General features: G+C 37.5%; 1 protein-coding gene across 2 annotated transcripts; it reads right to left on the reverse strand.

The window, feature by feature from the left end:
* Positions 1 to 23019: 23019 nt before the first annotated feature.
* LOC131064504 (DNA mismatch repair protein MSH2) lies at positions 23020 to 107797 on the reverse strand. 2 transcript variants are annotated; one of them, XM_057998663.2, is made up of 13 exons: positions 107639 to 107797; positions 107508 to 107557; positions 107387 to 107419; positions 73733 to 74791; positions 72798 to 73352; positions 71602 to 71712; positions 71379 to 71468; positions 71189 to 71260; positions 63503 to 63613; positions 62039 to 62165; positions 60433 to 60641; positions 46269 to 46421; positions 23020 to 23713 (listed from the first exon to the last, which is right to left on the reverse strand). In XM_057998663.2, the coding sequence occupies exons 1-13, from the start codon at positions 107676 to 107678 to the stop codon at positions 23513 to 23515; spliced, it is 2811 nt and encodes a 936-aa protein (XP_057854646.1). In that variant the 5' UTR covers positions 107679 to 107797; the 3' UTR covers positions 23020 to 23512. The 2 variants fall into 2 exon arrangements, with proteins under 2 accessions (XP_057854646.1, XP_057854642.1); XM_057998659.2 differs by having other exon boundaries at positions 73718 to 74791.
* Between the last annotated feature and the right edge of the window lie 36382 nt (positions 107798 to 144179).

Raw genomic sequence — 144179 nt, forward strand, 5'->3', positions numbered from 1 at the left:
GATTTTCTAAATTTATTAAACAAATTGCATTCCAAAACAGTGTACCGGTAAACCAAAAAATGCAGTAAATAAGATCAATAACCACAACATAGAAAGCACACCATAACACAATATTTTTAACGAGGAAACCCGGTGTGGGAAAAACCTCGGTGGGATTTGTGACCCACGATATTCACTCACTAGCCAATAAATGAATATTACTTACAGTAGGGGCCTACACATGCAGGAAGGCCAACTGCCTAAAGCTCACTACTTAATTACAAAAAGGGAAGTCTCACTGACTTACAAAAATAGATTATGCAAATCCAATATCATGTACTACTTCGGTTCAGCATCTGCAATGCCAGGTTCAGTACCGATTTAAGCTCATACAACTTCCATAAACCTTATTCCAAAATTTGCCTTGTTATTTGTGAGGCCCTACCCCGACTCAGTTTGACATTTTCAGTTATTTGCATATTGAGACTACTATGGATGCTTTATTTTATGCTTTATGGATTTAGAACTTATATGATTCCATGATTTGGATCACATTGACATATGTTGATGCTTTATTTTATGCATGATGATTATGAAACTTTATATGTTGCTAGAATAGAATTACTTTGAAATGGTGAATGTCATTATTGGAATTGCAGGACTTCATTTTGATGATAGAAAAATGTTGCTTATTTTATGAATGGTTCAATTTTGAGAATTATGTTAATTGCTTATGTGGAATCGAATTTGAATGAATGAGTTATTGAATTATTGTTGCCAAATGTATGAGTGTTTGATGTGCAATGAAATCCATGTATTTAATTATGTAAAATTGTGATTATTTGAAATTACTAATGTGTTAATTGAGATGCGCAGGAAAATTATCCATGTGACCATGGAATTTATATGGAGAACCAAACCTAGACCAATGTACGTTTGTTAAGCCAGGGGTTGTCTATTTGGAGAGACAACACCCCGTTTGTAATGTATTTTATTTGTGAAGTGTATGATGCTTGAGTGTTAATTTGATTTTATGTAATTGTGTAAACCTACAAGAGACAAATTCCATGAGTGATTTTTAAATTGTATTTTATTGTGTCACTTGACACATGTGATGATTAGTGTCATTGATTTTGACTTGTCTCTTGGAGGGAGTTTTGTTTCTACCAAAGCCATCCAAAAAAATGAGTGTGGTCCCAAATTTGCCTTGGGTAGGGAGTCTTGGGAGTGGTCAACTCAGGTTTGACCCGTAGGGTAACTTCAGTTGGATTTCTAAGGGGTTAAATGGACTCCTAGGGTCAGTTTTAGGGTTTTTCCAAAGGTCCAAAGGGTATACCTATGGGTTAGGGGTATTTTGAAACATGTGACTACTCCCATGTGACTGTTTAGTCACCTCAAAAAGTGGTTTTTTCAAGGTGAGCGAAAATTCAACTTAGAAGGTTCCTCCTAGGATAGACAACCTTCCCTTTTGATGTCAAACTCTCTTCCCCATCCTCACTCACCTTTTCCCTTTCCAGTTTTAGTAATGTGTAAGAGTTTGGGAAGAGCAACCAATGGGAACTCTCACCTCACCCAAGGGGTTGGGAAGTGTGTGAGAGGCCTTCTTAGGCAAGGATTAGGGACTTAGTGAGTAATCACCCACTCTCCATTGTTGGAGATTATGCAATTTTTGAAATTTAGTTGTAGGATAGAATTTTGGTGAAGGTGTTGGTGGAAAGTTTGTGTGGATTTGGGCAGCTCATCTCCAACTAAACCTAACATACCTATTGGCAGAATAAGGTTGGTTTTATTTCCTTTTGTTTATGTTGTTTATGTTGTTTTTGAAAGAAAGAAATGCTTGTTGAAAGAGATGTGTTTATGTAAATTGTTGTAGGAGAAAAATGTAAGTTTTCATTTCTATGTTTTTGTTTATGTTTTCTTGTTTTTTTGGGAGTGTCCAAGACCTCCTACTTTTGGGAGAGTAGGATGGTCTTGGGGTGGAAGAAGTATGACAGCCTTGGGTGAGAGGCTCTCCTTAAGGAGAGTGATCTCAAGGGTGTCCTTTGTGACCCTTGCTGCATAGCCTTGTGTATGCATTTGGGGGTCAAAGGGGAGAAAATATGGCCTTTGAACCTTTGGGGGGCATAAGGTGTGGAGATGTATCTTTTGTTGTATTTTGTATTGCCATGAGGTGGCTTGAGTTGTATTTTGGCTTGCAATCTCCCCAATGGTACTTGGTCCACTTCCACCCGTGGAATGATCATCACAAAATGTGGTGAAAGTGTAGCTTGGGATGGGAAGATGCATGTTGAGTGTTTGTCTTTGATGTTGTGTTGTTTGTTTGTTTGTAACCCGTCTAGTGCTTCGTTCTCCAAGCTTGGGGATGGCTTCTAGTAAGCCTAGGCTGGGAGGTGAGCTCTCCATGGTCAAGTTGTGTTTTTATTGCAAGTTGCTTGGGATGGAAAAGAAAGAATAAAGGGAATAGTTGTTGTTTTATGTTGCAGAAAAGTTTGAAATAGAAATTGTATTTTAATTTGTAGTAAAAAGAAAAGAGGAGTCAATGTTGTATTTATCTTTCCAAAAGCAAGTAAAGTATGTATTTCAATATAAGTTCTTCTCCATTAAAAATGAGAGACTAGTAGGGTTTTCAAATCCCATATGTAATGCTTCTTCATTCATAAATAAATAAAATGCTTAAAGAAATGCCTGGGTATACTTAGTTATTTTTGTCAAAAAAAAAAAAATATAAGTTTTATTAAGTTCTATGGTTTCAAAAAAATATATATATCAAGTCGTTGCATTTTTATGAATTCTGCAAATAAATTTAATTTATTACTACATGTTCTTTTATGTTATTATGCTGCTGCAAATAAATAAATCAGTCATTTATTTTCCCATTTAATGCAGAAAATAAATCTTAATGTAGTAACTTATTTTATAAAAAAAAGATTAGCATTTAGTTTTTAGGTCTAATTTGTTTACCAAAAAGATTGTATTTTAAGTTGTTGTTAGATTGCATTATTAGTACAGAATGCTTGAAACAAATAAACCATATAGTTATCTTATTTTCCTCTAAACTAGGTCTAGTAGGCTAAGGAAATAATTAGCCTTGAGTTTGTAAATAAAGAAAATATGGGCAAAATTTAAAGCCTATTTATTGACAGATTCACAAAGTATATTACCTCTACTTTATGCTACAAACCATTTATTAGTTTTCTGCATATTATAAAATATATATATATATATTCTGAGAACTTAAATACCTCTTAAGCAAAATGATTTAGACATAAATCTGCATACATATTTATACATACATATATATATATATATATATATATATATATATACACATATATAAATAAATAAATATATATATATAGGATAACCTTATTAAAAAAAAAAAGGGAAAACGTTTTTTTTTTTTTTTAAATGTAATAAAAATCGGTTTTTATTGAAAGCCGAACCACTATGCATAGAAATAGTGGTCGGCGCGGCTCGGGCCGCCACTGTGGTTTCCCACAGTGGACGGCACGGAAACCGCCACTGTGGGCAACCACAGTGGTGGCACGGGGCCTTCCACTATGGGTAACCACAATGGTAAGGCGCTCGACCGCCACTGTGTTTACCCACAGTGGGCGGTGCTCGGCCGTCACTGTGGGGAAACACAGTGGCGTCCGGGTTACCTCCGCCCGGCGCCCCCCACTCAAAACCCTCCTCCGCCGCTATTCCCCAATTCCGCCGCCATCTCCTTTGGCCTCTCGGCTCTCTCCGCCTTCCTCCCTTCGGCTCTGCCAGGGGTTAGAGCTTGGGCCGCCACTCCCACACCTGCACACACACACACACAAAAAAAAAAAGAGTCATTCACACACACACAGCACTCAAAAAATAATAGATCTTAAAACATATTTGCCCTAACCCTAGTTTCGGGTTAGGGCAAGCACATTTGGTTTTTTTTAAATAAGGTATGTGTGTGTGGGGTATATAAGAAGGGGATTGAGGTTAGCATGTGACCTTGTAAGTTTTTTTTTAAAAAAGGGGTTAATTAATAAAATAAAATAAACCCCCCCCCTTCTCTTTAGAATATATTCATGAGCTTATGTATATGTAATTATAGGTAAGTATATATATATATATATATAACCTCTATGAATATTTGAAATCAAATTAGTTAATTGTAAAACTAAGTTAAGCACGTTAAATTAGTAAATAAATGTAGAAGCATTGTAATAAGAAGATTTTAAATTCTTAGGTAGAACAGACCCTTATTAAAAAAAAAAAACACAACGATATTTGTAGGGTCAAGTGGCCCATTTAAATTTTTAAATTATAAGGTAATTTAATTTATGGGGATTTTATTTAATAGGGTAGTTAAACTTAATAACTAGGACAATTTATTTAAACCCTAGGCAATTAAAGAACTATAAGAGATGATTGGACAATTAATTTTAGAGATTATTTATTAAGTTTGAGGTTATTCGCTAAGAGAGTTTAATAAATTATTAGTGGAAGTTAGTAATAACCCTCTTGGAGAAATATTAGCTCACTTATAAATTAGATTGTTTATCGCCTAATTAATTTAATTGTTGATTTCACTCAAAACATAGTTAAGACCAAACTAGTTTGCATTATTTTATTTAAGATAATCGTACTTAGTTGAGTATTTATCAAAAAAAAAATTATTCCGTTTGTGCCCAAAAGTTTGGGCATGACATTATTCACATGTTCGCATCTGCCTATTACATTCCATACCTTCATTACTTACATTACATAAATGATCCTACAAGATCTCATACTTATATGAGTCCTATTACAATTCGCCTTGTCGGCTTACAAAATATTTTACAATTAAATACAAAATAAAATCATGGCGGTTGGGGTGTCGGTAATCATCTTTGCCGCTGCCAGTGTTGGTGCCTGTGTCAGTGTCTGCTGGTGCCATAGGATTGTAAGGTTGCCATCAATGACAATACCTTCAATCGCCTACAATTTCTCATTGGAGTGTGCATTTTCCAACACTATTTGTAGTCCCTTTTTTGAAATTTTGTTACAACAAATACCTACCCATCCTTGCATATCAAGCTCTAGAGGCTTTCTTGAGTCCATAAAATGTCTTCTTGAGTCTGTAGAGCATATTCAAATCTTGTAACAACTTGAACCTGTATGGTTGTTTAATGTATACTTTTTCTTCAAGTTCTCCATTTAACAATACTAATTTAACATCCATCTGATATACGGTCTTAAAGTTCTTATATGTTGTACATGCAAGAATCATCCTTACAACCTCCATTCTTTCTAAAGGAGCAAATGTCTCTTCAAATTATATACCTTCAACTTGTGAATATCCCTTACAAACCAATATTGACTTGTTCCTTGTGACTTTTCCATCTCCATTCAGCTTGTACTGAAACACCCACTTAGTTCCTATCATATTTGTATCCACCGGTCTAGGTACTAATTCCTATGTCTAGTTCTTCTCTATCTGATTCAACTTTTGTTCCATTGCCTTTATCCAACTTTCATCCTTGCTAGCTTCCACGTATTTCTTTGGCTCTACCTAAGATAAGAAACAATAATTTGTTTGCTCACTGGTTTCTACAAGTCTTTTTCTTGTCTAAACTCGTTTATTCTTGTCTCCAATGATCTGATTTTCTAAATAATTCTTTCTCACATACTTTGTTGGTGTCTTAGGTGTTTTTTCATGATACTTTACTTCTTCACTTGTGTCTTATTTATCTTCTAGAGAAATATTATCTTCTAGAGCAACAAGGATAACATTTACTTTAGTCTTATATTATGGTAAAATATGATTCAATTCTTCACTCACTCTGACATTTGCACTCTGCAAATGTATTCAACCTCTTGTTCTAACATCAATATGGCTTACTCCTTGTAGATTATCCCAAAAAAAATCCTTCATCTAACCTTGCATCAAAATTCGCTAAATCTTCCTCATCTCTCCTGATGTAGCACTTGCTTCAAAAGATATTGAAATATTTGACTGTAGAAGGTCTTGCATTCCATACTTCACAAGGTTTCTTTGTATGATTTACTCTTGCACCTTGTTAAGAATGTAAACAAAAATATGCACAGTTTCTTTCCAATACACATTAGGCAGATTAGCATCCTTCAACATAGTTATATCCATTTCAACAACAATCTTACTTTCTTTCAACAATTCTATTTTGCTAAGAGGTCTTAGGAGTAGAAAAAATGGCTTCTAATACCATTTTCTTCACAAAATCTATCAGATCCATTTGATGTAAATTCTCTTCCTCCTTTAGACCTTAAACATTTCATCTTAGCATCTATTTGATTCTCAACCATAGACTTGAATACTTTAAACTTTTCCAATGCTTTAAATTTTTCATTTAAGAAAGTAACCCATGTCATTCTAGAATAATCATCAATAAGCAACATAAAATACCTTTCACTATTTTTTCCTCTTGACCTTATAGGTATGCATAAATCTATATGAATCAACTCCAAAGGTTTTGAAGTTGAATACTCCTTGTTCTTGAATCTCTTCTTGGTTTGTTTTCCCAACTGACATTCCCTGCACATAGTATCAATAGGTTTGATAATGTTTGGCAAATTTCACAACATGAGTAGAGTTGATCTTCATCATCTTTTTCAAAGTTGATATGTCTCATCATTTTACGTCATAACCAACATATGTTTCCCTGCGCTAGCAGAAAACTACTTCCACCATTATCAGTCACATAGCAAACATTGCCATTAGTTATTATACCTTCTTAAACTAATCTCTCGGAACTTCCTTTTTTATTTCACATCTAAACCCATGAAATATGAGTTTATAACCCTTAATGCACATCCTACCCACACTCAAAATATTATGTCTTAGACCCTTAACATAATAAACATTACCAATCTTATGCTTACCATCAATGAAAATAGTTCCTTCACCACAAATAGGTGCACCTTCCTCACCTGCAAACTTTACAGGTCCACCATCATATTTCTTAAAATCAATGAACTTTCATTTACACCTATCATATTATTTGAATATTCAAAATCAATTACTTGCGCTTTAGGCTCTACTTTTGCATGCAATGTAGTTTTCACTCACTAGTTTTTTTTTCTTCATATCTTTTGGATTGTCAAACTTTTCGTTATTCTTCTCTTCTATAGTTAAAAACAATCATTCTTCATTTGAGTCATCACCATCTTCTACTTCAAATGAATAGGTCTCCATTGAACAGAAATTCTTCTTAGGTCTATCTCTCTCATCTATTCTCTTATTTCTATTATTCCATCTATAATCATTATTTCCATTATCATGGTCATCAGATCTCTTACCATAATCTTCCTCATAAGTGCATCTAGAAGCATAATGACCAATTATTCCACAATTGAAACACTTGAAAGGTAAATTACCTTTGTCTTTTCCAAATCCTTTCTTAAGTTTTCTCACAAAATTTGTTTTGTTCTCATCCATGTCATTGTTTACTTCAGGTTCATCTTCAATCTTCTTGGTATCTTTGAATGTTGCTTATTTCTTCTATTTTTGTAAACCATCTAGCTCAACAGCCTCAAAGGTAGAGAGCAATCCATAGAGATTATCCAGAGTATATTTGTACATATCATGAATTTCTTCAATGGCATACTTCTTAGGTTTCTAACATTTAGGCAGTGTACATTATTTTCCTTACAACTTCAATTTCTTCTAATTTTCCACCAATACCCCTGATTTCACTCACAATCTCATTTACTTGATGCCCTTCAATGTTCTCATCATCAAACAATCTCATTTTCTCAAATTTGTGTTTTAGATTTGTCAACTTGGCTTACTTTGCCTTCAAATCACCTTCATGCACACTACTCAGCTTCTCCCAAATATGTTTAGTAGAATTCAACCCCATAACCTTGGCAAATACTAAATCACTTAAGCAACCAATAATTGCATCTCTAGCATTTGCATTATTCTCATGTGTCTTGATCTCATATGAATTTTAAGGCCCATTTGTCGAAGCAGTATACCTAGTCTTGATAATATCTTATATTCTAATTGGCAAAGCTTCCAAATAATATCCTATCTTTTCATTCCAATAGGAGTAATTTGTGTCATCAAACTTTAATGCTTTGTAATTGACTTCCTTCGCCATTTCATATCTTCCTCAAGCAGTTAAGCTTCTCTAAGAAGAACTTCGCTCGGATATCGATTGTTGAACACACCACACGATTGAGACGAGAGGTGAATCAATCTAGACCTCAAAATATTCTATTTTTTATCTTTTAAACTTCAAATCATAATTTACTTATTACTGCAATTAAGAAACATTAAATAACAAAGCACAATAAACACATGAGCACCATATTTATGTGGAACACCTTAATAAGAGAAAAATCATGGTGAGAATCACACTCACAATATGAATAACTAATTACAATGTTTTTAGGCTCAAGGCCAAGGAGTTCATTACACTTGATTGAACTTGCAAGACAATGGCACTCAACCTTAGGGAAAGATACATGGGACTCGCATTACTGAGATTCACTATCTTAGGGCAAGATACAAAGAGTTGCATAAGCTACCAAAAGGAACGCGATGTCTTCTGATAGATACAAAAAATAAATGAATTGAAATGAAAAAGAACTCCTAATCATGAAATTGTCCTTGAACCATTGTCTCAAGTCACCAATATCATGACAAACACATCCGATATCAACAATTATCTCAAAATACTGTCACACTGAAGATATCATCATCTAAGCTCTTCACAAACTGACTTCCACCTTTGTGCTACATCAAATTTGGTTGTGTGTCATTCACATCCACTTCACATCAATTAAAACACATTTCATACCTCAACTCATACAATCACACATCTATATATATAAGATCATTCATTGACACTCTCAACTAGGTTGGCCACAGACAAAATATACAAATATTACATAAATTAGGCCACTCAAACCAATAACACATAATGTGGTCCACTTCAGAAGATAAAGGGGAACTAAATACATTACAACACATCCTTTTAAAATGATTCCAATGAACCACACACGCTAACACATCCTCCAAGGTTGACATTAAACAAAACACATAGATAAACAATAAAGTGTGTTAACCAGTTGGCCCAAAAACATCCTCCAATGCAAAATATATTTTGTGGATCTAGACACCACAATGAGACCCATATCAACATTAAAACTCAACCTCCAATGCATATCTAGACCAAAATAACATGACCCAAATGAGATAAACCAAAGCCAACACAACGAAGCATGCCAAAGACAAAACAACACTTCACTTGCCAATCAAAATAGCACTAGAACAGTGAAGTGGAAGACTAACAAACCAAAAGAATATGCCCTCCAAGAAGCAACACTTGAATTCACACATCTGAGAACCGTCATCCATTCTCAAGACCAATTATGATAGACAACCTCATTGTCGAAAACAACCAACTCTACCATCTAAGCAATAGAGGACCTAAAAACATGATAGTACAATATATACAAATCATCAACATTATATCCAGAATTGTAAGCATATCCCTCACAAATCGAAGGAATACAAAACATTTTTCCATTGGAACATTAAATACTATTTCTTACATATAAATGTTTCCCACATTGAAATTTCCACTATTCCAGCCTCCTGAAAACACTACATACTTACTCAATATCACCATCAGACCACACAACAGCATCTGAACACTCACTTCCAAATCACTTATAACTCACAATGACATTAATGACAACACCAGACAGATTGATATCAATGACAACACCAAACAGGTTGACATCAATGACAACATAGCTCAACATAACTCAAATTTTCAACAAAGCTTGCTAAAGATATAATAGAAACCTACCTAGGCAACAAAATCACTAGAAGCTAGTGCCATAAATCTATAAGGTTTAGGACTACTTAGATAATTGTGTTAAATGGTCCAAGGTCAAGCTATATAAAGGACACATATCATGTGATTTCATATAACATGTCACTCACCTTCAATCCACACTTTCTAACCATTTAGTTGAAAATTTCAATATTAATCATTTTCCATATCTAAAATGCATCAAATTCATTCCCTTGGTTTGTAACAAATCAAAAGTGTGTGAGAAAGTTCATGTTATACCATATTTAGTTATTAGTTGCTTTTTTACAACTAGTTATGTTTTTTTGGCTTAAATTCACTTATGATTTTTTATTTTAGTTGTGCACCTAGTTTAGCTTGTTTAGCTAGAGTTGAGCTTTATTTAGCTCTTCATGCTCACACTTTAGTCCTCCTAATTTTAGCTCTATGTTTTCTATAGAAGCACCTCATTGTACAATTGTAATTCATCTTGTAATTATGTATTTTTTGCTTTTGAGTAATATAGCATTCATTTGTGCAGCTCTTGCTTGTGGAAGGAGTTCTTGTTTTCCATTTGAACTTATAGAAGCTTGTGTTGCAAAACTCAACATGGTATCAAAGCTTTGAAAATTCAACATGGTATCAGAGTGTGGATTCGGTAAGCCCCTTCTCAAGTTTTGAGAGTTTATTTTCTCAAAAAGATTACAAGGTCCCATATTTGTTTTTTTGTGAATTTGGTTGTGAACAAGTTTTTTATCAATTTTGGAGCAAAACGAAAAATCACCATCACTTCCACTGCGTCGAAAAACCCTAAGATCAATTGTCGTTTCATCAAAATCCAAGCTGTTGAAATTCGGAGTCAAATTAGCTGAGGGCACATTTTTTGAGGCATGTTTTGATGGTAGCTGAAAAATTTGGTCAGTTTGGAACAAAATGGACGTCAATATCTTGCTCAAGAACCCTAAAATTACTTGTCAATTTGTCAAAATTGGAGATGAGGGAATTCTTTGTAAAACCATTTTTTGAAAAAATTTTCGTTTTTTGCAAGTTTTCATTTCCAGCAAGTTTCTAATTTCAGAAAGTTTCTATTTTTGGAAACATTCTATTTTCGACAAGTTTCTATTTTTGGAAACTTCCCATTTTAGAAATTTTCTATTTTTGGAAACTTGCTATTTTCATAAAGTTGCTATTTTCAAAAAAAAAATCATTTTTGGGGTCCCTTCAAGCCTTCCAAACCCTAAAAAGCAGTCTTCAGTGTTTTCCTAATAACTTTGTCATACAGAATCAAAATCAGGCAAACAATTGGAAAGTTGGTTTAGAGGGCTACCCGATTCCATAAGTGATTTTATTAGATTTTGCACCAATATTTTGTACCAAGATTCCAAAGTTAGCCTTTAAGTTTTGCGCTTTTAGGGCCATATCTTGCACATCAGAACTCTATTTTTCAGTTTTTGCATATCGTAAAGCTCTCAGAGTCACCTATTCAGAACAACTATTAGATTTTCCACATTTTCTCTAAGTGACTTTTATTTAGTCTTTTGTGTTTTCACTTCATGGCTAATTACTTGGTCATTCTGGCTCCTGGAATCTTTATGTTTGCAGTGGATAGTTTTGCTTGGGTTGTCCTACATGTATTTGCAACACTTTGCCCTATTTGAACATTTTGAGCATCTTTTTGAAGCACTTCTTTGCTTGTAGACACACTGAGATAAAGTGTCACTCTTGTGTAAGGTTTTCGAGAATTTTGCATGTTTTGTTGTGCCTTATTTTATACATGCACTATATTATTAAGTGCCATGGGGGGTTGTGTAATGCCTTTTGTTTTGTCATTACACTTTTGCTTTTGAGTGTCCCTCCACGACAACATTGAATCCCAAATATTATTACCCCATGCGTGTGTGCATTGGTTGTATACCCTTCTTTAGTTGTAGGTAATTTCTTGAGCATGTTCAGATGTTTGTTCTCCTTCATGCATTTCATTGTGACACACAATTTCAATGGACTTGTCATACCTCTCCCTTGTCAACAATATGGGGGGATTTCTATTGTTGGTGATAATGCTTCCTTTGTTTCGTTTTGGAATGATCTACGTATTTAGTATTTGTTCCTATGCACTAACTAGATGAAATAAATGTATTTCGATGAGATGGAGTTTTTACCATAAAGACACTCGTATTCCAATTTTGTGGAGGCAACGTTCCAGCTTTTGTTGATCAAAGTTCTTCAGACTATTGTCACTTGTATTTTCAACTAGCAATTTGCTCTTAGATGGTTAAGTAGTGTTGTTGGGGTCACTCGTGCAGATTCATGTGCCATCTATATCTTCAATTGACAAAATTTGTGTCTTTGTTTGTCATATGATTATTCAAGTAGTGTCATTGAGGGCACTCATGCAAATTGTTGTCTTCTTGATCTTGATCATCATCTTTGTTTCAGAGGAGGTTCTTCATTCAGCACTATAACTATCACTTGACACTTATTCGCAACTTATTTGTGCTTCGAGGATGTTCTTCATGTTCCTATTCTTTTGGGACATTTTCTTGGAGGTTTCTTAAACCTTCATTCCTTTTTTTAACAATTCATGTTTTTTTTCATGCATTGCATCTCACTTTTGGAAAGAGGTTTCCCATGTGGTTTTTCTCCTTTTCTTTGCTTAGAAAGACTTCATTGCTTTGTACATGGGTACCTAATCAAGTCTTTGTGTTGTTGCAACCCATTTCTACATTCATGCATTTAGAGTTTTTCTATTCACCTAAGTTTCACTTAAAAGGGGGTGTTATAACAGATTTAGCTATTGTTTGTTTTTTTACTAGTTATGTTTTTTTGCTCGAGTTCACTAAAGAGTGTTTATTTTAGTTGTGCATTTAGATTAGCTTTTTTAATTAGAACTTTATTTAGCTCATCATGCTCACACTTTAGTTCTCCTAAATTTAGCTATGCTTTCTTTATAAGCACCTCATTGTACAATTGTAATTCATCCTGTAATTTTATATCGTTTGCTTTTAAATAGTATAGCATTTATTTGTGCAACTCTCATTTATGAAAGGTGTTCTTGTTTGTCGTTTGATCTTACAAGAACATGTGTTGAAAAATTCAACAAATCAAAGGCACCTACTAAAGCGAAGGTCAAGACACCTACATCTACAAATTAATGTGGTAAAGATGTAAGCAAATCAAAGCACTATATTGAAAGGCAGCATGTTTGAACAAATTCAAGAGGAAAAAATATATCACTCAATAAGAACAAAATGTATCCCACTTGAGAAGGTAGAAGTAAATCTTCAAATTTTCATTATCTAGCTTTTGTAGAAGAATAGCCTCTAAATTACCTTTATATATTCCAAAACAAATCTTGAAAACATTTCTATTTCAATTAATTTAGTTGCTCAATTGTATTGATTGATTCTTAAGACTTAAAAAGGCTGATGAAATATTTTCATCCCTAAAACAATATTTGGGTGACACAAAGTTGTAGCTAAACATAGAATAGGTAAGACATGTGTTAATGCATAGTAGCTTCGGTAAGATAAATGATTGAATGAGAGATAAATGAAGTCTCTCATTCAATCATTTATCATATCGATAATTATGATGAATAACTTCAAACCCTCATTTGATAAACCATTCTTTACTTGTATATGATCAATCAAATTAGTTCGATCAAAATGCTTAACTGTCAATTATCATTCTATAGCATAGAATCCCGATTTAATATCGGTTACACTATTTGTGTTCAGTGATTATTAAATCAGGTTAACCATTGCAATCCAAGTTAATTCGGTTAACTCATTTAATGATAAAACAAACAATTATCGGGTAGACCAAACATCGATTAGTATCAATGTTAACTTATGTTCGCACTGATTGATATCGGGTGGTAGAATAAATATACACTGATTGTTATCGGGTGTTAAGGCAAGCATTCACCGATTGGCATACACCGATTGTTATCGGGTCTTAATATAAGCATACATCGTTTGGTAAATAAACGCCATGTATTATTATTATAGCGAAGAGGCACGATCAAGTAATGTCTTGATCGCCCATGTCTAAAAGATCAAATGGCATTTGTGAGAAAGGACAGCGAAATTCATAAATGCTCCTCTCACCTGCCATACAAAAGAAGATAGTCAGATTTATATTTTAAATCAGCAATACATAGAACAAGATAATATCAAATAGAATATAACTTGCATATTGAATGTAAATTGAACATCGTTTACAACATGCACTCCTATGTAGATGATTTAAATACACAATTGGAAAAATTTATCTAGAAGTGAGAATCCGCTCTAATTGGAATGGTACAATTTTTATTTTGTTTTTGTTTTTTGTTTTTTTAAGGGGTAAACGCTTTTGACCTAGAGCTATGAACCAGTGAGGCCACAAACGGGGGACCTCATCCCCACACTTCACTTGTTAAAATCCGCGAGCACAACAGCCCAACGAAGGCACAAGGCCTTGCGAGCACAAAGGCCCAGCAGGGATTTGAACCATGGTGGCCGCTTCACCAACGAAGTGTTTTAACCGTGGCACTACATGTCCGAAGACAAATGGTACAATATTTGACTACAGAAAGAACCATCAATTTTAAAAGTATCGCTTTTACGAGTTCAACATACAAAAAATGTTCCATACTAGACAAAATAGCAAAGCAAAGAATTGTTAAGTTTAATTGATTATTTTGTCTCTTCATGTAAGAGATTTTTCAAATTTTCTCACCCTTGACAATAAGCATATCATCTTGGATTCTTGTAAGGATTCAAAAAGGATTCTCGAATAATTGGCCAATATCTAATCATAGTGAAAATTGTTCTTGCGCATAATGTCTTCATATCTAAGAATAGTTGAAGACAATAGTCAAACATGTTAAAGAATCAAGTATCCACAACATTTGCTATCATTAGGATTGTTAATGATTTATGGTCAGTACCCTTAAAGGTCTCAAGAACGCAATAAACTATTAACTTTGTAATTAAGATAGTACAGACTAAAATTTGGCTTAACTCTGCAATCGTTTTCCCATATTGGATTTTCCCCAAGGTAAATCCTTGAACTCATCCCCAACGGCATTTTTTGTTGTTTGTGACTAGGTTAAGAAAAAGGGGGATTCGGATTGCCTAAGGCAACATCTAAATCCCTAAAGGGTTGGGCCCTTTTGCCAAAGGGTAACGTGTAGAGCTGGACCCTTCATGCCAAAGAAGATAGCGTGTTCTTAAATAGGGCCAGCCCTATAAAGAACACGCCACACTCATAAAGACCTAAATCAAATTAGCGCCGAAATATATATTTAAATAAGCCGACTTAAAAGGGTATATGCACCATATAAATAAAGGCTATTTGGAAAGTTTAAAAACCATCATTCATTCATGCTCTTAGCGAAATTCATCTGCCTCTTGGTGTGCGAAAATAATCAGTGAACTTGGCGAATTTATCCAAGGAAGATATAGCGAATTTTGGTGCTCCTTATTGCTGTTAGATGGTGCATTAAAGTGCAGACCTGAGAGACTCATACTTGCAGACCTGAAGCAAACTTGAAAGTGCAGATTTAGTTGTAATGAAAGAGCAGACCTGGTGTATTAAAAGGGGCAGATCTGATTCATTCAAGTGTGCAGTTTGAAGATCCCAGAACTGAGTCACATGATTTGAGCTAAGTATTGTATTTTTCCAATTCAGAATTGAATACATAATCAGACTTGTGGGTCTTTAGTGCTAGGTTTTTCCTCCTTGGATGTTTTCCGAGGGTAATTGAGTTGATCTCTTGTGCACTTGTTTTCTTTCTTTTGTTTACTTGCTTATCATTGACTTAATGTTAATCTAAAATTAAATACTGGAAGTCTGATTGTTGGTCTAAGACACAAAAAATTACATGGTATCAGAGCTAAGGTTTTACTAACTTCAGATTTCAGTAAATTATTTGGTTGCATCTAGTTGCTATTTGTTTTCAGATTAAAATGTCAGGTTTGAGGGCTGAAGATAGACTCAATGGAGCCCTTGACTTTGCTGCTTGGAAAGTCCATATTCTATTGATTCTTGAAGAGAATGAGCTGCTTAAATTTGTAGAAGAAGAAAAGTTGTCCCCTCCTGAAGATGTTGAAGAACTGAAGCAGTTCAAGAAGGACTCTCTCAAGGCCAAGAAGATCATAATTGAATCAGTCAAGAATCATCTTGTCACCGTCATATCAAAATTTGCTTCAGTAAGAGGGAAATTATCAAACACTTGGAAGGAATGTATGAAGTTAACAATCTCAACAGGGCTCTTGCTCTAAGGTAGCAGCTACTTCACATCAAAATGAAAGAAGAAGACTCAATCATGGACTTCATGAAGATCAATGAACTAAAGGATAAGCTAAGTACTCTTGATTGCCAAATTTCAAATAAAGATCTTGTTATGATTGCATTAAATGGTCTACCTGATGAATGGGAACCATTCATTCGTAGTATTGGTGGAAGAGTTGAACGACCCAACTTTGAGCATCTCCAATCTGATTGCATTGAAGAGGAATCTTGCATTGAGGTAAGAGGAAAACACAAGAACTCTCACAAAGATGATAATCATGTTCTCACAGCTAAGTCTAGGAAAGGTGGGCATTGGAAGAAAGAAAAGAGAAGCAAAGATTTTAGACCCTCTTCCTATGATCCAAGAAAGAAGTCAAAAGATTCCTCCCACATTCGTTGTTTCAGATGTGATAAGTATGGTCACTATGCTAGAGATTGTCAGAATGATCCTAAGGAAAGGGAAGCCAATTTAAATGAAGTCGCTGAACAAAATGAGGACTATCTTCTTATCTTTGTTCTATTGAGCAATGTTCCTACGGACAGTGATACTTGGATAATTGACAATGGAGCCTCCAGACACATTTCAAGTTACCGTTAGCATCTTTCAGATCTGATAGAAAAGGATACCAACCTTCATGTGGTAATCTGTGATGATGCTCGATATTCGGTAAAAGGTTCTGGTACTACCTCTTTAAAACTAGTTTTTGGTATTTCCTTACAACTCAGTGATATTCTCTTTGTTCCTGGAATTAAAATAAATCTCATTTCTATTTCTTCTCTAGAAGATAAGGGTTTGCAAGTAGCATTTTCTGAAGGTAAAGTACTTGCTTGGTCTAAGAAATCTAGTTTCAAATATGCTCATGTTATTGGAAATAGATGTGATAGTTTGTATAAGCTTGCAGCTAACCCAATTCAAGCCCTCATTCATGAGGTCCCTGAATCGTGCGAGCTATGGCACAGAAGACTTGGACATTTGCACTTCCAGGCTCTTCCCACTCTTGGTAAAATGGTTAAAGGTATACCTAAACTCAGTTTAACTCATGATGATGCATGTAAAGGTTGTGCAATGGGTAAGAATGTTAAGAGTCCTTTTCATAAAAGTGATAGTAGGGCTAAAGAGAAGTTAGAGCTTATTCACTCGGATCTATGTGGTCCTATGTCTGTAGCCTCTCCTAGTGGATTTCTTTATTATGTTATCTTTATAGATGATTTCTCTAGGAAAACATGGGATATATTATCTTAAGTCTAAAGAATCTGATGAAGCCTTAAATAGATTTAAAGAATTCAAAGCTTTGGTTGAAAATATTTCTGGAAAGCAAATTAAATGTTTACAGTCTGACAATGGAGGTGAGTACACCTCGAGTTGTTTCCATGATTTTTGTGTTGAAATGGGAATTAAGAGGGAGTTCTGTGTTCCCTACAATCCACAGCAAAATGGAGTTGTTGAAAGAAAGAACGGGTCTATCGTTGAAGCAGCAAGAGCTATGATTCATGATCAGGACCTCCAACATTTCCTATTGGCTGAGGCATTCAAGACAGCAGTTTACATTCGGAATAGATGTCCTCATCGTGCTCTAAAGAATGTGACTCCTGGAGAAGCTTTTACAAGAATCAAACCTGATATCAGTCACTTAAGAATTTTCGGGAGCCTTGTGTATGTTCATGTGCCTAAGGAAAAATGAACCAAGTTGGAACCTTTCGAAAAGAAAGGTATCTTAGTAGGATACAGTGAATCTTCTAAAGCCTTTAGGATCTACATTTCAGGCCAAAGGTATGTCGAGGTAAGTAGAGATGTTACTTTTGAAGAGGATATTGCATTCAAGAGATCTAAAGGTTCATTGTTTGATAATGATAATGTCTTGCTTGAAAATCAAGAAGTAAATGTTGATCCTAACCCTGAGTTTCAGAGGGAGTCTATTGATCCTCCAGAATGGGAAGTGCGGGATGATCCATCTGAACCTATGGATCCAACAGATGTTCCTAGACATATTGTGGTCAGCAAGAAAAGACCAATTTGAGTTAGAAATACCATTCAAGATGCTGAAAGATTTGCAGCTCCTAGTGGAACTTTCAAAGAAAGCAAGAGACCTCAAAACCACGCCAACTACATTGCACTAATGTGCAACTTCATTGAGTCTAAGCCTCACAATGTCGAAGAAGCTATGGTTCATCATGCATGGAAGTTAGCCATGGATGAAGAGTATGAGTCTATCATCAAGAATGATGTCTGGGACAGTGTACCTAGACCCAAAGGTAAGTTTGTTGTTTCCTCTAAATAGTTATTTAAAATTAAGCATAATGTTGATGGTAGTATTGAGAATTATAAAGCTAGATTTGTAGCTCGTGGTTTTTCTCAAAAGAAAGGAATAGATTATGAAGAAACATTTGCTCCAGTTGCTAGATATTCTTCTATTAAATCTATAATAGCTATTGTTGCAGCTAAAGGTTGGGAGCTACATCAAATGGATGTTAAGATAGCTTTCCTTAATGGTGTTATTGAGGAAGAAGTCTATATTGAGCAACCAAAAGGTTATGTAATCCATAAAAGAGACTCATGTTTGCAGGTTGAAGAAAGTCTTATATGGGCTCAAACAGGCTCCTCGTGCTTGGTATGAAAGAATTGATAAGTACTTACTAAGCTTAGGATTTCATAAGAATGATGTTGATGCTTGAAAATATGTAATAATGATATGCTAATTCTGGTTTTATGTGTGGATGATTTATTTCTCACTGGTGAAAATAAATTGATCATGAGATGTAAGAAAGAATTAGCCTCGGAATTTGAAATGAAGGATCTAGGTCTAATGCATTACTTCCTAGGGTTAGAAGTATGGCAAAGATCCAATGAAATTTTTCTAAGTCAAGGAAAGTACACTATTGATATTCTGAAAAGATTTAGAATGATGGATTGTAAACCTATGTCTACTCCTATGAAATCTAACTTAAAGAAGTTGAGTGTTTCTGTTGTTAACTTTGATTTTTCAAATCCATCTGAGTACAAGCAGTTGATCGGATCCTTGATGTATCTAGTCAATACTAGACCAGATATCTGTTATGTTGTGAATACTCTCAATCAGTTCATGAGCATGCCTAAACATGTTCACCTTGTTGCAGCCAAGCACATTCTGAGATATCTGCGAGGCACTATTGGTTATGGACTGAAGCATTCACTTAATACCTCAATCTCCTTGGAAGGCTATTCAGATTCAGATTGGGCAGGAAGTGTCAAAGACAGGAAAAGCACTTTGGGTATTTAATTTAGCTTGGGTTCTGCAGTAATCTCTTGGGCCTGTAGAAAGCAATTTTCAGTAGCATTGAGTACTGCAGAAACTAAGTACATTGCAACATCTATTGCATCTAGAGAAGCAGTGTGGCTCCGCAAACTTCTTGTTGGATTGTTTGGTCAACCTAGTGGTCCTACCATTATTCATTGTGATAATCAAAGTTGTATAAAGATGTCGGTAAATCATGTGTTTCATGACAGGTCCAAGCATGTGGAAACTCATTATCACTTCATTTGGGATATGGTGTAAAGAAACACCATTCAGCTAAAGTATATCAACACAAATGAACAGGTTGCAGATATTCTTACCAAGCCCTTATCCAGAGTGAAGTTTGAATACTTCAGAGACAGACTTGGTATTGTGGAAAATGAAACCCTGGTTGAGAGGGAGCTTCAATCTCAATGATTCTCTACTGCAAGGTTTGTCCATTCTTCGCTTGTGTGCAAGAATGGAAGGTTCCATTCTATGCTTGTGTGCTAGATGGAAATTTGTAATTGTGTAAAGACCCACTTGTGTATTACACTTTCTATGCTTGTGTGCTAGAACCATCCTATGCTTGTGTGCTAGGTGGAAGATGTAATTCTATGCTTGTGTGCTAGATCCATTCTATGCTTGTGTGCTAGATGGAACTCTAAAGGTTCAAATTATGTATCCATTTTCTTCCCTAGTTAAGAGGGAGTGTTGTTTGTAACTAGGCTAAGAAAAAGGGGGATTCGGATTGCCTAAGGCAACATCCGAATCCCTAAAGGGTTGGGCCCTTTTGCCAAAGGGTAACGTGTAGAGCTAGACCCTTCACGCCAAAAAAGATAGTGTGTTCCTAAATAGGGCCAGCCCTATAATAAACACGCCACTCATAAAAACCTAAATCAAATTGGCGCCAAAATATATATTTAAATAAGTTGACTTAAAAAGGTATATGCACCATATAAATAAAGGCTATTTGACAAGTTTAAAAACCATCATTCATTCATGCTCTTAGCAAAATTCATCTGCCTCTTGGTGTGCGAAAATAATCAGTAAACTTGGCGAATTTATCCAATGAAGATATAGCGAATTTTGGTGCTCCTTATTGTTGTTAGATGGTGCATTAAAGTACAGACCTGAAGCAAACTTGAAAGTGCAGATTCAGTTGTAATGAAAGAGCAGACCTGGTATATAGAAGTGCAGATCTGGTGTATTAATAGGGGCAGATTTGATTCATTAAGTGTGCAGTTTGAAGATCCCAGATCTGAGTCACATGATTTGAGCTAAGTATTGTATTGTTGCAATTCAGAATTGAATACATAATCAGACCTATGGGTCTTTAGTGTTGGGTTTTTCCTCCTTGGAGGTTTTCCAAGGGTAATTGAGTTGGTCTCCTGTGCACTTGTTTTCTTTCTTTCGCTTACTTGCTTATCATTTACTTAATGTTAATCTGAAATTAAATACTGAAAGTCTGATTGTTGGTCTAAGACACAAACATTTACATTTTTTACCTTGTTTTCTCTCTTTTACCCTCTGCAAACACTATGCTATCTCAAACATTCATGAAAGAATCTACTTGATATGTTTGACTAACTACCATCATATCAATATCTCATTACAGCTAATAGATGTTAAATACAATCTTGCATAAGTATCGACATTTTCTTTGATATGTTTGACTAACTACCATCATATCAGTATCTCATTACAGCTAATAGATGTTAAATACAATCTTGTGTAAATATCGACATTTTGTTTGTTGCATGATTGGTCTTGTGGAGCAAGGAGATTCACATTGGTGGCACGACAGGAATATGACATATGAGATATGGACAATATTGGAATCTATGGATGGTTGCAATTGCCTAGCAGATATATATGATGTAGATGGTAGCCACAGAGTTGTAGAGACAACATTACTTCAGCTTTGGAATGCTGTTTCAATAGCATAGAATTCTGGAACAGCATATAAGGAATGTTGTATCAATTTTGATGAATCAAGCAATGACATACATATGCCAATCATGGACCATTATGCAATCATGATTTCACAACCAAGTTTTAAATCTCCATTCGAATCAGACTCATCTAAGAACAAGGTTCATCATGACTAAAGAACAAACATGGGACCAAAAGGAAATAAAAGGGGATAAGCATCAAATAGAAACAAAATTATAAGTGCTTATTCAACCACCAACCTGTCATGGGTGATATTTCGTTGTCTTTATGTTTCATCATTAGAAGCAAATCATAGCAACTAGCTCAAGAAGATCCTTGATTGCTAGTGTGAATAAACCAATGCACATTTCCCAGCCAAGCTAATAGTATTTCCTTTGAAGTTGGTACTGCTCTAAATTAGTAAGATTCTAGGTACCTAAAGTCAATAATGTAAATGTTGTTCAATTTACAATTCAATATGCAAGATGTATTCTAATTTTATTCTTTATATCTATGTATTATCTATCTCTATTATAATTTTGATGTATTATCTATCTCTATTATAATTTTGACTATCTTCTTTGTTTGGCAGGTAAGAAGAGTATTTATCGATTTCAATATCCTCTTCACAAATACCAAATGATATATATATGTGAGGGGAGGATCAAGCAGTGCCTTGACCGTATGGATATGACCGATCAAGACACTACTTGATCGCACCCCTTTGCATATGTTAACAACCAGTGTTTTAATTATTTACCAGCCCGATATTAATCGAGGTTCACGTAACATAATATATATGCCAATTGGTATTAACGGTGTTGTTTGGTGTAGCATATTAACCGATAGTAATCGGTGTCTATGTTAACCGACACCGATCACTAACTAAAGGTTGTATATATTAAACGGTGCATACTATGCCACCCGATAGCAACTCGATAATCTTATTTCATTTGCTGGGAACACATCCGATATAGATCGGGATAGATGGTTAACCTGATAACTATCGTTTATCACCAATGTGCCATGCCATAATATGATTATCGATATTGATATAAATGAGGAATGATTATCAAATAAAATAGCTTGAAGTTTTCTTAATAGTATAATCGATAGGATAAATGATTGAATGAGAGACTTCATTTATCTCTCATTCAATCATTTATCTTACCGTAGCTACCATGCATTAACAAATAATACTGCATAACAAAATACTTTCTAATAGAACTGAGAATCCAAATGGAGAATTACAATATTTTTTTGTGAAATCAAAAAACTAAAGTGTGAGGAAAAGGAAGAAAAATAGAAAAAGCTGAAAAAGAAGAAAGAACAGAAAGGCTCTGAGCGCTGTGGATTGGGAGGATAATCTGAAGCCTTTGACTACTGACTGGGAGAATCTGGTTAGCAGTTAAAAGATGTGGTTTCTGTTCCTTGTTCGGTTTATGCTGCTTCTGTGTTATTTCTCTGTTGTTTTTTGTTTGTGTTCTGTTTTGCTCTAGATGGGTGTTCTGTCTGACAGCTCATTTTGGCTGTCTATGCTGTCTCTAATGTTTTAACGGACTTTTATGCTCTGTAAGTAACTAGGACCCTTTCCCAGCTTATATAATCAAAAACAACATTTTAGTGAATTGATACGATGTGAAATTTAAATTCTAAATCATATTATGGAATCTGCATAGGAATCAGAATTTGTCAGTAGTCAGTTATGTAAATCTGAGTATGAAAAAGAGGTACGTAATTAAAAAGTAAATAGAATTATCATCTAAATCTGAAATGCAACTTCAAACTTAACTATAGTCATTTACTCTATCCAAAAAATTCCAACATTTTGTGTTGTGAGAGAGTGGCTCAATGGCCAAAAGTCAAAATGACCCATTGCCTCTACGTTCGAGGCTTCTCAAATAAAATCTGCATGTTGAGTTGTCACTTGTAAGCAATATACAACTGTTTACCAAGTAGTGATATATACATAATAACATCAGATAAAAAAAGGATTGGCATTTAATCACACTGGAAGATGAGAAAACTCCAATATGATTTAATGATCGCACCAATGGAAGCAGAATCTGTTAACCCTTCAAGATGATTCAGTACTCCCATCAAGAAAAAGCAGAATCTAATAAGTTGTCAGATGTGACATAGTACCTATAAACAGCCTTTTGCTTCCAGGTTAAGTACCTTCACTTGAGCATTCAATCAGGCTTTTTAAATATTAAAAATTTTAGCAATGAAAATGCTTGACAATAATTTACATTTGTACAACTAGAAGAACTGCTGAAGCCAGGGATTACTAACTGCATCTTCCTCCAAGCCGGATTTCAATTTTTGCACTTCTTGTAAAGCTTGTTCATAGTCCATTTTATCTAGTGGCAATGATGAGAACTCCTGCAAAAACTTCCTTGCTTGGGATGCACCTCTAACCATGTCATCCGGTCCACATACGCGTTTCCGTTTGGCCCTTACCTGCGGAAAACCAGGATAAGCAATTATCTTTGAAGAAAATTAACACAACTAGATCTTCCAAGGCTCCTAATACATGTTAGTACTGACTTGAAAGAAAACTGCCTTCCAAGTATGAAACCAATTACTGCTTCCTAATAATGTCCGTCCGATCATCTCATAGCCACTATTGATGTAAGCTTCAGGGTTTCAACAAAAAAATAATAGAAATTGACTGCAACCCTCTGGTTGATGAACTTCAACATCAATCCAAATTTTCTGTATGAATCTGTAGTTTACTACAGTGGCTTGTAAGATATAAGTTTGATTTTATCAGGCACTGATGAAAATGGAATAGTTTCTACTTAATCAGTCTGTATGCATAAACTCAATAGAAAAGTTACAAAACACTCTACAGGCATTGTAAATTCTTTCAATGACAATTTCAAGCATTTGACCTAACAAATACTGAGTTCAAAATTAGCCTCTATTATTTTAGAATGACTGGAAAACGATGATTCTTAGAAAAAGACAATTCACCCCATTAACTTTCCTGTTATCCCAATCTAGTCAATCATTAAATTGCGGATAGTGGATGCATGAAAACTGAAGTTCAGTATAAATATATCTAACATCTTAGGTAAGGGAGCAATCAAATTGAAAACAGTCATTCCTGTTGATGATTTATAGCTTCAGTCGGATAAAATTAAATGTTAAATTGGCCTTAAGACCTTCAACATTTAATAATATATATATCATTCTAATCACCAATATGCACATTGCTTTCATTAATTATTTATGTTTAGTTAGCACGTATTATGTCTTGTTTGCCTATCGGTGATTACACATCGCACCCCCTCATTTGGTATGCCACCCCGATTGAGGTCACAACCCCTCACCGAAATTGAATGAGTATTTATCTTCTATCGGGGGCAATTGCTAGGTGTGTGGTTGTGAGAGACCAATACTGATCGGACATATATGTCATAGGAGAGGCTGATGTAAATTTAGTGTATACGATATAGAGGGTTATGCTGTTCTCTTCTAACACATATATATCTGTTTGTGGTCTGCAGAAAATATACGTGTGAAGTCAGGATATTACAATTGCTGTGTAATTTATAAAGATCATTTGTTGTGCATCTTCACCCAGCAATTTATATATAAGCAAATTGATTATACTAGAAGGATCGAGTGACTAAAGGAGGAATTAATAACCTCAACAATTCCTTTTCCTTAATGAGAATTTCAAATTCTCTGGAACTGTAATATCCCATTCTCGAATTATTTATACGGCAATGTGCAGTCTTCATTATTAAAAATTGTGATTTCAAAACACATGCTATACATTCTATTGTGATTGTTGGGAGCAACAAATACTAATAACATTAATGAATTAAAGCAAAAACAAGCTATGCAAAGACTATAAATAGATACATTAAGAAAACTTTAGTATTGTTTTATGAAGCAAAGACTAGTTATTCTAGAGACAGTTTCCTTGTTTTAAGTGATTAAGACTAATTGTAATCCATTAGTGATTTTAGAAAATTAAATTGATTTGATCTGGTTGAAATAACACCTATACAGAGGAGATGATTGTCTTCAAAATTGGATAAGACACACCTGTGAGTCTTGGCTGTTTTGATTATTGGTTGTAATCATATTTTTAGTGTCTTTATTCTGCCATAAAAAATAGATTTTATAATCTGGACTCTAAAAAGTAATATTTACTTTTTTTTTTGTTGGAACATTTCATTTCCAAACTGTTTCAAACATCTCAAAATTTGCGTCCCATGATGGTGGTATCATAGCAATGATTCTTCCAGCCTGTAAAGTTACAAAAGTGCCTTACAATGAGTTATAGGAGAAAGGCTCAGTACTTGACTTACAATATGGATAGGATGAGCAAGGACTATAGACAAATGACCTAGACAATGCAACGACTGCCATGGAGCATACGCGACGTATGTTTTTTTTCTCACTACTCTTAACAAAAAGGTAATTGAATAAACCCAAAAGCGAAGTCACAAAAATCTTCTCTTCCAAATCATAGGTTCAAGATGATGAAGTGACTGTTGATATGAAGTCATCAGTTCATCATAATGCAGCTTCCATTGTCTATAATGCTGTAATGTCCCATTTTTGGCAGCATAAAAAGGCAATTGAATAAGCCCAAAAGCGAAGTCACAAAAATCTTCTCTTCCAAATCATAGGTTCAAGATGATGAAGCAACTGTTGATATGAAGTCATCAGTTCATCATAATGTAGCTTCCATTGCCCATTATACTGTAATGTCCCATTTTTGCCAGCATAAAAAAAATTAATTAATTAAATGATTATATTGTCTTAAGTTATTTTAAGGTAAGTTAAATTTTAATTAACTTTATTTAATATAAAGTGATTTTTGGAGTTAAAAATTAAAATATTAATAGTGTGTGTGTGCGCGTGTGCATACGGATGTGTATGTGTGCGCGCGTGTGTGTGCGCGCGTGTGTGTGTGCGTGTGTGTGTGCGCGTGTGCGTATGGCGTGTGCATGTGTATGCGTGTGTGCATGCATGTGTGTGCATGTGCGTGTGCATGTGTGTGCATGCATGTGCGTGTGCATGTGTGTGTGTGCATGCAGGTGTGCGTGCATGTGTGTGTGCATGCAGGTGTGCGTGCATGTGTGTGTGCATGTGTATGTGTGTATGTGTGTGTGTGCAGCCTCAAAAATAAATAAATTCAAAATACGTGTGCGTGTGCGTGGGTGTACGTGGGTGTGCGTCTGTGAGTGTGCAGCCTAAAAACTAAAAAATAAATTCAAAATACTACATTACATGCATATCCTAAACAAAACTACCATAAATACTATAAATTTGAAATACAATGTGTGTTTGCAGCCTAAAAAATAAAAAATAAAGTCACATAGCATGCATATCCGAAACAAAACTACTAAAAATACTACAAATTTGAAATACAGTATATCAATTCGATATCAATTTGTCAAACTTGAATGTCATGATAGATATTCATAGTTCACTATTAAAATAATATAATTAGTAATTAATCAATAATTAGTCACCTTTTGTGGAACTCTTTACATGCATGTCCTAAATGAAACTACCATAAATACTATAAATTTGAAATACAGTGTGTGTGTGTGTGTGTGTTTGCAGCCTAAAAAATAAAAAGTAAAATCAAAATACCACATAGCATGCATATCCGAAACAAAACTACCAAAAATACTACAAATTTGAAATACAGTATATCGATTCGATATCAATTTGACAAACTTGAATGTCATGATAGATATTCATAGTTCACTAGAGTCACCTTTTGTGGAACTCTTCGATGATTACAATAAATCTAGGAACTAGTTTACATGAAGCTATCCCGCAAGACTCATTATTGTGTTTGAATTCAAGTTCAAAGAGATAGAAAGCATAAATAAACTCATTAGACTATTAAATTTGAGAAAAAATACATAACTAAATTCAAATACTATAAATCTACAATATCATACTTATGATTAAATTAAATATAATATATTAAATTTAAATTTTTAAATATTAAATTTTAAATAAATTTATACTAGCATTTAAATTAATTAAAAATAATTGAAATTTTAATAATTTTAAAACTAAAATCTATCTTATGTATATGATGTTAATAATAATTTATAAAATAATAAATGTTAACAAAAAACCATAGTTTAGAAGAGCGGGACGGGGGAGATAGAGGGCGGTCGGATCCAGTATTCAAATTTGAGCGGGAGTTCTGGATCGGCATCGGGACAGCAGGCGGCAGATGACATAGAGATTCCTGCAGATGGGGGGGGGTTCAAATGGAAAGGACCCTGATGATCCCGTGGCTTTGGGGGACCCAGGGGGAGGACCAACACCACGTGATGAGCGGTTAACAGATGAGAGCGGGAAAGAGCAGGTTCAAACTTCAAAAACAGAAGACGGCAACTCGGTAGGAGCCCAAGGACAGCAAGCGATTTGTGTCTCAGAGAACACGGTGGAAGGAAAAGATCACCCGGAAAAGGTTCTTTCGTCAACGGACCCGAAGGGGGGACCCAATGGACAGACACGTAAGTGGTCCTCGCTGTTTGGGGTTAAGCCTAAAGGTAAGTCCTCATTGCCTCCTGTTAAAAACTCCTCGAATGTGTCTCAAGGCAAGTTTGCTATCGTTGTTCCAGACCAAATCATAGATCAAAACATTGCCAGAATGGAAAACACTTTGATTGGTAATTTTTTTGGGTCAAGACCTAATATAGAAATAGTTCGTGGATTTGTCAAAAGAAAGTGGAACCTGAAAGGTCAGGTTGATGTGGTAGCAATGAACAAAGGTTGTCTATCTTTCTCTTTTTCCTGTGACGAGGATAGAAGAAACATTCTTTGTAGTGCATCTTGGACAATAGGTAAATACATTACGTACATCCAGAAGTGGTACCCTAATGTAGTGAAAGGAAAGAATTTTTTGGTCCAAGTCCCGGTGTGGGTCAAGCTCCCTGGGCTCCCAATGGAATTCTGGGAGGAAGACGTTTTCGTAGGAATTGCCAATACCTTTGGGGAGCTCATCGCTATTGACCAGGTCACGGCATCCAGAAGAAGAATGATTTATGCTAGGATCTGTGTTGGAGTCAGACCTGACATGAACATGCCAGAGGAAATAGAGATAGAATCGAAACTGGGGAAGTGGAAGCAAAATATTGTTTATGAAACAATCCCCTTCGCCTGTTTCCATTGTAAAAAGGTTGGACACTGGGCTAAAAAATGTCCAAATATGGAGGATAAACCCTTCCCCCAAACTAAGGTCTGGAAAAAAGTAGACAAGCCACTAAAAGCCTTGGAATCCAACGATCTTAATCAGGAGAATCAGTCTCAGATAGGACGGGTGGAAAAAGAAATTACCAGCGAAGTGGGTAATGAACTAAAGATTCAGATGCTGGAGCAGAATGTTGAGGACTCAGAGTACAAAGAAAAAGACAACACTCGGCAAGAAGAACCGAAAGAGGACAAGAAAGAGTTAGTCCCAAATAAAGAAAAAAAAAACCCCTCAGTCAAAGAGGAAGGAGATAACTTTAACCTTGTTTCAAAATCTCAAGATCAAGATAAAGAAATAAACTGGTTCCAGAAGGCCCAACCTGATACCATTCTGGGCCAAGGGCAATCGGAAATTTCTCTAACCACCCCAACAAAGGGAAAGCTGGCGTTTTTGGAAGAACAAGATCCAAAATGGGGAGATGAAGAAGACATAAAAAAGGCACTGGGGAAGAATGAAACAAAGCAGGAGGATGAAGAAGCAGCAGAGGATAAAAGAAGGAACAAGCAAAAAAAAAAGAATAACAACAACCCAGTCAATAGTACGATGACTAGAAACACCAGAAGCAGGCTTGGTGATGTGGGAGCACAACATACTTCTCCAGGAAGAAACTCAAATGCCAAGAAAAGATCTTTGGAAACAAGCAGGAACTTAACAGATGGCACCCAAAGAACCATCTTTGAGGCAGGTATTTCCAAAAATCCATGAAAATCATCTCCTAGAACATTAGGGGACTTAATAGTCCCCACAAGCATAATTTAGTTAAAAATATGATTAGAGATAAAAACCCGGATATTTTTTTGATTCAAGAAACTAAGATGGTTAAAGATAAAGTTGAAAGTTTGAATATGTTCAAAAACGGTGGAGTCAACGGAGGTAGATCAGAAGGTGCATCGGGAGGAATTGTTACCTTCTGGAACAAAAACAATGTAGAAGGAGGGGTGTTGATTCAGGACAACAATCTGGCTTGTATAAGATTTAAGCACATTAAGAATTGTACAGCTTGGGTTCTAACTAACATTTACGCCCCCAACACAAAGACTGGTAGAAGTGAGATGTGGAGATATCTAACTGGGCTGAGAAGTAGGTTTGCTGAGGACAGTTGGATAATTATGGGAGATTTCAATACTCCCCTGAAGGAAAATGAGAAAAAGGGAGGGAGTCGAGCTAATCTAGACAGCATACTGGACTTGATGGACTTCATAAACAATAATGCAATTCATGATCTGGAGTTGCAAGGAGTCAAATACACCTGGACCAACAAAAGAAGTGAGAATTTGATCCAGGTTAGACTCGATAGAGCTCTTCTTTCCTTAGATTGGTATAATCTTCATGATTGTTCATTATCCTCTCACATAAGGGCTGGATCTGATCATTATCCCATAACCTTCACGGCTGATGTAAAGAACAGAAGAAGACATTTCCCTTGTAGATTTGAAAAAATGTGGACCAAACACCCGGATCTGGAAAGTAAGATTAAGGAATGGTGGCAGGTCAGTATTGAAGGGAACGCCATGTACAAAGTGGTCAAAAAGCTGAAGAATGTTAAAGATAATGTTAAGAAGTGGAATAAGGATTGCTTTGGGAACATCTTTACCTCAAAAGCTACAACCCTCTTAGAGCTCAAGGAAATCCAAGATGAGATACAGATCAACGGTTACACTAATATGTCTAGAAACACTGAAGATGCTATTTTTATGAGATATCATGATATAATAGCTAAAGAGGAAACCTACTGGAAACAAAGATCGAGGAATGTCTGGTTAAAGGAGGGGGACAGGAACACTAAATACTTCCATATGTCCACCTTAAGACATAAGGCCATGAATAGAATTGTTCAGATTAAAGTGAATGGCAGATGTGTTGTTGATGATGATTCCATGAGCAAGGCTGCTATGGATTTTTTCTCTAATTTACTTGCTAAGGACCAGAATTTGAAAATACAGGCACAGAGGGAACTTTTGGACAGCATACCTACCATTTTGGGGGAGGAACAGAATGATCACCTGTCGGCTATCCCTTCCCATGAAGAAATTTTGATAGCTGTCAAATCCTTTGAAGGCAACAAAGCCCCAGGTCCGGATGGCTTTCCCATGTTTTTCTTCCAAATATACTGGCATATTATAGGAGATGATGTCACCAGAGCTGTGAAAGAGTTTTTTGGTGCTAGAAAACTGTTTAAAGAAGTTAATGGTACTTTTATTGCTCTCATTCCCAAAAAGATGGGGGCAGACTCTATGGATCTTTTCAGACCTATAAGTTTATGCAACTCTCTCTATAAGATTATCTCTAAGGTCCTAACCTCTAGAATTTTGAAGCTGCTGCCCTCCATCATTTCGCCTCAGCAAAGCGGTTTTGTCCCGGGAAGACAAATTTTGGATTCTATCATCTTTATTCATGAAAATATCCACTCATTGGCATTCTCTAAAAAAGAAGGTTTTTTTTTTGAAACTGGATCTCTCTAAAGCCTACGATAGAGTGGATTGGGATTTTATGGTGGATGTACTCTCTGCTTTTGGCTTTAGTCCTAGAAGTGTCAGCGTTATCAGACAACTTGTTTCTTCGGCTTCTTTCTCTGTTTTAATGAATGGCTCCCCCTCTCCTTTCTTTAAAGCCTCAAGAGGTCTCAGGCAGGGGGATCCTCTATCTCCAGTGATCTTCATCCTCATGGCGGAATGCTTGGGGAGATGTATTGGTAAGCTGGTTGAGGAAAGGGAGTTTTCCGGTTTGAATCCTTCTTCGGCAGATCAAATATGCTCTCATCAGCAGTTTGTTGATGACTATAATAATGGGAAAAGCCACTGTAAAGGACTCTAGAAGACTAAAAAAGGCTTTGGACAACTATGGAGAGGCCACTGGTCAGCTAATTAATTGGTCTAAAAGCTTTGTTTATTTTATCAATACCCCAGAGAGGAGGATTAAAATTAGTAACATTTTGGGAGGCCAAATTGGTAGTCTGCCTATTTCTTACTTGGGGCTCCCCTTAGGCCTTGATCCCCCGGACACCTTTTGGGGAGCTTTGGTGGATAAATTCCACAAAAAGTTGTCTGGATGGAAGGGAGCTCTCCTTAGTCAAGCAGGTAAGGTCCAACTGCTTAAATCCACTCTACAAAGTATCCCCCTCTATGCCATCAGTTTGTTCAGGATTCCAGCTAAGTATGCTGAGGCCATTGAAAAGATTCAGAGATCCTTCTTATGGACAGGGGTGGAAGAGAAGAAGAGAATGAACTTAATTGCATGGGAGAAGGTCTGTAAGCCTAAGAATAAAGGAGGTCTTGGCCTTAGAAGAATAAGAGACATAAAATGATCATCTCATGGCCAAGCAGATTTGGAGAGGATATAGAAATCAAGGAGAGTGGAAAAAAATATGGGACAACAAATACAAAAGCCAATGCCCGAATCTTCAAAGTTTCCTCAAAGCGGAGATCATCCCAATTGGTTCCAATATTTGGAAAAATGTCTCTAGGGCTAGAGACTTAATTATCAAAGGTACAAAGTGGAAGTTGGGGAAAGGGAATCTTATTCAGTTTTGGGAGGACCCTTGGCTTCTGGATTCCCCTTTGAATGGAAACCCTGAGTGGAACAGATATCAGAACCAATGCAAGGAAATATTTGGAACCAAGGTTGAGGATTACTGGAAAGATGGACAGTGGAAAGACTTATCTCAAGTGGATCAGTCTTTAGGTAGTTTGAACAAAGTTATGAACTCTATGGTGAGGATTGAAGAAGAAGACCAAATAATTTGGAAACTCACAGCTAGTGGTACTTTTTCAGTGACTTCTCTATATCATCAACAGTTCAAGAACATGGAAAGTCCTTGCTGGGCCAAAGCTTGGGTGAAAGGCCTCATCCCCAAAATCAATATTTTCTTTTGGATAGCCCTTCAAGACAAAATTCTCACTATTGAGAATATCAGAAAAAGAGGAATCAGCATGCCTAGTTTCTGTATTCTCTGCAAGCAGAATGAGGAAACTATAAATCATATGCTCTTCCATTGTCCCTTCTCTGCTGATGTTTGGGGAAGCTGTCTGGATCAATTCAATATTAGTTGGAGCTTCCCTAATTCGATTCAGGAAATTTTCAAGTCTTGGCATCATCCTTCAAAAAACAAAACCACAACCTTATTATGGAAAATTGCTTTACCCCACATGTGTTAGGGTCTTTGGAAAGAGAGAAATGATAGAATTTTCAGGGAAAAGACTACTAAGGCTAAAATTGTGTTTGAAAAAATAAGAAGAAGCATAGTGGAAAATCTGAATATCATAGGTGGTTTGGATAATCCTCACACTAAGGAGGATCAATGTATCTATAAAAAGTGGAGACTAAAGGTTCAAGAGAGTGTTCAGAGCAACCCTAGAGAGGGAGTGAGATGGATCAGCCTGCCCGGAGGATAGATGAAAATCAATTTTGACGGGGCCTCTAAGGGTAACCCGGGGGTTGCTGGATGTGGAGTGGTCCTAAGGGATGAATGGGGAATATGTAAAATCATTAAATGTATTCCCATAGGAAATCAAACCAATCATGTAGCCGAAGCCATGGCGGCCTATCATGGGATGATCCTTGCCAAGGAAGCCAAATGCACCAAAGTTTGGTGTGAAAGAGACTCCTTAAACATTATCAACTATTTAAATATGAAATTCCCGCCGTCTTGGTCTATTAGTAATGCTATTAAAGCTACTAGGAAAATTAGCGAAGAGTTTGACATGTGTGTTTTTACCAGCGTTCCACGAGGACGCGTCCCCCCCCTTTTTGGGCGCGTCCCCCCATCAGGGACGTCTAGGGGACGAGGGGACGGGGACGCGACGTCCCTTGCCGTCCTGCCACCGCCACCCAATCGCCGTCAGAACGTGGAGACGTCTCCCCGTCCCCACGTCTAAACAAACTAAAAAAGCCACATTTTAAAGGCGTTTCTCGAAGGACGGGGAGACGCACAGGTGTCTCCCGCGTCCCCACGCCTAAACAAACTAAAAAAGCCACATTTTAAAAAACATGTGCCTTTTGGGGGGATTAAGGGGTAACCCTAATTGGACGTGGGCCCCACCCAACCCCCCAAAACAACACAAAAGCATGTTTTTTTTAAATTTAACACTCATTTTGGTAAACTGATTTTTTTTTCCAGCAAGCTAAAGAGGAGGAAAAACTTGAAGAAGACTGATTGAAGGGGTGAGAAAAGCTGATTGCAAGTGTGATAGGAGCTAGAAGAAGCAAGAAGAAGAGGAAGAAGAAGATTCTTCTACATTTTGGAGAGATTTTTCAAGCACAAGGTAGGGTTTTTCAACTTTTTCTTGTTTTTTTTTTGTTTTATTTTGAATATTTTCTGATTTTCATTGTTCTGTCATTTTTGGATTTTTTTTCCCTATTCATCTCAAGACTCAAAATGAGATTTGATGTTGAATCTTGAGGGCAAAATGATTCATCATTTTGCCCTCAAGATTCAACATCAAATCTCATTTTGAGATGAATAGGAAAAAAATTTAAAAATATATTGTTAAACTAGGCTGATTTTATTTTTATTTTAATTTTTTATTTTGTGAAATGCAATGTCAATTTCAAAATGAGCTCCCAAGGCATGAGTGAAGATGACATGGAAATCGATTCTCATAGTGAGAATGATTCAGAATATGAACCTGAAAATGAGGGGGGTGACCATGGGGCTGATCCTGGAGCCCAATCTAGCTCTATGGCAAGTGCACCAGCTAGTACAGGTTGCCCTTCAGAGTTGTTGGCACCATATGCTAGGGGTCATTTTGATCCTAAGTCTCCTCTAAAACAGTTTGCTTCACGAATATCAGTACAAGGCACTGCATCACATTCAAGTGGGGGAACAAGGAAGTGGAAGTGCAATATTTGTGACACAGAATGGTTCGGTAGCATTAGTAGGGTGAATGAACACTTTCTGTTTTGGAGAGGAAAAGGCGTGAAACATTGTAAGTTTTTGGAGGAAACCAAAAATATACAGTACAGAATTGAGTTTAACAGGATTTGGGGGGTTCCAGATGACACAAATATTTCAATGCCTACTACTTTGTCTGCTAGGGCAGCACTTCATACTTCTCATGTTTCGCAGACGGGAGGAATGATGTTTGGATCTCCATCCACTTCCACTTCTACTGCCGCTAGGGCTAGGAAACGTAAGTTGCAGACAGCACAGAGCAACCCCATTACTGATATGTTTAATGTGCAGTTGAGAGATGAGATAGATGAATCCATTGGCAAGTTCTTCTTTGCCAATGGCATTCCATTTCATGTTACACGGTCTCCTTATTATAGGGAGATGATGGCTATGGTGGCCAAGGGAGGACCATCTTATGTGCCACCAGGGGAGACGAAAATGAGGACCTCAATCTTGGATAAAAGCTATTCCAAGATCAATATTTTGATGGAGAAGATGAAGGCGTGTTGGGTGGCATCGGGATCCAGCATAGTTATGGATGGGTGGACGAACATTAGCCATCGTCCACTCATCAACGTCATGGTCACATGTGCAGAGGGCCCATACTTCCTTAGAGCAGTTGATTGTACAGGGCATCGTAAAGATGCTGATTTCCAGTTTCAGGTCCTCAGGGAGGCTATTGAGAAGGTTGGGCCACAAAATGTGGTCCAAGTAGTGACAGATGCAACCCATGTGTGTAGAGCAACAGGGAGACTCATTGAGGCAGCCTATAGACACATTTGGTGGACCCCATGTTGTGTGCATGCCATGAACAATGCACTCAAGGACATGGGGAAGATAGACTAGATTAGAGGAGTGGTCACCGATGCGAGAGATGTGCAGATGTTTATCTGCAACCACCACACTTCACATGCACTCTTCAGGACCTTCGCGAAGAAGGAGTTCTTGAAACCAGTTGAGACTAGATATGCATCCTATTTCATTCTCTTGGAGAGAATGATTGAGTTGCAAGAGGCATTGCAACTCATGGTTATGACTAATGAGTGGAATAGGTGGGCTAAGGCCAAGAAAGAGCAAGGGAGAAGGGTGAAGGAGATAGTGAAGAGTGATGTGTTTTGGACTGATGTGAAATACATTGTCTCTATCATTTCTCCAGTATTCCAGGTGATCAGATATGGGGATGGGGATGCACCTAACCTTGGAGAGGTGTATGAGTGCATTGACTCTATGCTTGACCAGATGAGGGCTGCTGTGCGAGTGAAGGACCCCTCTTTAGCATTCTACAATGAGCAAATCCAGCCTATCATTTAGCGTAGATGGGACAAGTTGAACACTCCTTTGCATATGGTTGCCTTTGCCTTGAATCCTAAGTGGTACAAGGCTAGACCAGGTAGACTGACACCGATTCAGGATGATGAGGTGAAGGCGGGTTTCTTTAGGTGCATAGAGAAGATGTTTGATTCCAGAGATGCCAGCACAATGCGCGCTGAGTGGGGAAGATTTGCCACTCTTAGAGGTTATTCAGATGTGGCAAAGATGGATATAGACAACATGGCACAGGAGGACCCACTTTTATGGTGGAATTGTCATGGCCCGAAATCTTTGACCACCACTCTAGCCATCCGTCTGCTATCCCAGATTTCCAGTTCTTCAACTGCTGAGAGGAACTGGTCTACATATAGCTTCATCCACTCTCTTAAGAGGAACAGACTTACCTCTAAGAGAGAAGAGAAGCTTGTGGCTGTACACAGTGCTTTGCGTCTCATTGACCGCAAGACACTCGTGTACAAGGAGAGTCCAGCGACACGATGGGATGTAGAGCCAGAGGAGCCTTCACAAATTGATGAGGATGATCCTACCACTTCAGATGCAGGGCTAGTTGGTGTGAGCTTGAGGGACCTTGATCCTCAGGAGTCCAGCAATTCCAGTGAGGAGGAGTTCGTAGATGATTAGAGGCCTCCATTAGCTACAGTTTGAGTTTTCAGTTTTGTCATTTTGTATTTGACTCTAGTCTCTTTTGTAATGCTATTGCTACACGTATTTGTATTTGGCTACTCATTGTAATGATGAATCATGTAATCATCTTTATTATTATAGACTTTGCAATGGCATCAAATATTCGTATTTTCGTTTTCCTTTTTCGATATTCATATGATAGAAATGAGAAATCTCCAATTTGACAATTTCATTTGTCAAATTTTATTTACTTTTAGCAATTAGTTACGTATCACTAATCTAAGTAATCTTGGTATTTCCTATAGTTTCATTTGAAATCTAATTCTTATACTGTTATACTGTTATACATCTTTTCAAAACTAGTTTTTCAAGTACTATATGTATAAGTATAAGTATATGAGCACCACCACCCCGCCACCCCCCCCGCCGCCGTCCCCAAATTTAGACCCTTGGTCCCCCCGTCCCGGAGACGCGTCCCCGACGCCCGTGGAACACTGGTTTTTACACATGTTTACATGGAGGCCAACTCTTGTGCTGACTGGGCTGCCAACCTGGCCTACCAATCGGGAGACATCATTACTAATTATGGTGAAACGGAGATTGCAAGCGAAATGAAATCCTTGCTCAATCAAGACCGAAGCTATACAAGGCAACGTGGTACTTTTAATCATTATGTCTAATGACCTTTCCGCCTTTTTCGATGCAGGGCTCGTTTGAAGATAATGAACTTTTAAATAGGTGTCTTATCATAATTACTTGGCACGGATTCTGAGCGCTCTTACAGAATAACCACAAAAACCAGAGGGGAAGTGATCAAATCGAGAGAAGGCACTGCAAGGAAGGAGCTGGAAAAATGGGAGGTAACAAGAAGAGATTTGAACCTGCTTCCTGCTCGGACTGGAGAAAGAATGAAGAAGTCTGGGATATCCTCCAACAGGGAGGAATGAATGTTTTCATGGAATGACTAAGTGGGAAAGACCCCACAATTACTTCTTACTTCATCAAGAACTGGAAAAATGGAAAAATTCTGATTGGTTCACAGATGATGAATGTCGACGAAGAGGTTATTGCCGAGGCCACAGGGATGTCTACTGAGGGTATGAAATTTTACAGGGACAGAGGAATATCTGACAAAGCTGCAGACAAGTTTCCAGTTACGGATGGAGAGAGGCGAAAGATGATCAAAATTGACAATTCCTACCACTCCCCGAAGAGAATTTGCAGGCCTTGGAGGTTTGTTCTTTTCTCTTCTATTGAATACATTACCTTAGACGGTAGGCTTACCAGGGCCTACGGGCATCACTTCGTTCTTCTTAATCATTTTCGTCATGGAGAAAGGGTTAGCCTTCCCTATTACCTTGCCTGTTCTATGGATCATACTATAAAGGAAATCCAGAGGGATCCTAAAGGTGATCATGCCCTCCACCAGGGGCTTATGGTCCTGGTTTATAAAATGCTAAAGAGGAAGTGCATTGAAAAGCCTATCAAAGGCAAAAATGCTAGAGATGAAACTACAGAAAGTAAGGATAGTGGTTTTAATTTTGACTCGGATACCGAGGGAGAGTCAGAGGAAACTAGCAAGAAAGGGAGGATTAGGGCCAAGAAGAGGAGGATTATTGTGGACTCTGATACGTCGGACTCTGCAACTGAATCCCTTGAGGAAAAATCTGCTAAAAAAAGGAAAGGGAAAACCACTGGAAAGAAGGCTCATAAAAAGAACATTAAAAAGGGGAGCAATTCCGACTTCAATCATGTTCAGATTGAATCGAAAGAGGAGGCTGAAGAAAACAAGGTGGTTGATAGTCAGGATAAAGAAGGGGAGGGTAACCCGGTGATGGATAATTTGGAGACCGTGAATACCACAAATTTGCATAAGGAGGAAAAAGGGGATAAAAGTGACAATGGTGACAAAGACATTGTTAAGGCCTTCTGTGAGACCATCGCTACTATGGTGAAGGATGCTAACAGTTTGAAAACCAATACACAGGCCATTGCAAGAATTACAGTTGGTGACAAGCCCTTGGCGGAACATGTTAAAGAACTAGTGGTCGTTCTGCATAATGCACAAGCTATTGAATGTATGGTTGGAAAAATTATGGCAATGGAGAAAAAGGTCAACGAGATGGGAGATCCTAAGGAAATGGAAAACAAAATGAAAGATTTCAGCACCAGAATTGACAAGCTGGAGCTCAATGTAAAGAAGATTGTCGACCAAAATTTCCAAATCCTCAAATCCTCGGTGGACAACATGAACATCCTTATTAACAGGTTCGAGAATGATGCAGAAAAGGATGGTGATAAAGAGCAGTCGAACAAGAAAGGGCATGAAAGGAGGACCAGAGCTAACACAAAGAAAAAAGGCGACATCGAAGGTCGTGAGCTGGAGGATCTGAAGACCTCAGCGAACAGCATGAAACAAATGGTTGTTCACGCTGAGGAAATTATGAATAGTATTTAGTTTCTGTTGTTGTCCCTGGTTAGGTCTCTTTGCTATCTTTATGCTTTCCTTTTGCTGTCTGTACCGAGATACTTTATTATGTAATGTTGTGTTAAGTTGATCCCTTTCGGTGGGTTCATTTTGTTTTTTGAAGTGACCAGGCACTTTTTTTAGCAGATCTTTCTCCTGGTTTGTACAAGGTTCAGGTACCTTTCAGATACCTGCTTTTACTTAATCAAAACAAAAAACCATAGTTTCACAAAGTTCCCTGACAAGGGGACGTGGGGATGCAGGGACAAGTTTCAAGTGTTAATGCATTAGTAGCTTCTGCAAGATAAGACTTCTCTAACCCATTAATCTCTTTTATTCTGTTATGGTTTATTCATCTATGCTATTAGATTATCTGATTTATGCTTTCCGAATTGAATATGTTTATCAGATTGTAACATTGATCATGATTATGATATTGGCATTGGATAAAGATGGATTAGATCGACGACTTGCTTAACATAGTTAAGCATCGATCTAAATGTTATCGAGCTAATAACCCGATAGCATATTAATGTCGATTCATTTATGAATCGGCATTAATATGCTATCGGGGTATTAACCCGATAGCATATGTAATGCTATTTGTTATCGGGTTTAGTTCATACCGATAAACATTTATAATCGGGCCATTAACAAAGCATCATAACTAACACCGTTTCAACCAAGTGTTTAAGTATTAAATGTTAGTTACCAAACATAACCGAAATCGGGATGTGCAATATGGAAAGACACCGATCAATAGGTGCCTTGATCGGTCATGTCTAAAAGACATCTATTGACCGGTCTTCTAAAACATATAAAGCCCGACATGAATCATTTGGAGAAGACATATAAAAATATTAATGATCTCTCTCCTTCAGCCTCCAACAAAACAATCAGATTATCAGACAATATAATCATATAAAATTCTCACATATATAATTTGTTCTTTTATTGCAATTGAATAAAACTTTACATGGTATCAAAGCGAGGCTAATCGAATTTGAAGCTATTCAATTTCTGAATAATTCAAGAACAAATTATATATTACATCACATTTCCAAAATGGCCAGTGCTATTAGATTCGAAGATAGACTCGGAGGTAGCGATGATTTCTCAACTTGGAAGTTTAGAATCAAAATGATTTTGAGAGAAAACAAAGTTGATTCATATGTTCAAACTGAAAGTGCAACACCCGAGAATGAACCCGACAAAAACAACATGGATTGAGGGAAATGAAAAGGCTATTAAAATAATAGTTGATGGGGTAAGAAACAACATAATGCCCATCATAAAGAAACAAGAGACAGCTTACAAAATGTTCAAAGCACTTGAAAGGATATTTGAGATATCAAATGCAAGTCGTACTCTGGCATTGAAACGAGAGATAAATCATATCACGATGAACAAAGGGGAGACAATCAACTCCTACTTCATGCGAATATCAACCCTAAGAGATGAACTTGCAACCCTTGATTATGAGATCCAGAGTAAAGAATTAACACTCATTGCTCTAGATGGGTTGCCCAGTGGATGGAATACATTTGTCCAAGGCATTAGTGCAAGGTCCAAATATCCTAAGTTTGAAAGGTTAAGAGATGATTGTCTCCAAGAAGAGTCATTTGGAGAAGACATATAAAAATATTAATGATCTCTCTCCTTCAGCCTGCAACAAAACAATCAGATTATCAGACAATATAATCATATAAAATTCTCACATATATAATTTGTTCTTTTATTGCAACTGAATAGAACTTTACATCAAGGACGAGGGGACCAAGGACCTAAATTTGGGAACAAGAGGACAGCCATGAAACGGCAGTGGGGGCCAGTGCTGATACACAAATTGAGGTGAATTGAAATCTTCAGGGCAAAATCTGCAATATAACATATTTGTGAGTGCCCCATGAAAGGCAAACTAGTTTTCACGAAGTTAAAGGTTGCAATAGGTATGTAATCGCACCCCTTTGATTTACAAATGCTAGTCGCTGACTTGCATACTAATAATGTTTTGTATTAATCTGCTGCTCCAGTTAAGAACCTCTTATGTGGAGTCTTGCGTCTTAAGTTGGTAGCCTTAATGAAGTTGCCATTTATTATGAAGGGAATCCATCATCTTGCTTTTGCTATCCATCGCTGCTCTAACAATCATTTTCTTTGTCAAACATTTTGGTTATTATTGATTGCATCTTCTTCCTCATAAAAGATAACTGCATTTTCTTGTCTCTTCTACTACTTCAACCGCTGCACATGAATCCTTATAAAAGATCGCTGCATTGTCTTGTGAGCTAAGTCTGACGACTAAAAAACCAGCACCATTGTAAACTCCATAATGATCAACGGATGAAGATTGTAATCTCCCTTTAATGGTTTCCTGTCTCCTTCCAATGTTCAATATGAATGTTGATAACAGACTGGGTTCTTTTTATATTCTATCTTGCCTTAATCTCATGTGTCTACGACCCACCTTCGCCTGGTTTCCTTCAATTCTGCTAGAGTCAAATAAAATAATCAAATCCGATGATCCTTTGACTTCCGGGTTGATACTATTTTATATCTTTTAAGATCAAGTGGTTGTGTCTCTTCATCGCAGCCAATGATCAGGATAAATCACATATTTTTCAAAATGTTGAATCGACCCATTAACTGACCATTACTGATCATTAATCTCCACCTTCAAATGGTGTATTAGATAGTAATCTACTCGGTCATCTTAGATAGGTCTTATGTGATCACTGCTCCCGATCCTATAATGATTAGCCTTGTTTATGCTGTTCGTTAGTCAATGTTTATCGCCGCTTTATCTTATTCGTTAATCCTTCTTCACATCACGTATGGCTTGTTCATGAATCAAAATCGCACCCTTGGAACTGTAGTATACTTTGAAGAAAATCCTTATCAGATCAGCCATGTAGTATTAATTTGACTGAACAGTTGCTTGGGCATGCTAGGATCGATCATTGTGTATCATGGTGAGATTACCTACAGTTCCTTAGATTGCTCTTATCAAATACTTACTCCTGAAGATGTGGATAACGATTTTTGTCTTTAGATCATGAGGCAGTTATCAGTTTATCCTTTGAATGGGCCTTAACAATATCGCTGCCATAATGTTTAGAATAATCCAACCTTATCCAAGTTGCCTTTACTCATATCTGGTTCCTTCATCATACTGATTAATACCTTGTTTTTATATTTGACCAGCAGGGTGAGTTGATTGCATGGGCAATGAATTCAAGTATCATTAGTAATGACTCGGCTACAATCAATGGCTCTCCTCTTTCCTCTATCGGCTGTCTCCTTAATGTTAGCTATTTCATTATTTATGAATTGATCTTGCTTCTTTATTAACTCCAGTCATATAAAGTATATGAATCATTGATCGAATGCATTGGCTTTGAATATCATCATCTATAAAGATAATACAAGGAGCTTTCTCAGGTTAGCAACAAAGTCTTATCTTGTATTTCAAATTTGGACGGGGACATCACACCCTTTTTGGGTATTTTCAACCTCCCTAGTTCAAACCTAAGATAGTGTGAACTAATTCTTAATTGGGCTATTAGCATTTTAGCTTTACACTTTTCCACCCCTATATAGTGCTTTTCATCATGGTCACATATGGGATGCTTGACATAATATTCTCTTTTTTAACCAAGTTGTTTTGTCCACATGACAACTTTGACTCTCTCTCTCACATAACTTTTGAGTTTTTGCATTTGTGTTTGGGCAATCTTGCATGTTGATACCCCATTTATTCATCCACTTGGCACTTTCCTTCATCCATGTGTTCTTTCTTCTATTTAATTTTTCCTCCATTGCAATTTTGAACCAGTGGTGTCCTTCCATCTTCTCTATTCTCTTCAAATATACTAGCAACCAAAAGATCGCTTGAAAGACAACAAAAACGCTACTTGCATAAAAAGAAAAATATCTTTCAATGAAATTCTATACCATCCTCTCAATGGGTTCTTATAACTTTGTGGTGTGTACCATGCTATTGATGACTTATATACAGCATGATGCCTGATAGGGAATGTGGAAATTTGCATGAAGGGGAGTACGTGAGGGAAACGGTCGACTGCAGCCAGGGTTTGTGAAGGCTCAGATGTCACAGACAATGACAACCTTGACGGAGATGGTAACCCAAATCCTACTGGCGCTCGAACACAAAGGAAGGGGAGTACACGAGGGAAATGGTCAATTGCTGCTAGGGTTTGTGAAGGCACAGATGCCTCAAACATTGACGACCCTAACGAAGACGGTAATCCAAATACTACTAGCTCCCTCTCTATTCGGGCTGGAGGAGAGAAACAGCCCTCTTCAGGTGGATGCAGAGCCGTTAAACTCCCAGTGGCGGATTCTGCTTTGAGGGGGTCCTCTATTGCAGATGTTGGTAGTACCCTTGTTGAACCTAGCGAAGCCTATGGCGGTTTTGGTAGCAAGGGTGTTGTTGCTGCTAGAGGTGATGCCCCTGTCGAGGATGGCTCTATGGAGGGGGCTACTGAAGGGTTTGCTGTTGCAGATCTGGTAATTGACTCTGCTTTTTTGAGGGAGTTTCTGAGGATTTAGAGGCACTATGGAAGTCTTCTTTTAGTATGGAGGTTATTGATTCTGAGGAGGCTGATCGATTTTCTCTCCTTTGCTGGAGAAGACCCAAATGATGAGCATGTGTACCTCGTGAATATGTTCTTGGAGGCTCGTTCAAAAGCTAACAAGATGGTCGAGGTGCTGGTGATGGAAGCCAAGGATGGCAACCAAGTTTTTGGTATGAGAGGAGGGTTTCTTTCCCCTTCTCATGGTTTGTTGTCTCAGAAAGTTATTGATCTTCCAAAAACCCTTAATCATGCTCAGGTTATTAAGGGTTTTACTCCTATTGAGTTGGAGGAAAATACTGATGGAAAGAACATTGAGGAGATTGCTCCAGATGAGAAGGTTTCAAAGAATGTTCTGAATCCTATTAAGAAGGTGGGAAATGGTTCTGATAAGTCCTCTAAGAAGGATATTCCTTTGGAGGGTTCTGATGATGTTGCTTTGGGTGCTGATTTAGAGCCTATTATTGCTGCTCCTGTCTGACCCCCTATAGCCTTTCTTGATGAGGCTCCAATTGGTTGTTCTACTTGGGACAGCAAGCCTGTGGTTGTCTACTTTGATGTTTTTGAGTCCCTTCTTGCTGATTCGATTTCTTGGCCTGGGAGTTCTCTTGTTGGGAGGTTCTGTGTGAATCGACCCAACATTGATACTATTAGAAAATGGATCCAACAAGTTTGGAATTTTCTAGCAAGGTAAAAGTTTTTGCTATGTTTAATAGTTATTTCCTTTTTTCCTTTCCTTGCCAAGAGGACAACTCTAGGATTCTTTATGAAGGTCCTTGGTTTTTAGGTTCAAATGGTCTTTGCCTTCAAAATCGGTCTCTTGGTTTCAACCCATGGGAGGAAAAATTGCAATTTCCTATTTGGGTTCGGTTGCTTGGGCTGCCATTGGAATTTTGGAATGAAAATATTTTTAAGATAATTGCCAATTCTTTTGGTAAGTATAGTGCTATGGATAAGATTACTAAGTTCAAGAAGCGCTTATTATTTGCTCGATTTTGTGTACTTATGGAGAAAAATCAGGCTCTACCTACCCAAATTACCCTTTCCTCCAAATTTGGAAAATGGGAGCAGCAGTTTGAGTATGAGGACTACCCAGTTATATGTCATGCATGCAATAGGGTGGGTCATGGCTACAACTCTTGCTCAAATAATAAGAAACAATGCTTTGTTTGGAAAAAGGAGGAGAGAAATAAGGATGAGACTTTCCCTATAGGAGACGTGGGTTTTTTTTTTGGGGGGGGGGGGCGCGTGTCTCCGTGGAACACTGTATTTCCCAGGAGGTTCAAAATTCTGATTCTAATCAAGGGAGTTCCCCTTTGGATTGTTTAAGGATAGATAAGGCTTTGGGGTCCAATGATGGATGTGCCAATGATATTATGTCCCCTCCTTGTCTCAAGAAAATAAGAATTGGTGAAAAGGATCCTTCCACTATGATCAATCAAAAAGATTTGGACCAATTTTTTAAACCACCCTGATTTCAGGATGGTTTGTGTTTGCTGTAGTCTCTGCCTCTTGTTGTTCTATTGTTGTTCTGCTGTTCTGTAGCTGTTTTGTTTTGCTGTTTGTTGTTCTACTGGGCTTAACGCTTCATCTTTCTCTTTGTACAAGGGATCGGGGCCCTTTCAAAATCCCTGCTTATCTAATCAAAAACAAAATAAAGTAAAACAAAGGTAACTATAATCGTCAATTGACATTTTGATCACTAACCATTGTCATTCATCAAATTTCAAATAAAATGCAAACAATGAGGCAAATACACTGGATGCACATAACCATTTCACATAACATAAAGCATAGAAAGGAAGTGCCAAAAAGTTGGAAAATACCTGAATCCCACAAATCTGTCCATAGCATGTTAATGGTCTTGTACAAAGAAGCAAAAATCATTAAAAAAAATCATGATTAATCATAAAAAATGAATTGTTGGTTTTTATAAATTTTACCCCCAAATAATTGTGATTTATTGATTTCCCCCAAAAATCACAGAAAAAGTATTATTTTTCTGTTTTTAATCAATTTTATCTTCGTAAGGCAATTTGTTTTGTCAAAATAGGATTTTAAGTAATTGTGGGAGAGACTTTCACTTGTTTTTTAAATCCCACACATCTTCATTATTGAGATTTTTCAGCACAATGTGACAAATTTCTAAGTACCAAAATGGCGGACAAAGTTTTATTAGGCATTTCACAAGTATTTCTATCCATCACAACACGTTTGCAAAAAATATCACTATTTTATTGATACATCCCATTTTCCCTTAAAATTTCCTCGTAATAACTTGACTTTTAATAAAGCACCTCACGGCTCATTACTTATAGTAGAATAGATTTGCTAAATTACTTTTCTGAGCACAAGAAACAAGGGGCAAACAACCTAAAATAACAACCAGATGAAGAATATATTTGCTGAATTACTTTTCTTAGCACAAATATAAATATAAAACAAACATTATATGACCAATCTGGTCATTTCAACAAGGAACATGACATTACACAACACCCTGAAGTTTGCAAGGTTTCAATACACAAACATTAACCATCATGAAAATGATGACAATGCCTATTTTCATAACCCCACAATAAAAATTGATTATTCTGGACTCAATTTACAGGGAAAAAGGCTAATCATTTTGGTTTTTCAATTACAAATACAAAACATCCACTAAATGTCTCATTCAAAAGTTGCAAAAACAAAGTCAAGTTTCATCCTAGTACATAGTGATAGTTCTAGGTGATATTGAAATGTATGGACACATTCATGGGGACTACCAAAACATTCAGGTGTCAAAACGGTAAACAAAAGTAAAGAAAATACCTCTACAAATGCTTTAAATTAAAACTTTTCTCAGCAATTCAGAATACCTCTTCTTTTAGGTCATCCACATTTCCAGAAACAGGAGAAAAATCTTCTAGCTCAGCAGCTTTCTCCCGAGCAAGAGCAACAACACTTTCAGGAAACTTAGCAAATTCGGCAACATGAATCCCAAAACTCTGGTCACATGGTCCTTCCTCTACCTATAAGAAAACATGCAAGAAAAAAAATGTTAATAAGAGCTAGAACAAATAAAAAACTACCTATGTTTCATAACCAAATTTAATTATTTTTGCAGAAAACCCACATGCATATCTAATCCATTGAGTTGAGGACGTTTAATGTTTATAAGATCCATAAAACCCATTATTCCACCATTCCATTTATTCTAAACATGTATCCTTTTTTAACCTTGGAATTTTTAATCTTAATTGATTTCCTTTTCAACTTGTAACAATATCTAGTTTGAGAAAAAAAACTCTTCTTTTTATTCATTAAGAAAAATACGTGTCGAGACAAGGTAATGTTTGTTGCTATTTTAGATGGGGGTCCATCATCTGCAGTGTTCAAACACATGTTAGTAAATATTCAATAAGCAAACCTTACATCATTCAGACATACATAAATACCCGTCATTTTCAAGAAAAAGATTACGTAAAAGCAATGTAGAAGTGGTTCAGCCAATTGGAACATTATTTTGACAATGATTTTTCGAATGATGAAAAGATATCATTTTCTTTTTAAAAAATACAGCTCATTTAAAAAAAGTTGGGAGTCATCCTATCTGCAGGGTACTGATCAAACAGGGGTGATTTTACACTTGAACACAAGGATGCTTTAATCAAAAATGGGGCAAACTTTGTTGAGGACATTGTTGAAATCCAACACAAACTCGTCAAATTTCACCAAGATCTTCTTTGCCCAAAAATCCTTTGACACTTAATATTTCAACACAATTTTAACAAACAAAAACAAACCCAAAACTACATGAATTATTGAAAAATGTAATTATCTATATGTAACAACTATAAAAACAAATCGTCTAACTATGCTTGTGGATATTCATTGAACTTGAAAGCAGAGTTACAAGACTCACGGAGTCTGGCCCAGACTTGGCGAGTTTTGAGGCGAGCCACCTCTGCCGAGTCCAGAGGACCCTGGACTCGGACTCAACCGAGTCTGGCCGAGTCTGCGCAGACTCGTGAGTCTAGCAGACGCGGCAGACTCGCCGAGTCCTGAGCCCAAGACTCTGCCGCTCAGCAAGAGAAAAAAAAGCAAAAAAAAATTTAAAAGTGTTTGTTTTAAATGAAACAAAAGGTGAATATATTTTCACTCTTAACCTAAAACGTCATTTTTCTTGTTTGCAAACACGAGGAGGAAAGAAAAAGAGGGTTTGGGGCAAAAAAATAGGGGCACCGAAGAGCAGACCAGCAAATAGATTGAAGAGGAGATTGCAATTGTTGATTGTTTGTGCAAGTTAGTAGCTTGCATTCAAGCATTTAAAAGAGTTAAAGAAGGATTTGGAAGAGGTCTCTACAAATTTGAAGGTGCATTTATTCAATTTTGGAGCAAATTTAAAGAGGTAAGTTACATTTTTTTGTTATTTTTTTATTTTCTTACTTTCATATTTCCATTTTTTTGTACATTTGTTTTGATTTTGTTTTATTTTATATCGATGGAAAAAATATGAAAGTTGAAACCCTAGTTTTGTTTTTTCTTTCTATTATTTATTTTTCAGTTTTAACTTAATTAGAAAAACTAATAAGAGACATTATGCTGATTTTTTTCATTTATAATATATTGCAGCATAATGTCTCAGGCTACTGGTAGTGGAAGTGGTACCCTAGTTAGAATGGATAAGGCTTGGAAACATGGCATCCCAGGAACAAAAAAAGAAGTAACATGTATTTATTGCAAAACAAAATATAATAGGGGAGGTATTAACGGATTGAAATATCAAATTGCGCAAAAAGAATGCCATGCAAATGTTGTTTGTAATTAGGGATGGCGGATTCCAATTGCTTTAGGCAACATTGGAATCCGCCTAAGGGTCTGGTCCCTCCTTTAGCATGTAGGGCTGGGCCCTAAACCTCTCGGCACATCTTAAAGAACCCCACGCTACTCCACGCCACATGCAAAGGTCCAACCCTATATACAATATATTTCGGATTAAGGGGAAAATAATATAAATTAAAGTATAAGCCAACATACATGGAAAATGCATCATATAAATTAAGATACTTCTTACCTCAATTACACACATTCAGTTTTCATTTTTTCATGCGAAATACATGTGCCTGCCAATGCGAATTTATAAGGAGCAAAATTACATCTGCAGTTAAAAGCGAATTACCTCTGTCATATCAGCGAACTACATCTGCTAGATGAGGTGCGAAACTCATCAACGAAGAGAGCGAATTAAGGAATAAGGTTGTTGTCCATCAAAGAGCAGACTTCTGATACAAAGATTGCAGACCTAGGGTTTGGACCTGATTACTATCAAGGTGTAACAATTTGATGCTTGTGAAAGTGCAATCTTGAGTGCAATCACCCTCAAGTACATGAGATAAGTGTTGTAACCTTCATATGAATTCAATCCATAATCAGATATGAGGATCTTTTCTGACTGGGTTTTTCCTCCTAGGAGGTTTTCCCAAGGTAATTGTGTCTTGTACTTATTTTGTTCTTTTCTTGGTTATGCTTAAATCTGGAAAACTATAAACTATTCATTTAATCAATTTAGTTAGTAATTAAATTCTGATTTTCTGAGTTTACATTAATCTGAAAGTGTTAAAATCAACATGGTATCAAAGCTATAGGCTAGATCAACTCTCAGTTTTCAGAATTTAGTACTCCTTTATTTCCAAATTGTTGTCTCATTTACAAATCAGGTTAATGGGGCTGAAAGTTGAAGATAGGCTTGATGGAAATATCAATTTTGCTACATGGAAGGTTCGAATCATGTTGGCTCTAGAAGAAGAAGATATCCTCCACTTCATAGAAGCGAAAGAACTAACTGAACCTACAGATGCTACTGAGCTAAAACAATTCAACAAGGATGTTGTCAAAACCAGAAAGCTCCTCATTGATTCAGTTAAAGACCACCTTGTCACCTCCATTGCCTCATTTACTACTGCAAGAAAAATGTTCAGTCATCTACAAGGTACATATGAAATTAACAATCTCAATAGGGCAATTACTTTAAGACAACAACTACTTAATATCAAAATGTCAAAAGAAGATTCTGCTGTTTCCTATTTTCTGAGAATTTCAAAACTAAAGAATCAGCTAGGTACAATTGGTTATAACATGGAAGATAAGGAACTTGTCATGATTGCCCTAAATGGTTTACCACACTCATGGGAGTCATTTATTCAAACCATAAGTGGTAGAACTGAGTTACCTACCCTTGGTCACCTTAAGAATGATTGCATCCAAAAAGAGTCTCGCCTTATCACAAGAGGGCAAACCAAAAGTCCTCATGTAGATGATCATCACATGCTTGCAGCCCAATGCAAGAAAGGTGGAAATTGGAAGAAGCCTTATCCAAAGAGAAAGAGGGAATTCAAACCTTCTAGTTCTCAACACTCTTGGAAGAAACCAAGAGATACCTCTCGTGTTCGATGTTTCAGATGTGACAAGTTTGGTCACTATGCTAAAGAATGTCAAAATGACTCTACTCAAAGAGAAGCCAACCTAAGTGAAGTCTCAGAACAAAATGATGACTTCTTATTCATCTATACTCTGTCTAGCAGCATACCTACAAATAGTAATACATGGCTGATTGACAGTGGTGCTTCCAGACACATCACAGGCTACCATGATCATCTTTCAAACTTAATAGAAAAGGATACCAGCCTTCACGTGGTAATTGGTGATGATGCTCGCTATTCGGTAAGAGGTTCTGGCACTACTTCTTTAAATTTAGACTCTGGTATTTCACTGCACCTTAGTGACATCTTGTTTGTTCCTGGAATTAAAAGAAACTTAATTTCCATTTCTGCTCTAGAAGATAAAGGTTATCAAATTGCATTTTCTGAGGGAAAAGTGCTTGCTTGGCCTAAGAAATCTAGTTTTAAATCTGCTCGTGTAATTGGTAATAGATATGATAGTCTTTATAAGCTCTCTACTAACCCTGTTCAAGCCCTGATTAATGAGGCTCCCGAATCCTGTGAGCTATGGCATAGAAGACTTGGACACTTACACTATCAAGCACTTCCCTCTCTTGAAAAGTTAGTCAAAGGTATGCCTAAACTCAATCAAATTCATGATAAAACTTGCAAAGGTTGTGCTATAGGTAAAAATGTTAAAAGTCCTTTTCATAAAATAGAGCTAAAGATAAACTAGAACTTGTTCACTCTGATTTATGTGGTCCTATGTCTATAGCATCTCCTAGTGGATTTCTTTATTACGTAATCTTCATAAATGATTTCTCTAGGAAATTCTTGGATCTACTTCTTGAAATCTAAAGAATCTGCTAAAGTCTTAAGTAAATTTAAAGAGTTTAAAGCATTAACTGAAAACTCCTCTGGTAAAAGAATTAAATGTTTAAGATCTAACAATGGAGGTGAGTACACCTCCAGTAGCTTTTATGATTTTTGTGTTGAGTCAGGAATTAAGAGGGAGTTTTGTGTTCCATACAATCCTCAGCAAAACGGAGTTGCTAAAAGGAGGAATAGAACTATTGTTGAGGCTGCAAAGGCTATGATTCATGATCACGATTTGCAGACCTTCCTATGGGCTGAGGCTTCTAGAACAGCAGTATATATTCAAAATAGATGTCCACGCCGTGTTCTAAAGAACATGACCCCTAAAGAAGCCTTCACAGGATCCAAACTAGACATCAGTCACCTCAGAATCTTTGGAAGTCCCGTTTATGTTCATGTGCCCAAGGAAAAGCGAACCAAGTTGGAACCCTCCGGGAAGAAAGGCATGCTAGTCGGATACAGTGAATCGTCCAAGGCATTCAGGATATATATCCCTGGTCAAAGGTATGTTGAGGTAAGTCAGGATGTTACCTTTGAAGAATATATTGCTTTTAAGAAATCAAAAGGTTCTTCTGTTATTGATGAAGCTAATGACAATCAAGACATGAATGTTGATACTAACCCTGAGATTCAGAGGGAGCCTGTTGAACCTCCACCTCAAGAAGAACATGATGATCCTCCAGAGCCCATGAATCCCAATGACATTCCTAGTGACATTGTTGTTACCAAAAAGAGGCCACTTTGGGTAAGAAACACCATTCAAGAAGCCGAAAGATTTGTTGCTCCCAGTGGCACCTTCCGTGAAATCAAGAGACCTCAAGTATTCTCCAACTATGTTGCATTGATGAACAATCTCATTGAATCTGAACCTTGCAATGTTGAAGAAGCCTTAAACCATCATGCCTGGAAGCTTGCTATGGATGAAGAGTATCAATCAATCATCAAGAATGATGTTGGTTATTTAAAATTAAACATAATGCTGATGGTAGTATTGAAAAGTATAAGGCTAGATTTGTAGCTCGTGGTTTTTCTCAAAAGGAAGGCATAGACTATGAAGAAACATTTGCTCTTGTTGCTATATATACTTCTATTAGAACTATAATAGCTATTACTGCTGCTAGAGGTTGGAAGCTACATCAGATGGATGTTAAGACGGCCTTCCTTAATGGTGTCATTAAGGAAGAGGTCTATATTGAACAACCTGAGGGTTATGAGATTCGGGATAGAATAACTCATGTGTGCAAGTTGAAGAAAGCTCTGTATGGCCTCAAACAGGCTCCTCGTGCTTGGTATGAAAAAATTGATAAATACTTGTTAAGTCTAGGTTTTTGTACAAATGATGCTGACTCTAACATCTACTTTAAGTTATCCAATAATGAAATGCTAATTCTAGTTCTGTGTGTGGATGATTTATTTCTTACTGGTAAAGATGAACTTATCATTAGATGTAAGAAAGAACTAGCTTCAAAATTTGAAATGAAAGACTTAGGTCTAATGCATTATTTTCTAGGTCTAGAAGTATGGCAAAGATCTAACGAAATTTTTCTAAGTCAAGGAAAGTACACTATTGATATTTTGAAAAGATTTAGAATGATGGATTGTAAACCTATGTCTACTCCTATGGAATCTAACTTAAAGAAGTTAAGTGTTTCTGCAGCTAACTCTGATTTTGCAGATCCATCAGAGTACAAGCAGTTGATTGGATCACTGATGTATCTAGTTAACACTAGACCAGACATATGTTTTGCAATGAATGCTCTCAGCCAGTTTATGAGCATGCCCAAACATGTTCATCTTGTTGCAGCCAAGCACATCCTAAGATACTTGTGAGGCACAGTTGGTTATGGGCTGAAGTATCCACTTAACACTTCAATAACCTTGGAAGGTTATTCAGATGCAGATTGGGCTGGAAGCGTCAAAGACAGGAAAAGCACTTCCAGTATCTGTTTCAGCCTAGGATCCGCAGTGATCTCTTGGGCATGCAGAAAACAATCCTCAGTAGCACTGAGTACTGTTGAAGCTGAGTATATTACAGCAAGTGTAGCTTCTAGAGAAACAGTGTGGCTTCGTAAGCTTCTTGCTGGGCTGTTTGGTCAGCCTTGGGATCCTACAGTTATTCATTGTGATAATCAGAGTTGTATCAAAATGTCTATCAATCCAGTGTTTCATGACAGGTCAAAACATGTGGAAACTCATTATCACTTCATTCAAGACATGGTGCAAAGAGGAGCCATTCAACTGAAGTATGTCAGCACTGATGAGCAGGTTGCAGATATTCTTACCAAGCCTCTGTCCAAAGTGAAGTTTGTGTACTTCAGGGACAGACTTGGTGTTGTGGAAAATGAAACCCTGATTGAGAGGGAGTCTGAACCTCAGTGATACATTGTGTTGTATCAAAACCACCCTCTGCGGGCAATGTAAGGTGGTATTGTAATCTTCTCAGGATTGAGAGGGAGTCTCAACCTCAGTGATACATTGTGTTGTATCAAAACCACCCTCTGCGGGCAATGTAAGGTGGTATTGTAATCTTCTCAGGAAGAAGAGTAATTGTTAACCATCCTTTGCGGGCAATGTAAGATGGTATTGTAACCTTCTCAGGGAGAAGAGTAATTGTTAACCATCCTCTGCGGGCAATGTAAGATGGTATTGTAATCTTCTCAGGGAGAAGAGTAATTGTTAACCATCCTCTGCGGGCAATGTAAGATGGTAGAAAAGATCCTCTCCACCCTCTGCGGGCAATGTAAGGTGGATCCAGTCTATGCTTGTGTGCGAGCTGGAAGATTATATTATGTAGTTCCATTCTTTGCTTGTGTGCAAGATGGAAGATTATGATTATGATTCTCCTCCCTAATTAAGAGGGAGTGTTGTTTGTAATTAGGGATGGCGGATTCCAATTGCCTTAGGCAACATTGGAATCCGCCTAAGGGTCTGGTCCCTCCTTTAGCGTGTAGGGTTGGGCCCTATACCTCTCGGCACATCTTAAAGAACCCCACGCTACTACACGCCACATGCAAAGGTCCAACCCTATATACAATACATTTCGGATTAAAAGGAAAATAATATAAATTAAAGTAAAAGTCGACATACATGGACAATGCATCATATAAATTAAGATACTTCTCACCTCAATTACACACATTCAGTTTTCATTTTTTCATGCGAAATGCATGTGCCTGCCAATGCGAATTTATAAGGAGCAAAATTACATCTGCAGTTAAAAGCGAATTACCTCTGTCATATCAGCGAACTACATCTGCTAGATGAGGTGCGAAACTCATCAACGAAGAGAGCGAATTAAGGAATAAGGTTGTTGTCCATCAAAGAGCAGACTTCTGATACAAAGATTGCAGACCTAGGGTTTGGACCTGATTACTATCAAGGTGTAACAATTTGATGCTTGTGAAAGTGCAATCTTGAGTGCAATCACCCTCAAGTACATGAGATAAGTGTTGTAACCTTCATATGAATTCAATCCATAATCAGATATGAGGATCTTTTCTGGCTGGTTTTTTCCTCCTAGGAGGTTTTCCCAGGGTAATTGTGTCTTGTACTTATTTTGTTCTTTTCTTGGTTATGCTTAAATCTGGAAAACTATAAACTATTCATTTAATCAATTTAGTTAGTAATTAAATTCTGATTTTCTGAGTTTACATTAATCTGAAAGTGTTAAAATCAACAGCAAAACCATGCAATAAAGCACCCCTTGAGGCTATACATGAAGTTCTAGCTCAATTAGAGGAATTTGAAGAGAAAAAAGAATTAAAAAGGAGGCAAATGGAAGAAATGGCAACTGGTAGATTTTGAAGTAGTGGTAGATTTGGAAGTAGTGGTAGTGCGAGTGTGAGCATTGGACCTCGGATTGCAGGGTCGAGTGATCACTGATATTGGCTCCTCTGAGCCTTAGACTTCTAGGCTCTAGCTTCTATGTTAATATATGTTTTGAACTTTTGATGACATAGATTTCATATTCCATGAATTTTGTAGACGTTTGACACTTTATATTTCTAATGTGTTATTTAGTTTAGCTTATTTCCTTCAGCTCAAGCCTAAAATTTGCATTTATACTTATGTGATGAATGTAAACTTGTGTATGTGCTCAAAGTAGCTTCTATTTGATGGGATTATTGTGTCTTTAAGGTTTATTAATTAAAAAATGCATGAAACAAGTTTAAAATCGTTAAAATCTTTGAATTTCTTGGGTTTTTCAATTTTCCAAGTCTTCGCCGAATTTTTGTTGAGACCAAGCGCCGAGTCCTTGTCCGAGTCAAAAATCAGCTTGTCAAGTCTGAGCCGAATCTGAGTCTTTTAACTATGCTTGAAAGGAAGCAGGGTACATGGAACCACTCCCTATAGTAAAATTCTAAGGAGAGTATTGAGAAAATTTCAATCTTTTAACAATTACAAAAAGAAGAAACACATATAAACATAAAATAACCAATATACCATAACACAAATGTGCATAGGGAAAACTTTTTTGGGAGAAAAATACCACACTCCAAAGCAGCCCAATGTATCATTCAACAACCAACACAATGACAATAGGCTTATAAAGGAAGCCTTCACAAAAGTATCACCAACCAGAGATCTAGAGGAATTTTGACAACTTAATATTACAAAAACGCTCACACAACCTCCATCTAAAACACCTAATAAAATTCAGATACAATACATGAAACCATCAAAGGGTACTTAGAAAACCATGTGCTAAAACCACCCAAAAAATGGCACCCAAATCCACAATCTCAAAACGATTCATGGACTAATAATAACATATTCCTTCCACCTACCATAACATATTAGGAGCAAGGTTGAAAATAAAAACCTTTTCCTCAAAATTATCCATACATTTGCATTATTAAATGTATGAAAATGGAAATAACTTACTAAATTAGAAAAATAAAAGAAATTTCAAGTTTGACGTGTATGGATCGCAGAAGACATACATGCCAACATTCCCCCTTTTTTATCAACTTAGGAATTGGAGGAAGAAGGAACTATAGTAGTATAGGCCATCCGCCATCCCGAGCATTAGTTGAATTGAACATACTTGGACATTACCAATAGTTTAGTGAATAAAGGGCTCGACGTAGATGTCAATGACCTAATCCTCAATGTCACTATTGCAAAGTGATCACACAATCTCGGATGAACACCAAATGAAATACATGTTAATCTCAATTTACTTGGTGCACTAGAGCTCTATTTAATTGCAAACCATGTGGATACCACACTAAGTATCAAATTAATGGGTTATAAACTGCTCCTAATAAAGTTTGCACATAATAACTATATGAAATATCCATAAAATCCTCAAGGCCATCAAGAACTAATCCTTTGTACTCTAACTTTGTTGATTATAATATAATTGTTGACTACTTGACTGTAAAAATGACAAGAGCCAAGATGGGAAAGATAACTAGAATTGTACTTGTGAACACCAACACAAATGCCCAATCCCAATCAACATAGCCCACAAGTTGAGCTAAAGCCCCTAAAGTGTACTCTCTACTAAACTTGGGAGCACCATTGATATACTTAAGTATGCTTTATTTATTTCTAGTGGCTCTCATGTAATTCTTGCATGAAGTGGGAGATGAGACCAATAATAAAAGGATGATTGTGAGCCATGAGCCATATATAAAAGATTACCCACCAATAACTATTACAAATCGGCATCAACTATTAGAGTAAAATAGTTGGCAAATAGTGTGGCTCCTCATTAGAAAGAAACTAGGGTTGGATTACAATCGAGCATCTAGAATTTGCAAAGCAAGTCCATGGCATACTCAAACTGAAATATTGGTGTTGGTCTCAAAATAGGTGACCTAAAGACCAAGAAAATAGTATAGTAGACCTTAATCAAACATCTTGAAGTGGTCCATTAGATTCAACATAGCAATCTATATGAAACAAGTAGATCCCTTTGTGCTGACCAAGTCATCTAAATAATTATAAAGGCATCTACACCAAATGAAAAGATGATGATTTAGTTGGATCTTATAGCCCAAGCCTTGCTACAAATAAGTGACAATGGCTGATTTTCAGTCTAGGACTCCTACTTTGATTTTCCCTCATGTGGCTTATTCTTGTACTTGTCCCTAGATCATATGGCTCTGAGTTTAACCATGTTAGATTGACCCATGGAATTTTGCTTCCATAAAGTGTTGAGTGTCAAGTATTTTTCAAACCTAGGGTCCTTTTTGCACTAACAAACATCCAATGTAAATGAAATTTCAAGCATAGTTGACAAAATCGTGCAAAAACTTCCTAAACTCACAACTTATTCAGGCTTGCAAATTAATCATTGAATAACCTACCAGCAAGTTAATGGGGTGTTCTGCCCTTGTAACCCAAAGACACATCCCCAACCAAATTAGGGGTGTCCCCGACAAGAAACTCTTGGGCACATGGGACGCATCCCCAGTCAAATTAGGAGTGTCCCCGACAAGAAACTTCTTGGGCACCTGGGAACAAGTTGGAAACATTCACACGCTGTCCGCAAAAATTGCAAAAACTTGGAAACGTTCCCAATAAGGTCAGCCAAAACTCAAAAATGCCAAGGGATGACCAGCTGGGACCATGGCCCAAACAACTTTTCACTTGCTTTTAAAAAAACACAAAAACATGGACGCTTAGGAAAAAGTGAAAGGGACTTGCACATGAAAATCATTTTATTATTTTAATAGGACATTTGAGGGAAAAATGAATTATTTTATAATTGTAAATTGCTCTTTTCTCTCCAAAAGCCATAAAAGAAGTTTGAGGTCTCATTTGCTCATATATGGAAGATTACATATTGTCATATACTATTATGCTACCAGATTGAACCCGTGTCTTCTTCCTTAATCTTTTGAAGATGAAAAGCCTCGTTGGATTTCTAATTTCACATTTGAAAGACAATCACTAGCTAATTTTAAGTGTTTTGATGTTGCAAATTTTGTAGTGAGGTTTCCAAACCTTTTTGGTATAGTTTCTTGGAGTTTTTGCTTGGGTGATTGAGAAATATGTTTGCTGGCCAAACTACTACGTTTCCAGACTTGGCCGTGCCATTATTGTCAGGTATAAGGGATTTGAAAATTATTATGCCCATTGTCCAACACCTTTCCTTTGTCTTGCATGCTGTACCAGTCATTTTGTGGTAGATTTACCAGTGTTGAAGACTGCACCATTATCATTGCTGGCCGTATAGGCCTCCTGGGAAATTAGCGTGAGAATTCTTGATTGAAAAGCCTAAGTTATTCGCAGTTTTTAATTATTATTGGTGGTGCCTTGGTTATGGTTACCACTTCCAGGACTTATTTCAGCACACCAAGTCAGTGATGTGCATGACTCTTACTAAATATCAGACTATTGTGATGTGTTCTTAGCACGTTTCATTGGTGTTTGGAGCTGTTTTGGATTGTTTGGGAATGAAAGAGTGAGATGGGTGAGCATTTTGGACTGATATTCATTCTCCCAGACCTGTAACAGTACTTATTCAGGACATATCAGACCTGCAGCATTCATTATTGTCTCTCATTTGAGGTATTTTTTTGTGGGTATTCCAAACTCTTGTTTATCTCACATTTGGGCAACTCTTTGAAGGGATTTATAGTTATAACAATTTGTATCGGCATTGTGTAAACTCTGATTTTATATATCAGAACTTACACAGCAGTTGTACCTCTGTTGACATGTTTATGTTTAGCTTTATTGTTGTTTAACAATAAAAAAAATTGAGGGTGGTTATTACACGTTTGGGTATTTTGATGTAATTTTTATATAATATATGCATATTGTCAATGAATGTGATTAAATTTTGTTCATCCACAAACATGATTGCTATCTTTAAAAGAGATATTTAATTGTACAAATTTGATGATATCAAAAATAACAATTGGAAAAAGTATAGTTTCCAGTGAATATATTATTGTATAGAAATTAAAAATTAACTTGACTATATATTAAAAAATGCTCCCTTTGACATATTAAAAATTCAAATGGAGCGTTACAGTTCTGCCCCTCAACCACATCCTATATTGTGATAGGATAGGACTCGCCGAGACTCCGCCGAGTGACCCTAGCTGAGTCTCAGGGGTTTGGGACTCTTCAGGAACTCGCTCTAGGCGAGACTCACTAGAAACTGGATTTTTGCCGAGTCTTTGCCGGGTCCCGAGTCGGGTCAGCCTTGCCGAGTCCACACCGATTCCAAATCTCATTTCTTTAAGGAGGATAGGCGTAAAGGGCACTACCCCCAAGCCCTATGTGGAGCACTAGCCTTCAACCCAATAAAGGACCCTGCTCCCAAACCCCCGCAAGGGATTCTGCCCCTAGACTGCCATGAAGAGTGCCCACCCTTGACCCCACCGTGGGGACCCCCACTCTAGTTTTACAAAGCTCAAAATAAAAGTTGTTTTGGCCCATGTTTTCCATAGGTAAAATTTGTAAAATATTAATGAAGATATGTTATTTATAATCATGTGACATTGTCATGTGAATTGAATTCATTGTTTGATCTATAAATCTATTTTAAAAATTTGTGTTCTTAATGTTTAGGAATTTCACCAATTTTTTACAAAGTCCAAATTTTTGAAATCTTTTGGATCTGCTGAGATTTTGCCGAGTTCAAGTTTTCCAACTACGCTCTCAAGTCACATTGACCTACTTTGGTCATTTGTGTAAATTAATAGACTTTGTTATCTTTTACGCATGCTTGCTAGTCCTACATGATGATACAAGTTTGTAATGCTTTGGCCCTCAAATGTGTCTAGAGGGCTTTAATTTGTTTATGCAAGTTCTAACATGCTACAATCAATAACTTCTTTTTATGTATTGTTTTCTACACATCATATGTCAAGTACAGTTCCTTACATAATTCATGTCAGTCTAAGTGGCATATATTCAGGATACTTCAGTGTTTGGTCTACTAGCACGATTGCTAAGACTGGTGTGGCAATGAAGACCTTCTCACAAGATTAACTGGAATGATGTCTGAAATACTAACCCCATGCTGCTGCTTAAATGTAAAATCTGCTTAAAATCAAGCAATTGGAGTGTTCCCATGGAAATTTTTAATTAAGGGGAAAGGATAAATTAGAATCTTTCCCTACTTTCGTGAAGCAGCCACTGCTTAAAACTTAAAAATAAGCTTTGAAAAAAAAAGGGGGGCTGAAAATAAGCAGCAGCTGCTTATTGAGAAGGATGACAAGTGGCTCCACAATTTTTTTTTCTCTCTTTTTATGTTCCATTTTTTTATCTAAGACTTAGGTAAAAATTTATTATTATTAAAGATTATATTAAAAATACAATTTAAAATAACTGCTTGTTTTTATAAGCAGAAAATTTTAACTTTCATGGGGCCACCAGCTCCACAATTTGCTGCTAAAAAATTTGAGCAGTAGCTGCTAGCCGAAATAAGCTAAGCAGCCGCATGGGGACATGCCCTAATTCCCATAAAAGTTGTGCATGTAGAGGTTGACTGTGCATTTAACATATTAAAAATCGTTTTTCATAAGATTGAATCTATTCAACCAGTTCCAGTTTAATAACCTCAATCTCCTTTCGAGCCTAAAAAACATATCTAATTGTGAGATAATCCTAGACCAAAAACAATTTGCAAAATATATATCTGCCCTATTGGATGCAAGAGTCTGAATATTTTTCCCAGTAGCTTCGTAATGAAAAAATTATGAAACAAAGAGTGATAACAGAAGCAATTCTACAATGCAATGTAAGATGAAATAAGCACCTTGTAGAGCATAGTCAACTTCTGTGTACTTTCATCAATATGTGCACTGACATGATAATTTGCTATGCCCACAGGTGGGCCCTTGGGAGGCCCATGAACAGGTGCTCCTTCTGAATGAGCTAGGGCTGTAAGCTCATGAAAGTGAGTTGCAAATAGTGTGGGAGCTCGTGTCACTTCTACTAAGTATTCACAAATTGCCCAAGCCAAGCCTGAACATGCAAAAATAAAGCTTAAATCATTATAGGATCAAATAAAAATATATAACAATCTTTAATAGTCAATATAGGACTATGACATCCTACACAATTTAATGAAAATAATTTCTCAATACCATAGTTGATGAATTGAAGAACTTGGCACCCTTTATGACTACTTCCCAACAGACATAAATAACCAAAAAAATGACATAACTCTCACTCCCTCCCATTTGCCATATATTATTTACTTGTATGATAGCAACAATAGAGCTTTCCTGGACCCAACTTCAGGATGTTATTGAGTTTTATAATTGTAGTAAATATAGCATAGCATCAGTTTTCACTATTTTCCATGATTGTACAAGTTGTTTATTCTTGCTCATATATTACCTAGTACACATGGATATTTAATATAATTCAAATTATTAAAAAGTACACCATTTTGTAACCAGCAATCTCAGAGTATAAGCACACTTAATCAACTCAAGCTTGGAGTTGATGACTAAAATATAATCTCGAGAATAAAAACACACAAACATGTGCCTATAATAGAAGCTTCGGGCAAAAGCAGCTTATCAAATTTACTCACATTAAACAACTAATTTTTGCAATTTATCAATGAAGCCTTCTAAAAAAATTTAAAAAGCAAACCAAGATTTTTTACTATATGCTCCTTGTAAGAAAGTGCTCAGAAATCATGGCAGATAATGGTTCTCAATATTGGATAAATATTCTAAAATAAAATAAAAACAAGCAATCATGGAGACTTACCCAAAGAATTGTGGTTTCACAGTAATTAAGGCCTTTCAGAAATGTGTGGCCAAGTTTCAGTACCCCTAAAGTTAACCACCCCAACCGGAACCCCCCCCCCCAAAACAAAATGCATTCCAAGCCTACCCTAGACCACATTACTGGTGACTTATAACTCCCCCAAGATTTGCCAGCCAAAACAGATTCTGTGAGTCTGTTGATTGGGAAAATTCCAACAAGTTTTCTGAAGCATCATGGTGTAATGGGATGTAAGGATTCTGAATATACCATATAAGAAATGGATGATGCAATATCCTATGCGTACTTATTACCTTAGCAAAAAACTGAAATGAAATTTAGAAAGTGAACTCCAAAGCAAGCTACTTGAATCCACAAAAATATGAAATATGCAAAGCAAATCCCAAACAACATAACAGATCCTGAAACGAAGCCTCCATGCAATCTCAAAATAAAAAGAGCAAAGGAAAATGCAAAATCATAAAAAGCTAAGAAGCAAAGATTTGAAAAGAAAAAAAAGGATACTATAGCAACAGTTCTATTTAGAATCAGCTCCAAACCATCCAATTATGGCCTTATACCAATATATATAAAGCAGTATGATAACAGATGTTTCCATAAAATAAATATTCAATCTTTACCAAATCCATCATATGTTGATGTACCACGTCCAAGTTCATCAATAATTATCAAAGACTTGTGAGTTGCACCCTTTAAAATAGCTGCAGTCTCCAACATTTCTGACATGAATGTAGACACACCTCGAAGCTGCAAAAATTGTGTTCAAAACTTGGTTATGGATTTCAATCACATAAAATTGAAGAATGGTTAATTAACTAAAAAACATTTTTTAACAGAGAGTGCTTGAAGCAATTTTCTATGTTACAGGGCTGGATATATGAAAGGAAAACAGCTTTTATCCAAATAGACTAATCCAAAAATAAATTTTCCAAAATGAAGCATTTATGCTTTATTAAAATTCATGCCTGAAAGATCTTTCTTTTGACTAGATTACGTGAGGCAGAACAAAAGAAAATGATGGTAGACTTGAAGCAGCTTTCTCTGTCACATGGCTAGATATATGGAGAACGACAACAGCTTTATCCAAGCTAGCCCAGTCAAAAACAAAAATTTTAAATGAAGTATATATGCTATCAAAATTCAAGTCTGAAACATCTTTATTTTGAGAAGATTCCAAGGAGGAGCAGAACAAAAGCAAATGACAGTAGGCATGCCACACTCTGAAAGAATGCCAACTAAAACTTAGACCTTCTAGTAATGCACTTGGTCTCTTAGATTCTTAATATTAACCAGTGAAAATATGAAATTTGAGATTTTAACTATAAATTTCAACACTACTTGAAGTACAGAAGATGCACACTGGGAGGCTTACAAGGCTAGTCCATAGCTAATGTCCAATATTAGAACTAGTTGCCTAGATGATCGAGCTTAAAATTAAAATTAATGCTTAAAATTTAGGACTCTTGGCAAGTACCAGAAAATAAATATCACATGTCTGAGAATGCCTGTGGCCATAGTGCCTAGAAAGTATAAAAATATATGGTAATAAGAGAGTCTGCTGATTCATATGAGCAGATGTCAATAATTTCTGCTGAAGAAATTTTCAAATACCTTATCAAACTACAACGTAGGAGTTAAAATGTTTGATGAAACAATGTGATGACCAAGAAAATGTAAACTTACTCCTCTTAGTCCATTACAGACCTCGTAGCCTTAAGTGTCACGTTTTCAGATAATAAAAACAATAAAAAACATCAAACAAAACAAAATCATAACTAAGTACTAACACTCACCAAAAGTTATTAGTAAGTTCCTATAACAAGGCAATACTAGAAATAATAATACTACTAGTTATAATTAGATTAATATAGTCATATACCTCACCATCTCTTTTTCCACAAACATATAGATAGCTCTTTAACATTTAAAATAATTGAAGCATCTTATTGGTTTGCTATACAAAAGGTCAGTTATTCACATGTCATACAAAAGAAAATATTGTGAACGCTAATTTTAAAACACAAAAGCCAAATGAGTTTAAATATAGTGGTTAGAAATGAACAGCCAAAACCTCTGCCACTCACTTGACAATCACCTGCTCCAACACGAGCAAATATACAATCACGAATACTTATTGTTGCTTGATCACAAGGAACAAAACAGCCAACCTGTGCCATGAGCACATTAACACCAACCTGTCACAATACAATCAAACAGAAATTAGAACTTAAGGTAAGCTACTAACGCATCCATCTCAAGACACAATGGAACAAATAAAAACATCCAAATCAGTATTGAAATCAAATACAGTCCAGTGGAACATCCTCTAGAAAACTAACCTCAGATAACATTTGTAAAGTAGATTGTTATTTAAGAGAATAATAAACATTAACTCTTTTCATTTGAAATTTTCTCGCTCTGCAGATTCATACATAGCACTAGCTAAGATTTAAAATATCATGTCAACAAACTAATTTTCTTTGGAACATTTGACCTTAGAAATTCTTATAGATTCTTGTATTTCGGTTGCCCTAAATTAAATTGAACTCAATGACACAATCATTCATACTTAGGGAGCTTTATAAATCAAGACTCGTAAAATATATATTGCTTAAATTTATTTTGCGCTAGAGTCAAATTGGTGTGTCTTGAATATCCTCTAGAATATGACAATTATTCTTCTATCAACATTATCTTTAGAACCTTCATAAAAAAGGATACCAATAATATGAAAATAATCTGAGTTACCGGGTTCACATGTGGTTCGGACAGGGTTCGTGGTTCACAGGCCTGGTTCGAACCAGGGCAAACCCAAGAGGACCCAGGGTCGGACCCAAGTCGAACCCAGGGGTCTGACAGCCCAAAAATGGATTTTTTTTTTGCAAAATTTATTTATTTTTGAATTCCACGACATAAAAAATTAAAATGACCCTATGTCTCAAGCCACACACCTATGCATCGTACAACCAAGAGAGAAGCACAAGTCTGTACGAAAGAACAAGTCAGAAAACACAATTCCCGTACGGGAGAATCCACCTTGATCAGAATTTTGACTTCTTTGGCCTTGTTCCTGACGTCTTAAAAAAGCAGAAAATTGATGCATGCCATGGAGTTCCGTATGGGTTTGAAGGTTGTAATTTGGCGCTGCCCCTCGACCCCGCAAGGGGCTCTGCCCCTTGACCCCGCTGGGGGCGCTGCCCCCAAACCCCCGCAAGGGGCTCTGCCCCTTGACCCCATTGGGGGCATTGCCCCAAACCCCCATTAGAGAATCCATTTGATGATCAAACTTAAAATTGTTGAAAGTTGAAACAATGATACTTGAATATTTTATCATTTTGATATTAAACTTGATGTATATGATGCTGTTATGGTATGATCATGATGCTATGATTACAAGTTTATGTTGGTTTTGTTGTTTATATGATGCTATGTGACATGCTAATCTTAATTCATGCCTATAGGCTGCATATATATATAATTTACATGTTTTTGTACTAACGAACCCAAATCCCTTTTCAAAATTTTGCCGTACTAGGTTCTTCGAACCCAAACTGGTAACTTAGAAAATAATTTTAGAAGTTACAAATTAATAGTTTTGAATACGATATATGATAATTGTGGGAATATGATAAGGGAATAAGTATTGTAAGTAGCTTAACATGATAGAACGTGATATTATTGATTCTTTATGCATACAAAGTATTATTTCTTTGTGTATCACTTTTGAACATGTGAAAGATTAGACATATGTATTATTAATGTCTACAAAACCAAATCAAGGGGGCCAGTATATCCAAGGTTAGGAAACAATATATAAACCTTTGAACCAATAAAGAGATAGCACTTTTCTCCCAAAGTTAATTAAATATTAGCAGCGGAATTAATACAATGGTTACTACTAGAGTTAACATAATTTACAATATGTAATGTTATTTAATTAGATATGAATAACCAATGTAAAATTCAATCTCCGATGTCGATATTGGCATGGTGTGATGGTTAAGTTGTAGTGATGTTGTTCTTGCCATCAAAGTTCAAACCCCATTGGGGTGTAATTGTTATATTAGGGATAAGGTCCCATGTTTGTGACCTCACCAGTTCATAGCTCCGAGTCAAAAGCATTTACCCCTCTTTTTAAAAAAAAATAAAAATACGATCTCTAATAATTTATTAAGAATTCCAAAGTAAATAATCAACATAGTAAATTGAACGACATAGCCACATAAATCCCTCATATTATCATCAAATCACATTTAAATATGCTTAATATCTTTTATCATCGAGGGTTTCCAATATTTATCTAAATCTTGAGCACTTGGAATGGTCATCTTCACTCCAAGAAAAAAATTTGGACTTTATAGGTATTCAACATCTACGAGGAACCAATTCTTATTCAGAACTAACACAAATGCTTCCCAAGCATCAAAACAGCATGCTCTAGTGTATTACCTAAACATGCACGACAGCCCTAGCCAAGACAATCCTAAATGCACTTTGTATCCCGAGTTGGACACACTCTATGTGACCATTCTCCAAGTGCCTATAGCCCATCAAGCCACCTTCTTCTTCTTCTTTGAGTGATCTCCGTGCCCCTTTCCCAAGTCTCACATGAATGCTTTATATAACCTTTTAAGGGGTGGTTTCCAAACCATCACACCCTTTCGAAAAGGTTTCTTTTTAATAATTATTTACTTCTTCTTTGAGTGATCTCCATGCCCCTTTCCCAAGTCTCACATGAATGCTTTATATAACCTTTTAAGGGGTGGTTTCCAAACCATCATACCCTTTCGAAAAGGTTTCCTTTTAATAAATAATTATTTCTCTCCTTATAAAAGAGTTTCTTATAAATATTCTTTATAAATCTTTCTTAAAACTAAAGGATCATAACATCCTTTATTTTTTTTATCTCCCTATTAATTCTAAAGGGTTATTTTATAACTTTATCTTCTCTTGGGGAAAAAGTCACATAACAAAGAGTATGGGTACTATGAGTATGGAAGTGGGTATATGTTCATTATCAATTTCTAGCATGTTAATGATTATCTTAGTTTAATTTATCAAATGTATTGGCAGATAATTTATCAAATGTATTGGCAAGATGTTGGCAAATCATTTCCATCACATGTAAACATTTATTAATGAATCATATTTAGTTATTATGTGCATTGTATATCTTTTTATGATAATTGTAATTGAATTGGTAATCAAATGTTTACAAGTTATCAAGTGGATAGGCATAGATTGATGCTTTTGTATGCTTATGTATGCTTTTGTAAGCTATTATATGTTTGGTATTTTAGTCAAACATTGGACTAGGCCGAATATGGAACAACAAAGAAGAGTACGTTTCTACTATTAACTTATCTGCCAATAGTCAACCTAAAAAGATGCTTTGGCCAAAGCTTCCTAATCATTAGTAAATAATTAGTAATTGATTATTCTTCTTTAACATAAGCATTTCATTATGCCTCTAAGATGATAGTTATATCATGCTACAACAAATTCCATTACATTTGCTGGTTTCAATTGTTGGGCCTTTCATATAGGGTTGGGAGTTCTTTTGAGAAAGGACAACAAGGAAGTGTAAGCTTCGTGGTTGGGCGGTAAAACACTCTAGTGATGTTCTCACCCTTGTGAGCACATGCGGATAGGAGTTCTTGTCAAGATTATTTCATTTTTTTATACTTGATGTACTTGTTATACTCAACCATAAAGTCTTCACGTAAAGGAATTTTGTTTCCTAATGTATTGCTAGACTTTGGGCTTATAATTCCAAACATTTCTATCAAAATCTTAAATAGTCACTTTTATTCTATCTTTGAGAAAATCAATTCAATTTATGCATATTATGTATAATTTATTATTTCAATATTTAGAAGGTCCTTACACTAGATGATAGAGATGACTAGCTAATTTTCTGAACTAGCAATACCTTAATTGTTGGATATTAAGGCACCTGCTTTCAAATGGCATTGGTGATAGTTACTCTCTAACTGAAACTAGCATTTTTTGATATTATTTTGATCTACATAAGCATACAAGACAATACCTCAAGGAGCAAGTTGATGATATCTAAGAGCATCCATGATGTATCAAATTGCAATATCTTCCAAGATAAACTGCATGGTATGATTAGGTTCCAATCTAGATTACTAGGTTCACCCCTCCAAGGCTCCAAATCCAAGCCAAACAAGGTTTAGGTCCATGAACGAGTTCCTCATGGGTACATTCCAAGAATCCACTAGATAAACCAAGTTGCCCCAATCCTTGCCTTGGGCCAAAAACATATTCAATAAACATTTTTTATGATCAAGTCAACCTTTATAAATTTCATTTTCATAAATGTTTTGTGCATCTTTCAATCTTCATCCACAATCTACAACCCTTAAAATCAATGGCAATCTTCATATTCATCCATGATTTTAGCCAGTTTCTTATAGTGTAGGCTTTTATTTCCTAATTGATTATTTATTTTCATATTCCTAGGTTTTTCCTACACTTTTAATTAAGCTTGTTGAGAATTAATTGAGAATTAATGTGAGTGGGTGCAAGGTGTCAACATCTTCCATGGAAGTTACACTTGCCTTTTTTAGGCTATTGTGGTGGACTCTTCCCATTGGTCGTATTTGCCACCTCCCCTCTCTCAATTCCTATATATACTCCTAGCTAGTCTTTGTATTCCATTTTATTGCATTGTAATTGCATTCTATGGATTTTTCTCTTGCATTCTCCTAATGTTATTTTGCTTCTTTAACATTTGCAGTTCTCTCTTGGAGGCTGACTCTGTGTTGGTATTTTGACTCGTTACAATTATTTTGAGTGGAAATCACGCATAACACTCTACTGAGAAAAACTCAGTTTGCATAAGATAACAATGGGATTGGAAACTGAACCTATTGTAAATGCAGAAAAGCCTAAGTGGTTCAATAGATGTGATGAAGCATATGGAACTGTGTTTGTTTGTATCACCTGATTTACTCTTTTTGAGCTTTGTTGGGAGTGCAAGAGGTGTCCACTTTGGAAGAGGGGCTTCTTAGTCCTCTTTTGGAGGGTGTTCTCTCTGTATTTGTCAAGGGGCTTCTCTTTTGTCTTGGGGGAGGGGCTTCTTCTCTTTGGGGGGGACTTCTTTGCACATGGGCACCTAACATGGCCTCATTTCCCAAGACCCATCATCTTTACATCCACCTAAGTTGTACTTAAGGGGGGGTGTTAGTGTGAGTTTTTATTTCCTTGTTGGTTATTTATTTTCCTGTTCCTATCAGAATATTTAATTATATTTTAGTCACCTATATTTAGTTCCTTGTTTAGTGGTCATTTAGCTTTTTTTAAGCTTTATTTAGCGTTAAGCTTTTTCTTTTTTGTTAATTAGCTTTTAAGCTTTATTTAGCGTTTAGCTTTTTAGTAGTTCACTTTAAATGACTTGTTCTTAATTTAGAACGTCATCTTGTAATCTCTATATATACGCTTGTATATTGTTGAGTAGATTATCCGATTATTTCCTAAGTTTTTCCTACACTTTTAATTATGCTTGCTTAGGATTAATTGAGTATTAGTGTGAGTGGGTGCAAGGTGTCAACATCTTCCATGGAAGTTAGACTTGCCTTTTTCAGGCTGTTGTGGTGGTCTCTACCCATTGGTCGTATTTGCCACCTCTCCCCTCTCTCATTTCTTATATATACTCACTTCTAGCTAGTCTTTGTATTCCATTCTATTGCATCGTAATTGCATTCTCCTAATGCTATTTTGCTTCTATAGCATTTGCAATTCTCTCTTGGAGGCTAACAATGTGTTGTTACTTTGATCTTGTATCATTTACATTCACAGTTTTATTTCTATTCATTTGCACTAGGTATTATCGGTTATTCATCTTTTTAGATTCTAACATTTTCTTAATCAGTAAATCCATACATATTTCTGAAAAATTGTTGATCCTCAACACGACTAGAAAGATTTAACAAGCAAAGGATGGAATAAGGAATGGTTATAAACATTGCCAATAGAAGCCCTCAATTTTTTTTCTACTGTTTCTGTTGTTCCATTTGCTGCCGTAGTGGTACTGCTATTGCTGTAGTGATCAAAAAACATTTATTTGGGAAAGTATCTGTTTCAAGAAAGTTCTACAATTTATAATATATTTTTTGTACAAGATTTTATTTTGTATACATTTGTTTTTATTTATAAAATATGTGTTTCACATTTACTATTAATTAATATAATAAATAAATACATTATATAATCATATTTATTTATTATTGATTAATTTATTATTTTTATTTTATTTTTTAAAATTACAACTTATTTATGTATATTAAAAAAATCTAAATTATTAATTAATATATTTAATATATTTATTATTTATAAAATTATAAATTAGTTATTTATTTTAATATTTATATTTATTTATTTTTTATATGTTTGTATAGTTCCTATGATTATTTTTATATGTTTTTATATATTTCTATATTATATAATTATTTTATTTTTAATATATATATATATATATATATATGGGGAATGGACTTTTATCCCCTCCTTACCCTCGAATTTGAATTAAGTGGTCTCCTCCACAAGCTGGCTAGATAGAGTTGAATCTCAAAGATACTGAGAAAGGAAATCAAAGTCCATGAAATGTCAAGTGTGTGGGTCAGGATAAGAAAGGATAATTGACTTGCATAGCCTCCGTAATACAAAAAGTGGGAACAAACAAGGCTATATCCCAGGAATTACTCCTTAGTCTCCATGTTTGTAACCAAATATAGCGTCTCTTCAGTTTCCATTGAGGGTGCTTCAATGGTAATTATCAATGCAGTAAGGAAAAGACACCCCTGTATTGTAAAGTGGAGAGAAATCTTGACAATATTTGGCCCTTATTAACCTCATTGGCTCCCTTCTCCATTCAACATGCCTATCACGAAATCAACAAAGAAGCCAACTTTCTTGCAAATTATGCCTTAGATTAAGAAGATAAGTTGTTATGTTCAGGTACAATCCTCTCAATGGAGCTGTTGTGTCAGCCAAATATATTACATTTTGTATAGGAAGATGCATACAATGGTAGCATTGCTAAAGATTATTAATAATTTAATTGAAATATTTCGTGACTGGACATTATTTTGACTCTTACAGGACAGCAAGTTGATAGGATGAAGAGTGCTTGCCTACTAATGGTGTTATTAAATTCTCTCATGTGTCTGCAGAAGCCATTGTTTGCCTCCATGGACAGCCCTACTGGTTTCTACCAATTTAAGCCATTCTCTGGATAGCATTTTAACATCAACCTAAATGAACATGGAGCAGCTGTTCACTATGATAATATTTATGCTATTTGAAACTACTAGAAATAAGCTTCATCATTGGGTCATTTCAAGGAGGAATCATTTGCACGCATCAGTTGAGTATTTATTTTGAGTCCCATCGATCTGTTATGCTTATATCTAGACATCAACCAAAACAAGAAAAATCTAGATTTTTTTGTAGCAAATAAGAATAGAATGGCCTGGGTACAACTACAGTTTAAGGCTCAAGCAACAAGAATCCTGAATTGCTGCACATATAGACATCATCATCTTTGGCAATTCTTAGTGTCTAGGCCCTACCGTACTAGATCGAACAATATCAAAACCAAAAAATCACAGAATTTTAAAAATATCTAGTTTATGTTGACTCAGTTCACTTCTAAAACTAAAATATAAATCCAAAACATACTAGGTAGAGTGATGTAAAGGAAACTAAAGAATACACTATGCCATAATTGAAATAAAACACCATACCTGCCTAATGAAAGTTGATTTACCTCCCATGTTTGGTCCAGTGATGATCTGGAACCAGCTTTTACCCCTCACCTGGAACACAGCCGTATGATTATCATCTTTAAAAGATATTAATAATTTAATAGCATTACTGTAATGTTATGAAGGAAAGTAAATAGGCATTCATCTGAATCTTGTTAAAACAACTCACAAGGCAGCAATCATTTGGTATGAAATTTACACCATCTTGAGCTTCAACACAAGGATGCCTGCTCCCTTTAAGTACAATATCCCCTTCCTCCTAATAAATCGAAGGCATCGAAAACAAATAGTTTATTTGACAAGGCACAGCCACGTTACATAATTTAGAGACAATTCAAATTAAAAAAGAAAAAAGAAAAATTGAAAAACAAATTCTTTGGATAAGGAATTACCGATGAAGTGATATCTGGCCTCACATATGGTGTGGGACAGCTCACAGCAAGATCAGAAAAACTAAGCAAAACATCCAGTTCAGAAAGTATATTGGCAATCACTTCGAAAACCTGAATAACAAATTAGTCATATCAAAAACTAGAACTCTGAATAATGTTAATGAATAAATCTCTGAAACACTTCAGATTATTCATAAAGGAAGTGATAAGTACCATTAACAATATTGCAGATATATACAGAATATTATTACAAGTATTATTAGTTTAGCACCTGAAGATTCAAAAAATTAAACAGTCAATTTCAAAATCAATTTTCTGTTACACCTGCTAGGATATGATAGGCTCTCAAGTTCTACCGAAAAGTATAATTCATGCCCGTTATATGTTCACTACGAAAAATACTCTAAACAAACTGAAATGACTCGTGAATGAACAAAATGGGGCATGATAATTGGAAATAAGGCATCAGAACTTAAGGTCACACTGCCAGCTTATACTAAGCCATCCTAAAAAAAGCAAGTATATATTTCCCAAGACATGTTGCTCTACACCAACATAGAGTCTACCATGTTGGCTTAAGGACTTTGCTAGAGTAAAGTTACCCCATTTCCAATGATGAATGGTATCTTAAATGATACTTTAATTAGATGCCATAAAGGGGTAAACCGATTATCTCAAACGAAAAGACATAATCCTGCTTTCAGGTCATTGCTGGAAAAAATAATACCACGAGCAACCCTCTCCTATACATTAAATATACAATTTTGAACATTTCCTAAAGAACATGAAGCATGGTGTTCATTGCTCAAGTGTTAACATAATCTGTTATCATATGCTAATAAAGGCTTTAAAAGTTCACGAACCAATTCATCCAAAAATTGTCTTACAAAATTTTCTCAATTATTACCTACAAGAAATTTAGTTTTCTTGCAATAATACATTCTTCTTAGAAGATTTAATAAGCATGTAAAGGGAATAGCTTAACCTAGCCTAGGATAGATGAAGTAAGCACATAAGCTCTGAGGATTTTAAATAGATAAGGTCAAGACTCAACAACGAGTAAACGCATCAGTTAAAGCCATAAAAATATTAAAAAAGAACACATTATGTCAAAGGAAATTTTATTAAGACTGAATAGAATTATTTCTCACAAAGGCTAAATAGGAAAACAACAAACAGACCAATAAATAACTTACCTCAGTAAATGTCGCTGCTGTCTGTACCACACGGTTAACAAGTTGCCTTTGACTACTTGAATATTCATCTGATAACTTAATATATTGCTCCCCAAGTCGTTTAAGTTTGGCATTTGTGAATTTGACCCCATCCTTCCGTGTTTCTAAGACTATATACTGTGTATTCAACTTCTTCCGTACTTTTGGTTCCTCTTTCTTTGTAATCCTAAATACATGTCCAAATTGTGTGCCTTTGTCCAGTTTTAAAGCCTTGTCAACAGGAAGATCCAGATCATCTGCTGCTTTATGATGTACCTTTTGTATTTGTTCTTCCACTTCATCTCGTTCATTCTTAAGTGTCATCAGACTAGGATCGTAACCAGCTGAGATCATGTACTCTCCATTATCAAGTTGATCGAGATCAACAGCAGCCTCCACAAGAGCTGCAAACTTTGTCAAATGCTCTTTGTCTGTCCAAAGTTCAAAGGCATCCAAATATCTTTCCCTGATCAATAAAGAGAAGTCCCCTTGATATCGTTCAAGTGAACTTTTGATTACAGGAAGTCGTATGCTTGTCTGTCACATGTACAATAACTATAGTCAACAAAAACAATCGAAAAATACTTGAAAACCATATTTCTCATCTAGTAAAAATTGTAAAATGTGTGATATGTGCTAAATGCAAGTGTAGCATGATAGCTAAGAGCAACCATAAATGACATAATACACCATTTCATCAGTAAGTGTGTTTGCACAGCACACAAGTATAAATTTAAACACAAAGCAATGATCCAAGATTCATTCAAAAGAACAAGGCCGTTGTTGCAAAAGAAACACGATTTCAGTGCAAAGGTGTCCATGTGCTCATAGAAGTAAAAAACACAAAGCACGTTTATTGCAAATGCATATTATGGAAAATAAAATAGGTTAAAGGTCCTAGCCTGATAGAGCTTTACAATATCTTGTAGGTTGGCTCTACCCTTCTCAAGTTTCCGCACGAGTCGGTCAATATCTGCAATTCTTTTTAGATGAAGTCTTAAATCTTGACGTAATGCTGCATCCTCCACAAATGCCTGCACCATATCCAGTCTACATTTGATCTCTTCTACATCTAAGAGAGGTTGCTTGAGCCACCTATTCAACAGCCTCTTCCCCATGCCAGCAGTACAAGTCCTGTTCATCAATCCAAATAAACTGAAGTTCTTGTTTGCATCTGTTTTACTTTCAAGAACATTCAGTGCTCGTAAAGCCGCAGCATCCAGCCGCATAAAACTGCCTATGTTATAATGTTGAATGGTAAACTTTCCATAATTGCTATCATCTGCAAGCAAATCTGTGTAAGAGAGGAGGGCCCCCAGAGCTCCAGCGGCACATTCTGAACTAGCAACTAAGTCCTTCAATGACTCAACTGAACCTTTTACAAGGCGACAAAGATCTTGATCAACATCCCTGGACTTGAAATCAGATTTCTTCTTTTCAGTTAAGAGGACATTACAACTTGCCAATACATCATGAAGGCGTTTATTATCAGAGGACTTTCCACTGCCTAGAGGCAACAAGCATTCCCTACAACCAAGAGCTATCATAGCTGATTCCAGGTTTGAGTATTGGCTGTCATCAAGAAACTCGGTGATGCCTAAAGTTCTCTTTGTCAGGTCAACAAAGGCCATACCCACAAGATATTCATTCTCACGAATAACATATTGCAGAGCTATTATCACTGGCGTATCTTGCATGTCATTGCTAGCAAAGAGAATGTCCTCAAAACTGCCAAGCTTGCCAGGGGTCCCAGTTTTTGCCAACCTCCAATTTGACCCACTTCCCTCAAAAAGCTCCACAGTATGGTCAGTCCTCTCCAACAACAAGTTTCTGATAATCGTTTCAAACATATTCCTGCTAATGCTCACACTAGAGAGAGCATCATGTCCATTACCCAACTGACGAAGAGCAGTTGTGGTATGGTAGTAAGTTTTTGCAATGAAGAGTGCATCATCCCCATGAGCAGTATAGTAATCCTGATATCATGAAATCTTCAGTCAATTCTTAGATCATCTTATCGGCTGTCAACTTGAATAATTCAGTTAAAAATACATCTACAGAAATCATGCTGAAGTTCTCTTAAATATTCATTGTCTCACAAACATCAATATAAGCTAAAAACCAGTAAAAATTAGAAAGCAGCAAACTATGGCATCAAATTATACTTTCCCTGTATAAAAAACTGAAATGCTAAACTGTGTTCATTTAGTGTTTAAATACATGATTTGAAAACCAAATATATTATTTCTCTAAACAAGTGCAGATTATTCAAACCCTCTTAAGAATATATATTGGCAGAATATAGCATTTACTTTGGAGTTCTGAGGTTAGAGATGAAATCTACCAGTATCCTATAACTGGACAGATATACTGTTAAGGAGACACCTCAGAAATTTCAATTCTACCTTTCACATTGATCAAACCTAAACTAATACCAACACACCAGTGTTATATATATTTCAACACTCTTAAACTTCACAGATTATAAAATGTAATGATCAGGAAAGATGCATGAATTAAATAAGGATATAAATGAAAAAACATTTGAAATAAACATGTTCTTTAAATAGAAAGAACAAATGCAACCACTGTTGCATAAATAATGAACACTCACAATTTTTCTAATTAAATGAATCCTCTATACGTATCCATCCCATTATTTAGTATTCAGATAAATTGATACTTTATTAAGTTTTAAGACAACTGTAGGAATAAGGAAAATTAATTTAATCAATTCAAAGACATTTGCATATTCTTGAAAGAGAAAGAAAGATCACTTGAGAGCACTATTTATAGAACCCTAGATTGGTCACAGGGAGAATGGTATGACAAATCCTATACCAAAGTATTTGAGGTTCATTAGAGTTGACAATAGTTTGAGGTTCATTAGAGTTGACAGTGGTTAGTTAGCAGATTGGTGAGCCTATCATAGGTCATTGAGGTTGGCATTCTTATTCTTCAGAGACCCCAATACCTTGATTAGAAATAATGATTATCATATATACAAGATTTGTTGGAAACTAACTTGGAGTTAGCCTTGAGAACTTCCATAGTTGGAAGGCAATGGGTTCTCGGATCATTTGTTGGTGTAACTGTACCATACTAAGTAAAGACGCTATAATCTGTCAAATTCTAACAAGCCTATGTTATGCCCTACTGTAAAGTGTTCAAAGGGCCCACAATATGGCATGCCCTGTAAGTCCTGTGTTCTTGAAACGGAAAACCATAAGATGTTCTTCTGATGGCGTTCAATAGGTCAATTTCAAGAAACACTTTACTCAATAATATAGACATTTGAACTAATTATTCAATTAAATTACCTATGATCTCTACCTATTATTCAAATCCCATGATGTGTTGGAAAAGTGAGAGACAGTCCAAAACATTTAGTAAATGCTATATAGATTTGCAAATATATCTGAAAAAAAAACAGCATTAAATGACAAAAAGAAGAGAAGGATGTGGAAAATATATTGATGATGAGGATATAAGGTAGATTGGCACGGTTGGGTTTATTGATATTCTCAAACTTAGTCATGAAGTCACAACCTAGGAGAGTAAGAGTAGACAATATGAACAATATATGAGATAAATGGAAATATGGAATTTTTGAACTCCCACAAAACGACACTCGTAAGCCAAATGACATTTGGCTTGGATGTGACCTACAAATCCACCTTTAACTTCACCTAGAATTTTAAAAACATTAATAGACAAAAATAGCTTTCAGCTTACCTCCAGCAAATGAAAAGCACAAAGAATACTGAGAGGTCGTGATGTTAGGTAAACTCATCACTCAGCCATGCTGCATATTTTTCTTGCAACAAAGGGAAGAGATGGAAAACATGCAAGCGAGACCTCAAGAGGATTTTCCATTTGGATGAGTAACTTGTTTATGGTTCCACTCCAAGTATTTTGATGGTTTTTCTCATCAATACTTTTGTTAATTTAGGGAGATAATACATTCTAGGGATAGGAGTAGCAAGAAGAGCTCTAGTGAAGGAGAATTAAAGCCATCCTCCACTGCTACCTTCCTTCTTTCTCCTTTGTCCTCTTTCTTCCATTTACTTTGTGCTACTGTGTATGATTGTTTGTTGCCTGATGTAGTGTTTAATTGTTTGTTTGTTGTGTTATTTTTAAAAGTTTTGATTGTTTGATTTTGGCAATTTCCTACTTTTTATCCTGACGTCAACAGATCTGTACTCCCTTTTTTTCAAATTGAGTATTGGCGGCAATAGTTCAATTTATCTGGGCTAAAGATAGGTGATAGGATAGATTTGATATAATCTTTCCATGGATAAATAAAGTGCAAAATAAAGTTTTGGAGCTATAAAAACCTTCAAGCATGTTCTGGTTGGCGATGAGAAAGTCAATATTCCTGAAGCTGCTGTGTGTGAAGTGGGAGAGAAGGACTAAAGGTGCATACACAGACTGAAGTAGAAGGCAAGAAAGGTGAGTCCACTTCTATCATCTCCACAAATCCTAATGATGCTATGATAGCAGCAATTGATAATAAGGAACAACAGTTTAAAAAAAAGTTGGGATATTTTTTGTATGCTTGGCTGCGGAAGCCCTACACTGAGAAAGTTTTTTGATGGTTGGATAGGTGTAGTTTGGGGTAAAAAACCTGGCTTAAATGTTTCATTCTGTAGCTTGTTTTTGATATTAAAAGCAGCAGTACCAGGGCACTGGCACTTTTTGTAGTTTGTTACAGAAAGGAATCTTCTTGATTTGTTTGAAAAATTATAATATGCTACAGAGAGTCATTCCAACAAAAAAAAAGAAGAGAAAAATGGAATGTGGGTCACTCTATGTTTAAAACCTTTCACTAGGATCCTATCCAAAGTCCATGTAATGTTGTGTTTCAATAAGCTCCCAAGTGGATTGAATTGTGTAATGTGCCGCCAAATTTGTGGTTTCTGCTCCCTTGAGTGTTAAGGCCCTTGGGGGAGGTTAGTAAGGTCAGTAAGAATGAAGATACCAGATCCTCATTCGTCCATATGAATGCAAGGGTTTTGATAACCCTCAAACCACCCTCCAATTATGTAATATCCTTCTTTTTGGCTTCCAATTTTGGATTGCCATGATGATGTCAGTTGACTGTTGTGATACCATAATTTACTTACTTCGTGAGTTGCCAAGTACTGCATGATTTTTAATCAAGCAAGTATTCAAAGATTTTACTTGTAGGTTTCTAAATGCCAAGTTTTACAGCAAATCTGACTGTTTGCTCACCACTCCAAAAAATGTGCCAAAAGAACCAAAAAAGTGCAGAACAAAACACTCTAAAGATTTAGTTTTTTGCCTTCAAAAGCTCTATTTGACCATATCAAACACTCTAAAAACATTCCTTTTTGCTTTATAAGCATTGTATTTTGCCTTATGAAAATGATGTGCACCTGGAAGGTTTGCGTGGATTTAAAGGACTTCATTTGATATAATTTGTGTCTGTGTTTTGCATAAAATTCATATTTTTTTCAAAAATTTAATTGTATTTTAAGTTCCCAAGTCAGGAGTTTTTAGCTTACTAAGTACTCTCTAATTCGAGTCTAATGTGACAAAAACTATGTTGGTTATATTGTAATTTCAACCATTTTGTTAAAATGTGAAATGCAAAAAATTTATATGGATTCAATAGCATTGTATTATGTACATACAATTCATATCCTGTACTTGATTATTATTTTGTTCTAGAGTTGGTACTGTTGATGTCATTTGATGATTTAGATATAGGACTTGGTTGAAGATCAATTTGCGTATAGGGAATTGACATATGAAAATGGGGAAATTTGATATATTATTAGTGTCACTGTTGTTATGACGTGCAAATTCTAAAATGAGTCAATCTAAATGTTATTTGATTGGCCAATTGTTATTTGATTGGTTGTCTTGATTTGGTTTTGATTTAAGTTTTGATATTTTTTATTATGTACATACTCATATACAAAGCTACTAATGTGTCGTACTACCACAACTGTATACAAGAAATATATATATACACTCACTCAGCTGCAAATGTCATCATGGATTTACAAATATTTTCTCTATTTTGTGATCAAGTGTTTCTAAATTTTGATCACAAAGCACTCTGTAAAAGGATTCTTCGTTGGTCATATTGTTGCAGGCCTATCATCAGGTTCTGAATATTATTATATAAACATAGCACTATGGCTATCATATGTATTAAAAGTCATAATTTCTCTAAATCTTGTCATGGGTAACTAAAGTGTTGAGCTCCGTGTTCTATGAGCATTGTGATATTCATTTTTAATCACAACTTAGAAAGGGGAATTCGAGTTCAAAAAATTGGAACATTGTGTTGAGCAGTAACTCCATGTCAGACTCACGTCAAGCTCATTTTTTAAGGGTCTGAAAACCTAAAGAATCTATATTTTAATCCATATTTTTTTGAGTTTAACTTGGGGGAGGCAAAAACATAGGAAGAAATGCATAAGAAAACTTGGGAGAAGGTTTCTCTATGGGCTAAATGTTTTATGCTTTTACTATGGAAAAATATGATTTTTACTGATCTAGCAAGATGTGAAAATTGAATGGAATTCTTTGTTAAAATCTAAACAAGAAAATATCATGGGATCTGTGTTTATAAGTTTGTACAAACCTTGATTTAGTTATTATGTTTTTGGAAGTGTCATATTTTTGGTCTAATTAAATTATAATGTTTGGAATAGACTAAGGTTTTTCTATCAACTGTACAAGCAAAACACCAACATGGAACAAAAGCACAAGTACATTGTAGTCTAGTTGTGTGTCATCCAAAAAGATGCTCTACTATCTTTTGTGCACTGAAATCCAATATTTGGGCTGTGCTCTCAAAAGCACATTGATGTACAAAGTCTGCATTGTTGTATATACAAACTATTAACTCTAAAAGTTGTGGGCTGTTCTTGAGCATCTATCTTACTATAGGTTGGCTATATAGATTATATTGTACAATGCTTTTTTTGAATGTAATCATGGATTAAGTTTCTCTTGATTATATTTGTGTAAATCCAGCTTGGCTTGGTAATGTACAGTATCCTCAGAGAGCTGAACCTAATTGTTATATGGTATCCATTGTGTCATGGTTCTACTCATGCGAGTAGGTTATCATATGAGGCAATTTATGGGAGTTGTCCCAAAGCTTCTTCTTATGAGGACAGGGGATACCATCATCTTGGATGGATACGTCCTAACATCATTTTCTCCAATTCAATCCCAACACATTGCAACATCTCCCCTTAAATAAGATGGTCCGGCTTGAGTTGCTCATCTCACCGTAGGCTCTAGTGCTCATGATAGCAAAATGTCCAGATGTTATTTATGGATAATGATCGCTATCCATCACTATAGCTAGGTGATCTCCAAGTTAAGTATTGTGGCCTGTAATTTTGTTGTGCCTACTATTCTACCATGGGGTAGGGTTCTTTGTGGTTTGTAAAATTAACTAAGATACCGGTTCTTGGCATTTCTTGCCCGGTCCTGGTCCTGGTTCTTGCCCGGTCCTGGTCCTCCCCAGGGTCTCCCTGGGTTCCACCTGGGTCCTACCTAGGTGGATGGGTTCTTTGTGGGTCCTGCCATAGAGAACCCACGGAGAACCCATCCACTTGGGCAAGACCCGGGTGGAACCCAGGGAGAACCCGAGCGGACACAGGAGAACATAGGCCCATGGGTTCCCAAAAACGGGGCCCACGGGTAAACACAAAAACCAATAAAAAAATACTTTTTTTAATATTTTTTTAACATGTAAACCTATGTCTCTCTGATCTTTTCCAATATGCTTCACTGGTCTGCTCTGAATTCTGTTCTTATCCTCTACATAAGGCTGCTCGTATATTCTCTTGTTCTATCGCACCAAGCTGTTCTAGACTACTGCAGATCTGCTTTTATTTATGTCCTTATTTTGTTCATCCTTCTGTCCTAGTGCTATTCTTATTCATCTCTGTCGTGCTCTAACTTAGGATCCTTTTCTCGTGGTTGAATGATGTTGTATTATATTATTCTCTGTAATATCTTATATGTTTATAACTGCTGTAATATATCATTGCAGCAGTCACATTGTATATTTCATTTTTGTATGGATTGTATCATTGTAATAATCAATAATGGTAGTGATAGTTTATAAATTATATAATTATATTTTATAATTTTGATGTTTCAACACACACACACACACACACATATATATGTGTGTGTGTGTGCGTGCGTGTGTGTGTGTACGGAGTCCGGACGAACCCGTACACGTACCCAACAAGAAGAAAAAAATTGCCGAATCCGTACTTGAATCCGAACCCAAACCGGTAACTTAGAAAATTAACCTTCTTATCTTATGTGAGGTAGAGATACTTGTGTACCTAGCACCATTGGGAGATGAGTCTTGATGGGTTCCTTGGTCATTGAGTATATTTTATGATTGTGTGGTCTTTATGTTTTATTTGAGTGCTATTATTTGATGTGTTCTTGTCATGTATGATGTGCTTGTATTCTATGTGTATTCTATATACTTGAGTGATGCATCGTGATTGCATTGTGCGGGTGTTTTGTATGTTGATATTGTGCAATTGATCTTGAATGTATTAATGGATTCTATGGATGACTATGTTAGAATTAAAGAATTGAACTAATAGATAATCACCAGTGTTGTATGTAATTTCTGCACTCCTGAATTATTGTTGGATTGATGGTGGGAGAGGAAAGGAGCATCCTCATTATGGGCTCAAACCTTCCCCATCAGCAGCAACAACTTGATAAACTTATATAGTTGAGTTTGGGGTCTTTCAAATATGTATTTTTGATGTATCTTGTACATGGCCACTTTATATGTGTGGTGTTGACTTTATGGCTTATTTATTCATTGCTGTTTATGAGGGTTGTAGTGCTTGATCCCATATATCATGATTATGTAATGATTCTATCTCCCTCGTTAGCACTCAATATGTACTTGTGAGACTTTATACTAATGAAATGAATTTACTGATTGTCATGGTTAATGACATGCAGAGCATGGGATGTGTATTGTTTTATTATTAAATCAAGCAAAAAAATTGAAGTTGGTTTTTTTGGTGTGTTACATTCTATTGATCTAGGTAGTAGTGTTCCACATGGTGCTCTACACAAAGATGATTATCTAATCATTCCAAATAATGAATGAGAACTTGACTAGTAATACTTCCTCCTTTGCTAGTTTCCCAAAGGAAATATTCGAGGACCCTCTAATGTGACATTGTTACAATACTGATTTTACAAAAAGGGTTAGGCTACTCAATTGACCCTCAACTCCTATCTAGCTCTTGCTAGGTTTTACTGAAGCCCCAAGTCTTGAAAATTTTGAGGATCCTACAGTGGCGAAAAATCCCACATTTGTTACAAGGAAAAAAGTGTTTTTTACTTTGTCCTATGGACAATGAAAATTTCAAGTTGGTTGAATAATATACTGATAAACAACCTTGTTGGAATCTAGAGACTCCTAACCCCAAAGCGGTAAGGGCAAGGAATCCAAAACCCGCCTTTCCCCTCCCAACCTATTTTGGAAATCTGTGTAAATGGTGGAGGGTCATCCCCCTCCCTTCAATAACCCTCTCTCTACCTTTTTTAACAAGACTCGTAAGCTATAAAGTGTGAGGATCAAAGCCAATGGCAAAAGGTTTGTTGTGAGGAATTATTGTAATTCCATGCAAATCTAGGATGTATTGCTCCTTCAAAAAGTTGAATATATTTGTTTCGGTCGGACCATGCTTGCAAATAAATTTGACCCAATACTAGGTTTTTCTCTACCAATCATGGCAAAAGCAAAGGTGGCTCTTCTATTTTTGTCCACCCTAAATGGGCCAACTATGTCTATAATTTTGGTCATTCTCCTCGCAAGAAGGCGATTTGGATTGTGTATATATGATGGAAAAGAGCTTTGTATCTATTCTATCTATGCAAAAAATGATGATAGAGCTGGATCTATCTTTGTTATTTGCTGCCTAGAAATTAACCTATTATCCTTGCATCTTTGGGAGTGATTATAATATGATTGAGCATAAATATGAGAAATTTAGTGGATGCAAAATTAAATTAAAAGGTAATGAATTCTACTTCTAGTCTAAATTTATAATGAAAAGAAATGTTGTGTGGACTCTCTCAATGTTGGTAAATCACAAAGTAAAACTTTGTGGTATACTTGGTGCAAATTTCAAAAACACTTTATCTAGCCTCGTCAAGTTTTATATGGACAAAAGCTTCTTTAATGTTTCTCATAACAATAATAATGTTGTTCAAGTCTTACTGTACTTTTACATAATCACCATCTCATTAAACTGGTATTTTCTTGTCCATTGTACCCGAACCCCACCAAATCTTTAGAAGGCTCTTTAAGATGATACCACTCATTTGAATGATCAATCTTGCAATGATGACATCTCATAACATTTGGAAATTTTCAGCCAGCATGAATGGGTCTAAAGAGTCAACAATTGAGATAGTGTGGTTTATTTTGCTCAAGAATTTATTAGGCTTTATAGCAGAAACAGAGCTAGGATTAAATCTCAAAGGAGTAGACAGATTCAAGAGAACCTTATTAATATTGAAAAACAATTGCAGCTTCTCCCCTATGATGAACACTTGCAAAAATCATAATAGATGCTAAGCATCAGCTGAGGCGTGATCTGAATTACAAAAGTAGAGGAGCTAGACTCAAATCTACACACACAAACTAAATTTGGAAACAAGGACGCAAATTACATTTTCAAATTTTTCAAATTTAAGTATGTTAGAGAAAAAATTGCTGCTTTAAAGGTTGATAAAACTCTTCTGCAAAAATATGTTTGGATAACGTCTACCTTGCAAGAATTCTATAGCAAGCTCCTCTATTTTGAAGAGCAAAGGGACGATTGTAGGAGTGCTAAATATGTCATTTCTAAAATTGTTCCTAGTAAATTGGATCAAAAGCTTTCCAATAGTCTTGATGATAATATTTATGTTGACGAGATCTATAAGGATAAAAAGCTCAAAGGTTTGATGGATTACTTGTTGAATTCTAAAAGAGGAACCAATGTTGATTTAGCCTTATTCTTCTAGGTTTTTATAATGAAAGAATTTATATTGAGACACTAAATAACAATATAAACAAATGGGTGATAAACCTGTTACCCAAGAAAGATGACATTACTCAAATTACGATTTGGAGATCAATTACGTTATTGAATGTTTCCTATAAGATATTTGCTAAAATCTTGACCCTATTGGGACTCAATCTTACAATTCAAAAAATTGTTGGAGCCCCAACCCCTTTGTGCATTAGGTCTCACTTTGCCCATCACATATGCCCAATCTGAGAAAACGCCAAATGGTTAACCCTTAGTCGAAATGGCCCAAGTGTTGTTCCTCTTCATCCCCCATATTCTTATTAGATGTTGTCATTGCCAAAATCAAAAAAAGTTGTCTAGGAATGTTTTGGACGTTTTCCTCAGTTTATGCAAAGTTGCAAAGTTTCGGAGTTTTTTTATTGTCTTACCTCCTGTCTTGACCTCCAACACCACTTGGAATATTTTGTAAGATCTATCAGCTTCCTCTCTCTTTTGTTTTCCTCTGATTTTTCCTTTTTGTGGGTTCTTGATGGATGTATCAACTTCAATCTCTTTGTCTCAACCTCTCATCCTTTTCGATATCCCTACATTCTCTCGTTCCCTTGTTTTTGTTCCCTTGTTTAGAAATTCTATGATACATTTGTACTTATGTCTCTCATCATTCTTGCATTCTTCTATCCTATTACTCCTTTCCCCTTTTCCTTTTTGCCAATTCGTGGAGTTTATCTTAACGTTTCTCATTCCATTCTTCCTTCCAATCTCCAATCCTTCCCCACTCCCAATTACCACAACCCACCCTTTCTTCCCTGTTTCCATACTACAAACTTGTAGAAATCATCCAAACTTCTTCCAATCTTTTTACACCATCGAAGATCCAAATCTCTAGTTCCCCAATCCTTCCCCATGCCCCTACAATCTTCCTAAACTCTCCCATTGTGGAATTGCAAGCTCATAACAAACTTCTTTCATTTCCCTTCCATTTCTTCCACTTTGCTTGTCTAATTCCACATGTCTTTCCCACATCCTTTCCAATCCATCTTGTGGAATTCTCTTCCACCTTCAAACATTGGAAACCTTGATCACAATCATTTCTTACATTTATTCCATTCCCCCTTTTGCTAAATCCTATTAGAATCCAAACTTCATCCACTTCTAGCTCCCACTCGCGTCGGATTCCCACAAAGAGCTCCAATGCTTTTGCTATTCATTTCTCCCTATGTTGCGTTCAAAGTAACTTCTTGACTACCAATCTTCCATCTAGACATCCCATCCTAACCTTTGATTCTACTACTTTTCCTTACATTTCTTCGAAATCACTTACTTTCCTCAATTCATATTTTGTGGAGTTTCAAATGGACTTTCCGACTTCCACTCCTGTGTCCAGTCCAACCTCCAATCCCAAAATGAAACCCTACAACTCCTGTCCTAACCCTTCTATCCCACATCAAAATTTTGTGTTTCCCCCAAATTGCCCCCATCACTCACCAAATCTTCCCAAAAGCACCAGTACTAACCAAATTAGACTGCTACTACTCCAAGAGAATTTTCCCAACTAAACATCATTGTCCATTTGAAGAATTTGAACTCACATCCAATTTCAATAATGGGTGAAGGCAACCAAACACTCAAAAGGAAAAATATCTTTCACCAATAGTTTTGGAGTAGGTTAGTAGTTTGTATGCACCTAATGATTTAGTGATACATCCAAGGAAGTATCTTTAGCAAACCATAAGAGTTTGTATCCTAAGGGATCATGTTTTGCATACCTACTTCTTCTAGTTGTACAATAATGTCTTTATCTTAAAAAAAGATGTTTTGTATGTAGTAAGTTAGTCTTTGGTCCAATGAAAACCTTTGGGGCCAAGTGTACTCGAATATTATTGTTGTAACTTTCAATTTGTCTATCATCGATTGTGATTAACCCTATTAAGGATACCTCTAAGAACACCCTCTTAGGTTTAGTTAGGCCTAAAGTGAAGGAGAGAATATCCACTCTCAAGAATTGGCCTTAAATCAATCACATTTTGTTGACGAGCTGATTGATCCACCTTCAAGACAACATTTCCCAAGCCTTTAAGTGGATTGGTTCCTCTAGAAGTGCGAGCAACAATTTTGGGACTGAATAGGCCCTAAGAATCAAAACAATCTACCTATAATTGTGCCCTCTCAGACTTAGTTTGTGAAAGGAAGATAGATTTTAGTAAACCTAATGTCTAGTTGAGAAGGAATACGATGAGCTAGCAATCTTAAGTATAATACTGGTATAGCTCTTGATGGTTTTGAAAAAGCCTATGATAGAATCGAAAGGGGCTTCATCTTGTTGATTTTGAGAACTTTAGGTTTTGGGGAAAGATTTCACAAACTTGTGCAAATTCTTTTGTTGATGTTCTTGCTCAAGCTTGTGTAAATGCTAAATTGTCCAAACCTTTCCCCTTACAAAGGTCTATTAGGTAGGGCTTCTCTATCACTCCTACCTTGTTTGTTGTAGCTGCAATTGATATTCACTCCTAAGAAACTATTCCTTGGGAACCCCCCTCAAGCTTGTCATTCCTGACAATGACATGTTGATCAAATCACAATTTGCTAACTATACATCTCTCTTTCCTACTCTGGAAGAAGACCTTTGATAATATGGAAAATGGACTTTTTTTTATTGTCTTGCATCTAGCCCTAAAATCTCAATCCAAAAGTCTAATATCATACGCTAGTCTCATTCTCATCCAAGGTGGCTAGTGGTTAAAGGTTAGTCATGGTGAGACCTTAATAAGCTAATCAAATACTTGGTGATACCATTTGTGTTGAGCCCTTCTTCCAAATATATGTGATTGTGGGTTATAAATAAATTTTAATTAAGATATCCAAATGGCAGCATCAACTCCCATATCTTGCAAAGAGATTTCAAGATTATCAAAAATCTCATCCTCTAATAAAATATATTACTCTTGCTACTACTTAATCAACCCTACATATATTAAAGAATTAATAAAGTATTAGAAGCTTTTTTTGGTTTGACGGAAAAGTATCAAATAAAAGACATGTTTGTTGAACATAGTGTTGTCATTGATGTCAAAGGTGTTGTTAGTGTTGTCATTGAGGGGTCAAGGTATCAAGGAGATTGTTAAAGCATTGAATTATTGTCATGTCATATCACAGCATTTGAGAATAGTGAAGGACAAAGACAAGTTTTGTTGGATAGATCTCTTACTGATATTTGCAGAGGTCCAGAAGCATCTATGGTAGGTTTTTGAGGTCCGTTGCTTAGAGATGGTATGTGCAACTAGTTGCACTGTCATGGTTTATAGTACTACATACTACCGCAGTTAGGTATTATGGCTTGCGATTTGGAAGTAAGATGACACATGAAGCCTGCTATTCCAGAGTTTCAGAGGATTTGATCAAGTGGACTGTCATGCCCCCAAATTAGTAATCTTAATCAGTGAACCAATCCAGGCAATAAAATTGTCTTACGATGTAAGACATCACAATTTCATGGACTCAAATCTTATGGTTCAATTGTCCAACTCATATCGGTCTTGCAATCACCTAAGTCATATCGGGTTTGCTTAATATTAAAGGGTGCAACCATCTTGTTCACAAACTATTAATTAATTCACGAGGATTAAGTGAATCAGTTCAATAATGATTAAATGTGGATCATGAAAGGGCAGCAGTTAATTATAAAAAGGTGTCTCTTCACAAATAACATGACCGTGGAGAAAGAACATGAATCTCCAGCATGGAACAAGATGTATAAGAAACCATTCTAACGTCCAAGAGAAGACATCGAAGGATTCAGATCTGACATTTCTTAAGATGCTGATACTCAGGCAGTCCATCTAAAGTTTGGTATGAATTCTCAAACATAATAAGTGCTGTAACATTATATATATCTATTCCTGCAAATTCATGATTAATAATATACTGCCGATATGATTGCTCATATATGTCATAATAATTATAGATCTGATTAGTGATACTCTGCAGTTAATTTATTTCATGTAAAATGTATACCTTCATATGTTCTGAATGATTCCAGCCATGATAGAGCAAGGAATGAATACAAGTAGGGGAACGGTGTTGGAGTCGTCGTCTAGGTCCCCCACCTCATGTTTATAAGTTAGTGGAGTCCCATGGGGCCAAAGGGGTACAAAGGGCTGCCTTTGGACTTAGAAAGGATGGACTTCCAGGGCACCCAATTGTGAATGCTCCTCATGCTCTCTATCATGGTAAATGAATGCATTAAGAATGTTCAATAATGGGAAATAGGACAGAAGTGGTAATATTGAGGGGAACGGTTATAGGACACCTCACTAGGTACTCCACCTCATATGGATGGCACGGACCACATGAGGCCAAGGGGGATAGTGATCTGCCCTTGGGCCTAGGGTAGAGGATCTCTAGGGCACCCTATCGAGTCACCCTATCTTTGCTCTTCTATGGTTGAGCCTTCTCAAATTGATATAAGCAATCTTGTGATTAGATCTATGTTTCTAATATATACTTGCTGCTTCCTAATTAAAGAGATCTATTTTATGAATTATGATTATGAATAATTCCAAACTTATTTGCAAGGTCTCAATCAAAGTAAAAGGTATTCTCTAACCCCACTTGTTTATTTGAAAATTGAGAATTAAAGCAAATTTAGGGCATTCCCAATTAGGGGAAATTACACAAACAGAAAGTTAGAGATGACAAAGTGTTCCCAATGCTAGTTCATTGACTAAGCATATGTTCTTGTTGGATGTGTCAGAGTCTAGTAATGTGCACCAATCAGAGGAAGCGTGTGAAGGTATTTCAAGACCAGTTGAGTTCGTGTTGCGTAAAGCATAGGATGATCCTACTTCTTGTGTAACGTGTTGTCTTTAGCACTGAGCCGACTACCAATTCTGCTTAAGGAATATATTTGTGGCCAACTTGTAGATATTGTAAATGTGTTCTAGGCCGACATGATTATGTACTTAACATTGGAATGCAAATATAATCCTATTAGGTTCATTTCAATGTGTTGGAGTTGACAAAAGTGGCTAAAGTTGTGCAAGTTCATTAAGAAGTGTTGGCGGCATTATGGCACACAGGAATAACATTAGTTAATTATGTGTAATTGTTTTGGTTAGTTGGCAACCGAGGGGTGGAAGTTGCGGTGCGACGGTTGGCGCTCGCACCCCCTCGGTACCCTTTCATACTCCGGAATGTAACTTGTACAACACACTTATTATGAATAGAACATCTGATACACTTTGTCTAATATTTACGGCATTATTCTGCGTTATGTCCTTTATGTCTTAAGTTATTCACCCGAGAGGGCAAACATTTGGCGCCGTTGCCTAGACGAACTCGGGAACGGAAGACACGGATGGCGCACGGACACAATGGGCCTACCCATTGGTGAAGTAAACCCGGAGGCCGACGACGCACGAGCAGAACTTTACACAGGAGAAGACACGGCAACGCGAGAATTTTCAATTTTGCTCCAGGTAGCCATTCAGACATACGTTCGACGAGAAGCGGCAGAGGCAAAAATCCCACCAAGTGTCGTGTGGACAGCGCTGGAGGTTAGCCCGACAGTAAACCGGTTAATGAACCACCTCCCCCGACTGCTTGCACAGGCATCGCTGGCACAGCAGGCCCACCTGGAGGAGATTGCCCAGGAGGAGCGACGACAACAAATCCTGCAACGCTACGAGGAGAACAGCCGACAGGACACGGAGAGAGATGGCGCCAGGCCAGGAGGGAATTGAACTGTGAACTTCTTATTTTCAAATAAAAGTGTCATTGACACGAGTTGTACTTGAGCAGATGAATTAATAAAGACATATTTTGATTTAAGAATTGAAAGCTATGGAGATGTGTGACAATTAATGCCAAACCTATTGAATAAAGATAGGAATAGAAAACCGGAAACGAACGAGTGGGAGGCCGCGCAGAGGGCTTTGATTCTGGAGCAGCAAGTAGAACGTAGACGGAGGCTAAGGCAACTTGCCGAAGGACGACCTGCCGAAGGGGGGCCCGAGGGGAACCAAGGAGGTGTCACGGAAGGTGCAGAGGCCGACGAAAATTTCTACGCGTCGCCAGATCATCATAGGACGCGAAGCCACGAAGAATTTCTAGAAGAAACAAGGTTACGGCGAAATCTAGTCGAGGAGACTCGGGATCAGTTTAGGAACTTATCCCTTACGCCACGGAGTGAAGATCACCAACGGGAAGCAGGAGTAGGAGCGTGTCAGAACGAAGGGGAGGACAACAGTACGGGTGTAGGTGCCGCACGTGATAGGCAAAACACCGTACCTCCAGGACACACCACCGACGCCACCGGAGGTAACAGCACAGGGCCGCAAACACAGACACAACCGCCTCCAGGAAGACGACCAGGGATGGTGAGCACACAAAAATTAAGTTCACAGGGGACGGCAAGGAAGACCCCTTGCGGCACTGCCGTACATGTGAAACCATTTGGTCTGCCAACGGAGTAACAGACCAGGATGACTGGGTACAGCAGTTTCCAGCCACGTTACGTGGAGTCGCCATAGATTGGTACTCCGATATAGATAAGCAAAAAGTGGCCACATGGGCTAACTTACAGAAGGAATTCACGGAGGAGTTTCGGTTGCTCCGTGACGACAACGAAATTGTAACAGAGATATATAGTACCAAGCAAGGTACTAAGGAGACAGTACGGGCATACAGCAGGAGACTGAAAGAACTCTTGGGTAAAATGGAGAGCCAGCCTGCTGAGGGCTTAAAAAAACGATGGTTTGTGGAAGGATTGAAATCCTCCCTACGGAAAAAAATGAAGATTGTACCCCCGATGTCATACGACGACGCCTATAACAGGGCGATGGATCTAGAAAGCGAATACAAAACAACAAGGAAGAAGAAAAGTAATAGATATTCATTGGACGATGATGAAGATTCTGACGGAGAGAGCAGTAGCAGTAGCGAATCGGGTAAAAAGGTACACGCGCTCCAGAAGGACATGGAGCGAATGCTGAGAGAATTCAAGGCCATGAAAGGGAGTACAAGTAAGACGGAAGAAAATGAAGTGTGGTGTACAGACTGTAGGAGTGACGGACACACAAAGGGTACTTGCCCGAAGAAGGCATTCTGTGAGATTTGCCAAATGATGGGACACTCCACCAAGGAGTGCCCATACAATATGAAAACTCGAAGCACGAACCAGGTGTTATTTACAGAGCAGGCCACAACATCCGCACCAGCAGGTACGGGCCAGCAGACTAACACAACGGCATCATCTGGAGGATACCGGGATAATAGACGCGGCGGCGAAAGAAATAATAACAATAACAACAACAAAAACCGGATCCAGTACGATGCCAAGGGCCGGCCGATGATTCAATGTAGGGCCTGCAATCAGTGGGGACACTTCGCCCGTGATTGTACGAAGGAAGCCAACACTCAGCACCTTTGCCGATGGTGCGGGCCAGGCGACCACGAGGACGCAAATTGCCCGAAGCTTGGTGTACACCTTCTGAACATAGAACCTACGAAGGCAGAAGTATTGGCAATCACAAGGGCACAGGCTAAGAAGATTGCCTACCCAAATCCCCACACAGAGACCGAGAAAGTGCGGGAGGCCAAAGACAAGATCACAAAAGAAATGGCCGCACAAGGATAGAACAGTCACCAAACAGCAAGTCCACCACAGACGAAGGGAGAAGAGGAAATCTTACGGCAAATCTTGCAGGTAGAGGTACCGGTGAGAATTCAAGACCTCCTGGAGAGTATGCCGCAGCTAAAAACGGCCATTTTAAACTCTATACCCCCACAAGTAAAAACGAAGGAGATCGTGCGCCCCACAACCAACCCCGCGTTTAGGGAGGTCGCGAGCCCCGCGGTCGACCCCATGTTGTTGGTAGTCAACAGCGGACGCCACCCGGCGGTGGTAGAAATGGGTATACTAGGGACCACCTTAACAGACACTATTGTGGACGGAGGGTCAGGAGTAAATGTACTCCCAGAAGCGACATGGAAAAAATTGGGAAAGCCTACGTTGTGGCCCCCTACATTCAACCTACTAGGGGCAGACCAACATGGGATTAAACCCCTTGGTACCCTCATGGGCCAGCAGGTGATGGTCGGCACGCAGCCGTTCGTGCTGGATTTTGTGGTAATCCCCTTAAAGCAGAAAGGATATGACGCCATCCTCGGGCGGGGGTGGCTCATTGCAGCAAAAGCAAACCATAACTGGAAGCGGAATACCCTTTCTTTGGAAAACGTCGGGAGGAAGTACGTAATCAACCTCTGTACGCAGATGGTGAGCGAGGAGTTAGCCTCTTCCTCTGACTCAGAATCGGAGGGACACCACTTAACAGAGGGGGGAAATAGATGCCGAATGGAGCCCAGTGATGAAGGGGTGTTAGAACTGGAGGCATGCTCAGGGGACGATGGGGACTCCTTGAATGGCCTCTTCCATTGGCAAATGGGAGATTATGAACTATTTACACCATCGTGCAACGTATTGAGCATCGAAGAAGAACCAGATATATTTCCCCCAAAATATGGCGAGTATAAGGAAGGGGAGGCAGCAGTGAATGAGGCGTCGGCACACCAATTCCTGAAGGGGGAGCCTATTAAGTATCAGGAAGCCACGTTAAAGGAAATGAATCTCGGGGAGACAAGTGACCCCAAGATCATCCTGTTCGGAGATGATTGGAATCCAGTGTTGAAGGCCGCAGCCTTCAAAATTTTCCTTGAATACAAGGATGTCTTTGCATGGACCTACAAGGACTTGAAGGGCGTGCCCCCAGAGCTATGTGTGCACCGAATAACGTTGGTACCAGGAGCCCAGCCAGTGAGGAAGCGGCCGTACCGAATGAACAAAAATTATGCTGTACGAGTGAACGACGAAATTGAGCGGATGTTGGAAGCGGGCATAATCTTCAGAGTGCAGACAAGCGAATGGGTGTCCCCCATTGTGATTTCCCTCAAGAAAGAGGCCAATCAGATCCGGATCTGTGTAGATTTCCAGTGCCTAAACGCTGTCACCGTTAAAGACCCGTTTCCCATACCCTTCACAGACAGCATCTTGGAGGAAGTAGCTGGACACGAAATCTATTCCTTCATGGATGGGTTCTCTGGTTACATCTAGATATCCATCGCGGAGGAAGATAAGCTGAAAACAACCTTCGTGGTGGAGGATGGTGTGTACGCATACAACCGAATGCCCTTCGGTCTATGCAATGCGCCTGCCACCTTTCAGCGCATCATCTTGCACATCTTCGACAAGATGTCGGTGGGGAACTTCAAAGCATTCCTGGATGATTGGTCGATTTACAACGAACAGGGCACCCACTTAAAAACCCTCGGGGAGTGCCTAGAGAGGTGTCGGAGGGCATGGTTGGCCCTCAACCCGAAGAAATGTAGATTCATGGTACCACAGGGAAGATTGCTGGGACACATTATGTGTAAAGAGGGATTGAAAACGGACCCAAACAAGATTCGGGTAATAGTCGAAATGGAACCTCCTACGGACGTCACGGGGGTAAAGTCCTTCCTTGGTCATGTGGGGTACTACAGGAGGTTCATCAAGAACTTCGCTGAGATATCCCACCCGTTGGATAAGTTGACAAGGAAAGGGGAACCATACATTTGGGCAGAGCCACAGAGCAAGGCCTTCGAAGAGCTGAAGACAAGGTTGATGGGAGCGCCCATACTGGCATACCCGAATTGGGATAAGGAATTCCACGTTCACGTGGATGCCTCAAACTACGCCATCGCGGCTACATTAGCCCAAGTAGGAGGACACGGGCTGGACCACCCCGTTTATTTTGCCAGCAGGTTGCTCTCGAAGGCGGAAAAGAACTACAGTACCACAGAACGTGAAGCACTCGGTATGGTCTATGCCGTACAGAAATTCCGTCATTACCTTCTGGCCACACCATTCACATTTTACGTAGACCACCAGGCACTCATGTATTTAGTGAACAAGCCCATTATCCAGGGGAGGATAAGTCGTTGGCTATTGCTACTACAGGAGTTCACATTTTTAATTGTGGTGAGACCAGGGCGAAGCCATATCATAGCGGACCAGTTGTCGTGGATTAAGTTAGGGGAACCTCCAGAGGGAGTAAATGACGATTTTCTGGATGCACACTTGTTCCAAATAGCCATACTCCCGTCATGGTACAAGAAGATTGGAGAGTACCTATCGACGTCCCGATTTCCGGAGGGTATGCCTCCAGGGGAACGTAGGAAGCTCGCATTAAGGAGCAGGACTTTTTCGCTCATCAACGGGTTACTTTACAAGATGGGGCCGGACCAGATATTAAGGCGTTGTGTCATGGAGGAAGAAGTCTCGAGTGTACTAAGGGAGGCACATGAAGGGCCCGCAGGTGGACACATGGGTCCAGACACCACAGCCCGAAAGGTGCTTCTCGCAGGACTATGGTGGCCAACGGTACATCACGACGCCAGGGAGTGGGTCGTGAGGTGCGACACTTGCCAACGGGCGGGCAAACCTCTGAAGCGGGACTTCATGCCCCTCAACCCGTCGCATGCACAAGAACTCTTTGAGCGATGGGGACTCGACTTTGTGGGTCCTCTTAAGGCCAGTCGCACACGACGGTGCCAATACATTATAGTTGCGACAGAATACTTGACCAAGTGGGTGGAGGCAAGGGCCCTCCAGGATAATTCGACAGTAAGCACAGCAAAGTTTATTTATGAACAAATCATTACGCGATATGGTATACCTATTCAGTTGACCAGTGACCGGGGAGGCCATTTCGTGAACCATGTCATACACAAGTTGACATCAGACTTCAAGATTTTTCACTCATTCTCAAGTCCGTACTACCCACGTGCCAATGGCCAGGCGGAGGCCACAAATAAAATAATAATGTCGGTGATATATAAGTCTTGAGGAGTGGAGAAGGATGACTGGGAGGAGCGCCTACCGTCAGTACTTTGGGCATACCGAACGACCTACAAAGTAACTACTGGACAGACTCCTTTCCAGCTAATGTATGGACAAGAAGCCGTGGTGCCAGTTGAATTCATGGTACCGAGTCTGCGGATTGCCATCGATAATCGCCTTGGCGACATGGAAAGCCTGAGGGAGAGGCTGTACGCGTTGAACAAATTGGACGAGCGAAGGATGATGGCTCAGTGGGCGACAGAAACAGCCCAGCAAAGACGGAAGGTGTGGCACGACAAGCATCTCCGACGAATAAATTTTACTCCCGGACAACTGGTGCTAAAATTCAACAGGAAGAACGAAATTAAGCCTGGGAAATTCAAAGTCCGATGGTTAGGGCCCTTCCGGATACGTGAGGTCAATACAAACGGGGCGATAAAGTTGTGGACGCTGGACGGGAAGGAGATACCAGACGCAGTCAACGGGTCGAAACTAAAGATCTATCACGAACGGAGGGAACCAGGACCCCCCAGTCAGTTAGCCCGCTAGGGAAAAAAAAATTGAAAAAAAATATATATAAAAGAAAATTTGAAAAAATATATATATAATAATAAGAAACAAGAAAAAAAAAAAAAAAAAAAGGGGAAAAAGTGGCCACTGTACGGTGGGACCACCGAAGGCGGCATCACCATACGGTGGAACCACCGTGCGGTGGGACCACCGACGATGGAACCACCGTGCGGTGGAACCACCGACGGTGGGACCACCGTGCGGTGGTCACACCGTGCGGTGGGAGCCACCGAGGGAACCAAGGTTATAAACGCCGCACGAAGACACCGCCGAGGGAACCAAGGTTATAAACGCCGCACGAAGACACCGCCGAGGGAACGAAGGAGACACCACGCCGCAAGGAAGAGACACCACGCCGCAAGGAAGGAAGACGCCAAACCCCGCACACCGCCGAGGAAGGAGGGAAGACGCCAAACCCCGCACACCGCTGAGGAAGGAAGAAAGACGCCAAACCCCGCACACCGCCGAGGAAGGAAAGAAGGCGCCGAACCTCGCACCACCACGCGACGCGAAGGGTAGAGCACGGGCTGACCACCACGCACCGCACGGCCAATCAAAACGCGCAGCAGCCAAAGGAAAAAAGAGGGAGACTAAGCCGCACAAATCCCACGCAGCCAAGCCGAACGTAAACTACACAGCCACAGGTAGACCAAGCAGCCGCACGAAGAAGGAGGTCGTTACGAAGGTACCTAAGCCGGTACGATTGTTTTACAGGAACCCAGTTATACAAAAATTTATGGATTCAGCAAGGAAAAGAAGTTGGAAGAAACAGCTGCACGCTTCTTCCAGTACCAGCCAGAGGGATAGGGGTAGCAATATCAGGGTTTTAGCTTCAGGAGTGCATGTTGCAGGTGGCACCATGGATGCCAGCGCTCGGCAAAAACAAAAACAGAAAACACCACAGGCTGCCACAAGTGCGAAAAACACAGTGATGCCACAGAATGTGACTTTCGAGGGCCTGAATGGATTGGAATGCCGAAAATGGTGGCAGGACACCCCCGATAATGACTTGGTAAAGCAAAACCTCCGGAAGGCACAAGTAGAGTGGGCTATTCGGATGCCCGTGTTCCCTATCCGGGAGTACGAGGGTGCCCTACGCTTCATGGTGGACACCTTCGACAGGCATACATGCACCAGCACGTTTGAATACCTCCGGAGGGATGTCACTATATCCTTCAAAGCAAGAGATTTCACGAGGGTATTCGGCATTCCAGGCAGCCAGGGCAAGAAAATAGACTTGAAGGCCAAGAAGATGACACAGGAGGAGAAGGAGCGGTGGATTAAATTAGTCTCCCGGAATTTGACCACAGCGGAGTTGGACAGCGTGGCTAGAGCCACGAAGAGTCGCGGAATCCGTAAGACTTTTGTTGCGGAGGGCCACTGGAGATGCATTATGGATGTCATCAAGAGCAGATTGACAGGGTCGGGTAGGGCGTCGGACATTGCCCTCCCTCAGATTATGCTGATGAATGGGCTGATGAATGGCATCGTATATGACTGGGCAGCGTTACTGGCAGAGCGTATGTATGAGTTTCTGACGCTCCAGCATCGCACATTCTATATGCCTCATTATGCTATAGGGTTATTCCCGGAGGCCACGCGGGAAGTAGTGCCAGAGGACGAGTTGGAGGTACGGCCACAGGGACCGTTGGCAGCGGGAGAGCCTCCAATGATGTATTGGAGGCACTTGGACATTGGGCACTCTTCCACGAAGCGGAAACGGGCGGTGGATAGGGCCTCGGCCTCAGGGGAGCCTGACAGCGGGAGGGAGTCCAGCAGCACGGAGGATTCGGAGGAGGAAGATGAGGAAGACGATAGCAGCCAGGCAACGGAGGAGCCTGTACGAGTCCGGTTTGCCCCACCTCTGTTACCGATGGGCACGACTGTGCCAGCATCTGGAGTAGGCGGCACTTGTATTCCGGCCTTCGGGCAAAGCCATACGCCTGTTACACTTGGTCCCCTCCAGCATGAGCACCAGGGAGCACCGTCGGGCCCAACCACAGCGGCACTTACCGAGGACATGGCAGAGTCAGGGACGGAGGAGTCACCGCACCGGGTAGTGGTCGAGCAGGGGCCGACGGAGGTGGAGGATACCGAGCCTCACGTGCGGTTGGAGGTCGTGGGTAGTGACGCTGTGGTGACTGTTTCGGCTTCGTTGTTGGAGGAGCTGACGACAGCGAACCATCCACCGGTCACGGAGATGCGTGCTGACCTCGAGGCTATGCAGAGTTGGCTCACACAGCAATTTCAGATGACACTGGCACAACCGGAGGGAGCTGTTGTATTCTCACCGTGTCGAGAGACTGGAGCGGAGGTAGTCCACTTGGATGACTCGTCCGGGGAGGCACATGGACTCACAGTTGGGCACGAGGCAGGGGAGGTCGCCTCTGGGCAGGCACTAGGAGATGGTGCACCTTCGGTGGCGGAGGCGGTACCTTCACAGCAGGATACAGTAGTGACCGTTCCACCAGGGATTTCCCAGTCTTCGACACAGACGGGGGAGGATGTTGAGACTTATCTCGCTGACATGGTTGATATGGTAACGAGGGGTAGGCGGGTGGTGGCCGCCGCCCAGACGCAAGCATTGCAGCAAGTGGTGGTGGAGCTAGAGCAAGTCCTACAGTTTATGCGGGTGGGCTGCCCGACAGCCTTTGCTACCTACTTTGAGTCTCAGGGGTGGCCGACTACGGAGACAGAGGAGATGCTCCAGGCTTGGAGGCTGCGTCAGCCCGTTGTGGAGAGTCGGGTGACGGCAGTTATCCGCGAGATCGAGCAGGTCTACCGGGATGCCTATTATACATTGAGGCGTACACAGCAGGAGTCTGCAATCAGGGAGGCTTCCCGAGTAGCGTTGGAGAGAGAGGTGGCCAATCAGCAGGCCTCATGGGCAGCCGAGAGGGCGCAGTTGTTGGCACAACTAGAGGTGGCCCGCACAGAGACGGCTGAGATCCGGACAGCGAAGGCCGAGGTAGAGACTCACCTGGCAACCGAGCAAACACGGTTGGCCTGCGCGACGGAGGCAGTGGATACAAAAGAGAAGGAGTTACTGGAGGCAGCACACGTGAAGACAGCTCTAGAGAAAGTCCTCGTAGCGAAACGAGATGTGGCTGCGCGCACTCAGCAGGTGTATGAGCTTCGTGCCCGCTTGGCGACCCAGACACCGCCATCTCACACTTCTACTTCAGGGACGCTTTCTCAGCCCCCTCCCTAGTCTTTCAGATATCTTGTATAGGTTGCATTATCTCCATTTTTGTAAGTCGCCTGGAGACGACTTTTCTTTTTTGGGGGGGATGATGTTGGCGGCATTATGGCACACGGGAATAACATTAGTTAATTATGTGTAATTGTTTTGGTTAGTTGGCAACCGAGGGGTGGAAGTTGCGGTGCGACGGTTGGCGCTCGCACCCCCTCGGTACCCTTTTATACTCCGGAATGTAACTTGTACAACACACTTATTATGAATAGAACATCTGATACACTTTGTCTGATATTTACGGCATTATTCTGCGTTATGTCCTTTATGTCTTAATTTATTCACCCGAGAGGGCAAACAAGAAGAAGCAGAGATGTGATGAAGTGTGTGAACTCTATTGAATATACTAGGCACACTGAGAGTGTTTTGATGCAGATCAGATCAAACAGATGTTGAGGGTTGAGTTGTGAAGGTCCACATAATATATCTTTTGTATTTCTTATTTGCCTTTGAGGTTGGTGCCTCACTATCTGAGTTGGTGCTGAGTTCTTTGGATTAGGGGACTGGTGTCTCTTGCGGGTTGGTGCCTGCAAATTTGATTGGGGATTGGTGTCTCCATCTTAAGTTGAAATTCCTATGGGTTGGTGCTTGCAAAATATTGTACGTTTTTTATTGTCTTTGTGAGGTTGGATTTGGGCAATTGCTCCAAGTAGCTATTCTCACTATGGTTTTTACCTTCTAGGCTTCCAAGTAAATCTAGTGTTCTCATGTGTTGTTGTGTGATTATGTTTATCATTTGCACAACTGCTTTTATGATAATGTGAGATGCAGAAATGGTGTTAATGTTGCACTGGTTTTGAAGTTGGATTTGGTATATGCCGATTCACCCCCTTCTCAGTATATCCTTGTGCTTAATAATATTGCCTCTTGGGATTTGGGCAACAAACCTAAAAGGATTGGTTGTATGGGGCTCAATTAAAAAATCTTCATAGAGTCTCCCTAATTGTACAATGAATTACCTTTCTCTGGTTAGTGATAAGCCATAGAAAATTCTCCAAAGGAGTAATATGTGTTTTAATTTCCCTATAAATAAATTTGACTAGAACAATTTATATATTATGATCAATTTTTTTGCTCCTGTGAGTATCAACCCTAGGATCCCCTATTGGTCAACCTATTTGGAAGGCATGTGAATTTGTCAAAGGCTTTAGCAAAAGAGTTAAAAGAATTTCCTCTTTTGGAAGAGTTGCAAATGAAGGAAGATCTATATGTTAGAACATTCTAAACAAAAACAAGCATCATGACTTGATAATAAGTTCTCTACTATGAAATGGACTTTTGGGAGAATTCAAGATTTTGAGAAAATTTTGAACAAAAAGGATCTCCTCTCTTGAAGACAACTAAGAGTTAACTACAATTTATCAATGGCTCGTAAAAAAAATATACACTGCTAATCAAAGCTCTATGGCAACACCACATCAACTTGATAGTGTATAATGAGTTGGACTGTCATGTCCCCTCTTTAGTTTGTCTAGTAGAGACATGTGAGTTAGCCTATTATGGGGTCTCATAGGTTGGCAGTGGTGGATACAGACTCATGCAGGGTATTCAGTATCCGGAGTTGGCATTTCAGACAGTTTGAGGGCCATTGGGAGCAGTTCCTTGATTTTAGGGAGATTCCCTATTTTTTAGGAGGTTGTGGCAGTTCCCATATTGGAGGTTCCACGGGACCATGTCATGGTTTCAGTTTCAGGGAGTTTGGGTGTGTTTCCTAGTTTCTAGGAGCATCCCCAGATTTTAGGGATGGGACTGCTAGTTAGCTCAGCTTTTCCGACATCGGTCATAGATAGGTAACAAAGTTATATTCATGATTGTCTGGTCATTTTGGGCTATTATTGGATATCTGGAGATATTTTAATATATTTAAATATTTTCGAAGTTAGCGTTTAAATAAATTAAAATAAGGCTATGTATTTAGTCATTTCGGAGTAATAAGGGGTTTCTGGCTTCATCTGGGTTGATATGCCTATGTGTTATAGCTCGTTGGAAAGGTCTTGAACTTTGCTACATGATTCTCACCTTCCGGAGTCTTTTTGGATGCCTGAAGCTATTTATTTGCAATTTAGTGTTATTTTCCTATAGTTGACGCCATAATTAGAAAATAACACTCTTTTCATAATGCGCCAACTTTCCTCCCTTTTAGGGTTTGGCTTGGAAAGGAAAGGAGATATAAGGAGATGAAGACCAAATTGTTCATTATCTTTTTACACAATCAAACTTATTTTGCGAATTAGCTCTAAGTGGGCGATTCTTCATCTGGGACGCAAACCCCAAGATCTAGACTGGTTGGGACGTAGCCCTCAGCAGTTATTGGCATTGGATTCTTCAGGCAGAGTGCATTGTTGACAGAGATTGAGTACGCCATTCTTCATTGTGGATTCAAGTTGCAGAGTAAGGGTTTCAGCATGGCAGATTGATTCTTCAGCTTGGGCGTGATCCTTGTAGCCTTAGGGCCGCCATTTGCAGCAGGTACATCCCACGTGGAATGTAAGGAATGCATGTATTCAGCCTTAGAGGTATTCTTGATTCATGATCACTATTCACCTTTCAGTTTGGCATCATTGTTGGATGTAAGTTCCTTGGATCTGCCTTGGAATGATTATTTGGTTTTACAAATCAGAAATCTGTCTGGTACAGTTTGTAGCAATTCTGAATTTGGCTGTATGTTCTTATTTATTTTCAGTCTCCTTTCATGTATACTATTCATTATTCATTACTTGTTTGAAAACTATCAAAAAACACAAAAAGAAACAAACCTTCTGCAACTTCTGTCTATTCTCTAAAGCCATCAAAGGAATCACAGGAAGATATAGTTTATTAATTTAAAAACTACAGCAGATCAGCAAGGGGATCCACCAGGGATCTTTCATGGACATATGAAAAAAGTGCATGAGTGGGGGGATTGCTAATTCTTTTCAACCTCTTGCACACATATCTACTCATTGATATTGTATTCAAATGATTTGAGGGGCAAGCTTAATTTCTTGTGGGGGCTTATAGATTTTGTTGATTGTTGGGCTAAAAGATTAAAGACGATTGGTCTTCTTGCTTGGAACCAAAGTCATTTTTAGGTGGTTAATGATGTTTCAAAAGCTTGTTTTGTTTCCTAATGTCAACAAATGTCTGTGGTGTAGATGTGTCTATAATTTTATTTTTTGGTTACTACACTAAGTGTGTGTGGAATTGTTGTATGGATCAATTAGTCTAAAAAGGGATATGATTGAATGGTTTGATATTTCCTTTGGATTTGTGTCATCTAATGTTAAATTCTTCAAATTCTAATATAGATTTTGTTTAATACTTTCTATTGGGGATTATGGTTTCTTTGGAATGCAATGAACAAGGATTTATTTGCAATAATAAAAGGGTCCTCACTAACTTCTCAAAAAGACACACTCTCTCCTTGGTGAACTCGCAAGTTAATGAATTGGTAAAAAACTGATTGAAGAAATTAAAAACATTGCTAAGTTTAGCTTTAATAATATTTGAGCTTACAAATGGGGACATGTTGCTGTTAGTAATAGGTTGCATTATGATAGTGAAGATTGACCTCTCAAATAGGATTAAACTCAAACTCCTTCCAATAATTCTAAATGGGTCAAGGCAATTGATAGTGATCTTGGTCTCCCACATGTCTCCCAAAAAGGTGAGGCTACTCATTTTGATCTAGACAACACACTAACTAAATAGCTAGATGTTGTTTCCCTTCAAAGGCAATGATCAAGAGGATAGCATTCAACAATCGATTACAAAGACTCACATTGCTCACGGTATCAAAATGCCAACAAGTTATGATTCTAATGAAATCAATTTTCTTACGAGTACTGCATCTACACATCTAGTTTCTCATGCAAGCTCGTCTTCTAGTAGTGATTTAGATGTTAATTTTTCCATGCCCACCAAGCTTGGATAGATGTTTTGTGTTTAATACAAAGTTGTCGGTTCAGGTTCAAGCACAAGTTTCGGTACGCAAACCTAGTTTGCCGGTTCAACAAAAATTTAAAATGGATTTTGGGTTCATTAGGACAAAAACAATGTAAAAACAATATATATTGTAGACACCTATTTCTGTCCACCTAATTAAAAGAATTTTGATTAAATTCACTTTTAATTAATCCTTTCTCCTTTTCCGAAAATTATTGCACCAGACTGTCCAAACATATATAAAATATATATTACATATTATATAATAATATAGTTGAAATTAAATTATATTACAAAATAAAATAGTCAAAATGCATCATTCATCAAAATTAAATTATATTAAATTTAAAATTAATAATAATATAATACAGTCGCCACTGTTGAGTAAGAAATCATTTTTCAGCCTTCGATGTCGTGGTCTCTTTCTTTTTGGGCATATGACATACTGCCTTGTTTTGGTTAGTCCCGGACCGTGGTGTCTCTCTGCTTTGTTTGAATGTGGTTGAACTGATGGAGTTTCGAAGCTTTGGCCTCGATGGTTTGGGTGTCTTTTCTTGAAGCTTGATACCGTCTCAAGCTGGAGGGTTACTTGTTTTGATTGTGGTGGTGCGATGGCGATGTGTCTATCTTTTGTCACAAATGCCCTTGGTGCGGGGTCTATCATGTTTTGTTGGCTCACAATGCTTTTGAAGTATTTAGTGGGGCCATGGTAGGCTTAGCTATGTAATGCATAGCGTCCCAATGGCTTCGTGTGCTCCTAGGGTTTGGGAGTTCAAAGATATTTTTATTCTTTATTGACTCTTATATTTCCTTGATAAACTTGTGCGGACCATAGAAACGTTAAAGAGAGAGAAACGTATCCGCAGCGAACCCCAAAAGCCGCACCAGACCCAAACCTGGACCCAACATGAACCTAGACCCAGATCTGGTATTTTGGTGCCGAACCCAGTAACTTAGGTTTAATATCATCAATTTTGACCTTTTGGCTCAACTAACCAATGCAGATCAATGGCTTTATATTGAGGTTTCCTTCAATTATAACATTGTTATCTAATACTTACCATTATACAAAATTCTCACATATACAATCTAGACTTTTGATTTAATTGATAGGTAGTTCTCCCCTTCTTTGGTCTATTTGGGGTTTCTCATTTTGCAACCCCAAGAGTATGGCTATGGCTATTTTAGCTTTTTTGGTGACTTGATATCTTTGTTGTTCAGCTGAGCTTTATTCATACTCTTTTGTCAATATTAAAAATACACTTTTGTTAACTTGTATAATGCATGGAGAACAATACCATGCCAGACATCAAGATTATGTGAACTCTTTTTTTGAGGAAACGTAGAAAAGACTGGCTGTAGTGAACACATCTTTACATACTTCTTGATATCTACAAATATTAGTTAGTACTTATTGGGTTAAACTATCATAGTAATCTGCATGTGTATTTTCATATTGAGGAATGGGTTTTGAGGAAGAATGAAGTTCTGCAACAGTCCATCTCAGGCTTGTTATTAATGTAGTAGAAAAAAAGGTTTTGGCATATAGAGATTCTTCATATTGAGTAAATCTATATAAATGTTAGAAAAAATTTATGCCTATATGCAATATTTTTGGTTTGTTATCACAAATTCTAACATGAATTTTCATATTAAAAAAGAACTGTATTAAATGATTCAATTATCACATTTCTTGCATTTTAAACTTAAGATGTAAAAAAATGGCTTTCTACCACACCCATTTGGTCACATTTCTTCACAAAATTTTAGCATGAACTGCCATATAGAAGTACTTGTTAATAAAAGATCATACTTGCTTACATTTTAAATAAACAATGCAAAAAAGTTGACTTCATAATGATCATGTTAATAAATAAAGAAATACCCTACAATAATCAAAACTAAAATGCTAGAAAGAATAAGCAAGCTATATCTCATGCCAACCAAAACCAAGAAAATGGATTTATTTTACACCATTTGTTATATGGTTACAAAAGTCTATGGAAGATGAAAATGAGAGAAGAGGTTGCATAGAGTTAGTTGACACACCCACAAACTCATAGCAAACTCAACCAACCAAGAAATAACAAATAGATCCTAAGAAAGTACAGTTGAACATTAGTCAAGAATAGTGAAGATGCTTGAATTTAAATACAAAAAACATATTTATCTTTATGGAAAACATGAGATTTAAAATTGAGACAATCAGCAAATGATCAATATCTTAAGAAGGCATGAAAAGGGACCAATTTATTCCAGAAATGTTCTTAAGTCTCTTAAGGAGAATATAAGAGATAATCAAACAATTCCAAACTAGTAAGACATCTAAGAGTCGATAAATAAACACTTGAAACTAAGGAAAGAATAACAAGAGATCTTCCTCAGCAAAGGAGGTATAGAAGATACAAAAAGAAATGTGAATGCAAACATAATGATTTTATCATAGCAAAAAAGGTTCCCTTCAAGAAAACATCTATAAGTTACATAAATTAACTAAGGGCCTACAAAAGAAGAATGCTAGTAGTAGGAATTCCAATGGGACAAACAGAAGTTCAACAATTCAATATTTTTGTTTGGGTTTACTAAAGCTGCTCAAATAATACAATGTATGCCTATGTTCTCTACAGACTTGTCCCCTATAGGAAACATTTTCAACATGAAAGGACAATTAAGAAACATCCCCACCCATCCCCGAATTTTCAAAATTTTCAAAAACATTCTCAAGTACAGCAATTTTTTTGATAGGAAACGGCCAAGTACATTAGTGTACAGCAAAAGGATGTCCAAACATACCCAAGGCATCCCCAATGCAGTTAGAGAAGTTGGTGGCCATGCATAGTGCCTTGCTACATTAGGATTGATGGACTCTTGGGTGTCATCAAACTCCAACTGCACATTGGAGTGTTGGTCTTGAATATGGCATACAAGTTGATGAGGAAGATGCAAAAGGGGTATTGGTTAGGGTTTCACTGGATTATAGGACCCCTCACAGTGACAATGACTTGGACTTAGACTTTGATTTTGATGCAACGTTACCAAATTGTAGTTGAAATTTGCAGCCTTTGGGCATTTTGTGGTAATTTTATATAATAGATACACATATTGATAATAAAAGCAATTGAATTTTGTTAATTTCTTGTCTACTCTGTGTGAAACCTTAATTTAAGTCTAATGTTAGGTATTAATGTTCTATAATGTCTATGATGGATGCCTTATCAATGTTATCAATATGAATATTTATACTCTATAATTTTCTCTACTTTTTTAATACTCATCCCCTAAAAAATGGCCTCCCAAAATGCTCATCTCAAATACATTTCCCCCCACCCCTTATCGTCCTCGTCCAAGAAACTCAAGGGAGCATAGATAAATGTTCGCTAATGTCAAAAAAATTGCAATACATGGAGAGGAGAATGCAAGGCAAGGTCCTTAGCATATAACAATGTTGTTTATTAGTTAGAATTAACTATAGTAACCCTACTAAAATTAAAGGATTCACTAACTAAGAAAAAGCAATTCATGGAAAAGCATTACGAAAGGACAGAAGCTTCTCAAGAGCAATTTATTCTAATTATGCCACAAGTTGCCTAGAACATTTGTGGCTTCTCAGTCAATTTGTGCTTACCATTCTTCTAAGGAGTTTAGGTGTTGATAAGTCATTGTTGATTCAATTAGTGATCATTTATAACAAAAATATCCAACAAACATATAACAAGATTACTGATACAATACTTATTAAGTCAAACCAACACAAATAGAATGAAGACTGCTTAAAGTTGCATCATTATGAACCCTACCAATCCCTACTAACAATCCTAGAGTATGGAATATGACACTTATACTTTGATGTTGATTTATCGAAGCAAACATTTCATAAAATTGAGTAATCAGGCTTCCAAGTAATTTTTTCTCCATTCCAAATAGAGTACGTTAAATTGAGACCAAAATTAATTGACATAGTAAATTGTTGTGTAATGGGAACGAATGACAATCTTAAAAGCATCATTGCAATTGAAATATGTTCCAATAGAGCAAATTGGACCAATACTGCAATGAACGAGCAATACCATGTAGCTTAGGTTTTATATCCTAAAATAAGACCCATGCTTACCTCACAAAAATGTATTCCAGGCATTGGTACCCAAGCTAACCCCCATGAATGTAATTTTGGCACACCACACTCCACCTTAAACCCAGTGCACAATCTCACCCAGAGTTTACAAAGTCAAGAAGAAATTAGGAGCTACTTAAATTTCACCGAGTTGTGTTGAAATTCACTGTTGTTTAAAGCATAGTTATAAGTCTCAACTACTCTGGAGTTTAGAGGAGTACTTTCTGAACCTATCGATCTATGCCCTACAAAGAAAATGAAAATCAATTCAAAATAAAATTTAAAAACGACAGTTAACATGTTAAGCATTTTAAAACTTTAAACCTTTTATCAAATGTCTTCAAGTTCGAGTCTGAGCCCGAAATCGGCTCACCGAGTTCTCAACGAGTCCAAGTCTTGTGACTCTGGCTTGAAGCATCTAATCAAAGTATGTTAAAGAACTACAAACAGCCATGGTTGTGTGGTCTTGTGGCAAGTCACGGGTTATGGGCTTTATTAGCATTGGACCTAGGTTCAAACCCCAAGTAAGTGCTGGTGAGGGTAGCTGCAGGGCCTGAGAAAATAGAGGGAATAGATAGGTCCATAGAAATAGCTTAGCTAAAGGATAGCTCCAAAGGGTGTGACGAGCCATTTTGCAGATAAGTAATGCTTCCAGCCCTGTTTTAACATGACCGGGAGAAACAAAAAACTTCACACCTACAACTCACGCCCTACAGAAACAAATAATCCAGGGGCAGTTAACAATTAGTATTTTTTTAGTATTCAGGAACCTACCCGTCGGTCGAAGAAGCGAACAGCCTGAGCATTCTGCAAAATGTACCACAAAAAACATATTATATAAAGTGAAATTAGATACGAGTTTAATTTTGAGAAGAAAAAGACTGTAGCGACTCACTTGCGGTAGCTTTCGATAGAATGATATAAATCCTTGTGCCTGCTTTGCGTCTGAAACAAAAAATAACACAAAAACTCAGTAAGATTATGGACATGAATGTGATTACAGAAAAGAGACGAAAACAGAAAAACCTAGTTTCAGGTCGGGAAGCTTGGAATCGTCCTTCTCCATTGCCGATATTGATGTGTTACAAGTTCAATCTTCTCAGAAGAAGAGATCGATGAAAGGGGTGATTTTTATAGCACAGGCTAGCGTTGGTTACCATATATTGTGGCGGGAAAGAATTATATCACATTGTAAAAGAATAGAATAGAATAAAGTACAAAGGTTTAATATGTTTATAAGATTACAAGATAGTTTGAAGATGGGAAACAAAATCATATATCTTATAAAGAAATTATTGTTGAAGTATTTAGGTATTTGGTTTGAATGTTAATGTAAGTTTTGTAGTCTAAATTAAAAGATGCAATGCGTGAAGTTTATGTCAATAGTGTGGTTAGTTTAGAATAGATAAAAGTAGAGATGAAGATATAGTGGTAGAGGAAGAGAGAGAGAAATCGATGGATAGATAAAGATAAAGAGATAGAAAGATAGAGAGGAAGGCGCAATGCGTGAAGTTCCTACCAATAGTGTGGTTAGTTTAGAATAGATAAAAGTAAAGATGAAGATAGAGTGGGAGAGGAGGAGGGAGAGAAATAGATAGAGGTGGAGGGAGAGATTAAAATAGAGAGATGAAGATAAGAGATAGAAAGATAGAGAGGAAGAGGTAGAGGGAGAGATTAAGATATAGAGATAAAGAGATGGTAAATGATATAGGAAGAAGTAGAGAGATAGAGGGAGAGGGAGAGGGAGAAATAGAGATATATGCGACACTATGATAGAGTGATAAAGATATGAAGAGATAGAGAGAGGGGGGGAGAGAGAGAGAGAGAGAGAGAGAGAGAGAGAGAGAGAGAGAGAGAGAGAGAGAGAGAGAGAGGGTGAGGGAAAATTGATTCACAACAACATTGTGAATATAATAATAAACTCATAAATAACAATACGACAACATGGTAGTTCATTGCATCATTATACTAGTGCCAACTATCCTAATACAGGTACTAAGGTTAAGGCATATACCTTACAATGACTCAGAAATAATGAGCAAGAATCTCCATATTCAAAAACTTCCATGTAAACAAAAAGCATAGAGAGGAATTGAGATAAATTTTAAGAGGAGTAAAACTAGCAATTGCACCATGGTCTACAATAGGTACAGCGAAGAGGTGTGAGAGGTCAATTAGGATTTTTTTTTTCTATTTTTGCATCCATTTATTTAGTACATGAGGTCAATTGGTATGTCATTTAGCAAATGATTTTGTTTGTGCAAGAAAGGTCTAAATAGATATGTGATAGATTCAAATCATTTATGCATCCACTTGTAGGGATCTAAACATGAGCGAAACAAAACCTCTAAATCACGAAGATAATCAATCTTCATTACTAATAGGCCCATGTTATATTTGCTATAGGGAGAGAGTGGGAGATAGAAGGAAGGGGAATGAGAGAGAGAGGAGGTAAGGAGATAGAGTTAGAGAGGAATATACAAATGGGGATGGAGATGGATATGGAGAGGAGAGGTAGAGATAAAGAGAGAGTGTAAAAAGGGATAGATAGAGATGGAAGAGATATATATAGAGGGAGAGTGGGTTCTAAAAAACAGGAGAGGGAGAGATATATGGGTGGAGAGTCAGAGATATAATGAATTAGAAATAGAGGGAGAGATCAAAGAAGAAATATGAAGAGATGGCGATAGAGAGGCGAATAGATACAGATATAGAGGTTTAGGAAGAGAGGGAGGAAGCTATGAATTCATAGGGAGATGTACACCAGCCTATAGATAAAGGGGGAGAGAAGAATATAAAGGTAGAGATGTAGATAGAAAGAGAGAGGAAGAGGGAGACAAATAAATAGAGAGGTAGAAATATATTAAAATCTAAATATTTATTAAAATAATAACTCGATAAATAATAATATATAATTAAATTATTAAGCTAATTAATAATTAAATAAAAAAATAAAATTGATTTTTAAAATTTATTAGAATTGAAATATTAATAAAAAATCTATCTAACAAATAAAGTGTCGGGATAAATGTAAAATGGCTCTGCATGTGAATAATTTTCGCAATTCCTATGCGACAACTAACTTGCTTTCGAGGCCTCCTTATGGCAACTATCTGGGCTATGCAAATCAATTTTCTATTCTTGCTAGCAAACACCAGGATGATGGCAATAGTCTTATCTCAGAAGCAGCAAAAATGCGAGATCAACAGACCTTTTTTGCGAAGACCAAATATTCGTTGATAGATATGGGAAGGGCTCACCCTCCTCCCCTAAACATTGACAACCATAATTGGCAGAAGGTTGGACGCAAGCAACCCAAATGCCCAGCAAGTGGGGTGAATCACCAACTAGTATACCATGACCGTTGTCCACTATGTTATACGAAGAAGGGTTTTTTAAAACCTACCCATAAAGACAGAACCATAAACCGAGGAAACACTCTCTGATGAAAAATTACAGAGAAGAATTTGTGGGGCAAGGAAACCCTATCTAGACATTCACTGCACCACCGTCAGAAACCATCGACGGATAAACAAATTAAGGGTGACCAATCAATGCGTCCATCAGCCACAGAGGAAAGGCTAGTGATAGAAATTGACAATCAAATCCTAACAAAGCATCAGAGGCACTGTAAAGAATTTGTCATCTTTGCTCGATGGGAAGGTATAGGTACTCCAGCCGAACAAATCGTTGAATGGTTAAAGACATACTTTCAGGACCTGGTAAGTATCGACATCCTCCTTGAAAATTTCCTTTCAATAGAATGTAGCTATCTAGATTTGAGAAATAGGCTTCTAAATGGGGATATTCCGGCATATAAGGGTTTTTGCTTAGAATGTTGGGAATGGCAACCCCTTTTTGATCCATCCCATTTAAAACCTTTTATGGTAAATAGAGCAATATCAATTGATAACTTACCAGTAGAACTTCGTAATTTAGAAACCTTAAGAATGATAGGCAATAAGTTAGGGAAATTCGAAAGTGTCAAAAAACCCCATATAAATTCTCAAACAATGTTCTTGTGGTGAATATGGATATCAATATCAAAACTTTAAAATTAAACGTTGAACCTTCCTTTTATGATGGCCCCATCGTAGATGATATTCCCAGGAAAACCTCACCTGTGATGACATACCCTCGAATAAAACATAATAAAGAGGGTGTCAAAATTAAATTCATAGAAGGAATTGGGGGTTTCACTCTTGAAGGCGATGAGTCTTTAAAGATAGAAACTAAGCATCAAGACTCTGCAACAGATATAGCATTGGATCGATGCTATGAGTCCTTATCTAAGGACTCCTTGAATAGGAAGACAAACTCCCCCTTCCTCCCATCTCTGGAAGTAGTTAGGACAAAAACAGTTGAACCTTGGAACAAGGAACAAGATTTAGAAGATGGGGAGATTAGTGAGCCACCAGTGCAGAAGGAACTATCGTGTATATGCACTTAAGGGGAAAACCTAAATATTAACTTTGGAATAAGCATAGACTCGGGGAAGGAAATAGTGAGCCCCCTGGGGCATTCAACATAAGTAAAATTATCCCTTTCAGAGCAACCATTGGTGAAGGAAATGTGTCCCCCCGTTAAGGATGAAGAATCTGAGCAAGAACAACCGACAACACAAGATAAGGATATGGAGGAAAGTGGGGGGCCAGAGAAAAATAGACCACCCCAGAATATTGATTCAGTGGTGGTAGAAGTGGGAGAGAGAGAACAAGTAGAAAGGGAAGTCAACATTATTTCCAACTTTATTGGGGAAGAAGTAGTTAATGACCTAATGGAACAATTTGTTGATAAGGTTTGTGACTCCGAAGAATTGGAAAGGCAAAGGGAGCTATATGTGAAAAATTTAGTGGATAGTGCCAGAGTTAGCATGGAAACAGAAGAATTGTTCATTGACCTAGATAATTTGGAAAATGAGAACCCAAACATTCTAGGCATTCATAATACAGAGGAGAGCAAAGACTCTCCTGACTGTGCCAAGTCCATCAAAAGGAGGGGTAGGAGATCCCTTGCTAAATTAAGAGCCAAGGATGGGGAAGTTGTGGGCCAATCCAAATTTTCATCACTATTTAATGTAGGGGAGGGGAAGTTCCTCCCCACAGAGCCATGAAACTCTTATCATGGAATGAATGCCCCTAACAAGCAACGTATCATAAAACATTGTGTATCTGAATCAAAACCAGACATAATTCTAATCCAAGGAACTAAAATGAACCCAGCCGAGATAGACCTCTTTGAGAAGAAATTAGGTTTTAGAAAAGTGAAGTATTCCCCAGCACTTAGGACTTCAGGAGGCTTAGCAATCATTTGGGATCCTAGATATTCCTCTTTTACACCATCAGAAATAAAATAAAATTGGATAGGCGGAAAGGTAAACTGCTATAATAATAAGTTAAGATTTAACCTGATCAATGTATATGGCCCTATTTAGATCAAGGATAAAGTTCAAGTCTGGATGGAACTTGAGACTTTCTTATGAAACAATCTGAATGAGATGTGTATTATTGGAGGAGATTTCAATGCCATCACTAAGGCATCAGACAAAAGAGGAGGTAGTAATAAGTTACCTACAGCGGCACTCGACTTCATTGATTGGATCAATAGGAATTCTTTATTGGAAATCCAGACAACAAAGAACACCTTTACATGGAACAACAGAAGGAAGGGCTTTAGCAATATTGCTGAAAAAGCAAGACAATTTTTTTATTTATGGGGGGCTTATGAATTTCAATTACATTGTGGAAGTAGAGATCCTTCCTTTATCTGGTTCAGACCATTATCCACTCCAACTTAACATTCTGGCAGAACAAGGTCCAAGAAAATGCCCGTTCAAATTTGAGCACATGTGGTATAAGGATGATAACATCATCAACCTGGTTGAACAATGGTGGAGGGAATCAGTATTCTCAGGCTCAAAGATGTATATTGTTGCAAACAAACTGAAGTTAATCAAAAGGAGGCTCGTGGAGTGGAATTGAGAGCATTTTGGTAACATCTTTGATAAGAAACTTTTAGTAGAAATGCACCTCAAGGATGTTAACAAGGAAGTTTTGGATTGAGGGATGAACCTCTCTTCTTGAAGGAAAAAATATTACTAATAGAGTATGAAGAGATTCTGGCAAAAGAAGAAATCTTTTGGAGACAAAAATCCAAAGAAACATGGTTGAAAGATGGAGATCACGACACAAAGTTATTTTACAATAGTACCAAGCAGAAAAGATGGGTAAACCGAATCTCTAACATTAAGAACTACCAAGGAGTAAATCTGGAAGACTTGTCAGAGGTGGCAGAGGAAGCGGTAAGGTTTTTTGAATGAATCCTTAACAATATAGCTGGTTCCAACCTTAGAGGCCAACATAATATAATTAAAAATATTCCAAAACTCATTGATGCAGAACACAACATATGTCTGCTTAATAAATTTATAGCGGAGGAGGTTAAATCTGCCCTCATGAAAATGAACCCAGATAAGGCTCTGAGCCCAGATGGCTTCCCAATTAGTTTCTTCCAAAAATGTTGGGGTTTTATGGGTCGAGAGATCACGGAGGCCTTGGAGGGTGTTAGAAACTCAGGTAAGATCCTGAAGGAGACCAACAATACCTTCTTAGTTTTGATTCCAAAAAAAGAGAAACCTGATAGCTTTAATGAATATAGGCCCATGGCCTTGTGTAATACCCTTTATAAACTACTTACCAAAACTCTAGCAACTAGACTTCAGAAACTTCTCCCTATCATCATTAGCAAAGAACAAACAGGCTTTGTGCCTGATAGATCAATCTATGACGGGGTAATCATAGCTCAAGAAGCTATACATTCGGTCCAGCATAATGGAGCACCAAGCATGCTAGTAAAATTAGATATTAGTAAAGCATATGACAAAGTGGATTGGAGATTTTTATGCAAATATTTGGAAGCATTTGGATTTGCCAAAACTTGGATCAACCTTATCTTTGAATGCATATCCACCCCCAAATTTTATGTCTTGGTCAATGGCACACCTGAAGGTTTTTTTAGTAGCTCTAGGGGACTTAGGAAGGGAGACCCCATGTCTCCTTCCCTCTTCATCATTATGGCAGAGGCTCTTGGTAGGTCTATCTCAAAGGCTAGGGAAGAGGGTGGAATCACAAGTATACCCATTACCAGTGGTCTAACTCCCATTACCCACCAGCAATTCGTAGATGATACAATGCTTTTTGGATGGGGAGACATTGGGGAGGCAAGGGCCTTCAAAGGTATCCTCAAATCCTATATGGAAGCCTCGGGTCAAGAGGTCAATTTGGAGAAGTCAGAAGTGTTCATGTTCAACATAGAAACCACATCCGAGAAAGAGATATGCGGGGTCTTGGAGATCAGACCTAGTCTCCTCCCTTGCAAATATTTAGACATCCCTTTGGATAAGGGGAGAAGGACATCTAAGTCTTGGGATCACGTGGTGGAAATAATCAAGAAGAGAATTAACACTTGGAAAGGGAAATGGCTATCCTCTACAGGCAGGGAAACCTTGGTCAAATCACTTCTGGCAGCAATGCCCATTTACCAACTATCTTGTCATAATTTATCGGTTAAAAAATGAAATGAGCTAAATAAACACCTTAGAACTTTCTTTTCAAGGTGCCAATGATGATAAGAAAATATCACTCCTATCTTGGGATAAGATTTGTAGACCAAAAGAAGAAGGAGGAGCTAGCATTAAAAATATCAGTGACCAAAGCAGGGCCCTAGGGGCAAAATTAGTATGGAGAATGTTAAGACATCCCCATTTAAAATGGGCGAGAATCTTGTACCATAAATACCTTAAAGAAGACAACCCTATCCAAATATTTGGAGAAAACAATCCACCCAGAGGCTCTCGCATATGGAACTTTGTGCTGGAATGCAAAAATATTATCACAGATAAACTCACATGGAACCTAGGGTCATGGGAAGATGCCTTGTTTTGGTCAGACTCTTGGGGAGGGTATAAGGTGATCAAGAAAATCCATGATTTTGGGCCTACAAGAACACTCCTAGAATCAAACAAAGGGAAATTGATTGGGAACTACATTTCTCCCTCAGAGGATGGAGCGGGGTGGAAATGGATAGTCAGAGAAAATGAGGATATCCCTGTAAGGGATAAAGATAAACTCATGGCAATCCTAAAAGATAGAAACATTTCCTTTAGTCTAGGCAAGGATAGGCTTGTGTGGGATGGCTCCAAGAATGGAGAATACAACTCCAAGGATGCGTATAATCACATCACTAAAGCTCAACTTAGACCCAAGACAAAGCTGCCTCTGAAACTCTGTTGGGACAGATACTGCCTACCCAAGGCTGGAGTCTTCACATGGCTTGCTCTCCAGAATAAGCTCTTGACTACTGAAAATTTTAGAAGGATGGGGTATGAGGGACCCAGTAGATGCCCTCTATGTGAAAAGGATGAAGAGGACACAAGTCACCTCCTCCTTAATTGCAACTATGCAAACAAATGTTGGGTGTGGTTTACCCATAAATTAGGCTGGTCCTCTGCCTTTCCTCAAACTATTTTAGGAATGCTCAAAGCCTGGCCCATCCTAAGAAGAGGTTGTCTATTTGAAGGCTTGTGGATATCTCTTCCATCTACCATAATTTGGGAATTGTGGAAGGAAAGGAACATACGTCTTTTCAAAGATGAAAAATTAGAAGTGAAACGGGTAATCAATAAAATTGAGGCTGCTATTATCAAAAAAATCAACAGTATGATCAACTTCGATCTGAAGAAGAATGCCATAATAACTTATCGGGATGAGAAGATGAAGGGGAAATGGAAAGGACTATCTATCCCTCCCTGTATTGGGGATGGTCCTGAAGTAAATCTAAGGAAAAGAGATGAATGTAAGTGGCAACCTCCAGGCGAGGGATGGCTCAAGCTAAACTTTGATGGGGCCTCCAGAGGCAACCCAGGGGTGGCAGGGATAGGATTCTCTATCCATAACTGGGAAGGGAAGGAAATTGCCCTCAGGGCTTACCCAATAGGTAATAAGACTAATAATTGGGTTGAATTGGTTGCCTTGCTGGAAGGCCTTAATATTTGCAGAAATATGGGAGTGAAGAAATTGGAAATTGAAGGGGACTCAGCAATTATTATCAACGCTCTAAGAAAAGGTGGTATGCCCAATTGGAGACTCAACTCACTATTGACATGGGCCATTGATTTATGCAAAGGTTTTGAGAGATTTATGATCAACCACATCTATAGGGAAGGCAACAAAAGGGCTGATGAGTTAGCTAACTTGGGAGCTGATGGCATTCATCTTCCCTGAAGCTCTATCTTAGGCCCTCATCCAATGTTTTATATAAAATGCCATATTATGGTTTTATAGCTTCTTCTCATTAAAAGTTAGACATCATAACATCGACATCAGAATCCAAAAAATTATCGCTCAAACCAAGGCCACAGGATATACATACTAATCTGTCACTGAAACGCCCAGTCTGGCTGAAATGACTCTATCGAAGAAGCTTACCATTATCCTATCGATAAAGTGACTTATCGAACAAATCTTGGTCGTGATGAACTTCCAAAAGGATTCACCCAAAACATTAGTTCCATCGACATAAAATACATCAAGGAAATCAGGAGTGGTCCCACTGATGAAATAAAGAGTTTCGATGAAACCACAGTATCAATGAGACATGCGAACAACCCGCCGAGGGAAGGAGTCTGGCCGAAAGAGTGATATTGAAGGAACCAATGGATATTTTATCGATGAAGCTATTTCGAGGAAGAGAGTGTATCGAAGAGGCACAAAAGATGTTGACCAAAGATAGTTGTCTCATCGATATGACTTTTCGAGCAAAGGAAGGTGTCGTAGAGGTGCAAAAGTTATTGGCCGATGAGCACAGTTCCATCGAAAATCGAAAAGTCGAAGGAGGATATTTTTCTTTCGTCGACATAAAAAATTTCATCAATGACCTGACCAATTAAACGGTTGCAAAACACGGTGATGAAAGGATTCTCACCGAAAACGGGGTTTCGATGAGTCAATGGAGGATTACATTGACATAAACATGTGAGGTAGAGCCTTTCGATGAAAGTGTAGAGATCGATGAAGCCTCAAAGCTCCTTAACAATGACGGTAGTTTCATCGAAACTAATGAGACATCGATGAAACATGACATTTCAAGGGAAGATAAAGTTAAGCCACTGAAGTTCATGATTCCATCGAAAAAGGGTGTGGCCATAAAATTGATGAGCATCGATGGACGACATGTAGTGATGCTAGACAAATGATTACTTTCTGTCGCGAGGATCAATACAAATCTTCTATGACCGAATGAAACTTGGATCAATAGCCTATGTTTCTGTTTATAATGCCAAAATAATTAGAGTGGTCTCACTAATGAAATAAAGAGTTTCGATGAAACCACAATATCAATGAGACATATGTACAACTCGCCGAGGGAAGGAGTTTGGTCGAAAGAGTTATATCGAAGGAACCAATGGATATTTTATCGAAGAAGCTATTTCGAGGAAGAGAGCGTATCGAAGAGGCACAAAAGATGTTGACCATAGATAGCTTTCTCATTGATAAGACTTTTCGAGAAAAGGAAGGTGTCGTAGAGGTGCAAAAGTTATTGGCTGACGAGCACAGTTCCATCGAAAAGTCGAAGGAGGATATTTTTCTTTCGTCGACATAAAAAATTTCATCAATGACCTGACCGATAAAACGGTTGCAAAACACGGCGATGAAAGGATTCCCGCCGAAAACGGGGTTTCGATGAGCCGATGGAGGATTACATCGACATAAACACGTGAGGTAGAGCCTTTCGATGAAAGTGTAGAGATCGATGAAGCCTCAAAGCCCCTTAACAATGACGGTAGTTTCATCGAAAATAAGGAGACATCTATGAAACATGACATTTCGATGGAAGATAAAGTTAACCCACCGAAGCTCATGATTCCATCAAAAAAGGGTGTGGTCATAAAATTGATGAGCATCGATGGACGATATGTAGTGCTTCTAGATGAATGATTACTTTCTACCGCAAGGATTAATACAAATATTTTTGTGATCAAATGAAACTTGGTCTATGAATCATAGCTAAAATTAAATAATTCTCCTAGCCCTGGGATAAATCTTTGGAATTATGTGACCTGACTGGAGAATTTTTTGATAATCATCATGACATGCGCTATAAAATGGCGGTCCATTTCAATGTGTTGCTTGATTTTGGACTAATATATGTTGACATGGTAATTCAAGATGTTTGCAGACTTTGGGTTGGCTGGTTTGTTTTGCAGGGCAAGGATACCAGGAGGGAATGATAGTATCTTTCAAGCCTCAACCCAAGATCTATATCTGAGAGAAAATATAAATCTTCCAGAACTTTCATAAAATCCACAACATTTGTATAATTATCACGATTATATTTCAATGGCAATGTGGCCAAGCAATGTAAGGTAGAAATACCATCATATGATTCTGTACTTTTTCTAAGAAGTTAATCTTCCTTGGGCCAGACTGGAGGTTTTCTTGCCTCGGTTCTTTCCTACCAATGCCCACATTGAACCGAGATGTAAAATATTTTAAATCAATCAAAATTTCCGGCCCTTGGCCTATTACCTATCAAAAAAAATAAAAATCTATCTAACAATATAATTAATATAATACAAATAATACTCACATTAATTGAAAGATAAAGTCAATATTTAAAAAAGAAAAAAAAAATGTTATATAAAATCGAACCTTCTTCATATAAAATGCTAAAAATAAAAGTAAAGTATGTTCAAAATCTTAAAGCTAAAATTTTAGCTTTTATATTAAAAGTTACAAGTAAAACCGAACTTAAAAAGCTAAAACTAAATGAAACTTATTAAAAATGGAAAAAGTGAATTCTATTTTTTTAAAATTAAAAATATATATATTTATTATCAATTTTTTGTTTTCTTCTTTAATGATAATTATAAAATATGATCCAATCATTTTCTTTTATCGATGATAATTAGTTTTTGTATTAAGTATAGAAAATATTTACATATATTTTCAGATTCTGAAATATCAAAAGCAACCCTTGTAGACCCCTACGAACCACTATCGCTACTATCCTTTCATTACACATACACACTGTAAACAAAATTGGGTGTATTCACCAACCCAAGTTACATTTTCTACCCCTCCTTACACATTATCAATTTCCAACAAAAACCCTTGCATTGAATGGATCATGAACAAACCCTCAAAAACAAAGACACAAAAAAGCCTACAACACGCAGTGCACTTTGTCTCTCAATCTTTCTCCAGCTTCACCACTGGACCATTCTGCACCAGAGACACCAACCCAACTTGGGGCCTTTTGCCACACAATCGGTCTCTTTCCACCGACACCATTTTCAAATTTTGGTCCCTCACATTCAAATGCTCCTTCAAGGACGTCCAACCCATCTAAGCTTCTGCACAACATTCATCTTTATCCCCAAACACACTCCAAACAATAAACAGCTACAAGAATTTTGACATACCCAAATTGCCTCTAGCCCTAATGATTTACCCTCAAACCAACACCAGGCTTTTTCATCCCCAGGATAACTGGCATCCCATCGAACCATTTTGGCCTCACACAATCCCACATGACTCTCAAAACCTCTTCATTTAACCCCAATTCCATCCCCCACGCCATAAACATCGAAGCAATGTCGATGTTAGAGAGGTAGCGATGAGTCGCCTTCAAAAAATTTGCCCCCAAAATCCATCCCACAATTTGCATAAACATAGGGTCATCAATTTTAAAGATACTATGTAGCCTCCTCTCAGAGACTTTGCCAAAAAAGCATTGTTGTTGCTGCACAGTGACAAGTGAGAAGTTTGCCTCCATGGCACTTGTCAATTGCCCTTTCAACCAAACATCAAACTCAAGGTGAAAATGACCTTTGCACTAGGGAATTTAAAAGAAATCAAATGTCACCCAACTCATGCCATTTAATGATGGTATGGTCTCTGCTTCCACACATACCAAATCATGATTAGAAATCTATCTAAAATCCTCAAAAATATCTGGGCCATTGAGTTTCAATGATGATACGACAGACTTTGACAACGTATCCACCACTTGGTTCCCACTTCTCATCGCATGGGAAATTTTGAAGTCTTCAAATGAGAGGAGAGTATTAACAATTAATATAATGAATTTCTTTAGGTTCCAAACAATTGCTTCACCTTTCACCAACAGAGAGTCACCTTCCAAATGCAAGGGAGAGACATTTTTTAGCCATCTGAATGGCCTCCGAAGCAGTTTGAACCTCCACCTCATTTGTTAGTCCCATCCACAAGTCACTTTGCTCCAATAACCAGCAAGTTTCCTTGAGAATCTCTTGCCACAACTCTTGCACTGGACGGCTCAAGATTCTCCTTGGATTCTGTCAAAATTCAATTTTATCCACCCTTGCTCAAGACATTCCCACAACCCCTTCGAAACTGGATTCGTAGGATGAACCCAGGAAGGCCCATAAACGAGCCAAATGTGATCCAATCATTAATACTATAAATTATCATACAATTAAATTAAAAAAATGCTCTTATATTCATCAATCTTTTAATTGAAAGTGCATCGCATTGCATTGCATAAATAAAATAGATGTTAAAATTGACCATATTTACGTTTGAACCAAAGGTTTGCTTATCTCAACAAAGATTAAAATAAAAAAATATTAATATTAAATGAAAGATAAAATCAATATTAACAAATTATAAAAATTTGAGAAAACAACAAAAAAAAACCCCCCCAAAAATTGAGAAAACAACAAAACCAAACAGCTAGAAGAATGGGTGCGGAGTGAAAAGGAGCGGGAATCCCAAATTTCAAATCTAGGAATGGCAGACTTCTTGGGGAAGGCAATTTTTCTGGGGTCAGATCTGGCAATCAGGCAAGAGGACAGACATCTCAAGGGTCAGAAGAGGACAAGGAAACGGTCAAATCGGGGGAGGACAAAGATTCTACAGCTGACCCACATGACAGAGGTAAAGGTAAAAAATGGTCTTCGCTCTTTGGAGTGAAGCTGCTGGGTAAATCAGGGCTCTCGAAAGTTACGAATATCTAAGATCCAGTTTCAGGGCTGGTTGCTATTTCTACTCCGGATAAACTGGTAGATCTGACCGTTGCAGGTTTAACCATGACCTTAGTGGGACGATTTTCTGGCTTTAGGCCTAACATTGATGTTGTTAGGAATTTCATAAGGATGAAATGGATTTTAAAAGGTCAAGTGGATGTGGCAGCGCTGCTTAGGGTTTTTTTTTCCTTTGCTTTTAAATCTGAAGAAGATATGAATGAGGCTCTATGTGAAGGCCCATGGATGTTCGGCAAGTCAACTTTGGCTCTTCAGAAATGGGTCTCGAACCTCGCCCTTGATGATTCCTTCTTTGTTTTTGCGCCAGTCTGGACGCGCCTCCCGGGTCTCCAGTTGGAATTCTGGAACGAGGAAGTCTTTAAGGGTATTGAAAACTCTTTTGGAGAGCTTATTTCGATTGATCCAGCGGCTAAATCAAGGTTGGTCTTTGCTCGCATCTGTATAAATGTTAATCAAATGACTGATATGCCCCAATCTATAGATATCATTTCTAAACTAGGAAAATGGACCCAAGCTATTGAATATGAATCACTTCCATTCGTCTGTTTCCATTGCAAGAAATCGGGGCATTGGGCAAAATCATGTCTGCTTAAGAAGAGTAAGGAAAGCAAGACTGACAAAAATGTCAAGAATAAAAAGATTTGGCAAACGATTGATAAAAAAGGAGACTCATCAGTTGAGTGTGATCAAAATAAGGATGTAACGAAACTAGTAAATGAAGTCAAGAAGGCTGAGAACAACAATAATGAAAAACAAGATTGTGTCTGCTCTAATATCCAAATAGAGAGTTCTAAAGAAGGGAACAAGGTACAAAGTTGAACAACAAAAATAACCCAGAGGACCAGGGGGTTGGATCCATCAGTCAGGAGAAGGAAGAGGCAAGTCCCAATGAAGCTGTACCTGTTTCTTCTTTCTCAAAATTAATCGAGGAAAACTTTAATGAAGCTCAAGAGTTTAACCCTTCTGATATTGAGCCCTTATTGCTTTTAACTAATGGAAGCCCAAAGCCTCCTCTATGTAAAACCCTATCACATAGTATGGTTATGGATATCCTCAAAGGGAATCTCCGGATTCTCGGTTTGAAAGAAGGAAAAATGAATAAGGAGGAACCCAATGGAGGGATCTCAATTAGAAGAAGGCATAAGAAAAAGGCAAATGTTGGAAGCCAAAACAAAAAGCAGGGAAGGCCATCTCTAAAACATCAAAGGGAACAAGAAAGCTGGAAGAACCGTGCTGATGGAACACAATGTTCCATCGAGTCAACCCTATCTCTGGTTAAAGTATGAAGATAATATCTTGGAATATCAGAGGGTTGAATGCCCCTCACAAGCAGGATGTGTTGTGAAACATCATAAGAGACCATAAACTGGATGTGGTCCTCATTCAGGAAACCAAGATGTCTAAGGAAAAAGTGGAAAAGATTAGAATTTTTAAGAATAATGGTGTCATAGGATCTAACTCGGAGGGAGATTCTGGAGGAACTGCGATTTTTTGGAACCAAAAAACCATCAAAGTTAAGGAAATTATCTCTTCTTTTAATAGGAACTCAGTGCAGCTTGAGCATATTAAGGATAACTTTGTTTGGCTGTTAACTAATGTCTACGCGCCTAACACCAAAACCGGGAGAGTTAAATATTGGAGAAGCCTTGCCGATGACAGACTTAAGTTTGCTGATCAAAGCTGGATTATAATGGGAGATTTCAACACTCCGCTAAAAGAGGAAGAGAAGATGGGAGGTCTCCCATTGCAACTTGATGGGAAACAAGACCTTACGGAGTTCATAAATGATCAAGCTCTTGTGGATGTGGATCTTCAGGGCATTGACTACACCTAGACTAATAGAAGAACCGGAGTTGACCTGATCCAAGTAAAGTTAGCTAGAACTTTAATTTCTCCTGAGTGGTTAACCAAGTATAGCTGCTCCCTTGCTTTTGTAATCAAAATTGGGTCAGACCATTATCCTATCTCTTTTATTGCAAACTCTTTTTCAGCTAAGAGAAACTTCCCTTTCAGATTTGAAAAAGTGTGGTTATCCCACCCCTCTTTGGAAGCTTGTGTCGTTGATTGGTGGAATTCAGAGGTTGAGGGTATGACTATCTTTAGAATAGCTAAAAAGCTCAATATTTCAAAGGCTGAAATCAAAATCTATAACAAAGAGATTTTTGGGGACATTTTCAGGAGTAAAATTCAAATTAAAACTGAAATTAAAGATGTTCAGGATAGAATCCAAGAGTTTGGGCTGTCTGAAGAACTTAGGGTGGCGGAAAATGTTCTTTTGTCTAAATACCACACCATTATTTCTAATGAAGAGACATTCTGGAGACAAAGATCTAGAGCCTTGTTCTTGAAGGAAGGTGATAAAAATACCTGATTTTTTCACCTAACTGCTCTTAAGCATAGGGCAGCTAACAGGATATCCAGATTATCCTGTAATAAAGGGATCTTAACGAAGGATAATGATATTAGAAAGGAAACCATGGAGTATTTTGGCACCCTGTTGGGAGAAGTGGATAACTTGGATATCAATAATCAAAACATCCTCTTGCAAGCTATTCCTTCTACCCTAACTATTGATGATAATAACTTTTTATCCCGTATTCCCTCTAATCAAGAAATCAAAAAGGCGGTGTTTTCTTTTCAGGGAGATAAATCCCCTGGACCATATGGTTTTCCAATGTTTTTCTTCTAAAATTTTTGGCACATCATGGAGGCTGACATCTACAATGGTGTTAAAGAATTCTTTGGCTCTAGAAGGCTCCTAAAGGAACTGAATGCTACCTTCATTGTCATTAATCCGAAGATCCCAGGTGCTGACTCTCTCAATAAGTTTAGACCCATTAGTCTATGCAACTCTGTGTACAAGATTTTATCCAAGATTCTGACTTCCAGGTTGCTAGAAATTCTTCCAAGAATTATCTCCATCCAGTAGAATGGCTTTGTCCCCAGTAGACAAATTATGGATTACATCATATCTGTTCATGAAAATATCCACTCTCTGAAAGTGGCGAATAATCAGGGTTTCTTCCTGAAGTTGGACATGGCTAAAGCTTTTTATAGAGTGAATTGGCAGTTTCTCCTAAGGATCATGAAAGCGTTTGGTTTTGGTGAAAAAGTAATTCAGCTTTGCTCTCAACTTATGGAAACATCCTCTTCTGCTATTATTGTCAATGGTTCCCAGTCTAGTTTCTTCAAAAGCTCTAGAGGCCTTAGACAGGGGGACCCCATATCCCCGATCTTGTTTACTATTTTAGCCGAATGCCTAGGTAGATTTATTCTTAAAAATGTGGAAGATGGCAATCTTAGGGGTCTGAAACCATCTTCATCCAATGTCACTTGTTCTCATGAACATTTTGTTGACGATTCTATTACTATGGGGGGAGCTTCCATTTTGGAAGCTAAAAACATGAAGAAGGTGTTGAATACTTATGAATCTGCCTCTGGTCAAAAAATTAATTAGGATAAAAGTTATTTGTTCTTCATCAACACCCCTGTTCAAAGGCAACTAAGGATTGAAAGAATTCTTGGTTGCAAATTTTTTGAGCTTCCCTCTTCTTATTTGGGGCTTCCTCTGTGTATTAAGCCTGAGGATTCTTTCTGGAATAAGCTAGTGGATAGATTTAACTTAAAACTTGCTGGTTGGAAAGGGGTTGTCCTCAGTCAAGCGGGCAAAGTTACTCTACTTAAAGCCACTCTCCAAAACCTACCTGTTTATGCTCTCAGTTTGTTCAAAATCCCTAGAAAATTTGCGAAAGCTATTGAAAGAATCCAAAAAAAGTTTCTTTGGTCGGGGTGGAAGTCAAAAATAGAATTCGTCTTATTGCCTGGAATAAAATTTGTTCTCCTAAGGCTTCAGGTGGGTTGGGATTAAGGAATATTAGTTCCATGAATAAGGCTTTATTAGCCAAACAAATTTGGAGAATGAAAGGGGAGGAAAGAGAATGGAACTCTATTTGGAAAAACAAATATCTTTATATGTAACCTTCTGAGGAAGAATTCTTAGATGATTCTTTTATTGTTGAAGGTTCGGCTATATGGAATGATGTTCAATCAACTAAAAGTTGGGCTATTGCTGGACGAATCTGGAACCTTGAGGATGGTAGGAGAATAAGATTTTGGGAAGATAGGTGGATGTTGGACAAACCTCTGGAGGAAGTTCCAATCCTTAATGAATGGAAAGACTGGTTCAAAAGTGGGTTTGGAGAGCTGGTCAGAGACTACTGGAGAAATGGGAATTGGATTGATTTTAGCCAGCAGTGTCCGGGGCTTAAGTTCCTTCAGATTGCTCTCTCTACTAAAGTTCCTAGAGACAACAAAGATGACAGATTGATATGGAGGGAAACCCCAGAAGGGAAATACTATGTTTCCTCAGTTGTGGATATCCCTAATGAATTTGTGGAAGAAATTCCTATTTGGGCTAAAGTCTGGAATAAGAAGTTAGTTCCTAAGGTTAATATATTTTTTTGGATTTTCATCCAAAACAAGGTTTTAACCCTGGACAACCTTCAAAAGAGAGGTTTTGTTTTTCCTAACAGGTGTTCTCTTTGTTGCAAGGAAGAAGAGACTACCTGCCATATTCTTAATCAGTGTACTTTTAGTCAGGAAATTTGGAAAATCATCTTAAGCAGGTGGAACTTGAGTTGGGTTTTTCTGAACTCCCTAGGAGAATCCTGGCAGCAATGGCACTGCCCCAATTCTAATCCTAAGATTGTGGAGACTTGGAAACTTACTCTTCTTAATGTTATCTGGAATATTTGGAAAGAGCACAACAATAGGATTTTTAGGGATAAAAGAGTTATTCCTGAAGTGGTGGTGGATAAAATTTACATGAGTATATTTGAATGTATCTATGGTACTGATTATGGACCAGCTGCTAAAGAAGACTTCAAAGATAGGTGGAACTTCTCTACTACTACTACTAGCAAGGGGAAGGGAAGAGAAGGTCTCATTTGGTGTTTTCCTCCCCAGGGGTGGATTAAGGCTAACTTTGATGGGGCCTCTAAGGGGAATCCGGGTAAAGCTGGATATGGGGGCATTGTCAAGAATTTTGCTGGAAGTTGCTTAGTGGCGGTGGCTGGTCTTTTGGAGAGTCAAACAAGTCATTTTGTCGAAGCCTCAGTTGCCCTGAACACCTTAATTATAGCCAAGAATCTTAATCGTGATAAATTATGGCTCGAGGGAGACTCACTTAATATTATTAAGTGTTTGAAGGGGGAGTCAGAGCCATCATGGTCAATTGAAAATATTATCATGAAAGCTAGGGAAATTATTGCTAGTTTTAAAGATATTATAATTCAGCATGCCTTTAGAGAAAAAATATGGTGGCGAACTGTCTGGCAGACCTAGGTGTTAATTATGATTCCCAAATGATTTGGAACGGGGAAGATGTCAACATAAACATTAAAGAGCTCCTTAGAAAGGACATATATATGGGGAGGGAAGGACCGCATAACCATGACAGAGAATATGAATAATTTATGCCTTGATGGAAAGGTAATTATTACCTGGAAAAGTGGCAGATCCCCAACCATTTCTTATAATACGCCGCACGCTTTGTGGGTCACCCAATTCAAAATCTTGAGTAACTATAGGAAAGAAGGGCTAAGTTTGCAGAGGAACAGAGCTGATAATCCGAAATCGAAGATGGGAGGAGATTTAAGGAGGGAGGAACCAGATAATATGTCAACATGGAAAGCGATGCCAAAAGTGTGGGCGAAGCTAGAAAAAGGGTCCCTCATAAGCTTTATGGAGAAGCTAGTGGATTATGACAAAGGTAGGTTAAATCTCGCCGTTTCCAAAGTTTCTGAAAATTGGTGTAATGGATCCTTTAAACTCTATGGGGTTAAGTTGAAGTTGGATGCGAGCCTCATAGCTACTATGAATGGCATGCCCCATATTGGGCTTAATTTTTGTAGAGACCTTAAAGTCTCCAACAACGCGGTTAATATGTTCCCGCAGAAGGAAAAAGAGGGGGATAGAATTGGCAAAGCCACAAGGGGGTTACTATGAAGCTGCTAATATCAAGAAAATCTGGGGTTGGGTTTTGAATGCTATAATGGAATATATCACGGTTGAGGGACGATTCTCCAGGGCCCACACCTACCACTTTGTTCTTTTAAACCATTTCAGACACGACAAAAAGGTATCCCTTCCCTAGTACCTTTTCAGGTCCCTCTCTAGGTCCCTTAATAAACATAGTAAGAATCCTTCAAGTTCGGTTCTCCATTGCAGGCTTTTGCTGCTCATTTATGAGCATTGTAAAACCCTCACCCTGCTGGAAAACAAGAGGTTATCCGCCTCTCCGGGGAAGAGAAAGATGGAGGGAGGCGATTCCGGAAAGGAGAAGGCATCTTCTAGCAAAAAAAGAAAGAGTGCCCCTGGGATGGAAATAGAGGAAATTGAAAAAGAAGGCAATGAAATGGAGACGGATGATTCCGATGGTGAAGACAACTGGAAAGATGAGGAGGTGGGTATTGAGGAAAAAAGTGGTGATAATGAGTCTGACAATGAAAGCCTTATCCACAGTGACTGCCCTGGCAAGGACAACAACCATCCTATGGAGGATGTGGATTACAAGGATAATGAGGAAATAGATGCAAATTCTGAGAGGGAAATGAACAAGGAACCTGAGAAGGATATGACTAAGGACAGTTTAAGCGAGGACAAGGAAAGTGAGGATAGAGGGTTATTCCTGGATAACCTTAAAAAATTCACTGAGGCGAGACTGGATTATGACAGATGGACCTATGAACTCTTGAAGAACTTGGAAAAAAAGGGGAAAAATACAAATGAGAAGAGGGAGAATGACGACAGGGAGCAGATAAAATGGAAGCAGGATATGGAGGAGAAGGTTAAATCGCTGGAAGAAGGGAGAGAGGCCATGAAAAATTTGCTGGGCATTATCCCGAATATCCTGTCAGTTGTCACTAAAAACTTGGAGGATATTGATAAGGTCTTTGATCATACCAGCTCTCCTAAACCGATGGTGGAACTTGACATGGATGATGAGACTATCTAGATTGGCAGTGGTGAAGCTACTCCGGTTGGTGGTGCTGCTAAGAGGACCAGGGCGAGTGTCAAGAAAGTTGTGGCTGCTTCTGCTAAGGATCACCCAAATCTTAGGGATAACATCAAAAAGCTGCATGGGATTAGAAACACCCTGGCTAATGCCTTGAAAAAAATCAATTAGTTTCTCTTCTTGGGTCTGGCTGGTTTTGCTGGCTTTGTGGGGCTTTAGTCAATTTTCTATGGTTTTCTGCTGGCTTTTCGTTGGCCTGTTTCTTTTTGTCTCTTGTTGCTTTTTCTGTTAAGCTATGTTTGTAAAGGGTTTTGGGGCCCCTTCAAAACCTGTTTTTACCTTAATAAAAAACAAATTATAAAATTATTATTAAATTGAACTCTACTCCATTAAAATATTAAATAAATAAAATTATATAAAAATTGTTAAAGTTTAACTTTTAACCTTTTTACTAAAAATTATAAGTAAAATCAAACTTTACAAAGTAAAAAATAAAAACCTATTGAAAAATGATAAATTAATCGATATTTCTTTAAAAATTTATAATAGAAAACTAAACACTTATATTTGTTTTTAATTTTAATGATAAGTATGAAATATGATTCAAATTAGTAAGAAACATTATTACATAATTAAACTTAAAAAAAAAATTGTATTCATAAAATATGGCCTAAATATTAATACTAAAATTATTATACAATAAAATTCAAGTACTTTTAAAAAATAAAGAGGGTTGTAAGTCTGCAAAAGCAACGAAAATGTGAATCACGCAGTTTCCTACGAACAAAGTTGCTCCTACATAGTGCGATGAGGAAGGAAAGTGGTAGGTGGTTTTGGGAAAGAAAGCCAATAGGCGTTGGATTTCTCAGAATATTTCTTCAAGTGCTAATGTTATACCTCTAGGAAATAACGGTGGTCCTCTGCTGAGCGGCACCAAATATGCATGTTTCCCACCATCTCTCCCCAACTCATCCACCATTGTCAATTGCTCTGTGAGAAAAGTCTGTGATTACAGAAAGATTTTAAATAGTAGATGGTTAAATCCAAGTCAATATGGCATTTTGCAATCATGCTCCGGTACATATTTGTAGTCGCATAGGCTACCGCAAAGTGCTCGTCGTAGCCCTAGGGTTTTTTCTAACCCTCCCACGAATCTCCTCCCTAAACAACCAAATAAGGAAGCTGAGATAGTTTCACCTCTGGAGTTAGCTAATTCTAGACAAGTTGTAATGCGTGAGCAATAGCATGATAGGAAGGTCATTAATTTACATTCAGACCTCCTTCAAGATTATTGGAATTTTTATAAGAATAAGGGTATTATTGCTTACTGGAACGGGCAACACCAAACCTTTGATGAAATGAACGAATGGTGGAAGGAGGAATTCCATAATAAGGTAAGTATTTCTAACCTAGGTTTTAAGTGCTTTCTCATTACATGTGCCAATTCAAATATCAAAAGGAAATTCTGGTGAGTGAAGTAAAATTGATAGAACGATATGTTTTTCAATGTTTTGATTGGATGTCGAATTTCAATCCTAAAACCTTCAAACCTAAGAAATCTGTGAAATGGGTAAATATAGGTCCTTTGCTGGTAGAATTCCATTGTCCCAAAATCATGGATTTCATAGGATCGCAGCTAGGAGTTTTCCTATGTGTAGAGGGTATCTTGCACAAGGATATGGCAAAAGATATAAAACTTCTTTTACAATTTGATTTCGAAAACCCAAATTTGAACCCCATTGATTTAATATCTGAGAAGGGCAACTGGTTTATATCTCCCCCACTTTATGAAGGTGAAATTGATGCCTCTAATATCTTTATTCGAAACCCCCATAGTTGTGAGCAAATATCTAGAAGCAGCACCTCCGACTTCAACTCGGGAAGCATAAATAAATTGAATTCTATAAAAGGGATCTCAAACTTGAAACCTGATGGATGTTCGTCGAACCCTAGGGCAATTTCTACGATAGATAGTGTAAATGGTAATCATAGTAAGTCTCACATGAACAACAAGGATTCATTGTGCCCCCATAAAGGTAAGAGTCCTCCAATGTGCCCAAATGATATCCCCATAACATCGCCAACAATGTCATCTCCCATCATAGGTGAGAATTTATGCCATGGAAATAGCACTATGGGGGCTTGCAACAGTCGAAGCACTAGTTCTCCAAAGAACGGGAATGAGAGGCAATTGGCCTCAGATAGCAGGGCAAAATTGCAAAAAATGTTGTTAGGAGCAGAGGAATTCAAAGTGGATGTGCAGGAGCAGTTGGAGTTATTGGATCAACAAGTTGTCCTATGATAGAATGTAGTTAAGTGCCCTAATTTGGATGAGATAGAGGATATTGGATTAAGGACTAATTGCCCCTTTGAGCAGTGCACGGTTTTAGAAGAGGTTGCAGGAGAAGGAGATCGGGAAGGGGATCACCCTATAGATGGTGTTGAAGGGGCTTTAGGAGAAGGTAAGTTGGGGATAGGTAAGATTTTAGTAGGCAAGACTAAACCAGAGTGTGGTCTATCCTCGAAAAGGAGTGGAAGGAAATCTTCAATTGAGATTAGAAACATTGATGGAGAAGCAGCAGGACAAGCCAAAATAACCTCAATTTTGAATGTAGGGAAGTGGAAGTTCCTTCCCACTCAACCATGAAAATTATTACATGGAATATTAAGGGTATAAATGCCCCTAACAAGCAACACATTTTAAAGCGTTGCAATCTAACCTCAAAAGCGGAATTAACTTTAGTTCAGGAGACCAAGTTAAACCAAGCTGAGATTGAAAATTTCCAAAGAAGATTAGGCTATCTAAATTGGGAAGTGATCCCTGTAGGGGGAGCCTCTGGGGGTCTGGGTATCATTTAGGACCCAAGGTGGATCTCAATAGATGTCTTATCAAGTAATAAATTCTGGATGTGCTCCTTTGTTAAACATTTTAGCTGTAATCTGAACTTCACCCTCTTTAATATCTATGGCCCTATCCCTACACATGAGAAGATAATAGTATGGAATGAAATAGGTTAGTTGTTACCATCGCACCTGGAGTAGAATTGTGTTTTAGGGGGGGATTTCAATTCTATAACAAATGTATCAGAAAAAATAGGGGGTCTAAGGAGAGAACCCCAATCTCTAATAGATTTTAGGAATTGGATCAATTATCACAATATGATAGACATCAATACTGATAATGGTTCCTTCACCCAAAATAATAGAAGGCAGGGGTTCTACAACATTGCTGAAAGATTGGATAGGTTCCTCTTCAAAGACAATATCCTAGATTTTTATTACTTCCTTAAGACCTTCATCCTTCCCATTTCAGGCTCGGATCATTTCTCGGTCCAACTAACCATTGAGGAGCGAAAAAACCTAAGAGGTGCCCTTTCAAATTTGAAAAAATGATGAAAAATGAATCTTTTATGGAGAACGTAGAAAGGTGGTGGAAAGAGGTGGATGTCTGGGGATCAAAACTCTATTCTTTTGTTACCAAAATTAAATGTATAGAGAGGAAACTACTCCAATGGAACAAGGATATATTTGGTGATATCTTTTCCTCTAAGAAGGCTATAGAATCTGGCATGGCCCTTCTAAATGATAAAATCATTAGAGAAGGAATGGATCCAGATAGCTACTTGAAAGAAAAAGAGTTACTCCTAAAATATAAAGATATCTTGTCTAAGGAAGAAATCTACTGGAGGAAGAAATCCAAAGCAACATGGATTATAGAAGGAGACCAAAATACCAAATTCTTCCATGCCTCTGCAAAGCTCAAAAACATGATCAATAAAATCACCCATATTAGGGGTGAATCTGGGTTCATATTAAATGAGCCCGGGGATATTGCAGTACAAGCAATATCTTTCTTTCAAAGGTTGCTAAGTAATGAGATGACCTCTAATTTAACAGCTCAATCTAGCCTGCTTAATAACATTCCCCAATTAATTACTAACAACCAAAACAACTTATTAAACCAGAAATTCACCAAATTGGAAATAGAGGAGGCTTTAAATCAGCTCCATCCAGATAAGGCCGCCGACCTAGATGGATTCCCTGCATGATTTTTTCAGGCTTGTTGGCACTTCGTAGGTGATGAGATGGTAGAAGCCCTAGAAGGGGCCAAAAGCTTAGGTAGATTTCTTAAAGAAATAAACAATATCTTCTTAGCACTTATCCCCAAAAAGGAGAACGTAGACAGTATGAATTACATTAGACCCATATCACTCTACAATACTATATATAAGGTTTTCTCAAAGGCGTTGGCCATTCGACTTAAGCCTTTGTTATCAAATATCATATCGAAGGAGCAAACTAGTTTGTTCTTGGTAGATCCATCTTCGATGGGGTCATCATTGCTCAGGATGCTATCCATATTCAACACAATCACCAGCCCTATATGTTTATGAAATTAGATATTAGGAAATCATACAACATGGTAAATTGGATATTTCTATGCAAATGCTTAGAGGCTTTTGGTTTTAGTAGGTCATGGATTAATCTAATTTTTGAATGTATCTCAAGTCCTAGGGTCTCAGTTTTAGTAATGGAGCTCCTGAAGGTTTTTTTGAAATCTCGCGAGGTCTGAGGCAAGGGGATGCACTATCTCCCTTCCTCTCTATTATCATGGCATAAGCCCTAGGTAGGACCATTCAAAAAGCTCAAAAGTTGGGCAACATCTCAGGGATTAAAATCACCAGCTACCTCCCTACCGTTACCCAACAACAATTTGCTGATGACACCCTTTTGTTTAGGAACAATAGCTTGGTAGAAGCCAGGAACTTCAAGCTTATTTTAGAGTGGTACTCTAGAGCATCTGGGTAAGTGGTCAACAAGGAGAAATCAAACCTGCTCTTTTTTAACACAAATGCTAGACTAGAGAGAGTCATCACCAAAGTGTTAGGATTTTAGCTAGGATGTTTACCTTGCAATTATTTAGGCCTCCCAGTGGATAATGGGCAGAAATCTACAAACCTTTAGGGACATATTTTATCTAAGCTTGATCAAAAACTCCAAAATTGGAAAGGTAAATGGTTGCCAGCGGCGGGCAGAGTTATCATGTTACGGCCTGTTCTATTTGCCCTCCCCCAATATCAGATGACTTGTTTCCCTTTACTGGTGCGTACTAAAAAAAAGTTCGATCAAAAACTTAGAACCTTTTATTGGCAGGGGTTGATAGACAAGAAGAAAATCATTTTAATAGCATGGGATAAGCTATGTCAACCTAAGGAGAAAGGGGGTTTAGGGATTGGAAATCAGGCTTTCCAAAACAAGGCTTTAGGGACCAAACTAATTTAGACAATGTATAAGGAACCCCACAGAAAATGGGTGAGAATTATGTCAAGCAAATATCTAGATTCTAGGAACCCCACTAGCATTTTTAGAACTCAAAACTCACCTAAAGTTTTGAGAATTTGGAACTTCTTAGTTAGTTGCATGGAGGTTTTCACCCAAGACCTTTCATGGAATGTTGAGAAAGGTGATCATACCTTATTTTGGGATGATTTGTGGGGTGGATATCCACCAATACATAAGGTTTTGAATGACCAGACTTTGAAGGATACATTGGAAACAAAGGTTTGTAGATTTGTGGTTGATTACATTGTTAGTAATCCTTAGCTGATTATATTCCTTAGCTAATTTGGGATTACAAAAAGAAGAATATAATAAACTTAAGGAAATTTTAGACCAAACAAAGTTCACTCTCAACAAAAAATTTGATGCTCTCATTTGGTCCAAGATCTCGTCAAGAGAATACAAGGTCAAGGTTGGGTACAATTTCATTTGCAACAAACTCTACCCCAACAAAACAAAGTTACCTATTTCCCTATGCTGGGACAAATTATGCCTCTTGAAAGTGGAGCTTTTCTTGTGGGAAGAAAAACAAAAGAGAATTCTGACCACAGATTGGTTCAAGAAGCTAGGTTATGCTGGTCCTAGCAGATGTCCTATCTACCTCAACGCAAAAGAAACGATTATCATTTATTACTCAATTGCAATTTCGCTAACCTATGTTGGACGTGGTTGATCAACAAACTAAATTGGCATACATCTTTGCCAAACCTTCCGCTAGAACTCATGGTAGGATGGCCTACATATCTTAGATTGAGTCTTTTTGGTTTATTATGGATTATCTCCCCATCGATTCTCTTGTGGGAAATATGGAAGGAAATGAATAGGAGAATTTTTAAGGATATGTCTATGCCAATTGAACAGTTGTGGAACAAAATAGAGGCCTCTATTATTAAAGTTGCCAATTGTAAACTAAGTAGTGGGAACTTCAACAATCTTAAATTCACACCATGGGATGAGAAAATAAGGAAAAAATGGCAGGGTCTTATCATCCCTCCCTTTCACGGTTCAGGAGGGAACAAACCAGTAGATCTTAGGAAAGTTTACAGGTGGACTCCTCCAGCTAAAGGGTGGTTTAAAATCAACTTTGATGGGGCATCGAGAGGCAACCCGGGAACTGCAGGTGTATACACCTAAAAATGGTCTGAAGATAATTAATTAAATAAGCAATTATTTAATTAATCCCCCTTCCTAATTTAATTGAATTCACTAGCAATTTGATTGAATTTTCCCCATTCACCTACTTATTAATAAATCTAAGAAATTATTTAATAAGTTTATTTCAATAGTCCCCTTTGATTAATTAATCCTGCCCCCATTTAATTCATTTCTTCTAATCCCCTAATTAATTAAAACAAATAAATTTATGAATTGTTGAAAGTTAATTAGCCTTTTTCGTATTATTTAAATTTTTTAATTCAAATTACCCACATGCCTCCTAACTCCTAACCTCCTATGGGGTGGATATCCTCCCCTCGAGACACACGACACTTAGGCCACATGTCTCCTCCCTTGAACACTTGCCCTCTTATGAGCAAGGCTCCTCGACACTTGTCACCATAGAGATGACAAGTGTCCCTTCCTCCAACCTCTTTTCCAACCTCCTCCCATTTAACCCTTGACATCTTCAGACTCAATCTTGACCATTGATTTCTGCCATCTCACCCCTGGCCTTGGAAATCCTATAAATATCCCCTATTTTGGAGCACAAAGGACCCCATCTCATTTTCATCTTATGCATTGTTATTATAGGCATATCATTTCTAGCATTCTATTTTAGCATTGTTATCATGAGCAATTGCATCTTAGATCTAGCTTAATTTGATCATATTCTACCTTAATTGCATCACCATCTAGCTTAATCACGCATATCATTAGCTTAATTAGCTTCTTGGATTAATCTAGCATAATCATACACACATCTAGCTTGCATATCATATCCTTTTAAATCCTCCGTCTAGGTGTAGTCAAGTCACTGGGATTGCTCATCCATATCTGAGAGCAAATCCATACTCGCATCTCTTAGGAGGCGATAGGTCACTTTGTCATGGTTTATCTTTCTTTTGATTTCAATTTGTTAACCATGCTTGTAATGATATATTGAGTGTTTGTGTTGCAGTTGCAGGTACCCTACTTCACACGCACGACATTTTAGCGCCCACCGTGGGGCAGGAAATCTAATTTCTTGGCCTCTCTCATCATCGAATCTTCAATCTCTCGGGTTTCTAGTCAGGCCTGTTTCAGAATATCGTACGAGTACCTTTATAGTACCGTATGAGTTTCTTTGTGCACTCGTACAAGTATGTGAGAATTCTCATACAATCAGGTGATAATTCTTGTACGAATTTTTGCTTCTATGTTTTCAAACAATTTGCATTTTAAGGGTTTATATGCTTGAAATTTGATATCACTAATGCTAACCCTGGTCTGATTTTGAGTTTTCTAGCAGAATAATTGGTTTTTGCAGGATGATTGTCGAAGATTACGCTTGTCAAAGAAATTCAATTCATCAAAACAACATGATTACTAACATATTGGTTTTGCAGGTTGCCTAAGGAAAATCAACAAGATTTTTTTGTATTCTTAAGCTTTTTTAGGCACACTTATTTTGCTAATGGTTAATGAACATCTTGTTTTCTATGTCTGAGAAGTTGTCTAAAAGGTAGGAGAGTATGCTCTTGTCTATTTGGACAATTAGAAATTCTGACCCTTGAACCGCTTCTATGTTTGAGATTTGAATACCTTTAGTGGGTCTGTCACAGTGGGAAAAAATAATCACCTTGTGAGAACAACCCAAGTGAGTACAACTAGACCTAAGCTTTCCGAATCACTCTAAAAAATAGGCCTCTTGGGATTAAAGTCTTGGAGGATGGGATTATTTGAGTATTCTCTTTCGAGATCTCTCATATCGAACGTTTAGTAGGGCCTTGCGGTCTCAATCACGCTTGCGTGACTACTTCTTGTTTCGGTACCTTGTTGGGCTATAGGCCTCAATCGCGCTTGCGCAACTGCATGGGGTAATTCCAAACAGAAATCCTTACTATGAACCCTAAGATAGAAGCTACCTGATTCACCTTTGAAAGGGGGATAATCTTTGTGCAAAAGAGATAGTAACTCTTGTAGTACCCCCGCCCTAATCAGATTTTAAATTTCGGTTTGACCTTGGTTGCTTACCATGATGTAATGTTATAGTTAGATATTATGATTATTGTGCATACCTATTGTCGTGTATTTGTGTGGTGTACCTGTTGTACCTATTCCTGCAACACAAAACACTCAATAAATCATTGCAAGCATGGTTAGTAGATTAAATCAATGAAATGTAAAACCATAGGTAATCGACTTATTGCCTCCTAGTAAATGCGATTGTGGATTTTGCTCTCAGATCTTAGTATGCAAATTCCAGTGACTTGAATACACTTAGATGGAGGATTTGAATGATTAAGATGCATGATCTAGCATGATAGCATGATTAAGCTATATGAATTCATGATTATCCTAGCATGATTAAGCTAAGAGTTAAGCTGAAATGAGCATGATAACATTGCTAAAACTGATAAACTATAAGCTAAATGCCTATAGTAACAATGCAAATGAGCTAAAATTGAGCATGAATTAGTAAAGTGGCTGAATTCGTGAATTGGCCATTTGTTCTTTAATATAGGGTCTATTTATAGGATTTCCCAAGGCTAGGGGTGATGTGGCAGTATTCAACGGTCAAGATTGATTTGAAGATATCAATGGTTAAATTGGAGGTTAGTTGAGAAGAGGTTGGATGAAAGGGGACAATTGGTGGTAGGTAGGAAAAGGGGTTGGTTGGAAGGGAACACTTGGTGGCAAGTGTCAAGAGGCTTTGCTCGTGAGATGACAAAGTGTCCATGAAAAGGGGACATGGTGGTTAAATGTTAGGAGGATGGTTTTGAATTTAGAAATTCATTTAATAGGAAAATGGCTAATTAGTTTCAACAACTCATGAATTTGAATTGTTTTAATTAATTAGGAGTTGGAAGAAATGATTTTGATGGAGAAGATCAATTAATTTGAATTAATTAATCAAGGAGGATTATTGAGATGAACTTATTTAATAAATCCTTAGATTTATTAATAAGTAGCATGGTTGCAGGAGATTGCATTTACAGTACCGCATAGGTACGAGGTTCGTATCCACCTGGATTCGCAGGTTTGAGTGTACCTCATTGGTCCTAAGGAATTGGATTAGGTAGTCGTAAGACCCTCGTCTACCTTAGTCATGCTCAATTGAGCATCGTCAGTCATCCGTCAGTTTCCCCTCGGGTTGGGTATGCGGGTCATGTATCTGGTTGGCTTTCTTGGGTTGCGTGTTTTGCATGTGGTAAAATTGAGTATTTAATCCTTAGTATTTAATTTGATTAAATGTGTTCTTTTACGCATTAGTAAATTAAGGGACTAAATTAAATAGGACCCCTTTGTGCGATTAATTATTAATTAGAATTGCTCTATTCATGTTTGTAGCAGGTTCGATTAAATGGTTATTTTTAAATGATGAATTTATTCAGTTTATGCATTTTGAAAGGGAAAGAATAAATAGTATTCGAAAATAGAAATATTTTATCCTCCTTGGCATTTTGAAATAGAAATGTTAGTTTTGATTAAATTAAGAAAATCATTTTTAGAAGAAAAGCAAGTTTAGCCTATTTGAATTGTTTGAAAAGAATGATTTTTCATTTTTATTTGGAGAAAAGTATTTTAAATCCCAAAAAAAAAGAATTTTGGTCAAACATTTCCTTTTAACCTAGGTTTGGAAAATATTTTTGGAGAGTTTTTTTTGAAAGAAAAATTTTGGGCATTTGGAGGAGAAGGATTTTCTTGAGCTTGCAGGTTGGGCTCTTCATCAAATCTTTCCAAGATTGCTGAATAAGGTAGGATTCTTGGTTATCTCTTTGGTTTCTTTGCTAAATAGAGATTGTATTGATTTTGAAGAAATCTGGTTGTGTTTTTTGATAATCTCATATATTTTGGCAAAAAAAATGGAAGAGTTGTAGTGATATCTCCAATTCAAACCCTCCTTGCTTCCTTTCCAAACCTCCGGATTAAATTTTTGGTTGCTCAAATTGTTTTTAAAATAAAAAAATTGGGGTTAGTTGTTCTTAATAAAATTTTGTAAAACTCCAAATGAATGTTTTAAAATTTAAGTTTTATATTGGGAAATTAGTTCGTGTTTACAAATTAGTTGGATAAATTAATTCTATTTTCCCAAATATGGTATTTGGTTGGAGGAGATTTCCCAATTTTATCTATTCTAGATTTGGCTGTTTAAAAAAAACAAATAAAAAAAAAAATTATGAAAGCATTCTTTTGACTCTGGGAAATGTCTCAGAGTTTTGTCTTAGAAAATTTCTGAGAATACCCAGAAATTGGGTGTTTTGGTTTTTGTTTAAAAAAAAAGAAAAAAAAGTAATATTACCCCCACGTGGCAGGGAAAACCGCACCATGTGGGATGGTAGCAGTGCTACCCAAGGTAGCGGCTTGCTACCCTATGGTAGCAGCGCTACGAAAGGTAGCAACGCTACCAAGAGTAGCGTTGCGGCCGTAGCAGTCCCTTGGGAAAAAGGGGGGTGGGGAGGGGGGCACGTGGGTCTACCCCATAAAATATGTTATTTTGTGTTTTAACAAAAACAAAAATAATAATATTTATATTTTTAAATGAAGTTTTTAAATATTATTTAATTCAAAGTTTATTAAATAATATTTGATGATTAGTTTATTATTAATTAAATGTATATTAATAAATATGCATTAATTGATATTCGATTTCTAATTTATTAATTAATGTGTATATATATATATATATATATATATATATATATATATATATATATATATATATATATATATATATATATATATATATATATATATATATATATATATATATTGATATTGATATTTTAGTTTGTATATTTTAAATATACGCAAGGAAATATTTTGTTAATTTGGGAAATGTTTATCTATTTTAGTTTCTTTAAATGTATATTTCCATTATCTGGAAAGTGTATCTTGGTTTTTGAAAAAAAAAAAGTTTAGATAAATTGTTTTGATTAAGTAAAAACAGGTTTTTGAAAGGAACCCGAACCTTTTACATATCAGGAGAGCAAAAGAGCTAGAAAGAACTGTGCCTGATCACTCCATTTACAAAAACTGATCCCATCTGAACAAAAGGGGATCTTAACACACGTAACATGAAGAACCACAAAAAGACAATGAAAGGAAAGCAAAAAGACAGCACAAAGACAAAGACCGAGACTGAGATCGAGACCTAGACAACTAGATAAATTGTTTCAAACAAGTATGGAATGATGTTTTATTTCGAAAAATAAATATCTATTTTAGTAGGATTAATGTATATTTGATTATATCCTTGTATGTTATGCACATTATTATAATTATATTAATGTGATTTGGTCTGAAAACCCATGAGGAAGTATTTATATTATTTTAGGATGTAAAATGAATTTTAGTGAGAGTAAACCATGAGCGACATGTACCTAGACAGGGTAGAGAAAATTGCAATCTAATTAGATCTATTAGAAAACTGGATCGATTGTACAATGTTTAAATGACATGGAAGAAGATTGTCTTTTTCAATTAATGTATATGCATGTTTAATTTTCTGTATTCGTATTTGCTTAAGAAATGGCAAGTCCTTGATTGTGATTGTTGGATATTGTCGTATGTTGATTTGGGTATCTGCTTATGTCCTTGATCTCGAGTATTGACTGTTTTTATGTGATGGTTTTGTATATGGTCATGTCCTTTATGCGAGTATCGAAATGTTGGTATGTGGTTGACTATAGCTGGTTGTGTCTCTAGTCAGAGTACCGTCAATCAGTGCCCCTCGTATAAAGTCATGTTTGGCCAAGTGGGTATTCCTACCGTATTGAACTCTGTATGCTTGACCTGGTATATTCCTTGGTTAAAGAGTTCGTTGGATTATGGTCTAATGTCATATGGGAAAGTGGCTTTCAAGTGGGGGTCGCACCCAAAGTGGTTGCAGGGTAACCCATCGAAAGTGTGTCTATATAAGTGATAACCTAATAGCATATTAGAGAGTTTAGTTAATGAAAATACTAAGTAAGATAATTGTGCCTCGCGCATGGGATGAGTGCTAGTACATACTCGACATGCAGTGAGAAGGCCTGAAATGGCAAACCAACAACCTTGTCTTCACGAAAGGATGTGTTGGGTCCACATGAGACTTGGATGGGCCGGAGGTTCGGTAAAGGTTGCCAGGGTAACCCAGTAGATGGGGTCAGGACCTATGGAGGCCTGTTAGGATAGTCATACCAAGTTATGTGATGACACTTGTCCCTTATGTTTGCTAGTGTACAGTTTGTGTTGTCTTTGCTAGGAGCACTGTTGTGGAGTCATATCTGGTTGTTTATGCCCTAGTGAGAACCTGATATTCATGTTAGACCATGGGTTGCTTATGATGGGTTGCGAGGACTTAGTTTCATGGGTGCTCCAGTTGTTCTTTTGAGACTACTTCTTATCATGTTTCAGATGGATCCTTTTCCTATTCTGGGATCATTCATGTATCTTTTGGACCGATGTGGTCGTATGTATTATTGGTTTGTATACGCCTTGATGGCTAGATGTAAATGATGTGAACCTTATGTATTCTTCACCCCATTATTTATCAGAGGGGTCTTGCAGTTGAGCAGACCCGAAGATGTAGCCCACTAGGGGTGAACTCCGATATCATTTTGGTGTTATGTGGTGTTTATGTTCTTCTGTTTCCTTTTTAATTTAGCATGTATGGATGGCATTATGGTTAAAATGTATAATATGGATTAGATGATGATAATCTTAAATGTATGTATGCAATTATCTTATTAATGCAGTAATTTGATCATGAAGCATCTAGATATGCATAATGGAAAGTATTGATTAGTTTTTAATGCAATTAAGGTATGCATGGGAATTAGATGCATGGCATATGTTTTAATGTAAGAATGGACGAAATGTATGGTTAAATTGTAATGGATGAACTTCTCATGTTATCTATAATTTTAACCTACCGAATGAATTTATCCTTGTTTAAAGTATTATCATGTCATTAAGTTAAATCAACTTAATTGGATTAATTAGTGTGAGTTGAGTTAAGTGTTGAATCAAGTAATCACGTTGGGAAACTCTTTAGGTGCTATTTAAGTCTTCTCTTGTGTAATCTGAACTTAATGTTAACTCGATGTATCTTTGATTCTATTTTAACTTAAAAAAAAATATTGCACTTTATTCTTGAGTTTTAGCTTTATCCCTTCGGGGTTTCCTGGCGGGGCATTACATTTGGTATCAGAGCCAAGTTGCAAACATTGGGATCTCTGGTGTCACTTGTGCCCTTAGTTGGTGTGAGGTGTATAGACCTTATGCTGTATGCTTGTCCTCCTTTTGTATGTGTGTGATTCAGGCATAGGATCTTGAAGATCTTAAGGACTCGTGCTATGTTCTTTTGGCATATTATTTCGAGCAGACCTTTATTGTGTGTAACATGTGTGTTCGCACCTTGCTTTCACCTTCTTGAGGCTGGTGCTTTTGCGTGGTTATATGTGCTTTGTTTGCTTATTATATATCTTGGTCTATGATTACTCTTATTCTGAGAGAGAGTCGTATGTACCTCCCTTTTGATGGTTGTACTCTTTAGACTAATCCATTGGGTTGGTCGGTGCTTGTTTTGAAGTTGAAAGTATGAAATGTGCTTGTATTGTGATTATGATCCATCTTAGTGTTGTTAACTTGAAGGGCTTGGATGGTAGATGTTGAGTTCTTATGATGTAGTGAATTAAATGTTTATCATCCTTCCTCCTCTTTTTCTATGGAAATTAAAATGTTTGCTTTATATGTGTAATTATCTCTTATGTGAGTTTTCTTATTGCGAGAGAAAGGTTGTGACTTTTTGAACCCTTGTGTGAGACTAATGATTCTTCTGTGCATTTAGATAATAAAAGGGCTATGGGTTTAAAAGATCATGATGGTTATTGGGAGGAAATTGTATGTTTTCATAAAGAATTCACCATGTGTACTGTAGGAGTAACATAATAGAATTTCTATCTTAGGTAATGTGCATTATTGTGCGAGTAGCGGATATGTGAAACTGCCTTGTTTTAATAAGATGTGTAAAAAGGGATCCTGTTATAGTGGCTAAGAGTGTGTTCATGTGTTCCATGAAAGGTTTCTTTATGTTTTTCATAATACCAACCGAGGACCTATTTTAACCATGCTATATTGAACTTGCTCTTGGATATATAATTAACTTGGTATCAATAGAAAGTGCAAATGAAAAGCTTGTTTGATGTGCATGCATTAATATGTATTATTTGGTTGATAGTTCCTCATTTACCTTCTTATCGTACTTCGGTTTTCGATGAAAAGTTATTGATTATGATATATTTCGTATTAATTAAGAATGGTGAGTGTTCGCAAGAAGTCTTGCATGAACGAAAAGATTGTTTGTCTTGATCTCTGTTGTTTGGAAAACTCCGACATTTGGTTGCAACCATAATATTTAGAAATGTCATGTTAGGCCTATTGGCATTCTTCTAAACGGTGGTGATATGAAAACCGTTCAATTAAGATGATAGGCTTATAGTGAGAAATTTTAACATGTTGCAGGACATTGTTGATTTTGTGCATATGTATGAAATGGGTTGACTATCAAACTCTCTTTCCCTTCTCTTTACCTAGATTATAAGATTTTTAGGAATGCTACTATAAGAATGCATTGATTTAAATAGAATGTATATAAAGCATATGAAATTGTATTTTCTTTTTGCATTTTGGCTTCATTTTGAAAGATGGAAGTCTTAAGCTTCGAAAAGGAAATTTGCATGGTTAGTAATGTGAATATGAATGCTTAGTGGAATTAGTGAAAGATATAGGAATGGCGTTACTTCCTTATGTAATTTTGAATTGTAAAGAATTTCAGTACTTGTATCTAGAATAAATTCTATTCAGTTATCCATGTGGGAAGCATAATTAAAACCTTCCTTGAGTAGATGATAGTGTACTGAAAAGTACTCCCCGTAAATGTGACTAAACCAGTACTGGTGCTTTTGTTGTGTATTGTAAGAAACCAGTGCTTGTTATATGTGCCAATGGGATGGTGAAGTAATCAAGCATGGAGGATATGTTTACTTATGAGTATGGGAAACCATATTGTTTATGTGATGTTGCTTATGTGTTACCCTACTGAGTACCAAACCACGGGTTGTCGGTACTTCAGTATGTTAAGGAGTAGTATTAGAAGTCATTGTTCCTTGAATAGTATGGATCGACGTACGAGTAATGTCAGTGCGAAGCGACTTTAGCTTCTCTATTTCGAGGAAAAACATAGTTATATAATGAAACTATATTTAAGGTGTACTCAATACTTTCCCTTTTGATGAACCAATTTATAAGGTTTATGTGTGCCAGCCTATTCCTCTCTCTTGTTGAGCATATTGATGGCAGTTTTTGAGCATAGTGATGGTGTATCTTGGAAGATCTTTTGCCTTGTCTTCATGAAAGGTATGTTATTTTCACATGAGCTACCAGTTAGCAGGCATTGATAGACATGTGGGTGGACCTTAGCCATGTATACCTCTGGCTTATGACAAGTATCCTGAGAGGCACATCGCTATGCGGGGTGTGACCTACATGTGCCTTTTTCCACGAGGTACACTACCATGCGGGATACGTCCATTGCATGCCTTCTCCGCTTGGAGTATTGCCATGTCGTGTTGAGACATGATGCAGGATGTAGTATACATTACCATGCGACCTATTGACTTGTTTAGGGTAGAGCCATGCCACATGACAACGTGATGCGGGGTGATGCCAAGGTGCACACCACCATGCCATGTGGGTAGTGTGACTATGTCGCACCACATGATGAGCTATTGTGATAGCTAGACGATTGTTATCTCCTTCCTCATTGGTGGCTAGATGCCAGTCACATAGTGATGTTATGTGCAATTATGATATTCTTATTCATTTATTTATTTGTGGACCGACAATTTATTCTATTTTGTCTTTGAAGGTTTAGCCACGATCTTATGATCTTTTGCTTACTTGATTTGGTGTTGCAATTCTATAATTGTCTTACCTTACTGTTGGAA

Source organism: Cryptomeria japonica, chromosome 1 (genome assembly GCF_030272615.1).
Source record: "Cryptomeria japonica chromosome 1, Sugi_1.0, whole genome shotgun sequence".
Classification (NCBI taxonomy): Eukaryota; Viridiplantae; Streptophyta; class Pinopsida; order Cupressales; family Cupressaceae; genus Cryptomeria; species Cryptomeria japonica.

What these genes read in the sequence shown, in the direction of transcription:
- LOC131064504 (XM_057998659.2), bottom strand. Translation starts at nt 107,678, where the DNA reads ATGGAGAAGGACGATTCCAAGCTTCCCGACCTGAAACTAG. An exon ending in AATCAACTTTCATTAGGCAG is followed by an intron (nt 63,614 to 71,188) that starts GTATGGTGTTTT and finishes GTATTGTGACAG; the next exon opens with GTTGGTGTTAATGTGCTCAT. An exon ending in AGTTGACTATGCTCTACAAG is followed by an intron (nt 46,422 to 60,432) that starts GTGCTTATTTCA and finishes GTTTTCTTATAG; the next exon opens with GTAGAGGAAGGACCATGTGA.